This window comes from Diceros bicornis, chromosome 18 (genome assembly GCF_020826845.1).
Source record: "Diceros bicornis minor isolate mBicDic1 chromosome 18, mDicBic1.mat.cur, whole genome shotgun sequence".
Classification (NCBI taxonomy): domain Eukaryota; kingdom Metazoa; phylum Chordata; class Mammalia; order Perissodactyla; family Rhinocerotidae; genus Diceros; species Diceros bicornis.
The window spans coordinates 20,770,849-20,915,027 of record NC_080757.1 but is presented as its reverse complement, the minus strand read 5'-3'; positions in this window follow the sequence as shown (position 1 = coordinate 20,915,027).

Genomic DNA, 144,179 nt, shown 5'->3' with positions numbered 1-144,179 from the left:
TTATTTTTAAGTTTTTATTATTTAAAAAAAATTTTTTTAAAATTTTTTCCCCCAAAGCCCCAGTAGATAGTTGTATGTCATAGCTGCACATCCTAGTTGCTGTATGTGGGACGTGGCCTCAGCATGGCCGGAGAAGCGGTGTGTCGGTGCGCGCCCAGGATCCAAACCCGGGCTGCCAGCAGCGGAGCGGGCTCACTCAACCGCTAAGCCACGGGGCCGGCCCTAGAAACACTTTAGAAGGTTAAGGAAATTCAATTTCTGGCTTTCTAAGGGTCTATTTATATACATATTTTTATCATGAGTAGATATTAAAATTTATCAAAAATTTTTTTATTTAACTGAGATGATCCTGTGATTTTTCTCCTTTATGTGAATTATATGAATTGGTTTTCTAACATCAAAACAATCTCGTATTCTCACAATAAGCCCAACTTGGTCGTGATTCTTTTATATGTTGCTGGAATTAATTTGCTTATTTTTTAAAAAGAGTTTTGCGTCTATGTTCGTTAGTGAAATTGTCTCATAATTTTTCTTTTGTGCACTGTCCTTGTCAGTTTTGGTATTAATTTTATACTAGCCTCGTAAAATGAATTGGGAGATGTTTCTTCCTTTTAGAATTTGAAAGAGTTTGTGGAATATTGGAATTATTTGTGCTTTGAATGATTGATAGAAGCTACTAGTAAAACCATCTGGACCTTGTGTTTTCTTTGTGGTGAGATTTTAAACTACTGATTCAATTTCTTTAATGGTTATAAGATTATTCAGATTTTTAATTTCTTCTTGGGTCAGCTTATTTTTCTAGGAATTTGTCCATGTTTTTCTAAGTTTTCAAATTTGTTAGCATAAAATTGTTTATAATTTCTATCTTTTCAATCTATGTGGCATCTGCAGTTATATATACATTTTTCATTCCTAATATTATGCCTTCTGTTATTTTTTTCTTGATCAATCTTGCCAAAGGTTTGTTAGTATTATTAATCTTTTAAAAGAACCAAATTTTGGTTTTGTTGATCCTTTTATGTATGTTTATTTTCTATTTAATTATTCTGGCTCTTATTTTTATTATTTCCTTCCTTAAAATTTCTTTGGGTTTGTTCTACTATTAGTTTTTCTATCTATTTTTTTTACTTATTATATAATAAAAGCATATAAAAGTATACATTTCCCACTAGCATAGTAATGCTTTAGGTAAACTCTATAAGTTTTAACATATAGTACTATCATTATTGTAGAATTCTAAATATTTTTTAATCTCCACTGATTTATTTAACCCACGACTTTTAAACATGTTTTTTTTTTTCTAGTTTTCTGTTTGTAATTGACTTCAAATTTAATTGTATTGTGATCAGAAAGAGTGGTCTACAGGATACCAATCTTTTGAAATTTGTTGAGACTTGAATATAATTAAATTTCTTAAATGTTCCATGTATTTCCGAAAAAAATGTGTATCCTAAAATAGTTGGGTTGGGGGTATATCCAATCTTAAAAAGTTAAACATCTTATATGTAAGAAAACTTCCACACTGTTTTCCAGAGAGGTTGTACCATTTTACATTCTCACCAGCATTGTATGTGAGTCCTAGTTGCTCCACATCCTTGCCAACACTTGGTACACTCAGTCTGTGTAATTTTAGCCATTCTAGTGGTGTATAGTGGTACCTAATTGTGGTTTTAATTTGAACTTCCCTAGTGACCAATGATGTTGAGCATCTTTTCATGTGCTTTTTTTGCAATCTGCATATTTTCTTTGGTGAGGTGTCTGTTCAAATCCTTTGCCCATTTTCTAACTCAATCGTTTGTCTTCTTATTATAGAGTTATAAGAATTCTTTATATATTCTGGGTATAAATTCTAGATATATAATATATTCTTACTATATATATATTCTTTATATATATATTCTAGACACAAGAACTTTGTGGAACTTTGTCAAATATATTTTTTTGCAAATGTTTCCTCCCAGTCTTACCTCCACTGTGACCATGTGACTAGTTCTCACCAAAGACATGTGAGTGGAAGTGACGTGTGGTGCCCGTGGGTCAACTTTTAAGAAGCAATGAAGCTTCTCCACTTGTTTGTTATCTTTCCACTGGCTATAACGAGGCCGCAGGGGATGGTGGAGCCACAAGATGGAAGAAGCTTGGGTCCCTGAGTCACCACATGGTGAAAAGCTACCTATCCACAAAGAACATTGAAATTAACTGTAGTGAGAAATAAATTTCTGTTGTGTTAAGCCATTGACATGCTGGAGTTCATATGTTGCAGCAACTAGTGCTCTCCTAACTAACCTGCCTTCTTTGATAGGGTTGGAGACTAAAAATGAATTTCTCATCAGAATGATATATGTGACTTCTCTTCAACAAATTTTTGTGCAAAGAGGCCATCTGAAGTTATTTCCAGGATCTGTCCTTCTAACCAGGTCAATTTATTTGTTAAGGAGTGATTGATTGTCTGGTTTGGGAAAATACTTATGTAAACCTTTTACTAAGTCTTTCAAGTGTTTCTTCATAATGTTAAGATAATTTTGGTGAGTTCCTCACATGTGTTCACAACCAGGTCTACGGTGGAAAGGTTTTCAGTATTTGTTCATCGGTTGGATCAATGAAGTTGCTTCTGGGCCTTAGGAGGGCTACATCTGGTATGGCCTCCATTTAGTGAGCCAAGCACTTACGTGGGTTCTCTCTCAGACCTCAGACACCATCAGGAGGTAGAGAATATTATTCTCATTTTAAAGCTAAGGAAATTGAAGCTCTGAGAAAGGAAGTCACTTGCTTAAGTGTACTAAGACTCACCCCTGGGTGTGTCCAGCCCCAGACTTGCACTCTCCTGTGCTGGTGGGAGTCAAACTGAATAAGAGGCCATAGTTGCATCTCGTTTTCCCCAGAGCACTTGGTCCTGGGCTCTCTGCAGAGGGTCTCAGCCATCGGTTAGATTGTTCTCATGTCCATGGCCTGGGCTGCCTCAACGACCAGTTCCTTTTTCCTTTCACACTTCAGCCTGAAAGGGGCTGTGGGTATATGACAGAACGTCCCAAGAGGTTCTCCCAAAACCTTGATTCAGTGTGGGGAGGACCTGTGTGTGTGCACATGTGTGTACATGCATGTGCCAATGACACGGTGCTGTTGTAAAGAACACTTAGCCATTCTTCTTCTCTCTTCCTACTCTCCTTCCCCTCCATGACCATCCAGTAGCCTTACCTTTGCATCCACCAGAGGTATGGATGCTTCCCACCCTGGAGGAAGCACGGCTGAGTGTCCCAAGAGAAATCATCTCGCACCTGTGTACTGCCAAAGAGGTTTCTGGAAGCCATTTTTGAGACTTGTCTTCAGAGCCCATAGCATCCAAACACTGTGTTTACAACTAAAGTTTAAAAAATCCTGTGAAGAAACAAGAAAGGAATAGAGTTATGAGTTTTTTCTTTATTTTCAAATTTTTCTGTAATGTAGTTTTCTTATTTTTGTAATTAAAAGTGATGAAAAATGCAATGAATTGCACAAGCTGTATGTTGCTTCTCTACGTGAGAAATACTTGCCAGTAGCTCAGCTTTGCTTCCTGCAAATTAGTAATACTGCATTGCCAAGGAGGTTTTTAAAAATTATTTTAATTTTTTTATTGTGGTAAAATACACAAAACATAAAATTTACCATTTTTAACATTTAAATGTCAGTTCAGTGGCATTAACTACATTCGCATTGCTGTGCAATTATCACCACTCTCCATCTCTAAAACCTTTTCATCATCTCAAACTGAAGCTCTGTATCCATTAAATACTAACTCTCCATTATCTTCTCCCCCTAGCCCTTGGTATCCTCTATTCTACTTTCTGTTTCTATGATTTCACTACTCTAGGTACCTCATATAAGTAGACTCATACAATATTTTTCTTTTTGTGTCTGGCTTCACTTAGCATAATGTCTCCAAGTTACTTCTGTGTTGTACTGTGTGTTAGAATTTCCTTCCTTTTTAAGGCTGAATAATATTCCATAATATGTATATACCACATTTTGTGTATTCGTTCATCTGTCGATGGACATTTGGGTTGTTTCCACCTTTTGGCTATTGTGAATAACGCTGCTAGGAACCGGAGTGGACAAATACCTGTTTGAGTCCCTGCTTTCAATTTTTTTGGGTGTATACCCAGAAGTGGAATTGCTGCCAAGGAGGTTTTTAGAACTCATTTTTGGGACATTCCTGGACATTATTTTGAATTTCCTCAGCTATGGCCACTCTTTGTCCTTTGAATGTGGATTTTTAGAAACGTCCAGCAGTTTTAGGGAGGCATCAGAATTGACTGGTTTCTTACTATGTGTTGGCATGGGGCTAGAGGCTTACATACACTACGTGTTCTAATAAAGCAATGCTGCGAAGTATGGACACGTATCTTCCTTTCTGGATCAGAGAACTGAGGCAGAGAGAGGGTGAGGGCCTGCCTAGTGTTCAAGCTCAGATCTGTCTGAGCTCAAAGTGTATCGTTGGTCTATTACCATGTTCTCTTACTTTGAAGCAATTGTTGGGCTACCAAATTGGGTAATACCATTTTGGATCAAAAAGGTGTGATTACGGACATTGATTTTAAAATATTTATTATAAAAATAAAATATTTATTATTTCATTTTTTCCAATCAAAAAGGAAATAAATGATCACTATCTAAAACTCAGAATATAGAGAAAAGCAGAAAGAAAAACGTTACCCAGTTTCTACCACTGACTGTTAGTCAATTGTAGCTTTCTATAAAATGTTTAATTGCATTTCTCCCACAGTTCAGCTGGGCATGCTGTTCACTTGATCATGCCAGGCCAAGAAAAGACAAGCATTTAGCAACCTTAATGAGGCTATGCCTTTCATTTATAAAGGTTTAGTTTGTCAGGAGGTGGGTGGGGGCGTGGCAGCCATAGAGGAACATTGCTGGGATCTCCCTTCAATGGGAGAATTGCAGCTGAAAGATCTTCGCAGGAAGGAACTTGCGAAGATCTTTCAGCTGCAAAGAAAGTGGTTGGTTGATAGCCTCCAGCTGCAGTCTTTGAGCCAGCTTCAGGCTCTTCCCAGGCAGCTCCCAAGCCAATGACTGCACGTGGCGGAGGCACCAGCACGCACCATTTCTGCCCAGGGGGGGACTCCTCTAACGGGAGACTTTGCTTCACTCCCCACTGGGTTGCCCTAGAGTCTGCATGATCTGCACTGTGGTCTGAGACGTTTCTTGCCCTATTTCTCTTCCTTTTCTCGTTCCTTTCACAGGATTGGGTCTGCATGGCACTCTGAAGGCTTTCCCTACTGAATCCTGCTTCCTCCCTCTTTATCTTTCACGGTTATTGCTCCCCAACAAACCTCTCTCTCCTAACTCCAACTCTGCATTTGCTAACTCCTAACTCCAGCATCTGCTTCTTGGAGGACCCAGGTCGACACAGGTGGTAACTATTGATGAGATGCTCTGCGCACGTTTCTGAGCTTTTATTTAGTCTTTGAAAAGCTAAGCTTAGAATTTCTACATCAAGTAATGTTCAATGTACCACCAATTTTGGACTTAATACAGAGCATAAAAGTGTTTCTAAGAATTGTATGTTTTCTGCGTAGTTTCTTGAATCAATCTTAATTTTTAAAAAAGTACAAAATTGTAGAATAGTATGTAAGAACTCTGAGAAACCATAGAGGAAACACTACTGAAAGGCTGGAGATGAAAGAGAAGGCAACGTGGAAACCAAACCCTGCAATAATGAGAATGGATGGATAACACTGAAAAATAGGGGAATTATTGGCAACAAGACGACTGCTCTCTAGAAGTTCTGGTTGTGAGTAATCAATAAAGTCTGATTAATGTGGAAGAACATAACATAGTAAAAATGTGTTACAGCTGAGTGTCTTGCAATGCAGGCTTGTGTGAATTAAGTGCTAAACACATAAAATAAATATATGAAACTAGTTGTGCCTGCTATAACTCACACCACTGCAGGAGCTTTTAAGAGTGGCTAATAAAATATAATGCATTCTGTTTATCTGACTTTGTGTTTGGAAATGCAATAGACCGTTTCCAGATGGCCATGCAGCTCGCCTGCACCGTCAGGAAGGCCGGTCCATAGCTGTAGTCACACCTTTCCTTTCCATGTAGCCTAGTGAGCAGCTCTTGCAGTAAAGGCAGTGTCTCAGGCTGGTGGAAGCATTTCATCCTGACTACCCATTGGAGGTCTTGCCTGTGACATCTGCAGCTGCCCGCTGGGAGGCAGAGGCTCCAGCCTGCTCCTGTCATGAGTGCCCGGGTCTTGCATCTAGGGTCACAGAGACCACAGCCCTGGGCATTCTCCTCGTTGGTCCATTTACTTCCCTGACACGGAAAACCCCCACTCATGCTTCCTCCTCCTCCCTCAAGGGAGCCCAAGAATTAGCCCAAGAATTTCATCTTTGCTTAGCTTGGGGGGTTCTCAACCTGGCTGCCCATTCCCTAATGCCCAGGCTGCACTCCTGACCACTTAACTCATGAACCTCTGGGGATGGGACCAGTTGGCAGGCTTTTCAAAGCTTCCCAGGTGATAACAATGTGCAGGCAAGACTAAAGATCACTGGCTTAGCTAAACCCATTTCCCTGACAGAAGGAGAAAGGAAAGGTGCTCTTGTTATGAACTTCGCACCAGGCCCATTGCACTGGCCACACCACTGCCCTTGAGGACAGAGCTGGGTCACCCTCATCTTGTCCCATTCTGCAGTGCCCACCATGGCTCTTTACGTGGAGCAGATGCACACAGTCTTGTCCTCAATGAAATATAATTTGATTTCTTATGGAAGGCCCTTGGATTCAGGCCTCCCCACACTCCCATCCCAACCCTCAAATGAGCCAGATGCATGGAATTTGGGGTAAAAAACCCAGGATCAAGATCTGACTTTGGAAGGTCAAATACCGTATGATTTCCTTCATTAAGTAGTAGATAATAACAACAATAAACAAACACATAGAGACAGAGATTGGATTGGTGGTTACCAGAGGGGAAGGGGGGAGGGAGGAGGGCGAAAGGGATAATTCAGTACATGTGTGGTGATGGGTGGTAATTAGTATTTGGTTGGTGAACATGATGTAATCTATGCAGAAATAGAAGTATAATGATGTACACCTGAAATTTATACAATGCTATAAACCAATGTTACTGCAGTAAACAAACAAACAAAAAAAGATCTGACTTTGATAGCAAATGGCCACATAACCCTGGTCGTGTTTCTTAACTCTGATGAGGCTGAGATATTCCATCTGAAAATGGAAATAGTGCTTTTGCTCATTGGGAGCCTGGCACTGAGCTAAGACTTGACATATATCATTTCCAATCCTCTCAACAACCCTGTTAGGTAGATCTTTCTGTTACCTTTTTATGGATGAGAAAATAGACTCAGTGAACTAAACTAACTTTTTAGGGTCACATAGCTAGTTACTGCCTGAACAGGGCTCTGTATCTGCTCTTGGTGATTAAGGGACTGGGCTTTGGAATTAGACAGACTAGATTCGAACCCCCACTCCACCTCTTGCTAGCTGGGTAATCTCGGGCATGGTGTTTGACCTTTTCCATCTTCAATTTCAGCTATAACCCTGGCAATTCCCTGTTCTACTCCTCAAACCTCTTTTGGGCAGACTCCAGCTGGGCGGTAATGTGGTCAGGAGAGCAGTGTTAGCAGTGGGCTGCTGCAGCTGTCCAACCCCAAACTGGGGGAGTGAACTTCTACCCTTTTCCAGCCTGGAGTTTCCTCCAGGCAGAGAGGCGAACATGAGACCATTTGGATAAACAAGCACACAGCTGACTGGTCACACAGACTAGATCAGCCTCAGTGGCAGAAGCAACAGGTATGGGCGGGACCCACACCTTCCCTGGAGCGCGCAGGTTCAGGTTAATCCTTTATCGTGCGTGATTCAGATGATATCTCCCATGACCTCAATTTATACTGTGACTCAAACTCCTCCCCAGAACTTTCCCTAAGGCGGAGCCAGCTGGACTCTGTGGCCCCGTCTGGAACGACTGTTTACTTAGTTCGCACGTGGCTTTTCTCATTATAACATCATACCATAAAGTGGGGGGCCTGTTGCCAGGGCTACTGGATGTAGGGCATATGCCGTTTTAACCTTTACTGAGCCCTGACTCCATTTGGTTAAACTTCCCCTGTGTTCCAGACTTTTCTGGGCTCCTGACTTTTATGGTCACGGAAGCACAAACATGCTGCTATTTCTCTCTCTCATTTTCTGTTTCTCCACAGGTTCTTCTGGATCTTTGCCTTACCCTGAATTCACTGACTGCACTTTCTATTTCTGTTGACATATTCTGATACCCTCCCTTCCTCCAGGATAATAAATTACTCCCTCTGAGCAATCTCATCACCCAACACCCACCTCACAGGTTATTGTGAGGAGTAATTGAGATAACGTGTGTAAGCACCAGGCCCATTGTAAATACTTATACAAATTAGCTATAATTATGTAAACAACAGTCATCCTGTGTGGTATGAGCTATGATAGCAGGAAGTACAAAGTACACTAAAAATGCTCAGTAAACTGAGAAACGTTAAATGGTGACTGGTTACAACTACCGTGTGTCTGGGAGTCCAGGGTCCCCACCTAATACCTTTATTTACTTTTTCACTAAACATTTATTGAGATCAGCGGTGGCCGTTTGTCATATTCACAGCTGTCCAATGTCTTTTTTTGCAGTTGTTAAAAATTTTTTTAAATTGTGGTAAAATACACGTAACATAAAAATGACCATCTTAACCATTTTTAAGTATGGTTCAGAGCATTAAGTACATTTACATTGTGCGACCATCACCACCATCCATCCACAGAACTCTTTTCATCTTGCAACACCCAATGTCTTGTGAACCCTCTTTCTGTATCTGGGGAAATTCCTCTCCTGTCTTTCCAGTGAGGAAGTCAGAATGCACATTCCCACCTGCCCTGGGCCTGGGACGCAGGCCGGTGACCAGGCTCCACCAATCCGATGCATCCGTGCAGACCTTGATTCAGATGGGAGCCACAGGAAGAAACAGGCTGTGGGTGAAGCCGCCATGTTTGCTGGCGTGGATGGCAGCAGAGATGTCCAGGTTTTGGTGGTGGCGGCTGCGGTGGTGGTGGTCCCCAGAGGAAGCACGGTTAAGTTCCTGATGTGGAAGTGGGAACAGTGCTGGTGGCAGTAGTGATTGCAGGAGGACTGGCTTCTTGGCATTTAGAGCTTGGCGTTGGTGATAGTTTCCTCATCAGGCCATGGTTTTAGGTGTTACTTCTGGCTGTTTTGTCTCAAGTCTACTCTGGAATAAATTTGTTTTTTTTGTTTAACCAACTGGGCACTAGAACTAGGCCAGTCTTTTTCATCAGAAGGACTACAGAGAACGGTGAGACCAAGGTTGCCCAAACCCTCTTGCTTTCAGATGCTGTTGTCAGAGCTGCCTTGCTCTTGAACTCCCTTCTAATGAACTGGGCAGGCCCCAGCTCTTTTCTCATCTCTCCTTCAGTCCAGGCAGGGAGGGCTCTGGGATGCAATAGCTCCTCCTTATTGTTGGAGTCCCTGGAAGAGAAATCATGTTGGAAACTGGTCACTGCCAGGAAAGGGAGGCCCTTGTGGTCTGGCCCTGTCTGGGAGTTTGCCCCTGATTATTTTTCATCTTCATAAATAGGAAATTTTTTTTCTTATTTATCTTCATAAATAAGATTTAAGGTTTGCTAGACGCAGGCTTACTGCTAACCACTCCCCTTTCTTTTCTGTTAAATTTTTCTGCTGGCTTTTCAACATTGTTTCTCCGGGAGGCGAATTCTGTTGAGAGGCATATCTGAGGATGAGAGGCAGGGCGCCTCTTTCTGTCAGGAAGTACAGAGAAAAACCGTCATCCAAGAGTCCCCAGGGTTCCTCTCTAACCCGCGATGGCCTGATACCCTCGTGCCTCCGCTTTCCTCTCTGCAGGATTGGGCTTGGCTCCCGTGCCCTGCATTGTGTGATTACTGAGGCCCTTCTCTGTGCCAGGATCGTTTCGGAGACACAAAGATGAGTAAGAGGTTTGTCCTTCAGGAACTTGCAGCCCAGTGGAAGTGAGCAAACAGGTCCGAGCCTCAGCCAGTCGCTCCTGAAAGAGATCCCTTTATCATTTAATATCCATATTATTGTCCCTTAAGCCTTGTCTTGCCGGCCTTCTCTGAGTATTTTTCACGACTCCATAGGGAAGTGCTTCTGAGTTCAACTGTTCTGTCCTGGTTGTCACTTGCCACCCAGCCATCCTGGACGGGACACAGGTCAGTGGGCATGTCTTCTGCCCAGCTTTTGTCCTATACTCCTGCAGATTCACGGAGGAGAGGAGTTTCCTTCTCTTTTAGGTGAACGTCTGCAGTCCCGGTCTTTATTTTACATTGCAGGATGACCTCTTCCCAGGGAGACTGACGGTGGGGATTCTACTCCTGGTCGGGGAATGACTCCACCCCTCCTTATTGTGTTTCTGCGTTGAGAGAACAACATGACTCTACCTCACAACTCAGTGACGCAACCCCAGCCCCAGCAGCCTCAGCCGTGAATGGTGTCACGAGGGGACATGAGCAGTCCGGCCCAGGTTCTTTTTACAGTCTCTTCTCCAGCTCTAGGTGAAGACCAGGCCTGTCCCAGTTTCTCTTCCCCTGTGAGTGTTGCCTGCGTAAGACATCTTCCTAAGCATAACAAATGGTTTTCTGACAGGACAGCCCAAATCCATGCCTAGTGCAAGGAGCATTTCTCTGAAGGACACGCAGTCTGCAGGGTACTACTCTGCTCACACAGATAACCTCTCCCGGCGCCTTGTGGACTCGTTCGCTTCCCGAGAGACACGGCTGTCTCCACTGTCTCCATGGCTACAGGAGCGTTTGCTTTATGTCTGCACAACTGTGAGACACACGGAGTGGATTTGTCCTCAAACAAAAGGCTATCTTCTCCAGAGGAGAATTCAGCTCTGGTAAAATAGAGACCTGCTTGAAGCTTTGAAAATACAGGCTCCCTCCCATTCCCAGCTTCTGCCTTTCCCCTTGAGGTCTCAAGGATCTTGGGAACTTTTAGTAAGCATTTAATCTCAGAGTGTCCTGTGTTTCCCCTCTGTTGTGGGTTGAATTGTGTCCTGCAAAGTTAAAGTCCCAACTGCTAATACCTCAGAATGTGACTGTACTTGGAGATAGGGTCTTTAAAGAGGTGACTAAGTTAAAATGAGGTCATTAGGGTGGCCTCTAACCCAATATAATCATTGTCCTTATAAGAAGAAGAGATCAGGACACAGACACACACAGAGGGAAGACCATGTGAAGATGGCCATCTACGAGCCAGGGAGCGAGACCTCAGAAGTAACCAACCCTGGCAACACCTTGATCTTGGACTTCCAGCCTCCAGAATTGTGAGAAAACAAATTTCTGTTGTTTAAGCCACCCAGTCAGTGTCACTTTGTTATGGCAGCCTGAGCAGACTAATACACCCAACCCATTAGCAGTCTTTGCAAGAAGATTTTCCTCTTTTTTTTTTTGGTGAGGAAGACTAGCCCTGAGCTAACATCTGTTGCCAATCCTCCTCTTTTTGCTGAGGAAGATTGGCCCTGGGCTAACATCCGTGCCCATCTTCCTCTACTTTATATGCGGGATGTCTGCCATAGCATGGCTTGACAAGCGGTGTGTAGGTCCATGCCTGGGATCTGAAACTGCGAACCCTGGGCCACCGAAGCGGAGCAGGTGGACATAACTGCTACACCACTGGGCCGGCCCTGAAGACTTTCCTCTTTTAATACCAAGCAAGTCTTTGACCTGCCACATACTCCCCTGCAAATGGGCCTTGAGGACTGGTTTGGAGAATCTAGAAGGGAGCATGCTGTGATTGTACCCTTTCCGTGTCTGCAAGGGCTTCTTCATGAGGCGTGTTCAGGAGGGTATTCAGAAGGAGCAGTGAGGGCAGAAGGTGACACCATCCTAGCCAGCCATAAAAATTCTTCCACACTGGCCATGGATGAGGTGGGGATATTCATCTCTTTCACATTGCAAGACAGGCTACCAAATTAGACACTCTAAAGCTGCCCTGTCCAATATGGGAGCCATCAGCCACATGTGGCTACCAAGCACTTGTAATGTGGCTTGTCCAAACTGAGATGTGCTGTAAAGTGTAAAATACATAGACTTAGTTGGAAAAAAAAGCAAAAATTTTATTAATAATTTTTTATATAGATCATATATTGAAATAATTACCTATACTTTGGATACATTCGGTTAAATAAAATATACCTACAAAATTAATTTCACCTGCTTCTTTTTACTTTTAATGTGGCTTCTAGACAATTTAAAATTACGTAAGTGGCTTGCATTGTGTGTCTAGTGGACAGTGCTGGTATAAAGAGGGCCTGGGCCCGGCCACCCAGCTGCTAGCCAGCTATCCTGTGTCTCACAGGCAGTCACAACATACTTAGGGCATAAAGAGGAGACTTGGCCCCTGCCCTTGAGGGAGATTTAAGTCTCTAGCCTGTGTTGCAGGAAAACCCTGGTGAATGCCCAGCTTGTATCTTATCCTCGCTTTATGACGACACCTTATCCCTGCACTGTACACGCTTGTTATTTCGCGTTGTTCTGATCATTAGCTTCTCTCAGACCTCTGACCCTGCTCCATGGCTGGTTGGTGCTCTTGCCTCTTTCCTCCTCAGCTCAGGGATTCCAAGAATAAACTTCTGGTTCCTTCTCCCCAGCCTCTCCTGGGCCCAGAACTGCCCAACGTGCTCACAGCCCTCCCTGTCCACCTTCACTAGAGTTCACCCAGGACCCTGGGGTGGGGGTGGACCCCAGTCAGTCGGTGCTCACTGAGTTCTTGTTCAGGATACGTGACACTGGCCTCAGCTCTTGGGATCAGAGGAGAAGGCTGAGAAAAGAAGCCACCTTCCTTGAGGGAACCTGTGATCTATTTTGAACACATCTCAAGAACAAACCAATGCAGGGTCCAGCCTCCCCAACTAGACTCCGTGTAGCCCCCTCCTGGCCTTGCATCTATTCAACACAGATAACTCAGCGTTCATGTGATTCATTTCTGAGGCCCAGGGGAAAGGTTGCAAATACTGGGAATGTGTGAACTGAGGAAATCGAATTAACGAAGAAGTATAAATCTAGAAAATGTGGAAATAGCAGACAAAGGGAGGCCAGACTTGTCTGGTGGCCACTTTGGGGAGCCGTGAAGGAGAGGTCTGGGTTCCCTTCAGACTTCCTGCCGGCGCCTTTCCAACCCCAGATGCTCTGTTCTTAGGCTCTCTCTCACCTGAGACCCTCTGAGGCATGCCTTCTGGGTTCTTGCCTCTACACCTTTGCTCACACTGTTCCCTCCTCCTGCGACGCCCTGCCATCCCATGTCTGCTCATTCCAATATACAAGCCCTCCTTGCCAGTCTAAGTTCAAATACCACTTCTCCTTGCAGTGTTCTCTGATTGGTAACCAGAAATGATGTGTCCCTTTTGAGGACACCTGTTTCTGTCTACCTAGTGTCCCTGCCCTTCAGCTTTATATCACAGATGTTGCTCCCCACCTCTCCTCCTAGACTGGGGGCTTCCATGGACAGGATTGCGCTTCGTCCGTCTCTCTGTCTCCCACAGGCTCAAGCACAGTGTCTGCCCGTGATGCCTGCATTTTCAGTGTAAATGTTTACCTTGATGGCAGCCCTTCCTGCTCTGTGCGTCTGTGCACGTGTCTTTCTGCCCGGATAAACTATAAGCCTCCATTGAGCGCCTACCAGGTCCAAGCTACTGGGGTTACAGAGATCAACCAGCCACAGTCCCAGTCCTCCAGGAGAGCTCGGATTAGAGGTAGGAAGAATTGCCAGCGTTATTGTAAATGGGCCTGCAGATGTGTGTCCAGGGATGGGAGTGGAACAAAGGGCAGAGGTCAGCTCTGCCCCTCAGCAGAATTAGCTCAGAGCAGCTCTTGAAGGATAAGAGTGTTGTGGGAGGGTTGGATTCTTGGGGAGGAATTGGAGATGGTATGCAGCGTGAGAAAAGGTGGGGGCTTGTATCTCATCAATCTGGATCGCGGATAGCGGAGCAGATGTGTAGAAAAGGTTTATTGACTGACTGTCTGACTGACTGACTGAATGAACTCCGAGCTCTTTGAGAGTGGGGAACCATAGTGACTCATTTATCTCTTTGTTAATTTTAGATGACCTGTCAGGGTTTACAACCTTAGCTCCATTTTTCCATATATGCCTGGTTCTTGGATTGCCTGGGTTGCTCATTATACACGAGATTGGGTCCCTCTCCTAGAAATTTATGTTCAGTGGGTCTGGTATCTCTGTTTTACAAGCATCCTAGGAAATCTTTATGATCAGGCTGGCTTGGGAGACTGCTGCTAGCAGTAAGGTTAGAACGACCTGGGTGCTATTAAAAATACACAGTCCTGGAACCCACCCAGACCTCTTGTAGAGTCTTCAGGGCAGGAGCCGGCGTGTTGCACAAGCCCCCCACATGAGTCACTCTCACACAAGTTGGGAGCCCATTCCTTTAGCCTGTGAGTCTCAACTCTGGCTGCTTATTCGAATCACTTGGGGACTTTAAAATAGTCTGGAGCAGGTCCCCATTATCCGATTTTCTTAAAAGCTCCCCAGATAATTCTGTTATGTACTTTGGGCTGAGAACCACTGTGAGGACCTCTGATATGGCCCTTCTGGCACCCGGTGGGTATGGAAGCCCAGGTGGGATTTTCAGCACCTCTCAAGTCACATCCTGTAAACCAGTGTTTCTCACATCTAGCTGTGCACTTTAAACTCCCAATACGCAAGCCACCACCACCGAGACCAATTAAATTAGAACCCACATGGGGGAGCAGGGAGTGGACCTGGTTATTTTCGAAAACCTTCCTAGGTGTTTCTAATGGGTAGCCAGGGGTGAGGCCCCCGGAATGTGGCTGCGCGCGGGCAGGTAAGCCGAGCAGCGCCGAGACAGTCACAGCTGAAGCGTTCATAAACCTGTGACATGCAGGAGAACAGCCTTTCTCACGGCCTCAGCTCAGAGCATCAGGACTTAGCACACCTGCCAGATTCCATAAACTTGTGCGTCTGCTTTTAAAAACGGCTGCGTGAGTCCTCCTTGTCAGAGGCCCTCTTTAGGCCATCATTTCATTATTTATTCAGTATTTTCATAACTGATCCATCAGCCCAACTGTACAAGTGCCAAGGAGAAAACTTTAATGATCGTGTATCTCTTCGGCTTCGTTACCATCATTTCCGAGGGAACAAGTACCTTGTGTCTTGCTGTTCTTCCTCTGAGTGCGGCGTCCTTCCAGTTGGTTTGGAGGGACCATCCTTCTCCAGGACCATTGCCTACTGCATGCTAATGTCTGGCCTCCGCCTGGGATTTGGGACCTCAGGCAGAAGGTCCGGTTTAGGGATACGCTCATCCACGCATTTGTGCGTTCAATAAATCTCTGTCGAGCACCTTCTATGTGTTGGAGACAAAGTGTGACAAGTGCCACTTTAGAGGTATGTACAAAACACTGAAGAACTGAGAAGTGAGCAATTAGTTCTAGAGTACATGGACGCGAGTGTGTGTGTGTGCGCGCGGTGACTTGGGAAGCCTTCTCGAAGGAGGTGACATTTGCCCTGGGTTTTGAAGAGTAAGTAGAAGCCGCGCTGAAAAGGGAGCATAACCTCTGGGGCAGTCCTCACCCTTGCCAGATGGTTAGAACCACAGGGGAGCCCAGGCTACACTCCAGAACATCAAATAAGAACCTCTGGGGGTGAAACCCAGGCATCAGTATTTTTTAAATCTCCCTGGGTGATTCCCAAGTGCAGCCAAAGTTGGAAACCAGGTATCAGGAGAATGGAAGAGGAAGCCACCTGAAAAAACAAATTAACATGGCCTTGAAGGTAACCTTCCAAAGGTTGTCTGCCCACTATAAACTTTTCTCCAGTCTCTCCCAAGTGCCCAGAGAAATGAAAGGATGGGGGTTTTGCGGGCAGACAGGTGATGTTCTGACTGCTGTAAGACAGCTGTGTGACCATCCTTCAGGCAGTTGATAATTTGACAAGCATTTACTGAGTGCCTACTCTGTCCCAGGTGCTGGGAAGCCAGCAGGGAATAAGATCAAGTCCTTGCTCTCAGGGAGCTCATTGCCTAGTGTTGAGGGTGGACAGACACATTTCTAATGCAGTGTTAGAAGCAGGAACATGGAGCCAGGGAAGCCCCCAGGAGGGGTACCTAGTGCAGTCTTGTGGGGTTAGGGAGAGTTTCCCAGAGGAAGTGGCCTTAAGGAGATATCTGAAAGAACTGGCCAGGCAAAGGGGAGGAAGAATCGAAACAGGTACAGGAAACTGCATGTGCAAAAGGCCAGAGGCCAGAACGGGTATGGTACATTCAGGGAACTGCAAGTATTCACTCTGGCTGGAGTATGAAATGTGATGTGGGAGAGGAATAAGAGAGAAGCTGAAAAAACAGGCTGCGGTCAGATCCTAAGAGGCCTTAATGCAGAGGTATGGAGTCTGTACTTTATCCTTATGGCATGGGGAGCTACAGAAGGGTTTATCTATCAGACATGTGTTTATTTGTGCAGTGTGATTGGATGGCAGGAGAGTTGCAGGAGTCTTTGTGAGAGGTGACAGTGGTCTGAGCGCAGGTAGTGGCAGTGAGGATGGAGAGAAGCAGACGAAGTCAAGAGATATGTAGGGTCTCTGGAGTTCTCTCTTTGTAGGCTCTCTCCTCTCTGATACTCTGTCCTGTGGAATCTAGGGGCTTTGGTCTGCTCAACTCAGGGAGTCCGCGTCCCCTTCCCCGCCCTGCGGCCTGAACGCCATCACTGCGGGCTCACTGTCGTTGGTTAATGATGTCCAGTGTCTTGAAAACTCTTGGTTTTTGACTGTTTTTTGGTTGCTTCAGGCAGGAGGTAAATCCCGTCTCTATTAGGTCATCTAAACTGGAAGTGAAAGCCCTTCTGTTTCATTTTTTTATCCAAGAATTATTTAAGAAAGAGTTTTAAAATGTCTGTATGACAAGGTCCTTTTGTTTTCTGTTGTTAATTTTTATTTAATTACTATTATTAGTAGTGCTTTTGTGATTAGAGAATGTTTTCTATTCTATTTCTACTTGAGATTTAAAAAGATATAATCTGAGGCCTAATATGTGGTCAATTTTTGTGATTTGAATTTTAAAAAGATATGCTTTGTTTTTAGAGAATGGGGTTTACAGTATATTAGATGTACTTTATTATGTTATTTGGGTCTTCTGAGTTCTTACTTTTTATCCACTTCATCTATCATGGACTGAGAGAGGTCATTTAAATTTTACCACAAATATCTATATTTCTCCTTGTGTTTCCGTGAGTTTTTGGTGCATTAATGTCTTTTTGTGACCTCACCCTTTATCATTATAAAATACTCTTCCTTATTTTATTTATTTCTTTGTTCTACCCTAAATCCAACTTGTTTTATATTATGATCTTGATTCCTATTTTCTTTTTCTTTGCATATGCCTAGGAATCTTTCCTTTCTTGCCATTTTTAGTTTAATCATAGTCTTTAATTTTTTATCATTGTGATTCTCTTTCAGATACTGAAAAGCCCAATCTAACTTCACATTTGGTGGGTAGGCCCCCTTCCTTCCCCTTTGCACTTTGTCGTCACATTTCTGGTCTTCAGCTGATATAGGATGACGGGGGCGATGGTTGCTGCACTGGTTTTGGTGTCTTTTAGCACGTTCTACATGGGTATGTTGAGCATCATTCTTCAGAATGTGGGACTAGATGTTATCTGTCATTTTCAGCTTTGAGTCTTTAACTGAAAATCTGAGACAACAGGAAAGTCCCATCCCACTTCCTATTATAGACGTAGAGCAAAGTGAGTTGGTGCTTTCAGCCCTGTCCAAGGCAGAGGAAGATTAGATCCTAACAGTTAACACTGGTCATCTAGACAGAAATAACCCTGGAATGTAGAAAGATGACAGAGTAATTCAATGGAATGAGCACCAATCAAGCGCCATCCCGCATGCTAGGAGGATGCAAAACGAAAGGCGTGGTCCCTGTCCTCAGGGCAAGGAGACGTGCACACACTGAACCAGCCCTCCTACAGTGCTGGTCCTGGTGTGTGCCACGGCCTGAGAGCAAATGAAACACAACAGGGACCCAGAGAAGGGAGGGGTGACTGGGGTGGAGGGTGGGGCTGGGCAGGGTGGTTCAGGTTAGGAATGGCAGAGACGGCTAACTCTCCACGAGAAATGTGTGCTCCCCGTTCCGTAGAGTAAAGCCAGGGATGACGTTTCCTTCTTGCATCCAAGAGTGGCGCCGTGATTGCTCTTGCCAGTGAAAGCTGAGGCACTTCCAGTATAGAGCTTTGAAGAGGAGAGTGTGGCTTCTCCACGTTCTCCTTTGTTGGCTGAAAGCAGAGGATTCTGAGGCAGAACCACCAGACAGCAGGAGCCTGGGTTCCTGGAATCACCCCAAGGAGGAAAGCTGCCTGCCAACCAGGAACACCTACCTCAGTCTGTTAGTTGAGGGAAAAAGAAACTTCTGTTATGATAAGCCACTGACAGTTTGGGATTGATAAGAGTGAGAGTTACCCTAATTAATATGGAAGACTTCATGGAGAAGTAGCATTTAAATGAAGTCTTGAATAGCATGTAGGATTTTGACAAACAAAAATGAGGAGAAAGAAATTCTAGATGGTAGTAAGAGGGTAAGCAAAAGTTCAGAGATGAGAAAATGCAGAGATGGGAGTTTTCAGGGAAGCCTATGCTGTCTGATACAGCTGAGGCTTGGCATTCTTGGTGGGGCTAGGCAGAGAAACATGGAAAGCTGAACTGGGATAGATCATAGAAGGTCTTGAAAGAGAGGCAAAGGAAATTGTTTATGTTGTGAAGGCAATGGGGAGCCACAGAAGGTTCTTGAGCAGGAGAATGACCTCTTATTTTGCATGCCTGGCAGAGAGTTTTGATAGAAGTAAGAGCCAGTCTTGGTATACATCAAGGGTCCAGTGTTAAGGCTGGCTCAAGAGATTGAGAGGTAGTAGATACCTTAAAGCAATTGGCATAAAAACTTTATTATAGAAAATTTTAAGCATATACAAAATTAGACAGACTTGTATAACGAATTCCCATGTATCCATCACCCAGCTTCAATATTTATCACCTCATGGCCAGTCTTGTTTCATCTCCCACTGACGTACCATATCAGTGGTACTTCCATATCACCTTATCTGTACATATTTCAGTACGTTTCTCCAAAAGATAATGACTCTTTTTTTAAACATAATCACAATACCATTATCATAACTAGAAAAAATGAACATAATTCTTTAATATCATCATATCTCTATAAATCTTTAATATCATCATATCTCTAGTAGATATTCCTATTTCTAATTGTCTTATACTTTTAATAATTTTTTAATAAAAAACTTTGCTTTAAAACATTTAACAGCCTCCTTCTTCCATCTCAAAACCCATCACACCCATCTAAAGACCAGTTCAAGTCACGCTTAGAGGACATCTAGATGTTCCAATTGTGCTCAGTTCACTCAGTTTGGAAGTTTCACTGATGATGTTGAAGGGAACCAGTTGCAGCGCTGGATGGCCCCAGAGATTGGGTCCGAATGTGTCTGGTGAACTGGTAGAGAGGTGTCGGCCAGAGAGCCCATCTGAAGGAAGCATCAGGAACCAGTCTTGAGAGCTTGACCTGGTGACGACGCCTCTCAGTGGTGGAGTGAGGAGTGATTTTGAGTGCCATGCTGCTACCGTCCCTCTGATTCGTCTTCTGGCTTAGTCCTGTTTTGAGTGAAAACTGGGAGGGCAGATTCTCCCCAAACTCTTTAAGATGTTGGGGGCACAAGCTGACTAGAGTTGATATTCCCCTAGCAGAGTGTAAAGCTGAAGGGGGAGTGGTGCGGCACTCTCCGCCCACCCTTCGGCCAGAGGCTGGGTGAGCAGGGCAGGGGAGGGGGCTGGGTTTCTGCAGGAGCAGTGTTGTACGGTGCAGTGTTCCCGGGATCCCTCAAGCCAGAGGAGGGGAGAAACCCTCAAACACCACCCAGACCCAGACCTTGCTTGTTAGTGAGCACATCTGAGACAGCCCCCGGGGACTGCAAGCCCCTTGCTGGGGGCAGACAAGTACCGAACCTAACGTGCTTAATTCTCGCAAGCGCCCTCTGACAAAGTATCACTATCCCACTTTCCACGCGAGAGATCTGAGTTCGGATAGAGGGAAGAGTCAGCACACGAGGTTTCTCCCAATACAAAGCCGTGTTCCTCTCACTCTGATGCTGCCTACCGCACAAAGGGGGTTGCTCTGGGGGAGGAAGACTCATGGCTGAGCCTGCATCAGGACCCTCTAGGGACGCTACAGAGGTTGCTCGTCTTGATGGTTGTAACCACCTGTGAAGTAACTGATGTGGACTGAATGTTTGTGTCCCCCAAATTCATATGTTGAAATCCTAACCCCCACGTGACGGTATTAGGAGGTGGGGCCTTTGGGAGGTGATTAGGTCATGAGGATGGAGCCCTCATGAATGGGATTAGGGGTCTTATAAAAGAGACCTCAGAGAGCTCCCTGGCCCCTTCCACCATGTGAGGACACAGCGAGAAGACGCCAGCTACGAGCCAGGAAGACCTCACCAGGCGCCGAATCTGCCAGCGCCTTAATCTTGGACTTCCCAGCCTCCAGAACTGTGAGAAATACATTCTGTTGTTTAAGCCACCCAGTCTGTGGTATTTTTGTTATAGCAGCCCGAATGGACTGAGACAATAACTTTTATCCTTATTCTACAGATAGGGAAATTGAGGCTCAGTTTTACTGCCTCCAAAGCCCACATCTAGGTCACAATAGCTCATTGGAACTTTCCTGGGAAAACTTGGCTTCAAATCGTTGTTTAGGAAAAACATTGCCCTTGGATTTTCATTTCAGGGTTCAGAGAATCAGCTTTGTTTTTTCTCATTTGAGGTTCAACATTTAGTTTGAATCCTTGGCTCTAGGCGTCTCTGGTTCTTCACAAGCATTAAATAAGTTAAAAGCCATGAAGGTGACGAAGCATACTTGGGCATCTGGAGGTAGTGAGATTTTGCTCTGGACCGAGGCTCCGGCAGGGTGATGGCCGGCGTCCATTGAGATGGATGATCGTTGTGGATGTGAAAGCTGAGCGACGACTAACGTTGAAGTGGAAGTGGGTAAATAGAAATGAACTTTGCTGGGACCCATTTTTAGCAGGCAGTTTCCTGTGCAGGGTGATGTTCCACAGACACAGGCTGATGGGGCCCCGGCCAGTGCTGGGCAGCCACGGACAGCTGTGTCTTCTCTGCTCTTCTTAGTCCCAGGGTGAGGGCTGTGCCAGGAGGTGTTTCTCGGCCAGTCTCCCTTAGGCACCTCCAAAGGTCTGACTCAGAAAGTGGGGAGAAATGCCAGAGGCGGAGCCAGGCACAGGCCCGGGCAGAACGCGTGAGGCCGAGTGTTTATAACAGTGAGAAACTGGAAATGACTCAAATGCCCAGCAGTCAGAGGGGAGAGGGAGGACAAAAGCATTCCAGCACCTACTCTGTGCCTTATCATGTGTAATCAGAGCGGCACTGATCTCTGTTTTACGGATGAAAAACATAGCTGGGGGTGGGAGGTGGGGGAGCTCTCCGAAAGGAGACCAAGAACTCTGGGCGAGGGCCGCTTTAGCTAGAACACACACCAAAAGACTCTTGCCCTGCTGCTTTCATGTGCCAGTCCTGTGCTGAGAAATTTACAGAGTTTTCCATTTAACCTGCAACAACCTCTAGAGAAGTAGATATTAACACCCTCATTTTAGGAGAAAATGAGGCTTTTTTTTTTTAAGAGAAACTGAGGCTCAAAGATAAGAAATGATTTCCTTAAGGTTGCATGTGTCTGAAGTGGCAGAGCTAGCATATGAACTAAAATTTTGTAAAACTCTAAACCTTGGGCTTTGGTGCCAGACTGCACGGGTTCATATCCTTGCTCCTCTACCTAGGTTGTGTGTACCTAGAGAAATCAGGAAATCTCTTTCATCCTTGGCAAAATGTGGGTGATGATAATTCCTGCCTGTCTGGGCTGTTGGGAGAACCAAAGGAGTTAAAACAAGTAAAACACTATATCCCCAAAACACTCAGTAGATGTTGGCTATTGTTACTATGATCATTATTATTACTACCACTTCTCTAAGACATTACAAGGCTCTAGGGATCATCTTTACATTGATGGAAACACACCAGGATTGAGTGATTCCTTATCTTAGAAGCTTGGGCCAATTTGATTACAACAGCCTTTGCATATTCCAAACACAGAGAAATATCTAGACTAAACCCCCAAGCAAGACAGTGGAGACTCTGTGGATCCAGGCCAGTGATGACCTCTGGAGCAGCGCAGAGGTGAGGTGAGGGTGTATACTGATGAGGTGATTGAGCCACACAGGTCTTATGCCACCTCTGAATGCAGTCAAGGGGAAGTTGGATTTGAAAGGACCTGCGAGGTCTTAAGAGGGAGCTCTGCTTGTGGTTTAAAAATCGTGTCAAATTTTCATCTATCCATTGGTTTGTGCTCTTTATGGTCGGTTTGATGAAGTCCTACTTAGACGCAGGGGACTGGAAGGGATGTTTGAGCCCTGTGACCTTTCTCCTCCATTTCCCTAATGCTTCAAAATAATCACCTGTTTCATGTTATGGTGGGTTCAGATGAGAGGTCACAGACTCGAGTGTTGTGGAGGGACCAATCAGTGTGGCCACAGCTTGACCCTGGTGGAAGGCTGTAGCCCTGATTGCAAAGCCTTGAGTCTTCTGACCCAGTCAGGGGGTCCCTGCCTCCCCCCAACTCCTCTAAAATTTCCCTGGTGACAGGAAATCAAGATTTGTGTAGATACTACAAGTGTGCACCAATGTCCAATTTTCCTCCCCTCTGGGCACCCGGAGGACTATCATTCAGGTGGGTGGGGCCGTGTGATTCTGGCCAATGGGCTGTGAGAGGAAAGGATGAGTGTCACTTCTGAGCTGACGTATACAGGAGCAGGTGCCCCACGCTCCAGCTGCCTCTTCCCAGCTGTGGCAACAGTTGTCTGTGTATTACCTGTGGGGCAGCTCCAGGACGGAGTGGCCTCCTTCAACCTGGTCCTTGAGTGCCTGAGTGGGGCAGAGCACTGCCACTCCCCCAACTCTCATGGGACAGGAGCATGAATGACAAATAAACTTGTGTTGTGTGAAGCCACTGAGATCTGGGGGTTACTTCCACAGCATAACCCAGCCAAACCAACCATTCTAGGATCCCTCCCCTGGAGCACAACTACGGTGTGTCCAGCTGTGCCTGGCCCAAGCATGCATCTCCAAGAGGTCACAAAAGTCCTGAGATGGTGTGCATTTTGCTAGACCCATGCCTCTGGGTTTCTGCTTTGTGCCTCCACGATGTGTCATAGCTGGTGCTTGTCTTTGCCCTCTGCTCGCTAGGGGAGCAATAATGCTACATTTCTTCGTTTTTCCCTTTTAAAAGTTAATTTAATTTTCATTTTTATCAAGGTAAAATGACTACCTGGTTAAAAAATTAAAATAGTACAGTATTAATGCTACCCCTGAATCCAACTCCCTAGAGTCAAACTCCTTAAACTCTTTAAGGTTTACTTTTGGCATTTTCTACCATATTTCTAAATAATCTGTTTATAATGCTATTTCTTTTATTTCCAGTTTTATTTAGATGAAGTTGACATACATCACTGCATAAGTTGAAGGTGAACAGCCTAATGGTTTGACTAACATATATTGTGAAATATATGTATATGAATATATGTAAAAACATATGAACTATATTCTTGATGAAAACTTGTTCTATATTATCTACTGGTCTCCTACTAAAAAAGATTTAGCTCTCCTGCCCCAAGCCTGGCAACTCCCCCTGCATTCACTTCTGCACTTTCCATCCTCCTAATGTAGTTATATTGTGACTTTTGGTTGAACCAATGCCCAGCGTTTGCCTTATTATGACTATGTAAATATTGTCCATGGCTGAATCACACGAGGTGCAGTGATTACATTTTACTTCTTATACACTATGGTGGAAACAATGCTATGAGTTCAGCCCCTGTTTGCCATTCCCAGGAACACAGGAGATTACAGTTTCCAGCTTCCTTTGCGGTTCAGCTGGGACCGTGTGACTATGTTCTGGCCAATGGAAATGCAAGTGGAAGTGATACGACCCTTTCAGTCCAAGGCGGTGCAAGGCCTACTCCACACTCTGGCTCTCCCCTCCACGCAGCAGGAGTGGACTCGGAGATGGGGGAGTTGCAAGATGGAAGCAGCCTGGGTTCCTGAGTCACCACTTGGAGGAGAGCCACCAACCAGCATCAGCCTGTGACATAGATGAGATATAAAGCTTTTTGTGTTAAGCCACTGAGATTTCAAGATGTGTCTGTTGTGGCAGCTATGATTAATACCTAACACTTTCAGCATTTTTTATTGTTCTCCAGTTTGCTTAATATTCTTCTAATCATCCTAATTCACCCTCACACTTTCCCACAGAATTACAAAACTCCTCTCAGTAAGGTCAAACACCCAGCCTTTTCTGTCATGCTCCCCACCCTTTGCACCTAACTAATCCCCATGCTTAGTGATGGGACCTCAGGCTTTTCTCTGCCTGACGGGGAGGGAGGAGGCTGGCTGGAAGGGGAAATGGGTCATATATAAGGAGAAGCAGTCTAATTGAACAGTTAAGCGCTCAGGTTCTTCAAATTTAGTGGCTGTGTGACTTGGGCAATTTTCTTAACCTTTCTGAGACTTAGCATCCTCATCTGAAAAATGAGGATAATAATAACTCCAATTTCATAGGACGGTTGAGGATTACATGGATTTAATATCCATTAAATGAATAGGAATCCATCTCATAGGATTAAATGAGATGATTCTTATAAAGTGCTCTCAGCACAATTTCTGGCATATAGGATGTGCTGATAAATGCTAGTTATTATTATTATTATTATTATTATTATTATTTTTTGTGAGGAAGATCAGCCCTGAGCTAACATCCATGCCAATCCTCCTCTTTTTGCTGAGGAAGACCGGCTCTGAGCTAACATCTATTGCCGATCCTCCTCCTTTTTCTTCCCCAAAGCCCCAGTAGATAGTTGTATGTCATAGTTGCACATCCTTCCAGCTGCTGTATGTGGGACGCCGCCCCAGCATGGCCAGAGAAGCGGTGCGTTGGTGCGCACCCGGGATCCGAACCCGGGCTGCCAGCAGAGGAGTGCGCACGCTTAACCGCTAAGCCATGCAGTCGGCCCCGTTGCTAGTTATTATTAAGATGAAAAAACTCTGAGGAATGACTAGGCTTTCCAAGAACCAGGGAATTTAACCTGGAAGTAAGTTCTCCTTTGCTTCCAACTACAGGCAGCTTCTCCCCAACTCTAGAGACCAGCCGGGGAGGGACCAACATGGAGAGGCCGGTCCCAGGGTGTGACAGCAGGAGCCTCCCAAGGGCCTGGGGCTACATGCCAGGAACCTCCCTTCATCTCTCAGCATGGGCTTAGCTGGGTCTTCCTGCAGTCCTTGGTACCCGCACTTCAACCATTCACTCCCTCCACCTTTGGGTTAGGAGGTGGTGCTTCTCAATCTCTTCCTTCCCTTAGAGTGGAGATGGGTGCCAATTAATTCAATAACAAATATTTATTGAGTACCTACTATATGCCAGCCACTGTGCCAAGGCAATAGATTATAAGAGGTAAACAGAAAGCCTTTTGCCTTTTAATAGTTTACAATTAAGTGGGAGAGGTAGAGGATGAACAAATAAATATATAATTATACACTGCAGGTAGAGCTAGAAAGGAACACCGTGGAGTCCTAGGAGGGAGTATCCAGGGTGACTGACTTCATATAGGGTGGTCAGGGAGGTCACCAGGAGGTGACAGATACCTATGATGCCCAGGCAGCTTAGGAACAGCACGTGCAAAGGTCCTGAGGAGGGAAAGCCCTTGGCTTGTTGAAGCCCCTGGCAGAGACCTGGGGGACAGTGAACTGTCATGGTCAGCGGGGAAGCTCATCCAGGGCCTAGCAGACCACAAGAGGAGTTTGGATGTTATTTTAAGTGGAAAGCAGAGGACTGGTTTAGAGCAGGGGACTGATGTGATCGGATTTGTGTTTTAAAAAGACCACTTTGGTTACCAACCACTTACTCTTTGCCTCAGTTATCATGGGAAACCAAGGTTGGGGGAGCGGAGAGGGGAAGGGCAGGACCACAAGGGAGGATGAGACCTTAGCAACTGACTGTGGCTAGTTTCAGTTGCTACATCTTTTGGTCCCATCCTGGATAGTGGGTGTCACCATGGCAACATAAATGGACAAAAGTTTCAGGCTTTAAAAAATGTATGTCTGTCTCCTTATCGACTGTCATCCACGCGGATCTGTGTCAATGCAAATACAAATGTCTTCCCCGTCAAACCTCTTCTCCCCACACACCTGGAGGCATTTCTGATTTTGAACCCAACTGGTTTCTATTCATAGGACAACTATGCTGTGTGAGGACAAGCAATAATTAGGCCTTAAAACTCCTCTCCCACTTAATGCCCAGGCGAATGTTGAGCCCATCAGGTTGAGCCAAACTGAGCACGGTCCTTGGATAAACAGAACCGGAAGTACAAAGCCAAGGGCCCCTTCATGCTCAGCTGGTTCTTGTTCTCTCTCATCAGAGTGGAAACAATAGTGCCAGTAAGAAAAGCCTTCCCAGTCCACCTCCCAGCCCTGCAGAGTTAGTGTTCCCTCCTTGGAGTTTCCATGCACCTCGAGCATACCTCCATTATGGCATCTATCACACTTTATTGGCTTGTTGGTCCATGCACCAAACATTCGTTAAACATCCCGGGGCCGGGTACTGTGCCAGGCACTGGGGACAGAGTGTGGAATAAGACAAGCTCTGCTCGCATTGCTTATGTTGGAATGGGGGTAGATGGACGATAGTCCAGCAAACAAAGGGCTGAGGAAGACCGTTGCAGACAGTAATAGGCTCTTGGAGAAGTAGAGGAGATGAGGCACTAGCGGAGGCTTGGAGGTGGGATGGGCTTCTCTAGTTTAGTTGGTAGTGATGGCCTCTTGCTATTTCTTGGATGTGCTACCTTCATTCCCTCATCAGGGCCTATCGACCTGCTGTTCTGGAAAGGAGACTCAGTGCATCCCCTTGAGGGCCTAGGCATTTGGCCAGGAGTGACCCTCCCGATGTTAAAAAACATTGAAGTCTCTTGTTCTACTGTTTAAATTTATGTGAATTTTGCACACTCTCCTATAATGTGTATGATTGCTTTAATATAAAAATAAGGACTTCCTGCCCCATTTTTGAGTAACGCTGGTGCTCCGGGTGGTCTGTTGGATTTAGTGGATTTAGTGGGGGTTGGGGGGGGGAGCTGCAGGTATACCAGGCCCCAGGCCCAGCTACTGCGGGGCTCAGTGCAAAATGAAAATGTGGGGTCCCTTGTTCAGAAATTAGAATTTCAAGACAGCACCAGTGGAACGTTAAACCAAGCATGAAGCCCACCTGAGCATGAGCCCTGTGTGACTGGTGACAAATTACCACCAACTAAGTGGCTTAAAACAATACAAATTTATTTTCTCACAGTTCTGGAGGCCAGAAGTCTGAAATGGGTCTCACTGGGCTGAAATCAAGTTGTTGACAGGGCTGCATTTCCTCCCAAGGCTCTTGGGGGAATCTGTTTCCTTGCTTCTTCCAGCTTGTGGAGGCCACCTGCATGCCTTGGCTTGTGACCCCCTCCTCACATCACTTCAACCTCTCGCTTCCATTGTTACATCTCCTACTTCCTCTGTAGTCAAATCTTCTCTACCCTCTTATCAGAAGATTGCATTTAGGGCCCGCCCTGGATAATCCGGGATAATCTCAAAATTCTTAATCACATCTGCAGAGTCCCTTTTGCCATATAAGGTAACAGTCACAGATTAGGACCCGGATATCTTTGGGGGCCATTATTCTGCTGATCACACGTGCTGTTTGAAGCCGGCTCTCCCAGGCTCATAGCTGGATCCTCTGGTTTGAAAGAGGCAGACTTTGAGGCTCACAGCAGAAGGGTGAGCGGCCTGCAGGTGGCTTGGGCCCACAGAAGTGTGAGGAAGTGGGGGAAATGCTGCCTCCCTTGATAAACACCAAGCCTGGAGCCTCCATGCTGACCCAGGGGGAGGCGACTGTGTCCAGTGGCCATGGGGGTCCAGAGATTCACGGCCCCTTAATTGGTTGCCTAATTTTATTTAGCAAATAAAAATATAGGACCTGGATATTTTATCTTGCCTCTGTCCCTGATTCTTGCTGCCACTCCATGCTCCCTTCCTCCAAGGGCTGTGTCAGACTTAGCCTCCTGGGCCTCAGTGAGATCCCTGTCGTTCCCCTCCCATCTGGGCCTCAGGTGTGCGGCCAGAATAAGAGAAGCTTGGCCCGAGGGTTCAAAGGCGGTCAGGGAGAGAGCTCCAAGGTGGCTCGGGAAGAGGCTTGGGTTTGCTGATATTAAGGAAAACAGCACTTCCTTATAGAGAGGCCAGGTGATTGCTAACTGTCCTCCACTCCCACACAAAGATGGGCTGTCCCCCAGCCCCCCAGGGGCTTGAGTCTTTGTGTGGCCCTCCAAGGGTCACAGGCAGCTGGTTAGGTGCAGGATGCTGGGCTCATGGAGTAAACACCACATTTCACTTCCTCTGCGATCATCACACATCTGAGAAACTAATTTCCTTTTCCAGACACATCTTTCCCAGCTGTGCAGGCCCTTAGCAGGCCAGGGTCGGACTTAATAAAATAGAAGTGGTCAGGGCAGCAGGCTTTCAGTGGAGTTAATGCCCCCCAGTATTGCATTCCACAGTCGGCATGTCCCTGTGTTCCGCAAGGATACGGATTTGAGGGGTTGCCCAAGTTTACTTCCCTGAGATGGGCCACAGAGAAACAGACCAAATGGTTCTTGTTCTCCTATTTACAGTATTCCATAGAATCCAAGATGTCACAATAATGGTTGTAACACGTGTTATTTTATGTACCGACAAAAAAAAAGCGCTGCCAACTCTGTTATACTATTGATTGTAAGTGCACCCTGATTTCAGATGGTTAAATTGTGAAAATACGGGCATCTTAGAATCAATGAGATGTGGTATCGTCAGCTCAGTGCTAGTGGAATGGAGCCCTGGATACATAATCACCATAGCAGTGACAGTGATTGATTGATCAATTATTTGTAATGTATTTATTTATTTGTAACTTGATTTGAGTGATGTGGCATCATCTTTCTCCCTAACATTGAAGGAAAACTGGTTCCAAGTCGAGGGCACCTGTGGCGGGAGATCTCACCCCCTCCCACGTCTGGGATGGCTGGGGCCCCAGTTTCTCTCGGGGCCCTCCTGCTCTCATTTCCTGCTTCCACTGAATCCTCCCTCTGCCCCCACCACAGAGATAATTGACTCTTCTTTTTTTTTTAATTAATTAAAATTTTTTAAGATACACATGATACAAAATTTACCATTTTAAAGTGTACAATTCAGTGGCATTTAGTGCATTGCCACTGAATTCTTGCTCTCACTATGTCTTTCCACTTGTGTCTGGTTTCTTTTCTCTGCCCTGTGTGGAGTCTACAGAGGAAACGAGCATTTTCCCCTTGATTCTCCAGATCAGCCGGAACACAGGCTGCTGAGTGTAGCGGACGTTTACTACACATCTGAAGGAGTCAGAAGGGTACAGCCCGCCCAGCCCAGCCCAGTTACCTCTAACGCTCTCTCCTCTCCACCTCTGGGAGACTCACTGGCTGTATCTTGGCCTCGAGTCTGCCTCCCAAGGTGTTCCCGAGCCTTCTCTCCTCCAGCTCCTTTTTGGGCTGCCAAACTCCCGACTTGATCATACAGAGCAGTTTCCCTCTCTCTTCTTCTCCCCTGGTACATTCCTGCCATCCTGGGGTGTTCACCTTCCACAGGTATTCTCGATACAAAGACCACTTTGCAAAGAATGATTATTGTGCCATTTCTCCAGTCAGGGAGAAACCTGCCCCGCTGTCAAAGATTTGCCATCTGGTTGCTTTAGACTCAGCTAGGCTGTCGTCACTACCGTGGAGGAGCTCATGTTCTGCAGCCAGTGTCAGATGTGTGCAAAGCCAAGTGCCACACGGGGACTGTCATGCTCTGATAAGGGGGAGCTCTGAGCCTTCCGGAGCGGAGAGGAGGGGTCCTAACCCAGTGAAGGCAGCATGCTGCAGGTTTTATTGCTGAGTTTCCGTTCTTGCATCTGGTACTTGGTCCCTAACTTCCATTTGAGAATCACACCTCCTCAGCTCTCACTCTATTTGGGTTGGGTTGGGCTGGCCCCAACCCTAGGCTCCAGGGATATGCATACGCCCCAGGGCTGTCTGGCCCATCAGAGCATTCCTGACAACAGTGACTGGTTCGGTGACGGGTGTGGGACCCAATCCAGGCCAGTGAAAATAAACCTTGGGCCTTGTCTTGGAACTATTGGGTCAGAGATGCTCTTACTCTCCTGGCACTGCTTGCTGGGAGGATGTGAGCCTGGAGATGCCGGTGGTCATCTGGTCGCCACATGGGGTGAGCCTGCTGGAGAATGAAGACAAGTCGGAGGAAACCAGCACCCAGAGCGGGAGAGCCATGACCGGATACCAGGCAGGAAGCCCACTTTCAGTTCCGAAAGCCAAAACATCACTTTTCTGCGTAAACTAGACTGAGTGAGGCTTTCGTGGATTACAAAGTTTCTTACTGTTGGAGAAGTGATTTGCAAACAAGAGTCCTGACTTACAGTCATGGAAGGCTGCAAAGGGGAGGTGACAACTGAGTAGGGCCTTGAAGGACAAGTACAAGTTTGCAGGCAGAGACAGTAAGAAGCACGTTCTAGGCAGAGTGTGCAGCACGTGTGCAGGTGAGAAGATGAGTATGGTGGGAAGATCAGGAGGCAGGAGACTGGAGATGTGAGTGGCAGCTGGATGACAGAAGGCCTTGAGTGTCATTCTCAGTAATTCAGACATGGTCCTGAGCCGGCTGTCATGCTGGGGTTTTTCTCCCATGAGTTTATGATTCCCCATACTGCAGAAGAAAGAACAGAGGCTTAGTGAGGTGTTGGGCAGAATGTTTGCACTTCAGTGACCCCACTGAGAGAGCCACACAGGTCATGAGGCCAAGCCCCTCCAGGGATGCAGAGGAGAGGTTTGCCTAGACAGCCACAGGTCCAATCGGAAAGGCACCCCATGGGGGGTGAGCTGTGACAGGACTTGGAGTCCCTGGGAGGTGGCTGGCTGGCCTCTAGAGAGGCAGGGGCCTCTAAAAAGGCCACAGCCCTGGAAGCTGCAGCCTGGGGTGGGGGTGGGTGCAGAGGGAACATAGGGGGAGACAAGGAGACTCGTGGGGAGGGGTCGTTCTGACACTGCACACTTGACAGCATCCTATTCCTGCTGAGGATACAGGCAATAACCGTGTGAGACGTTGATATGTATCCTTCTCAGGAGAGCAGGTGTTATATCTTAAATGGCTTTCATATTAAAAAATTAAAAAGAAGGAAAAATGTGGGAAGCGACAATATAAAGACAATGTTTTGCAGAGGTATTAGAGTGCCAGGTGTTTGAGGAAGTAGGGTGCCGGGGGGCTTCACAGAGGCATTGGTGTGCCCAGTGGCTGGGGAGGTGAGGCATGAGCAGGGGCAGTGGGCAGAGAAGGCAGCTGGTGTGGTTGGGAGATTGGTTACGTTGAGCAAATAAATTAATAAATCGAAACTAACGAGAACCTCAGCGGGAGTAATGGGAGTAAGTTTCTTACTGTTAGAAAAGTGATTTGCAAACGTGCAAAGGGGGAAGGCTAGAAAGAACCTTGAGGTGCTGGATAGGTATGACCTCATAGACATATGTATATTAATATATCGAAAACCATGAATTTGTGTAAATATTTGCAGATATGTGTAAATACATATATAGTTATGAGCGCTTATACATATGCTTATACACATACATGCATTTCTTAGTTCCAGAGGGCCTAGAAGTAATCACATTTTAGTAGTGACAAGCACACCAAGATCCCAGATCTTGGTTTCTAAACACCATTCTCCACTGCAATGAACCAGGGCTTCTTGGAGAAGTGGCTGCTTCCAGAGATGGAGCAGGGAAAGGACAAGATGAGTCAGCAACATCTGGTGCCAGAAAGTAAGGAAGTGCTCAAAGAATGATAAGGACATATAAGAAGGATATAGGGATCAGCTAGAAGGGGCTCTTACTGATCAAATCTGGGCAATCTGAGCATCAACATAACTAATGATAGTACTAGATAAAACTCATTGAATAAAGTAGGAATCCATGAGTCCATACTGAGATAATGAAATAAACAAACAAATTAACGGAAAAGGGAAAGCTCTTTCTTGCAAGAGATTTCCAATTAATAAATGTAAAAGGAATAATAGAAATAAGAAAAATCAACATCAGGCAACCATCATAGTGTGGTTGATTCAGGCTGGAGCTGTTGACGCTAAGACTGGCAGGTGATTGTTGGAAGAACAGGATATTGGCGTAATACTGGAATGTATCCCAAGAAAATATTTATCAATTACTAAGGGAAAAAAATGGTGATGTTTTCTGATAGAAAAACCTGGAAGATTCCAACTTGGGCAGGTGATCAAAATTAACCTTACCAGTGCCGGGTGGGTTGACATCATGGGCCTCCTGATGTGAATGAAGCTTCATTTCTGTGCCATTCCTGCCAAGAATTCATGGCCTGAGTCTCATCATAAGGAAACAACGGTAGGCCTCAGGTTGAGGGTTACCCTATAAAATGAAAGGTATGTACTATTTAAAAAAACAAAACAAAACAAAAAAACACAACTGTTGAAAGACATGAAAGATGGGGAAATAGAGAGGAAATGTTGGAGTTTGAAGGAGACTGGAGAGATACCGTATCTAAATGTCAGTTGTGTTCCTGGATTGGATCCTGGACCAGAAAGGAAAAAAGAGACATTGTTGGGACAGTTGGTGAAATTTGAATGGGGTGTGGATTGGGTGGTGATGTGTGTCAATGTTGATTTCCTGATTTGGAAGGTTATATGGTAGTTATGCTAGAAAGTGTCCTTGTTTTTAGGAAATATACTATATTTAGGGGTAATGGGATGTCATATCTGCAACTTGCTCTCAAATTGTTCAGAAAAAGACCAATGATTATGTATATTGTGTATGTGTAGAGAGAGTGCACACATGCATGCAATGAAGCAAATGAGGAAAAATGTTAACAGTTGGGAAACCTGGGTTAGAGGAATATGACAGCTCTTTGTATTTTTCTTATAACTTTTCTGTAAATCTGAAATTATTTCAAAATTATTTTTTAAAATATTAAGAAAACCCCATTTATAGCTTTAGGGAACCGGATAACATTTTAGAGCATTTCTTTCCAATTTTTATGTGAATTTTTATGTAGTTAAAATCGTGTTCTATATCCAATTTTATATCCTACTGTATCGTTTAACATGGTAACATAAGCGTTTCCCTGTGTGTTGTTATAAATGCTCCATAAATGCTGTTTTTAATGGCCACATAATGCCCCACTGAGAGGTTGTATCAAAACTGGCTGTTCTAACTAGGGTTGGGCAGTTTTCAGGTTATTTCCTTTTTAAATTATAAATCACAATGCAATGAATGTCTTTGATAATAAAGCATTTTATGTTTGTTTGTCTTAGGGTAGATTTCTAGACATGGAATTATGAAGGAGACGAATATCTTAAAATGATTGGTATATACCACCACATTGCTTTTCAAAAGCACTTTAGTAATAAAATAATTCCCAGCAGCCGTGAGTGAGCCCTCACCAGTGTTTTAAAACTCTTTACTCTTTTGTTAGGTGAAGAGTGATGACTTATTGTTTTGTTGTATATTCCTTTGGTTTCTAGAGAGGTTGCAAATTTTACCAGTTGTTTGTTAAACCAGTTGTAGTTCTTCGTTGCTGTCACCATGCTTATCTTTGGCTCATCTAGACTGGACGCTTCTCCAAGGACTGGGGACAAATGACCTTTGTGTCTAGAGCCCTCCTCGTAGGACCACCAGCCCCTGGTCTCCATGTCTGGTTCAACTTTCTCCTCCTCAAGGACTGTTAGGGGAGCTGTGATTGTCTGGCTCGGCCTGGGCCATTTCCCAATTAGTCCTTCTGGTTCATTCCAGTTCCCTGGTCTGTGAGCAACTCTCACCCACTTTCATTTTATTAGACTTTTTCCCTGCTTTATCATTTTTGGAAAGTAAAAATAGGATTATTTACTTTTCCTCCCAATTATAAAAGCAATATATAATCACTATAAAAATTCAGTTACTATTATAGACAGGTGTAAAAAAAGAAAAGAAGACAACGCCCTCCATAGTGATACAATCCAGAGGTATCTGGTGTTAATACTTAGAATATCTTCTTCCAGATTTTTTCTACATACATAGGTTTAGATTAATTTTTACAAAAGGGCTCACTTTTGTGTGTGTGTGTGAGGAAGATTAGACCTGAGATAACATCTATTACCAATCCTCCTTTTATTTTGCTGAGGAAGATTGGCCCTGGGCTAATATCCGTGCCCATCCTCCTCTACTTTATATGTGGGATGCCTGCCACAGTATGGCTTGATAAGCAGTGTGTACATCCACGCCTGGGATCCGAAACTGTGAACCCTGGGCTGCCGAAGCGAAGTGTGCCAACTTAATCACTATGCCGCCGGGCTGGCCCCAAAAGGGCTCACTTTTTAACATTTATTTATTTTTTTTTGTGAGGAAGATCAGCCCTGAGCTAACATCCATGCTAATCCTCCTCTTTTTGCTGAGGAGGACCAGGTCTGAGCTAACATCTATTGCCAATCCTCCTCCTTTTTTTTTCCCCAAAGCCCCAGTGGATAGTTGTATGTCATAGTGGCACATCCTTCTAGTTGCTGTATGTGGGACGCGGCCTCAGCATGGCCGGAGAAGTGGTGCGTCGGTGCGCACCTGGGATCAGAACCCGAGCCGCCAGCAGTGGAGCGCGCTTACTTAACCGCTAAGCCACGAGGCTGGCCCAACATTTGATTTTTTAAAAATTTTTTTAAAGTTCATTTTTAAAAGTTGGCAGTAGATCTCAGATGTACACGTACAGTTTGCGTTCAGTACTTTTTTGGGTAACACAAGCATTAACACGGCCAAGCATCAACCTCATTCCGCTTCTGGGTTTAAAAACAAATTTCTATTTGTAATGTACAACATTCCTGAACCATTGTAGAAACTTGTGTGTGTGTAAGAAAACATTGCTTAACAAGTAATATCATAGCTCCCAAAAGACACCTCTGAAAAGGTAAGAAGTTGGGGGAAAAATTTCATATTTAGTCCTTGAACCCTTTAAGGATCAGCTTCCAACACCGCTATGCCATATCGATTATCATTCACCTACCTAAGCATCTGCATATGGCTTGAGCTATCCTTTTGGTTTGTGAAATTATTTTTACTGTAATTATAAGTTTTAATTTTAATGTGGTAATATATTAACAAATCATTACTGACATAGGCTTTTCAATTTGCTGGAGATTATGAATTGGATGTGGGATGGAGCAGCATTTCCAGCTGAAGAATGGGCCCACAGGTCACACGATGTCTCTTAAAGTAAGCTTGTGACAGGGAACCGTAGCAATGAGGAAACTGTTGAGAAGGGACAACTGGGGAATATTCGTCTCAGTACAGGCTGGAATGTGTTCTTAAGTAAGCGGATGATTGTTTGAAGTAGTACAAATTGTAACCGGTAAGAATGTTTTCTCAGGCTCACAGTAAAATGAAAGCCAGAGTCTGATGAAAAAGGAAAGCGTGGAGCAGCCTCATTCGTGCAGGAAGTTATCCTAATGGCCAGCGCCCAGGTAGCAAATTCAGACCAAGAAATTATGAGTCATATCAATACCTTGTAATGCTGACTTAGGACATTGATGAAGATGAAAGTTCTGTGTGTTTAGGCTTTGGAGAACTGGATCTCCAAAACACAAGAACTGAAATCCAAATTAATATTACTATAAATAAATAAATTTTGACACATAGAAGCTTGGTTTTAGAGAGATTCAGGTGATAATTTAAACAAGCTCTTATGAAAACTAGAAAATGAAAAAAAAACTGTAAGGAAAATAACTTGAGAAGATAGACGTGCAGTATTTATTAAATCTAATGCCTAAACATTCAAAATCCCTGAAATAGTATGTAATGGCTATGTTTTATCAAAAGTTAGAGTGGTGGGGGCCGGCCCTGTGGTGCAGCGGTTAAGTGCGCGAGCTCTGCTTTGGTGGCCCAGGGTTCGCAGGTTCGGATCCCGGGCGTGCACCGACGCACCACTTGTCCAGCCGTGTTGTGCCCGTGTCCCATATAAAATAGAGGAAGATGGGCATGGATGTTAGCCCAGGGCCAATCTTCCTCAGCAAAAAAAAAAAAAAAAGTTAGGGTGATGAATGCTAGTGAAATACAAAAATATTCCATAAGATAGTTTTATGTTTTTTGATACAGTTTGATAGTTTTTTCGCCTCATTCCTTGTGTGAAGATATTTAATCTTTTTCCCAAGTATACTCCAGCGACTCGGACAGCTACCGTCTAGGGGCTGTTTTGTTTATGGCAACCAGTTCTATGAAGGATGAGCAGGCATATTTCATGGTTAAATTTCAGAAGACCTGCTCAAGTACACACGATAAAGCCCTGCTTCATTTGATTTTTGTGTCCCTTCCCTTTTCCAGTGTTTGTTTCTTGGCTGATTGTTATCTTCCTTTTATGGCCTCCAATAATCTTCCTTCTGATTCCTTGTATTTCACTTTGTTCCACCAAAATGCCATGTGAATGAGCTCTGGGTCTTTTGCAGGGGCATGGGTTGAACCTGGGCTATGTCTTCCTGCGGGGCCTTCCTCTGCAGACTTCCTCAGTGGGGTTGCCCTCAGACTGAAGGGGACAGTCTGACTGCCACTGCCCAAGGTAACCTGAGGGACTTCAGCTCAGCTCGTGCTCAGCCATACTGGTGGGGCCAATGGGATCACTAGGTTCATTTTGTAGGTTGGGTGCATATGTGGGTTTCCCCCCTCAAAAATGTACCCTTCCATCCACTATGAATGCAAAGTAATGTAAGCCAACATTTGCTGGGCACCAAGCATTCTGCTAAGTGCCCCCACATACAATATTTCAATTTACTCCCCTGAGGTAGGTGCTCTTATTATCCCCACTTTCAGGATAGAGAAACTGAGTCTCAGAGTGGTTAATTTCTCCAATGTTCTATGTTAAGAAGTGGCAGAGCCGGGACTTGAGCCCAGGTCTGTCTGCACTGCTAACCACTGAGCTAGGTGGCCTTCCCTTCTGCCTGCAGACAACCAACAGCAGCATTTCAGAGTGTGACTTTTCAGGGTGCCTACATACAACCCATCCCCCCATTCACCCCCACACAACTGCCCCCCACACAGTCATATGCATTTTTGATCATACTGGAGTAATATCAGAATAATATCAGATATGCTGTTTTATAGCCTATTTTTTTCACTAACTCACTCTAAGAAGGGACAGGAAGAGCACAATAAATGATCTCCCATCCCGACCCCATCTGGGCAGAGCCTCCCAGGCCTCTTTTCCCCCAACGGAGCCCAGAGCATGAGTCACAATGGAAAGGTCTAGAGAGCAGCTTTCTTGGGACAGGCTCTGTGGTGACTCTGCAGGTCACAGGCTGGGCCTTGTGTGTGACCCCAGATCTTGCTACTGAGAGCCCCTGGAGTGGCACTGGGGACCCTCATACTGATTAAAACTCAAATGGTGGGGGAGCCCTGGTGGCCTGAGTGAACCCCTCTCCCCAGGGTTTAAACTAGAGGCCCCTTCTCCTCAGTTTGTTCATTTCCATAGGAAAGGATTCCAACCACGGGCTTCATGGTTTTCTGTTTCTCCCTTCCATGGAGTTTATTCTCCTCCAATTATTACAGGAATGAAAATCATTATAGAATGAGAAAAGCAAAGAGGAAAAATCCAAAAGCACATATGCCCCGCAACAGCCGCCAACATTTTATTTCTGATGGCGACTTCCTAGTCCACAGAAAGGTGGCACCATAATTTACCTCATTTTAATGAAATTGTTAAGCATAATTTACTTAAACAGTTGGTATGTCATTAGCTCCACCATTATATATAACACTTTCTGTGCACAGAGATTTTAATGGCTATTTGGATTGTTTACTTACACTTAGTCTTGGAAGTGGGATTCTTAGAAGCAGATTCTTCTTAGAATTAGACTTACTAGGTCAAGGGTTTTGAACCTTCGACCAAATAGAAGGAGAGTTGTACTAATATAGGTTCCCACCAGAGATATAAGAAAGAATCATGACTTTCTGACAGATGAGTCAATGAGATGGTGATACCAGGTCCTATGAAGCTAGTAAGTTCCTTGTCACTGAAAGTATTCAGGCAGAGCTTGTCAGACTGATGGTTCTCAGTGGGGGCAGTATCATCCCTTTACTGGGCATTTTGGAAGTGCAGGGGACTATTTTTGGTGGCCACAATGATTTGGGGGTGAACTACTTGCATTCTGAGGGCAAGCCCTGCCTTGTGTGGGACAGTCCCATGCAACGAGAAACGCTCCTGGCTGCTCCCAACTTTCAAAGGTCCTGCAAGAAATTCATGTAGGGAAAAACCAAAGAACCAAAAAAAAAAAATCTGTTTTTAATTTCTGAGCCCGGAACCTAATGTTGTTTTACATACAAATGCAGTGTTTCGTTTTTGCATTTTTAAAATACGAACAGTTTCTCAGAAGTGCAACTACTGGGCAAAACAAGAAAGACTATACTTTGTGTGTGTAGTTTTAACAAGAGGGGGCATCATTTTGGAAAATCACAACCTAAATGGTGATGACTCTTATGATCATTGAGTCGCCAACACATCTGTATCTGCCTGCATTTGTAGCTGTTGATTCACGGTGCTATATACACAACGTACATAAACACACACAGACGATAGGCAGATTTTAGTTTGCTCGTATTTTGAAGGTCAAATACTAGGTTGAATCATGTGAAATTACTATTTTCATAGATCAAAAACAGTGTTCCATATCAGCAGTTTCGTATGGTTCAACTTAATATTGAACCTCTTAATCCAAACTTATTCCTTCTTGGTCTGTGCAAGCACCTCACCGCTACATGCTCAAGCATTCACATATTGAAATATTTTATTACATTCATTTTATTTTTCATTTAAATTGCAGGTAGAACATTATCTTCTTTTGAATTTGCATGTAAATGGGTCGTTTTATCACTGAGTTTCATTTAAGAAAGGCAAAGGAGGCATTACAATTTTTTATGAAAAGAGAGTGTTGGGTCTAATAGGGCTTAGAAAATACCAGGTTAGATGTTTGCCTTCTTAAGGCAGGACCTGTAACGTTCCATTGTGAACAAATGTGCTGCTTAGAAGAACTTTGACCCTGTAGGTACCATATTATCTTACAACTCGCAAGTCAGTGTCCCCACTGAGTTCCTTAAGGGTGTCTAAAAAACAGGGGAGAGAAACCAGCACTGGGAGTGTCTCTCTCTCATGTGCCCATACACAAGGGATGCCATTTCCTCTAATCCTCATAGAGCTCAGAGCAGCTCTCTGAGGAAGGTAGGGCTAGTCATAGTTTGCAGATGACGAAACTGAGGCTTTGAGTGCTTAGGATACTTGCCCAAGATTACACAGTAAATAGCAGAGCAGGAATTTGAACTAGTTTCTATGGAACGCCAAGGCAGCGTTGCCAGATAAAATATAAGATGGTCCAGTAGTTTGAATTTCAGATAAACAAGGAATGTTAATGTTCTAGCATAAGTAGGCCCCAAATATTGCATGGGACATACTTATACTAAAATATGATTTGCTGTTTATCTAAGTTTCTGAATTAACCGGTTGTCCTGTGTTATTGTTGAATCTGGCGACCCTCCTCTGACGTCTATGCTCTCCCCGCTGTCATTTCCCTTGCTATTGTTACTCAGAACGTCGATCTCTTGATTTTTATTCCAAAATGTCCATTGGGCCCCAGTATGGGTCACCAGGGGAGGCAGCAAGAAGTAAGAGAGAGCCCTTCCCTGGGGGGTTGCTGGGCTCTCACCGTGGGAAAGAAGCATCTTTCTGGGCCACAGTTTTTTCATCTCTGAATTGGCGAGTTGAACTAAACCATCTCAAGAGTCAGAATATTTATTGGGCTCTTACCATGTGCCAGGCGCTGTTCTGGGCTCTTGGGTTACATCAATGAACAAAACTGACGAAGTTCCCTGTCCTTGGTAAAGCTAACGTCATAATGGAGGAGAGACAGACAATAAATAAGTAGTGATACTGCCAGCTACCATTTGCTCAGCACCTCCTGTGGGTTAGGCTCTGTGCTGGGGACGTTACAAACGTAGGCTCCCCTAGTGTCCCTGTCGTGTCTGCCCTATCTGACATCCAGGGCATGGCCTGGTGCTGGCACACTGTGGTTAACAGGGGTGGGTCCAGGTTTTGTGGGGCTCTTTTGTGGGATCCTCTTTAAGAAAACTACATGACATTCCTAGGGCCCTCCCCGGGGCTGTGGAAGGAGCCTGTGCAGGAGAGAGGCCCTGGAACTGAAGCTTCCACAGCTTCACGGTAAACATGGCTCTGGGATCAGTCAATGACTTTTGAATGAACAAACAACCTCATCAGGTCGTTTCCCTCTTTTACAATTCTAGATATTGAGGTTCAGGGAGGTGAAGGGACTTACCCAAGTTCATATAACTAGTAAGTGGCAGAGCTGACGGTGATGTAGTTCAATAGGGAGAGAACATGGCAGTGGAAAACTGTGCTACTATGCTTTGGATCAAGAAAGGCCTGAATTGACATTTACCCTGGAGTTGACTTTCCGGGTGACTTTGGCCAAGTGTCTTAACCTCTCTGTGCCTTTGTGTCCTCATCAGCAAAATGGAGAGCACAATACTGCTCCTGTAGAGTGGCTGGAGATGTGCATTTGGGGTAAGGCTCTTTCCCTGCTTCCAGTCCTTTCTCACCAGAGGAAAGGCCTGAGGCTCCTTCAGTGACCCTGGGTGTGCTCAGGGCCCTTAGAACCCACACTGAAGGCTGGTGGGGTGGGATTGGCGCAGGCAGCCAAGGAGCAGCACGTTTTTGAACGACTCTGCTTTAGCCTCCTTTCTGGAGAGTGTGAACTATTGGGTTTCCTTTTCTCTCTGCGGGAGGTCCTATGGGTGGGGGAAGGGGACAGGCAGGAAAGGAAGGAGGTTCCTGCCAATGCTGGCTATGTCCAGCTTGGGTGTTTAGAGGAAAACCCAGGACAATACCATTACCAGTCTCTCTGAGGATCATACAGGAGGAAGCTAACTGGAAGGAGAAGGAAGAGGGCACTCCCATTTGTGAGCCCCCTACCACGTGCCAGGGGTTTATGTACATTTCATAAGAAGAGTTACAAATTTATATAGGAATACTTTTTGGCGTGTCAGGCCCTGTGCTCAGCATGTTATCTGTATGAACTCAGTGAATCCTTACAACAACCCATTGAGGTAATAACTATCCCCATTTATAGATGAGAAGAACTGAGGCACAGACAAGTTAAGTAACTTATTCAGGTTTACACACTGAATAAACGGTGGGGAAATGGGATTTGAACCCAAGTACTTCAGCTCCAGAGCCCACATGGGGTGACTCTCATAAAGCAGGTACTACTGTGCCCCTTTGACAGATGAGAAAACTGAGGCTGGTTGAAGCTTAGTGGCTACAATAAGTAGCAGAGTCTGAATTCAAACTCAGGGCCCTCTGACACCATAGCCCATGCGTTTTCTATTCCACCAAGCTGCCTGCCCGCCTGGGAAGGACTTGAACCCATGACCTCAGCTCTTGTGAGACGTCTGGGAGCCATTTCCTGGGATGTTCCAAGTTAAATTCTGGTCTCACCTTGACCCTAGCCCTAACCACCTTCACTCTAGCTGGTTGGAGCTCCCAACTCACTAGAAATCAGATCAGGTAGTATGGGAGGCAGAATGTCCCTCGGGCCATGTCAGTGTTAAGACTCTGAGGATGAAAAGTAAGACAGGGAGTGGCTGCATGAGGTCCCACAGCCTCTAGCTGTCCTAATTGTCTGTCAGGGCTGTGTCCCTTTTGTTGCCATCTCCTCTGTCCAGCCTGGAGGAGGTGCTCGGTGACCCTGAGTGAACAAGTGATGGGGGGAACAGGCCTTTCCAAGGTGTCCTGTCTGTGAAAGTGTTTGAATGGCTGGTGCCCTGGAGGCTGCAGACCTGGGTATGTGTCCCTGTCTACCCCTTTCTGGCTTGGTGACACTGGACAAGGTGCTCTCTGAACCTCAGTTTGATAACAACATTTCTCACTTGAAAGGGTCATTTGAGGATTAAATGAAATTACACATGTGAAGAGCCTAGCACAGGCTTAGCATCTCGTAGGTGCTCAATACATATTCCTTTCTCCTCTTCCAAGGGCCGGAGGGGCTCTCCTTTCTTTCCCTTCTGCCCTTCCCTTTCTCTTCTTCTTTTTTTAAAAATTGTGGTAAAATATATATCATTAAAATTGTTAAAATGGTAAGTTTTGAGAATACAGTTCAGTAGCATTAAGTACATTCACATGGTTGTGCAACCATCACCACCACCCATCTCCAGAAAATTCTCATCATCTCAAACTGAAACTCCATACCCATTTAACAATAACTCCCCATACCCCACACCCCACAGCCTTTGATAACCACCGTTCTACTTTCTGTCTCAAAGAATTTGCCTATTTTAGATACCTCATGTAAGTGGAATCATACAATATTTATCCTTTTGTATCTGGCTTATTTCACTTAACATGTCTTCCAAGTTTATCCACATTATAGCATGTATCAGAATTTCCTTCCTTTTAAAGGCTGAATAATGTTCCATTGTATGTATATAACGCATTTGTTTATCCATTCATTCGTCGAGGGAGACTTGGGTTGCTTTCACCTTTTGGCTATTGTGAATAACGCTGTAATGAACATGGGTGTACAAGTATCAGTTCTAGCCCCTGCTTTCAATTATTTTGGAAAAATACCCAAAAGTGGAATCACTGGATCATATGGTAACTCTGTGTTTAATGTTTAACATACGTGCGCACGCATATACACACACAAACACACACACACACCCCTAGCTCTTACCATTTAACCTTCATGCTAGGAAGTCCCTTTGGTGTGTTATTTCTTCTTAACCTGGTTCCTCTTTGGTTTGGAATACCAGCTAGCAGCCAAGACCTGCCTCCCTCTCTCCAGACCCCTCTTTGGGCCAGAGCTGGTCAGCTGCTCCGTGACCTGGAGTCCATCTGGTTGGGACTGGTAAGCCAGTAGCTATCAGAGCGGCCCCAGGGAGGCCTCTCTCTGAGGATGAGGGAAGCAGGACTTTTGTCTGACTAAGCGTGCTTATTGCTGTGACTCAGGGCAGGACAGCAGGACATCTCTGGGCAGAGCTGCTCAAACCTGACAAGATCCCTCAGCAGCCTCCCTCTCTGCCCACCAGTTAGACTCAAAGGTGAATCTTCCCTGAGACAGCCTGGGGTCTGGGAAGAAGCTTGGCCTTGGGGGTTAGAAACCTCACGGTGAATCCTTGCTCTGCCTCTTCCTTGTGCCATTCCTCAGCAAGGTACTCAACACACCCCACCCCACCGCCCCAAGTCTCAGTTTCCACATCCATCAAATGGGAGTAACAGGAGTCCCTCCCTCGGTGGGTGGTTGTGCACACAGAGCAATGACGCACTGCAGCGCTTGGCCCCACTGAGGGCCGTGGTTACCCTCCTTGGCGACAGCCCAGAAAGCTGGCAGAGACTGAAGCGGGCCAAAGACCCCTGGTCTTCGGACTTGAACAGAACAAGTCCTGTTCACTGTCTGCCCCTCTCACCCAGTGTCTGGTCTTTCAAGCTCTGAAATGGCTCTTCAGGATATTTTAATAAGAAATAAAATCTCTTCTGGGAAATCGGCAAACGTCTTGCCTTTGGAATGCTCTCTGCATTGCAGCACATGCTCTTGGGCTTGCACAGTGTCACAGCTACTCTATGGTAGCTTGATGGGCCTCTCTGGGCCTCTGGAAGGCCCTGGGGCTGCCCTTCAGGTGTATTCCAGTCCGTGATGCTCGTGCAAGCCTGGCGTGTCTGTGTGCGTGCATGTGCGTGTAGGTATGGCGGCTTGCCTATCTATCTGGTTTTCTTTTTAAGCCTCCCTTTTGATCTGTGAGGGATCATCTCTCTCAGAAAGCATTTTAAGTATAATGGATATTGCTGAAAAAGATTGCAAGTGGGAGGCAGTGGCTGTAGGAGGGTTAACAGTTCAGATGGTGCCGTGGACTAGCCAGTGCTTCTCCAACTCGAGCGTGTGCGTACATCACCTGGTCGTCCTTTAAATTCAGGTTCTAATTCTGCAGGTCTGGGGTGGGGCCTGAGATTCTACCTTTCTGACAAGCTCCCAGGTGGTGTCAGTGCTGTTGGCCCGGGGGCCACACTGTGAGCAGCTGCTTTGTGCCCGGTTTCATATCAAGCCCCTGGCTCCTTTCTCCGTATTCCTTCCTCTCTCTCTTTCCTGATTCAGGAAATTATGCAGCCTGATTCAGGTTTCTGCAGCAACTACTCCAGAGCTTGCCCCTCAGCTGTGTTTCAAACTCAGCTACTTTCTGAGAAACAAGCCTTTTAAATTTAATGATAATAGGAGCAATATTCACCCATTATAGGAAACTTGGAAATTACTGAAAAGTGTATGGGAGCAAATGAAAAACTGCAGAATCCTGTAGCCCAAAGAGAACTATTGCTGAGGTTTTGATTCATTCCTTTTTTTTCCTTGTATATCTACGTATTTTAAAACGTAATTGAAATACTACAAGGAAGCAAATGTGGGCATTGCTATAGGCTGCTTTCCTGTTTTATTACTGGTTCTTTGAAAGCGTATAAAAATGACTAAATAGTCCATAGATGTTAATAATTGCTAATGTTTGTTGAGTCCTGAAGATACGAGACCCTGGGTAAATGCACGCTCAGTGTCTTGGTTAAGGAATCCATCATTTGTTTAACTGCTCTTCTGTATAAATAACGCTGTGATGAACATCTTTGTACACATTTTTGTCTCTGATTATTTCTTTAGACCGGGAGTTGGCACACTTTTTATAAAGGGCCAGATAATATTTTGTGTTTAGTGGGCCATACAGTCTCTGTCACAACTACTCAACTCTCCATTGTAGCACAAAAAGAGCCGTAAACTATATAAACAAATGAGTGTGGATGCATTCCAACAAAATTTTATTTACAAAAACAGGTGGCTGGTTGGATTTGGTCCATGGGCTGTAGTTTGCCCACCCTCCTTTAGACTAGAATCAGTCAAGGATTGACAAATTTTTTCAATAAAAGGCAGATAGAAAATATATTTAGTTGTGCCCAGTACAGTTTCTGTTGCTATTTCTTCTCCCCTCCTCCCACGATCTCTCCTCTCTCTCCTCTTCTTCCTCCTCCTTCCCCCGCCTCCTTTTTGTTTTCCTCCTCCTTATTCTTCTTCCAGCCTTTTAAGAATGCAGAAACCATTCTTAGCTTGTAGACCATACAAAAACAGGCCTCTGTTGACCCTTGGACTAGATAAATAGAAGTTGAATTCCTGATTCAGACAGTATGAACATTTAAAAATCTCTTGATGAATGTGGCCTGATTGCTTTCCAGAATGGTGGTGGTTCCAATTTACAGCCCCATTGGCAGTGCAGGAAATTGTCCATCCTGTTCTACCCTCACTGCATTGGGAAGTTTCTTTTACTCAATCTCTGCTAATTCAATAGATGAGAATATTTCCTTTTAATTCACATTGCTTTGATTACCAGTAGGTCGAGCATTTTTCCTCTTAATTATCCATTTTTATTTCCATTCTATAAACATTTTTTGTGTTCTTTGTCTTTTTATTTGGGATCTTATAGTTTTTCTTTCTGATTTTGCATGACTTTTTGACAAAAAAAGGGTTTTAAGCATTGTCATATTTGCTGCAATTATTTTCCCCAGTGTTTTCTTTTGCCTTTTAATTGTATTTATGATTATTTTGATGGATAGAAGTGCTTAATTTTTGTTTATCTTTTCCTTTGTGAGTTCCATTTCCTCTTTAAAACTTTCGCTTTTGGTTTTGTGAACGTCAGCTACCCCTCTTTGCCGTCAGCCTCCTGATAGCCCGTAAACAGTTCAGGGATGTTGTGGAGAAATGGGGAAGTTATAAATGCTCTCAGCTGAACCTCACAGAAAATCTGAAACAGTGGTTTAAGCCAGTGATTGTCAAACTTGAGCACACATCAGAAACACCATGGGGGGCTTGGTAAAATTCAGATTGCAGGGCCCCATCTACAGAATTTCAGGTTCTATAGGTCTGGGGTAGGACCTGAGAATGTGCATTTCTAACACATTCCCAGATGGTGCTGATGCTGCTGACCTGGGGACACACTTTGAGAACCACTGGCTTAAACAATTGAGACATTAAATTACCTCATAGAATAAAAAGTCCAGAAGAGGATGGTCCCAGGGTTGGTTTAACAGCTCAGTGGTATCAGGTTTTAGGCCATGTCTTTACTTTCTATTGGCCTTTTCCTCAGAATTGCAATATGGCTGCGATAGCTCTAGGCAAATCATGCTTACACCAGCATTCCAAGCAGGAAGAAGGGGTAAGATAGGAAAAAAATCTTTCCTTTTCAGTGTTGGGCACATTGCCACTTTGACTAAAGCTTGTAAGCAAGTATTTTATAAGAAGAGAGGTGGATTTTAGGTAGGAGATAGTCTCTGTCTTAAGAGATTTTTTGCATTGGATGGAAAGTGGATAGTTCAGGCCCTTGGACCCTCAGTTGCAGGCCCAGTAACCTGTGCTCTGTCAGGATGTCTTTAAGGACCCAGAGTCAGGTCAGCTTGGCCTTCAGGCTGGTTCTGATCTTGGCTTCACTGAAGTAATTGGATTTCTGCCCTGTTTCTGATAAGAAGGCTGGACTGGTCCCCTGCTCTGGCATTTGGATGCTTTCTTGCCTGAATTCCTTGCTAAATAAGTGGTCTGAATCTCTCTAAGTTGGGAACCCTGCTTGCTTCTGCTACTTCTTCTCCTAGCCAGAAGTCCTATCCCCACATTCCAGTCTGGTGCTGTGGAGCCTTACTATCTGCTGAAGGCATCCCGGGGACCACCTGCCTGGATTCCCCGAGACGTTCCTCAGCCTGGCTGTCAAAGCCCCTGACAGCATGGACCCAAGCCTCTGAGGGCTCGCTCGGATCCACCGGCTGCTGCATTTTTCCCTGTTGATCAGCTTTCTCTTATCATCCACGGCTGGTGTTTGAATTATTTCCAGCCTTCCTCAGACAGGCTCAACCGACACCATCTGGAGTGGGAATTGGGAGCAGGAAGTTCCTACCTCAGACAATAGGAAATCCCAAAGGCCCAGAGGAGTAGGCTAAGGCAGTGTCTGTAAGGCAGTGCCAAGGTCCTGATACAGGGGAGAATGAGGTAACCCTAACTCCAGAGGGGATCAAAGGTGGCTTATCTGTTAGGACCTAAACTAGTTTAAACAAAAAAGCCCATTGGGAAGTCCAGGGGTGAGCCTGGCTTCAAGCATGGCTCATTGCATGGGCTCAAATGGTTTTGCTAGAATCCGGTCGTTTCCACCTTACAGTTTGGTTTCCTCTGGGTTCACTTCTTCCTTCAAGTAGCTCTGCCCTCATGGTCACAGGATGGCTGCCAGCAGCTCTGGGGGCTACATCCTTCCCACTTTCTTTCCAGAAGAGAAAGAGAAAATCAATTCCCTGATAGTACAGACGAAAGTCCCAGAACTGAGCTGTTAGCCCTGATCAGCTTGATATAGGTCATTGTCTTTCCCTGAAAGCAACCACTAGCGTAAGGGAAATGTGATGCACAAGTTGGTTAAGGGTTGGGTCACAGGATTTAACCTGAGAAGTGGGGATGGAATCAATCCCACCCAAACCGCATGGCTGAGAATGGGGCAAGAGTGCTCTCAGAGGATATTCAGGAGCACTACTGGTGGGAAAAGGAGGGAGTGGATGTGGGGAGGCAACCCACACATGTTCACTCTGATTGGAGGTTGAACTTGAGGGTCACAGCTGAAGACTTAAGGTGAGGCCAAGATCTTAAAATCAGAAGGAAGCATGCAAAGATCAAGAGATGGAGGAAAGGGAATTTTGAACTCCAGGGATGTGATGTGTGACTGGGTCAGGCTGGCTTAAAGGGCCAGGAACAGGGCACCTGGCTGTGGTCCTCTCCTCTCCTGTGTCTGCGCAGGCTGAGTTTGCAGGCCCAGTTTCAGGTCAGCTAGTTCCGTATCTCAGCGCCTCCCAGCCTGGCCGTCCTGCTGCAGTAAACTCTTCCAGGCCTAGGATCAGACTGACATCTTCCTGCTCAAAGAATACATGATTCAATCAACCAGTGGGCTTATGGCAATAAAAACGCTGTTCAGAACATTCATTGCCATTCAGGATAATGCCTTCTTCAAAAGTCCTTTGGGCTCACTGCCCTTGTTATTCTCGGTAACTCAAATATAATTTGTCAGCCCATGTGACATATTTCAGCTTGAGTTTGGTTCCAGAAAAAAGTTTGTTACCACAGATGCATTTGAATGCTTCCTATCATCTGAAGACAAAACTAATATAAAGCTAGTGTTTTTTCCACACGGGCCCAAATGGAGTATCCATGTTATAAATTGGCATGCCTGTTGCCTGCTGCTATCTACTCTCTCTACTACCTTTATAGTCTTCGTTCTTTTTTTGTCCCTAATTATCACAGTCATCATTGTGTTTAGTCTTTGGAGCCTCCTAAATCCTTTTGGACTCAATCAGAGAAAATTCAAGGGAAGTAAATAAATAATGTGATTTGTTTGCCCTTATGTATTGGTTTTCTCAGCATGGAAGAGAAAAATGTATCATGCAAACATAAACTTTGTCTGATTAAGATCAAATGAGGTTCTCTTATTTGTCTTTTTTTCTCTTTGCTCCCCCTTCTGTCTTCCTCCCTCCCATCCTCCCTCCTTCTCCTCCTTCCGTTGTGAAAGAGCGTTTGATCCTTTTTCTGAAAGGGTAGGAGAAATGTTGGGAGCTCAGAAGTGGCTGGTGGAACATGCCTGCTTCTCAACTTCCTCTGAGGTGGAAATTCATTTAAAACTTGCAGTTTCCAAAGTGGCTGCCAAAGCCACAGCATTGCGGGGAGGAGGGGCACTCAGAATCTGGAAGGACAGGCTGGAGCCAGGCAGTGGGGGTGGGGAGTGGGCACGCCTTGCAGAACCCATCCCTTGAAAATATCCTCAAGGTGTAAAGGGGAGTGTCCATCTGAACTGATGAGTCCAGACCCCCTGACTGCAGCCTTGAGTGGGTCTTAGCTTCCATCCTGTCATTGCCTCTATTAAAACCCCCAGAAGTTTCCTATTTCCTTCTTCATTAAACTCAACCTCCTCTTCCTGATTTGCAAAACTCTGTAACCTAGGTGCATTCTACCAAGAATACCTTCATCACTATCCACCCAACCCAACTCTTAGCTTTAGTTCTTATACCTTCCCAAGACACACACACTCCATTTCATTGGATTTGAGTGGAAGATCTCAACTTGAGATCTCAGTTTACTTCTTACTGTCCTATGATCTTGGGCAAGTCATGTAACCATTCTGAACCTCAGATTCTCTTTAGGCAAATAGAACGAGTAGATGTTTACTGAGTTCTGGAAGCTCTGTATCCATTTCCATCCATACTATCTCTTTGGTAGCCATACACTCATTTTCCTCTGGGAACATCCCCGCCCCACTTTTCGTCCATGGACCGTTGGGTGAAGTTAGTTCTGCTCCCATCTTCAGGAGTAGAACCTGTGATCTGGTCCGAAGCTCAACAGTGAGTGGCTGGTCCCCATGCCCGGTGACTGCTTCATGGGTGGTCAGGCCACCTAAGCTGGTCCAACCAGAGTGAATCTCAGGACTTCTGCTAGGGATGCTGGGACACAGAGACTTGCTCTTTGCTGCTGAATTTGACTCTGGAAGGATGTGGTTGCAGCAGCCTGAGCTGGAGGATCAGGCCTGTGAATGAGCCACCTTGAGGGAGTAGAGCTGAGCTGGGAAGAAAGAAACCTGGTCCCCATTAGTGTTGGAGGACCGTTTCCCCTACTTGGAATGACCACCACGTGGCTTCCTTCTCCTCTCTCTATTCAAATCCTTCTTAACCTTTCCTTCCTCCCTCTCTCCTCTCTCCTTTCTTTCTATTAAAAAAAAATGTGGTAAAATACACATAAAATTTACCATTTTAACTATTTTTAAGTGTACGGTTCAGTCGTGTAAGGTACATTCATATTGTTGTGCAGGCAATCTCCAGAACTTTTTCATCCTGCAAATCTGAAGCTCTATACCCATTAAACAGCCCCACATTTCCCCCTGCCCCCAGCCCTTGGCCACCACCAGTCTACTTCTGGCTCTGAGTTTGGCTACTCTGGTGTATGCCACATCACATGAGTGGAATCATACAATAGTTGTTTTTTTGTGTCTGGCTTATTTCACTTAGCATAATGTCTTCAAGATTCATCCATGTTGTAACATGTGTCAGAATTCCCTTTTTAAGAGTGAATAATATTCCATTGTATGTGTATACCATATCTTATCCATGTTTATTCATTCATCCATCAGTGGACATTTGTGTTGTTTCCACCTTTTGGCAATAATCGTGAATAATGCTGCTATGAACATAAGTGTACAAACATCTCTTCCAGATCCTTCTTTCAATTCTTTTGGGTGTATACCCAGAAGTGGAATTGCTGCGTCATATGGGATTCTATTTTTAATTTTTTGAAGAACCGTCATATTTTCCATAGCAGGTGCACCATTTTACCTTCCCACTAACAATGCGCAAGGGTACAATTTCTCCACATCCTTGTCAACACCCTTCCTGACCTTTTAGACCAGCACAAAGTCACCTACTCTGGGACACTGATCACTGACCACCCTCCTCCCCCCAAGCCCTCATTGGCACCCACTACTCAGAATACCAGGGATGCCACACAACTCAACTGCTGGGTGTATGTGGGCCTCTGTGGTTTCAAGAAGACTTTTTAGGTCTTTCTGAGCACAGTGAGAGTTTCCTTGAGGCTAGGCCTCTGCGAACCCCTGGTGACGAGCCTGCGGCTAAGCACACCGGAGGTGCAGAATCATTTCCTGTTTGATGTCTTTATGGGACTGTTCTTTGTCGAGATTTTGTTTTTGAAGCATCTAACAGTGTCTCCCACGCAGAAGGCAGGAAGGGCCATGCAAACAGTGTGGGCTTTAGATTGCAGTCCTGGCGCTGCCCTGGATAGCTCTGTGACCTGGGGCAAGTCACCTGGGTTCTCTCAGCTTCTGTTCCTTCGGCTGTAACATGAGGCTGCATTACTTCCCACGCAGGCTTGCGTGTTTATTGAAATAACTGGTGCAGAGGTGCTAGGGGTGTGGGAGTTCCCTCCCCTGCCTTCCCAGTGCTGGGGGAGGCAGGTAAGACACAGAGATGCTAATTGAGAGACTGATACATTAGGTTTTGGAATATTTGGAGATAATTGGCATTCCTAGACGATCTCCAAGTTTGTTTCAATCAATGGTACTGACCCAGGGTTCCCCCCAACAAAGCGGACCCAAGCTGCTAGTAAATGACTAAGTAATTCAGCAGTGTTTTGATGTGATAGTTGACACGTCCAAATCCAACTCAAGTCTCACTGCAAATATTGCCTCCTCCAGGAAGCCTTCCTTAACCCCACAGCACTTGGACACATCTCCATCTTAGCTTGATTGGCTTATTTCCCTGAGGGGAGTGTCAGCCAGCACACTCTTGTGTGTTGAAGCCAGCACACAGTAGCCTCTTATTAAATGTTTGTTGACTGAATGAATGATTGAATGAATAAATTTTGATCCAATACAGGGAGGCTAAAGAAACAGGCTGGGGGACTGTAACAGAATGGAGCCTGGAGAGTCTACAGCAGACTCCCTGGATAATGGAAGGGCACCCTGATTTTTCCCTTCAGATTTTAGCTCCCGAGATTACAAAGCATAGCCAGTGAGCACTTGGGCTTGAATTTAGATCTGGGTTCAATTCCTGACTCTGCCACTTACTAGCTCAATGACTTTAAGCCAATTACTTAACCTCTCTGAGTCACCAACGTGCAGCACAGCTAGCTTTCATGACGGCTTTGCTCCGATGCAGCTCTCCTCGGAGCCCCCACCTTCCCTGCATGCCCCTTTGGGGCCAGCCCCTTCTCTAGGCTGCCTGCCATTTACACATCTGAGAAATATGCAGGCCAATGGAAACACACATCCTCCAATCTGCCCGCTCCTCACGCAGGGGATTAAAATCTATCTCATCTTCCCAGTTTGGAATGCTGAGTATTTGGTCAAGGATTCAGCTTCCCTTTTTTATGAGGCTTTAAGAAAACCCAAATTAAACCCTGATTTGTTTTTAAAGATCAGAATTCTTAAATCTTTCAGTATTTGGCTCATTTTCCTTACAGGCTTAGAAAGCAACACTAAACAGATTCTGCTGCTCAGCATATACTCTGCTTTTTCTCTGGTGTGTGCTGGAGGGGACAAACCTCTGGCGTGCCGCTTGTCTTGCTGTACCGCTTCAGCTTGCTGAGCGACCTTGGCCAAGCCTCCCTACTTCTTTGGCCTTCATGTCGTCCTCTGTAAAAAGAGAGGGCTGAGCATCCTTCTCCTTGAGGGAAGATCATTTGAAACTCCCTTATTTCAGACGGAGGCTCAGAGAGGGGAAGGGACTTACCAAAGCGCACCCAGCTATTTAACAGGCAGAACCAGCTCTGAGGTTCTGGTTTCTAGGAGAGCCCCCTACTTCCCTAGAAACCCTGTTTTCTCTGAGAAAGAACTACGGGGCCATCAATGATTCCTTTGTCATTTTCAAGCCCTCTTCCTTCATGGGTAGACTTCAGGAGCTTTCAGGATAAGGTTTGTGTTTTCAAGGGCTATTAAAAAAGAAGGAAGAAATGAAATCAGGATGTGTTGACACTATTCTGTGCTTCATTATCAGATGTACCAAAAAGAAAAGTGTTTAATTTAAACTAAAACGGTGTGAAAGCCAGCAGCCCTCATGGCACTTCTCCCAATCTCTGATAACTGCCTACAGAGTGACCGAGCATTCCAGTTTGTCCCAGACTGAAGGGTTTCTGAGATGTGGGACTTTTAGTGCTAAAATCTGGGAAGTCCCAGGCAAACCAGGATGAAGTGGTCACTCTAATGGCCAGTTAGTAATCCAAGTGAGAGGCCTTTGAGTACAGGGAGCTTCAGCTGGTCTGTGTACTGTCTCTGCCACTTATATACCATGTAGCTTTGAGAGGGCCAAGTCTTCCAAGCCTCAGTGTTCTCTTCTGGCAATTGGGTTTAAATGAGATAACTAATTTAAAATGCCTTCTTTAATAGCTGGTACAGAGTAATCACCCAAGGAGTGTTAAGTCTCTTTCTTTTGGGAGAAAAAAGTTTTTTTAAATCTTTTTTTTTCTTTCCTGTTTTATTGAGGTATAATTGACAAAATTGTAAGATATTTAAAGTGTACGCTGTGGTGATTTGGTATATGTGCATGTACATTGTGAAAGGATGCCCACCATTGACACATCTCATCTCACGTATTTATCTTCTTTTGTGTGAGAAAGTTTTTTTTCTTTTTTAAATTCCAAGCATGTGGAAGAGGAGGTACAGATGATGTGTTTGAGGAAGGATTTTATAAAATCATGCAGTATTTTCCCCCAGGGTTGGGTAAATTACCACGTCTTGTAGAATTCTTGGGAGAAGCAACCATATCGTCACTTCTTTCTCTCTAAAACTTTTAGGAAAGTCATGGATCAGCTTTGGGGTATAGGAGACTGAAGCTCTGGCCTCTTCTCGTTCCCTGCCAGCTTTGTGCAGCAGCAGGACAACATGATAAGTGGCTCATCAGGGGCTATGTCCCTGTCAATGTAGCCATTCTGCTATGGCAGGACACCTATGTGGCTCCCGTTAGAAGTAACATTGTGATGAGCACTGAAACAGGCCCCAGTAACCCTTCAGGGAAGTTGGCAAAGAGAGTGGCCATGCTCGCTCTGCAAATGAGATTTCCCGAGAAGGAAAGTTGAGCAATTTAAAGCAAAATTGAAAACATTTTGAAGGAAGTCTTCCTAAAATACATCGCACCCTTCCTTGCCTTAGCAAACATTATTGCCCTACAGTGCTGTAATTGCTAGAGCCTTTGATATGAAAGCTACTTCCGGAGTCAGGGCCAATGGCTGAGAAGCAAGCAAAATCTCCTGACCTCCCTCCAGGTGGGATGGGGTGGCGTGCCTCGCTTGCGTCAACAGGAGACAGAAATAAATTTCAGCTCTGGCTGGGTGTCAGCATCCTTACATAGACCAGAGAGGGACAGTCTGCAGTGCGGGCAGCTTCTTTAGTTATGTTGGTTATTATGTTTTCAGTTGAGTAAATTGGGTTATTCTGTTTGGATCTTTTCCAAATCTGCCCTGTCACTATTTATAATGTCTAGTCTTTTGCCAATTTTTTCAAATTTGGCTTTTGCCTCTTTGAACACAGTAGGCATAGTTAGTTAGTTGACGGTCCTATGTCCAGAGTGCCTGTTAGTTTGTATCTCTTCTGTTTTTTCTACCAGTTTTCACTCATGGTGTCTTGTTTCCTGTGTACTTGGTTGTCTTTGAGTATAGGATACTGTATTTGAAAAATTATCTGTAGAAATAATTTGAGGCAAGGAATGATGCTGGCTTCCTCTGAAGAGGGTTTTACATTTCTTTTGCAGTTGCCTGGGGGCTCTAGAATCTGAGATAACCTTGACCCAAGTTTGGGGCTTGAGATTCCTGGCCTCCTCAAATGTCTCGGAGCAGGTGGCAGTCCTCGAAAGAGCTGCCTTACTTCTGGTCCACCTTTAACGGGGAGACGTAGCCCTGCAGGCTTTGTGATTTTTTCTTTTTCCCCTGAACTTTCTAAAATTTCTATATCTTGATCTTAGAATATTGTTTTAAATTAGAATAAATAATCATGCAAACAAAAAAATTAAAAGGAGAGATCATTCAGTCTCTATGTTTCTACGTATGAAAGTGCCCAATTCTAGGCGAGGTCCCAGTTATCTGAGAGTCAGTAGATACAGGTGGTGGGTTAGCACTTGCCTGAAGAAGAAGACGCCACAGGAGGCCCATATCTTCTTAACCCAGAACAGAAACCAGAGGATGCTGCTTCCTCCTCCCACTTGGTGACCTCAAGGCATCCACCAAATTACACGTGTAAATGACGTTAGTCTCCTCCCCCACCCTCCCCACGAAGTCCCACAAGTAGCCGACATCACTGCTCAATCACAACACTTGATTTTCATCTTCCCTGTGTTAACAGAAACTTTAAAAAATTATTTTCCAGTAAATTACCAGATAATAGGCAATACTTTGAATGGACTGTGATTTATTTGATCATTATAATGTTGGGTATTTAGGCTGCTTATATTTCCCCCTCATTATGAAATATTTATAATGAACATCTTCGTGCCTAGCTCTTTGCCAGCATTTTGAATTATTTCTTTGGGAGTAGATCCCTAACAATGGATCAAAGGACGTGAACATTTGCCAGGTTTTTGATATCTATTGCCAAATTACTTTCTAGAAAACGTATTGCAATTAATACGCGCACCAGGAGCGTACAAGAGAGCCTCTATATTCCTTGCCACCACCACGTATATAATTAAAATAAAAGTTTTGGCTAGTTTGGTAAGTGGAAAATGGTATCCCCTTGTTATTTAATTTGCATTTTGCACTATCTTTTTAATGTTGTTCCCCTCTTGGTGAAATCACTTTTTATGCAGTTAGCACCTCTTTGATAGAAGCAGCCTTTACTGCTTCTACTGGAGGCGATTACTCCAGTGTTTAAGATATTTGTTTTTTTAGCATTTATTGAAAAATTTGTACCTTGCGTAATGCGCTACATCAGGGTACTCTCTGTTGAGTCTTTCACAACCTCTTTCTTGGTGCTGGCTGCTTTCTCTCTGGGAGTGAGGGGTAGGGTCCCAACGCAAGGAGAGTGCATTTGAAACCAGAAAGATGACATAGTAAGAGGAAGAAGGCGGAATATAGAACAGTTTAATATGATTCCATTATGTTTTTAAAAAGTCATGTGTGCATTTTAAAAAGCATCTGAAAGGGCATAGCTGAAACCACTGACAGTGGTTTTCTCTGTAGATTATAAAATTTGACCCTTTTACCATACAGACTTTGTAATATTTGGTTTTTGTTTCCTACCATGAACAAGTGTTACTTTCATAATCACATAAAATATATTTCTATTTTTAAAAAAACCTGTTTCAGCAACTGGTTATGGATGATAAAAAATGCCATCCTATCTTGAAATTTCTATGTCCCTCTTCTTCCCTCTCCCTTTATAAATATATATATGTGCTTTATATTTAAAAATTTAATATTTTATATTATATTTATATATTAACATTTAGGAATATCATATATATATAATTTTTTAAAAAGTTTAAGTCTCTATAGAAAAAAAACCACATGAAACATTGATGCTTCTGCTCTGTGTAGCTCCTGAGGGATGACAGTATCTGTCACTGCAGCTGCCCCAGATCAGAGGGCAGATCAGAGCTGGTGCATATATCCCACTTGTGTCTGATTTTGAAAGTAGTTTTTAAATGGGATTGGGAGAGAAAGCCAATATATACTGAAGGTCAATTACCTCTCATGATGACATTATGAGGCAGATACTCTTGGCCTGATATTTTGAGGAGAAACTGAGGCCCCAGAGGGTGAATTAACTTGGTCAGCAGAGCACAGTCGCAAGCTGTGGAGTTAGGCTTCAGATCCCACTATGCCTGGCTCCAAAGGCTGTCAGCCTGACTACTACACACGGTGACTCCATTAGGAGAAGTGAGAGGTTCTAAGACCCTTCTCCCTGGAACCACCACACATAAAGACGTGGGGCCTGGTCCTGGCAGGGTCCTTTTGGTTATGAAGCCCAGAGACACATTCCAGTCACTTCATGTAGTGGAGGGGGCATAATAGGATACACATGCAAGGGCCCAGAGCGCCCCACAACCAGGCCTCCAGGAAAGCAGGGCCTGAGGGGGTTACCTAGCCAATGTGACTCTAGGGATTCAGCTGTAGGATTTTTTTTTTTTTTTTTTGTGAGGAGGACTAGCCCTGAGCTAACATCCGATGCCAATCCTCCCCTTTTTTCTTGAGGAAGATTGGCTCTGGGCTAACATCCGTGCCCATCTTCCTCTACTCTATATGGGACGCTGCCACAGCACGGCTTAGCAAGCGGGTGCGTTGGTGCACGCCTGGGATCCGAACCTGCGAACCCCGGGCCGCCACTGCGGAGCACGCACTTAACTGCTGTGCCACTTGCTGGCCCCGCAGCTGTAGGATTTTGTGGGACTAGCACCACCGGCTACTCTCCATGTGTCTGCTCCTCCAGAAGCTGCTATCAACTGGCTCCCTTGCCCTCTCCTTCATTGGATCTAGAAGCATAGTCACTGAATCACCCACATTAGACTCTCCTAGCGTGCTGGTTTAAACCAGAGTCCTGTCAACTCCTCTCAATCACATTTTCTAGGAGTGTGTGATGGTTAATTTTGTGTGTCAACTTGACTGGGCCACTGGATGCCCAGATATCTAGTTAAACTTTATTTCTGGGTGTGTCCATGAGGGTGTTTCTAGAAGAGATTAGCGTTTGCATTGGTGAACTGAGTAAAGCAGATGGCCTTCTCCAATGTGGGTGGGCGGCATCCAATCCGTTTGGGGTCTAAATAGAATAAAAAGGTGGAGGAAGGTTGAATTTGCTCTCTGCCTGACTTATTGAGCTGAGACATCCATCTTCTGCCCTCAGCGCTCCTGGTTCTCAGACCTTAAGACGCAGACTTGAATCTACACCATTGGCTCTCTGACTCACAGGCCTTCGAAATACACCACTGGCTTTCTGGGTCTCCAGCTTGCAGATTGCAGATTGTGGGAATTCCCTACCTCCACAATTGCATGAGCAGATACCTTATCATAAATCTCTTTGTATACAGTCATGCATCACTTAAACCAGGATACGTTCTGAGAAGTGCATTGTTAGGTGATTTCATCTTTGTGCAAACACTCTAGAGTGAACTTACACAAACCTAGACGGTACAGCCTACTACACACCTAGGCTATATGGTGCTAATCTTACGGGAGCACCATCATATACGCAGTCCATCATTGACCAAAATGTCATTATGGGATGCATGACTCTGTGTGTGTATATACACACATGCACACACACTATTGGTTCTATTTCTCGGGAGGACCCTGACTAACATAGATTTTGGTACTGGGAGTGGTTCTAGAGGAATAGAATTTTGAGGATGAGTTTTCTGAGTTGGTTCTGGAGTTTCTGGAATTGGCTTTCTGATCTGATTAAATTAGATTAAAGATGCTAAGGACTCAATTTCCAGTAGTAAGGAGAGTACTGATAGTCCATAGTGTGATCTGGCAATAGAGATGTGCAAAATATCTGCATTGGGTACTCCTAATCAACCTCTTGTAAGAAGCAAGGAGCTGGGCGATTGAGTATATGATACTTTCAAACATTTTTGGAAAACTAATGTGCTGGACAAAGTGGTGAAAGAAAAGGATGAGGGCCGGCCCCGTGGCTTAGCGGTTAAGTGCTCGCGCTCCGCTGCTGGCGGCCTGGGTTCGGATCCTGGGCGTGCACCGAGGCACCGCTTCTCCGGCCATGCTGAGGCCGCGTCCCACACGCAGCAACTAGAAGGATGTGTAATCATGACATACAACTATCTACTGGGGCTTTGGGGGAAAAATAAATAAACAAAATTAAAATTAAAAAAAAAAAGAGAGAATTTTACAAAAAAAAAAAAGAAAGAAAAGGATGAGCTCAGGCATTCGAATCCCCAGCTCAACCTCCATGTAAACGACCTAAAGGCTTCTATATGTGCCCTGAAGGAGACCCTTATGTCCAGTAGCTGCAGGGCTGAGATTGCTGAAAATCAAATGTGGACTTGCATCCTGTGACTGGCTGAGTTACAATGCAAGTTGAATTCCCAGCTTCACAAGATGTCTACTGTTAAAGTGAGAGCATTGATTGGGAAAGAATGGGATCCTGTAAATCTGGATGGGGGTGTGTGGGAAGACCCTGATGAAGCTGGGGATATTGAACCCCTAAATTCTGATGAGTCTTCTTTGGCAGTGGAAGAGGTCCCCCCAGTTCCAGTGGTAGCAGCTTTCCATGCCCCTCTGAGGGGATTAACTCTGCATTACCTAAAGAAACGGTAATGGCCTCCCCTGGGGCAGCTGCCATGAAAGATGATGCTGGCTCTCCTCAGGACCCTCACCACCCCTCTTTGCTTCTAGGCCTATAACTAGCCTCAAGTCCCAGCAGATTCTTAAAGTTGAGGTGCAAAGTACGACCCATGAGGAGGTGTGCTACTCTCCAAAAGAACTACTTGAGTCTTCTAAATGTATGCAGAGAGAAATTGGTACTGAGAAGTGGGGTGCTGCTGTAACAAATACCTAAAAATGTGGAAGCAGCCGTGAAGGGAACTTTTAAAGGTACTTCTGTTACTGCCCAAGGCGGGGGTCGTCTGCTCACGGCAAGACATGCCAATAGTCAAGAGGCAAGGAGGTAGGAGAGAAAGAACTTTTTATTACAGCTTGCTAGCAAGGGGGAGGATGGCCGACTCATGTCCGAAAGAACTATCTTACAGAACAAAGACTACAGGCCAGTTATATATGAGGCTGGTCTTTGAGTGGAGGCAGACCTCTGGTCTTGGTTCCTGATAGTCTTTGGTTTTACTTGACATGCATCAGAGACCGGAGCAACACCCTCTACCCTGATGGTTTAGTTGTCCTTGATGATGGCTATCAGCATAGACTCTGCCCAGGGTCATCACATTCCTGAGGAATTCAAAAGAACAAAGTTGCCAACTTATAGCAGCTGGGAGGGGCCATAAAATCCACAGAGCATGTCTGGGCTAGTTTATCAGAGGTCATTCAAAGTGACAATATGGTTTCTTTTCTACAATATGGCTTCCCTCATGTCAACCTTGTGTTGAGCTGGCATCACTTCTGGTGAGGACTCAGAAAGAAAAGAGGAGGGGGCTGGCCCTGAAGTGTAGTGGTTAAGTTCGCATGCTCCGCTTTGGGGGCCGGGGGTTCACAGTTTCAGATCCCAGGCACGGACCTACGCACCACTTATCAAGCCATGCTGTGGCAGGCGTCCCTCATATAAAGTAGAGGAAGATGAGCATGGACGTTAGCTCAGGGCCAATCTTCCTCAGCAAAAAGAAGAGGATTGGCAACAGATGTTAGCTCAGGACTAATCTTCCTCACACACATACACAAAAATACATATATATGAAAAAGGAAAACTGAGAGAAAGCCTCCATTTTCTTAGAGAATACATGAGTAATCATGTATGGAATGTTGGTAGAAATATAGATGGCAGAGGCAATTCTGATGAGATCTCAGATGGAAACGAGGAACATGCTATTGGACAGTGGAGAAAAGGTGATCACTGTTACAGAGTGGCAAAGAACTTGAATTGTGTTCACGTTCTAGTGTTTTGTGGAAGGTAGAACTTGTGAGTGATGAAATTGGATAACTAGCTGAGGAGATTTCTAAGCAAAATGTTAAAGGAGTGGCTTGATTCCTCCTCACTGCTTATAGTAAAATGCTAGAAGAAAGAAATGAGTTGAAGATGGAATTGTTTAAGCAAAAAGAAACCAGAACTTAAAGATTTGGAAAATTCTCAGCCTGTCTGTATTACACGAAATGAGACAATGTGTTTGGAAGGGAACACTAAGGGTGTGGCGGATGGACCATCTGATAAAGAGAGTTGTATGGGCGTGAACCATGGATTTAATCAACCATCTCAACAGAAGCCAGGAATAGAGATGGGATTATACCAGCAGAAACGGCTGCCAGTTGGGAATAAAGGAAACAGAAAATGGGAGCAAATGAAGGAAGGCTTCAAATGTGTGCTATCCTTCAAGAAAAGGGAGGAAGGACCCTGAAGGTGATTCTGAGATCATCAGAGCCACCACCCAGTTTTCAACAGGACAGACGACCTCCAACAGAAGCTATGGGGGCAGGGCCACCCTGTGGAGCCCTGGGAGTTCATCATCTCAGTCCTTCTGGAGATCTTAGCTCATATTTTCAGAGACAAAGTCTGATTGGTTCAGCTCATATTTCTACCCCAGGCCATGTTGCTTGCCAGTCTATGGAGTCACCGATCTGAGTCACATGCCAATCTCGACCAATCAGCTGTAGGTTGGGGCAAGGTATGGTCACGTGGCATAAAACTTGCTGCCTATTGGAGCAGGCACTGTGCTTGACATCTGAATGTCAGCCTGTAGACTATATGTATAAGAAATGTAACATTATTTTTCACTTGCGTGACTTAATTTCTTTTGTCCATCCCCATGCTGCTGGTACAGAGAGGGTCCAGGCACCAGAGCACATGCATGAATGTGGGGTGGGGAGCTTAGGAAGAGGGAGGCTGAGGGGGATATCAGAGGCCTGGCTGTCCTGGGGGCTCTGGGTGCAGGTCAACTGGGCCCCATCTCCCTTGGTCCAGCCTTGCCCAGCCAACTCCCTCAGCTGGTTCCACTTCCCAAGTGGATATTAATCAGAACTTCTCTAGGGCAGTTTCAAGGCAACTCAATTGGTGCTGCTTTGCCTTGGCCCCAGCATTCCCCATGAATTGCTTTTCACCCTTTTGCTTCTGTCTCGGGAGCTGTCGCCTGGGCTGGCCCCTCATGGGCTGTCCTGGCCCCCACAGCCTACTCCCCTGGCAAGTGGGTCTTTAGCAGCTGCCTTGGAACCAAAGTTCCAGAAAGCCACTGAGCTTTCCACCTCTGGCTCTGGAGTCTGGTTGCCTCAGATTGCTGGCTGAAGGGAACAGCCAGAGGCAGCCTGGGAAAGTGAGAGAGACTCTAGTCTTGGCACTAGAAGATCTAGGTTTGAGCCCTGGCTCTGTTCGTTCCCAGCCGTGTGAGGTAGTGGAAAGAGCAAGCTCTGGAGGAGGCCTTGCAGTAGGTTGGGCTTCGGCCTTCACCCTTTGCCAAGGTCGGGGCACCCTTAACAAGCCCTAAGCATCCCCAGAGTGCCCACACTTGGCTACCCTCCAGCCAGTGGCAGCAGGAAGTCCAGAAGTCCAGGCGATCCCAGTCAAGCCTCCTGTCCCTGTCCTGTTACATGTCCAGGAGTCTGCTGGTGCCGAGTCCCTGAGGGACAGCCATGGCTGGTGTGCCTCTTTGGCCCTTCACAGCAATGTGGATACAGTATAGCTTGGGACTGTGGGAATGAACCTCAAACTCTGAGGATGACAGACAGGAACATAGACTGAGTCCAGGTCCTTGGTGACAACCTGAAACAGCTGACAATGTTTGTCTCTGGGCATCTTACATGAGAAAAATGAGCCCATATGTGTTGAAGCCTATGTTAACTGAGGGTTTTGCTACTTACAGCCAAGTGGGTGGATCCTGACAGACAGCTGAGGGACCCTGCCCTCCCGAGTCAGGGGCAGGTGGGGTCAGGACCCTTCTGATACTCGTTTTCCCATAGACACAGAGCCTTGGCCTCCACTACGTCCAAGGACCCCATACTGCTTAGAGGTGGGGAAGATTTTATTTAAGCCTCTTATCGCCTTGGATCATTGGTAGAAGGGAGCAGGCAAAGGCAGCCTGGGAAAGCAGGAAAGGGGCTGGTTTGCAGTCAGATGCTTTGGAGTTGAGCCCTGACTCTGTAAATTCCTGTCTCAGGTCAACACTGGCTCTGCGTTTAGGACAGGGTAGACCCTGCGGGTCACGTCAAGGGACCTAGCCATGAGGGAGGGGAAGGCATGGAATAGTCACAGACCAATTAGGACAGAAGTTCAGAGGAGTGCAATTGAAACCTTTGTATCAAAGAAGGCTTCCTGGAGGAGTGGGCCTCGGTCAGGGCGTTGAAGGATGCACCTGATTTGCTTAGGGAGGACTACAAGCCTCTCTGTGTGACATCTCCTTACTTTGGCTCATGTGAGTTCAGGCTGGACTGTCTTTGCCCACACCTGCCTCCCCTCCATTTGCCTCTCTCCTGGCCAGCCTGTGAGCTCCAAGTGGGTAGGGATGATGCCTTCATCTCTGTAGCCTAGTGTGCAACAGGCACTTGCCGAATCACTGCTGGGGGAAAAGAGGAGGCTACAGGAAATGTGAGACCCTAGGTGCAGGGGTGGGTGTCTCCAGGCGAGGGGGAGGCAGTCAGCTGATGGATCTAGGGGTGCAGCCCATGCAGAGGAGTCTGGGAGGGCCCATTGGAAAGGGAGGTCTTCAAACTGTGCTTCCTGATGACATTTCCAGGCAATTCCAGAGTAAGGTCTTTTCCCTGAGAAGCGTTGGAGTATTTTCCTTTCCTGTTGGCAGTGGCATTGACACACAGGAGCGGGGCTTCCACTGACCACAAGCCCCCTGCCCCTGGCCTTGAGCTAGAGAACTGTGGAATGATTAGCTGAGTGCACAGTGCTTCCCACTTCCCAGGAGTCATCTCATCTCCCCACATTGCAGAGATGTGTTAAGCTTGCTCTTCTGACCTTGACCTCTGGGATTCTGTGGGAGCACGTGTGCTGCCGGGGAGTGAGAAGTGGCCTGGAGGCAGGAGGCCTGGGTTCCTGTCCTGACTCTGCCACTGACCAACTTGGGGGCTTTGGGTTGGTGTCTGTCCCTCTCGCGGCCGGATAATCTTCCAGCTCTGATATTCTAGCCATTGTGCCCTTGTGATTCCTAATGCTGGCCACCAGAATGTGGGGCCCTGAGGCTGTGAGAGCAAGCTGCCATCTTACATGGGAGCTCCTGACACTCCCATCTCCCAAAATGATGAAAAGGATGATGGAGTTAACAATAGCTGGCATTTACTGACCACAGGCATTGGGCTAAGGGCCTTACATGCATTATCTCACTTAATCACCGCACAACCCCTATGAGGAAGGGGTTATTATTGTCCCATTTTATAGATGAGGAAAGAGAAGCAGAGAATGGTTAGTCAAGCTTCCGGCCTACCCTATTTGTAGTATTATGAATAGACTATCCCCTCATGTTTTGTTGGGTTGGATGGCTTTACAGGGATGGAGGGATAAAGGTCTGGCTCCTTTGAGAAGCAAGGTGGTAAGAGGAGGGGCCTCAAATGGAGGGAGGGGCCCTGAGTGAAGGGGACGAGGGGATGGAGATGGTGTGGGGGCTGGGTGGGATGGAAGTTCTGAAATTGCTGGGTCCCTGATGTCAGGGCTAGTACCCAGGATCCCCCTGCCCTGGGCCTCCAGTGAGATGACCAGGGCCGTGTGCACTGGTTCAGGTCTGAGTTCCCCTCCAGTTGCCCTGGGCTCTGCTGGGGAAACCACTAGATTCTGAAATCAGTCTTTAGGACTGATTTTGGGTCGAGCTTGTGGGTAAGCTGTAATTATGTCCATTATACCTGTCTTGAGTGACTCACAGACGGCAGCGGCTTACGGAGGAGCACTGTTCCTCTTTTTAAATGTACATTTTCCAGTGACTCATTAGAGTTGAGAGTACAGTCTCATTGACGGGAAAAGAAAAAGTGGGGAGAGAGGAAAAGGAAAACATCCTCAGGTCCATTGGAGACAAATAAAATGGTCCGGACCACATCCAGGTGATTCTATGTCCATGTTGTATGGGTTTAAACCTACTGCCTACTCCTTAGGCCTCTTGACTGTTCTCCTTCCTGGAAGAGGGGGACAGCTCTGAAGCTCCAGGAAGGCAGTGGAGATACAATCTGGTGCTGGAAAGTTTGTGCTTTGGGCCAGAAGGACCGGGGTTCAAATCCCTGCTCCCACTCTAATGCTTGCTGTGTGACCCTGAGCAATTTCTTTAACCTCTCTTTTTTTTTTTTTTTAATTTCATTTATTTATTTTTTTCCCCCAAAGCCCCAGTAGATAGTTGTATGTCATAGCTGCACACCCTTCTAGTTGCTGTATGTGGGACGCGGCCTCAGCATGGCCGGAGAAGCGGTGCGTCCGTGTGCGCCTGGATCCGAACCTGGGCCGCCAGTAGCAGAGCGCGCGCACTTAACCGCTAAGCCACGGGGCCGGCCCTCTTTAACCTCTCTGAGCCTCGTTTCTCTCATCTGCAAATTGGGAAAAAACAATGCCAGCTTTGCAGCTTGCTGGGAGGATTACATGAGGTTATATATATTAAACACTTGGCACGTAGTAAGGAGAATAACAGCAAATATTTATCAGTGCATATAGTCACTGAGCATTCTACGTGTGGTATCTTAGTCCTTACAACAATCCTGTGGGTGAGTGCCATTATTAGCCTCAGTTTACAGTGAGGAAACTGAGCTCAGAAAGGTTAAATGAGTTGACCAAGGTTGCACAGCTAGTGAACGGCAGAGCTTGGGGGACTGGAGGTCAGGTCTAGCCAACTTCAAAGCCCACCACAGCCCCCAGTTCTACTTCTTCCCATAGGAAATGGGCTTGTCCTTCCTGTTCCTCAAAGCAAATCTCCCTGAATTTGAGCCCTCCAACTTCTCTATTCCTGATAATGGCCCCGCCCACCTCTCAGGCACCCTCATCAGAACTTGGGGTCATTTTTGGCCTCTTTTCTCACCTGACTACATCCTTCCATGTCATACTTGGTGGCACCATCCAAGCAGTGGCCAAGACCAGATCTATAGCTGTTTGATGCAGATCAATTCCTCATCTTCCCCTTAGGTCCCCACTGAGTTCTTGCCACATCCCCCACCCCAACATAGCCAATTTCAGCCACCCCCTGGTGGGTCTCTTCCCTGCCTGTTTCCCTCCCTCCCTGAAACCTTCCATGGCTGCCCATGCCTGCCATACTTAGCACTAACTCCTGAGCCTGGCACTGACTCCCTGGGTCACATTGGGCCAGTCCCTCCCCTTCTCTGGCCCCAGCTTCCCCAGCCGTGGAATGAGACCTTGCCAGGGTAACCTCCCTTTCATACTCATGGAAAACAGATCAACACTGAGCTCCAGCAAGGGAGGAGGGGCCCAGGTCTTTGCTGTGCTGCCCTCCTGCTGTGTCCTGGGGCTCCCTGGGACACTGCGAGGACAATCAGGCTGGGTGACCTTTGAAGCCTTTCTGGGGCTGCATGCTTGTACCCTGAGGCTTCCTCTGGGTGTCCTGAGACGTGAGCTCAGGGGTGGGTCTCTGGACCCTGCTGGCTGGGGTACCTGAGGGGCTGGTGGCTCAGGAGCTCCCCCAAGTTCCCCCCACCTTTGGGGCAGTGACAGAGGAAGTCCTGGGAAAGCTCTGCATGTCAGTGGGGCTGCCAACGGCCTGTCAAAGCCTCAGCCTCTTAGTCATCTGGAGGCCTGGGCTGTCGGCTCCCAGGGACTACCACCCATTCTCCCCCCTCCTGCCAAAACAGACACGTTTGGGCTTTGTCTGCACTGCTGGCAGGGAGGTGTTTCCCCTCTGGCTCATCCAGAGCCTCTTGGCCACTTCCTGTTGACCTCCGGCTGTTGGACCTTAAGGGGGGGCTCCCTCCCTCCACTTTCCCAGAGATCTGGAATGTCTGCTCCATAAGCCAGGCTCTGTGGGCCCTGGACCTCACACCAGAAGAGGAGAGAGGGGCGAGTCCAAGGTGAAACCAGAAGCTCCAAGACAGGCCGCTGAGTCTTCCAGAAGTCTTTGCTCAGAGGCCGACAGCAGGGGCCCCAAGATGGGCAAGGACCCTGAGGGTGGGTGCCTGGTGTGAGATGCTGCTGCTTCTGGTTCTGAGGGACTGGCTTGTCAAACAGATAAGAAATGCAACGTGAGGAGCCCAGGGGGCCCGTATACTGAGAAGAGGGGGGTCTGGGGGTCAGTTCTGTCCACCAAGCATGACTGTGCCTGAGACCACTGCAGGTGTTAGGGACAAAGGCGTTGACATCTCTCCCCCACAAGGAGTCACAATCCTGTTGTGGGAACATATGATAATTGTGGTTTCTTGGGGACTGGGTGTCTAAATAGGAAACGTTTTGATTTTTTCACATGGCTTTCCATTACGCTAGGTTGAACCCCCCCCTTTCCTGTTCCTTGACACATTTTGGGCAGATTCCATGGCTCCCTGGTCCCTTCTGGGGGTGGTAGTTTATGGTGGCTGGGGGGGCCTGGCCGCCTCTTCTGGGCGTGGAGGTACTTGGTTCTTAGCCCCTGTTGTTTTTAGCTTTGGGCCTTAGCTCGGTTCTGGGACAGTTAAACCCTTTACACATCTTGACCTATGACAATATGAAGTGGGAGCACAGAGGAGGACACCGCCTGGCCAGGGGGATCAGGAAAGGCTTCTTGCAACCTTTCCCCCCAGGCCTGGCTGGACTCAGAGTCCCTCAGGGGCAGTGCTTGATTTCCATGACCACAGGCTCCCCTTTGACAGTTTTCCTAGGAGCTCTGAGCACCTGTTCTGGAGTCATTGTGAATTTGAGGGCGGGGGCACTCTGTGTCTGCAGTGCCCATCAGGGCCGGGCACATCAACGGTGGGAGAGCGAATGAGCTGATGCCAGCTGTGGAATTTTGTTCTCTTCGTTGCCTTCGTTGATGGGGTACCTTGGGATCCTAGAAGAGTTTGAATTCTTTGGAGGAATTTCTGGAAGGTGAGAGGGCTCAGTCGATCTGGAGGCTGGTGGGCTCTGCTTAGCCACGCAGGGGGGCTTGTCCCTGGCCAGTCCCCAGCATCATCTTCTTCCTGCCAGCATGATCTTCCTCCTGCCTACTTGGAACCCCCTTCTCCAGTGCCTGCTTCCTCTTCCACGACAGCCCCCAAAGCTCTTCTTCTGCACTCGCCTCCAAACCGAACTCTCAATTCATGCAGCACCTTCCACTCCTTCCAAGGTTATGTCTATCGGACTTTGTCCTTTCCGACAACACTCTGCTTGCGGGTCTATTTATAACAATGACTCACCCACTACCTAAACTTCTGCAGGAAGAGTTTGGCTTAGAAGCCAACTCCCCTGGAATGTAAAACAATTTGCACTTATAAATGATCACCATTTCATTTCCAGGAGATTGTGCATCCTTGGCCTCCTCTTGACCCTGTGGCCAGATCACTTAGTGATTCCTCCACCCTGCCCCGGTGCCACCGTCCCCTCTTGTTTATCAAGAATCCTGCTGACCCCACGACCTGTGCAGCAGGGCAAGTTCCTCTTCACCATTAACCTTGAGACCGAGACTTCCTTGCTCTGTGATGGGAAGGCCTCTGCTGGATGATTTCCCTTTGTTTTCAGATCATTTGCTTGTGAGTGAGCTCAAGTGGGGACAGGGACAGGGAGTGGATGAATCTGAAGAGAGCCCTGAGTCCCCACTCTTGGCCTGAGGCTGCTCTCTCTCTTGGGACCCCAGCCTTCACCAGTGCAGTACTCACAGAGGCCCCTCGTGCCCTGCTGCTCACAGCCTGTGAAGTCCATGCTTAATTTAAAGTGACTGGCTGGCAGGAGGGACAGTTATCAATCGAGGCAGGTTCCAGCTCTTCTGGAACCCTCTGCTGGTTCTCAGACACCCCTGACGCCATTCCCCCCATTGTGCCTTACTTCAGTCTTCCATGGCTTCTCCGTGACATCACCCACAGCCTCCTACTGGAGGCCCCGCCTCAGGCTCTTTCCCTTCAATCCATTCTCTACCAACCAGGCGATGCCTCAGATAGTGCCACTCCCCTGCTTAAATCCCCACTTTGCGTGGCATACAAGGCCCCCACGACCAGTCTTTGCCTGTCCCTGGGCCTCATCTCCTGCCACCACCGCCAACCCCTATTTTCTAGCCATCCTGAGCTAGCTGAACTCTGCCAGATTAACTTTCTTTCCTCACATCTCTCTGTCTAGCACATGACGCTCCTATGGCACAGAAGCCTCTCACGGCCTTCTTCCTTTGGTTAAGACCTAGTCCTCACTTGAGCTCTGCTGGCTTGTCCCCTCCAGCAGGCAGGCGTCTGGGAGCAGCTCTTCTCCTCCCAGTGTCTTGTGTCTTCCTCGTGGCTCAGTCCCTGCACTGAACTGTCTGTGTGTCTGCCTCCCACACTGGCCCTTCTTCCACTCCAACCACCAACCTGACACTCCAGTCTGGGACCAAATCCCTTTATTTTTATGCTCCTCTATCCCCCTCCCTTTAGAGCACTTAACTTAGTAGTTATGTATATAACGAGAGCAAGTATTTGATTAATGCCTGTCTCCTCCACCAGACTGGAAGCTATGCAAGAACAGAGATATCCTTATTTTTAAATAAGGGTATTGTTTTTCTTCTTAAAGAACAGTTACTGTCAAATATTTTGAGACTAATGAACATGTGTGTACCCAATACCCAATTTTGTCCAACCTTATGCCTGCCATATTTGCTTCAGATGCTTTTTTAAAAGATAAGATTATAAACATGATTGAAGGCCTCAAAGTTGCAATGCATATCTATTAAAACTCTAATTAAATGTTTAAATATTAATTAGATACAAATATTTATAAAATACGTAATAGCTAAGGATTCTGAAACAGTGAACACCTGTGTACTCACCACTCACTTCAGGAAAAAGAAGAACCTTTATGTGTCAAGTCCCTCTGGAGCCCTCGTCGTCCCATCCCCTTTCCTCCCTTCTCAGAGGTAACCATTATCCTGAATTGTGTGTATGATTTTCTTGCTTTTCTTTACCCTTATACCAAATATATTTGTATCCCTAAACAATAGGTTGCTGGTTTTTTTAAACTTTATATAAATGGAAACATGCAGTTTGGGTTCTTCTGTGACCTGCCGTTTTTAATGTTTGGTTCTGACATTACGTGTACCCTGGAATTCATTCATTTTCACTGATGACTTTTATTCCACTACATGGACATACCATGATTTATCCATTTTCCTGCTGATAGAGATGATAGGCATTCAGTTTGCCTTTTCACCCTCCTCACCCACCTGCCTTTCTCTTTTCTTTTTTTCCTGTTACAGACAATGCTACAGTGAGGATCCCCCTGTCCACACATGAGAGATGCAAATACCCTCCAGCTGGAGACCACAGGAGTGCACCTGGCAGGGAGTTGCTGGGTGGTAAGGTCTGTACATCTTCACTTTTCCTGGATATTGCCAATCTGCATTCCCACACGTATCCTAATTCCGGTTGTTCCACAATCTCACCAGTGCTTAGTATTCTCAGACTTCAAAACTTTGTGCATCCAAGGGGTGTGAAGTGCTATCTCGTCATTTTCCTGACTGCTGGTGACGTTGGATGTATTTTCAAATGTTTTCTCTTCTGTAAATTGCATGTTCATATCTTTTGCCTGTTCTATTTGGTGATTTTTCTCCAGAATTGATGTGTGGTAGTTCTTTATAGATTTTGAACATGAATCTTTTGGCAGTCAAATATCTTTTCCCAGGCTGTAGTGTGTCTTTTTTGGAGGGAAGGGGGACTTGGGAGTTGTTTTTTAAAAACACGGTGAAATACACAAATGTTAATTGCTACAGTTTGATAGATTTGACAAATGCACATAGCCCTGTAACCCACTCCTCTATCACGTTGTAGAATATTTCCATCATCCCACTAAGATCCTTCATGCTCCTTCCCATGCAACAACTATTTTGACTTCTTTTACCATGTATTAATTTTGCCTGATTTAGAACTTCATATAAATGAAACCGTACAGTAAGTATGTCTGGCTTCTTTTGCTCAGCATAATGTTTTTAGGATTCATCCGTGTTGTTGCATAGATTTCTTTTTTATTGCTGAGTAGATTTCCATTGTATAAATATAGTACAATATGTTTATCCATTCTCCTGTTGATGGACAATGAGGTTGTTTCAGTTTTTTGGCTACTATGAATACAATGCTATAAACATTCTTGTACCTATCTTTTTGTGGACATATGTTTTCGTTTCTCTTGGGTAAATACCTCAGAGGAATTAGTGGGGCCTCGAGAAGGTGTATGTTTAACTTTATAAGAAACACTGTGTTTCATCTTTTAACTCTGTTAAGGGCATTATCTGTCATCAGATTTAACAATCTTTTCCTTTGTGATTTATGCTTGCTTTAACAAATCTTTTTCTGAGTTTGTACAGATTTTCTTTTACATTTCCTTCTGAAGGTTTTAAACTTTGCATTTCACGTTTAGGTCTTTAATTCGCTTGAAATTGATTTTTGTCTACTGTGTGAGATAAGAATCTATTTTTCCCCCATTCCCCACTTGGTAACCAATAGTCCCAGCACTGTTATTGACTAGAACATTGCCCCCTCCCCTCTAATTGTAATGCTCTGTCATATATGAGGTTTCCACAGGGACTTAGACTTGTTTCTGGGCTCCATTCTGTGCCATTGGTTTATTTTTCTATCCCTATGCCAATACCACACTGTGCTAATTACTATAATTCATAAAATGTCTGTCTATCTGGTTGGGTAAGTCATCCTACTTTGTTCTCCAAAATTGGCTTGTCTATTCAGGGTCTTTGCTCTTCCGTATAAACTTTAGGATCAGTCTGCACACGACTGCACACACACACGGTTGAAATTTTCTTTGTATTTGTATCATCTTTATTGATTATTTGGAGAGAGGATTGCTGTCTTTATGACCCTGAGTCTTCCCATTCACAAACACAGTTTATTTCTTTACTTTTTGTTAAGGTCTTTGAATAAAGTTATATACTTTTCTCTGTAAAGATCTTTGCACATTTTTTGTTGGAATTATTTTAGGTATCTTCCAGTTTTTGGTTATTGTATTATGGAATTTTTAGAAAATTACATTTTAAATCTATTGCTGATCGTGGAGGCACAGTGATTTTTGCACACTGGTGGTTTATCCAGCACTTTTCTGAACCCTTGTATTTGTTCCTGTGGTTTGGCAGTAGCTCTTCTTGGATTTTCTATATGGACAATCCTATGATCTGTAGAAAATGACAGTTTCATTTCTTCCTTTCAAATCTTTACATCTTTAATGTTCTTATCTTTGTGCACTGGCTGGGACCTCCAGAATAATGGTGAATAGAAGAGGAAACTACCGGCAACCTTGTCTTGATCCTGCCTTTGAAAGGAATGCTTCTAGTATTTGCCCATGAAGTGTGATGTTTACCCTAAGGTTTTTGTAGATACACTTTGTTTGTTATAAAATTTCCTTTAAATCTTAGTGGGCTAAGAATTTTAAAAATTGATATCATAAACAGATGTTGAATTTTTTCTAGTATATTGAATAATCATATAATTTCCCTCTTTGATCTATTCCTCTGAGTTATATTAACAGATTTTCTAATGTTAAACCATCCTTTCATTCCTGGAATAAACCAGCTGGTTTATGTTGGTGGTGCTTGTTATTGTACATAATACTTTATTGGTTTGTGAACATTTTAAGATTTTTGCATTTATGTTGAAAAGTGAGATTGTGCTGTAATTTTCCTTTCTTATGTTTTCCTTGTTTCCTTTTGATATCAAGGTTATACTTACCTCATAAAACAGTTTGGGGGAAATTTTCTCTCTTTTCCTAGTCTTTAGAGTGTTTGCATGAGGTTGGGCTATGTGTTCCTCAAATGTTTGGTATAACTAACTTGTAAAATCTCCTGGGCCAGGTTTTGTGTGTTTGTGTATACAGGGCTAGATTTTTAAGACATAAATTCAATTTATTTAATGATTATTTGTGCGTTCAGATTTTCTATTTCTTATTCAATTAGTTTTGATGAGTTATTTTTTTCTGGGAAAATTTCCACTTCATCTAACTTTTTCAGTTAATTGGCATAATCTTATTCATGGTATTCTCGTATTGTTTTTAAATTCTCTATTGTGGGCCGGCCCCGTGGCTTAGCGGTTAAGTGCGCGCGCTCTGCTACTGGTGACCTGGGTTCGGATCCCGGGTGCGCACCGACGCACCGCTTCTCCGGCCATGCTGAGGCCGGGTCCCACATGCAGCAACTAGAAGGATGTGCAACTGTGACATACAACTATCTGCTGGGGCTTTGGGGAGAAAAAAGAAGGAGGATTGGCAATAGATGTTAGCTCAGAGCTGGTCTTCCTCAGCAAAAAGAGGAGGATTAGCATGGATGTTAGCTCAGGGCTGATCTCCCTCACAAAAAAATAAAAGTAAAATAAATAAATAAATTCTCTATTGTATCTGTAGTTAGGTCTCTTTCATTCCTAATATTATGTGCACCTTTTTATATTTTGATCAATCAGGTCAAATGTTCGTCTATTTTATTGGTATTTTCAAAGAAGGAAACTTGATGACCTTTCCTATTGTTTCTTGGTTTTCCATTTTGTGAATATCTGGTCCTTTTGTATGATTTCTTTCTATTTTCTTTGGATTTACTCTGTTGTACTTTATATAACATCTTGAATTTGGTGCTTAATCCATTAATTTTCCATTTTTTTCTTCTAATATATGTTTTTATGGCTATACCTCTAAGTGCTGCTTGTAGGTACAGCTTTGATATGTAGAATTTTATCATTCAGTTCTAAATATTTTCCATTGTTCATTTGGATTTCTTCTTTGATCCATTTGTTGTTTAGAAGTGTGTTTTTACATTTCCCAAATATATTGGATTTTTAAAGCTGTGATATTGATTTTTTAAATTTAATTGTGGTAAGAGAATGTAGTCTGTATAATAGATTTTTGATTTGCTTTGTACAAGATCAACTTTGAAAATCTTCATGGGTGCTTAAAAAATGTATATTCTTTAGCTGTTGGTTGTAGAGATTTATATGTTCATTAAATTAAACTTATTGTGGCATTAAAATCTTCTATAGTCTAACTTGTTTTTTGTCTCCCTGGTATTTCAGGGTATTTCAGAGATGTGTTAACTGCTCGCACTGTGATTGTAGATTTTAAATTTCTTCTTGTAATTCTGTCAGTTTTTGCTTTATATATTCCAAGGCTGTATTAACTGGATGCATATAAGTTCAGAAATGTTCTACTTTTCTGATGAACTTACTTTCTTTAATTATTATATAGTAACTGTCTGTATTTCTAATAATGCTTTGGCCATAAAATATAGTTTGTCAGATATTGGTTGACTATACCAGCTTTCTTTTGATTACGATTTGCCTAGTTTATTATTGATCATTAAAAAAAAATTTCCAGCTTTTCTGAGTCCTTGTGTTTTAAGTGTCTTTTGTAAATGGCACACATCCAGCTTCCGTTTTTTAATCAGAGAATCTCTCTTAAGTGAATAATCTAGTATTTTTAAATGTACTGTGATTTCTGATATATTTGTATAGATTATCTTATTTTGGTTAACATATATGATATATGCTTATTCACATTGTTTTATTTTGTCCTTTTTGATTACTCTGCTTTTCCTTTACTTTTTTCATTTTTCACATTTCCTGTCTCCTGTTGGATTAATCTAGTTGTTTCTCCTTTTTCTTCTCTACTAGTTTGGAAGCCATGCACTCTATTAGTGGTTATACACAAAATTTTAATATATATATACATACTTGACCTAACAAGGTGACAATATCACTATATTTTCCCCAAACAATACAAGTACTGTTTGATGCTTTATGATTATCACCTCCTTCCTAGCTTACATATTATTTTCTAGTTTTTTTGGTTATACCTTATTTTAATATCCTTACATTATTCATTATAATAATTAATGTTGTTTGTCAAGGCTTAACATAATTAAGTTGTCATGGTTTATTTAGATTTATTTATAACTTCACCAATTTATTTGCTCATCATTGTTTATTGCATCTCATTCCTTTTCTATATTTGCTTTTCTTCTCCCTGAAGTACATCCTTTAGTTATTCTTTCAGTATGGGTACATAATGGTAAACACTCTTAGGCTTTGAGCAAAAGTAGTTTCATTTCTATAACAATACAATTGTATTAGCACAACTGGCTGGGTGCTAAATTCTAGGTTGACCTTTATTTTCTCTGAATAATTTGAAGATATTTTTCCATTGTCTCCTGGTGTCTGTTATTACTGTTGAGAAGTCTATTGCCAGTCTGATTGTGTTTCCTTTTTAAGCAATCTGTATTTTCTCTGTGGTTATGGTTTCACTGGGATGACAAGAAGTTCTGGTTTTCCCAGGGCGGTCCTGGTTTACAACCATTACCCTTGCATAATTATTAATAGGGTTTCTTTCATTCTCAAAGATATCCTGGTTAGAATGGTGAATTCTGTGGTCCCCCTTACCATACGGTGTCTAGCTATGCTTTCATTTTCACTTACTCTAGGGACTCACTGTGTTTCTTACATCTGAAGATTCATCAACTCTGGAGAATGTTTAACCATTTTCTCTTTTACAAAAACCTACATTAAAAACCTTTAAAATTGTATTGTAAGAAAATAAGTTAATAAATATATCACTAAATTAATATGTCCTTTTTCTTCTCAAATTGTCTGGCCTGACAGTACCCTTTCAGCTACCATGGCTACTGTGATAACACACTGGATATTGTGTATATTGGACCATTCTTGTGACCTCGGTTCTGTGATACTTGCTTCAACCCTCTGTGTGTTTGCTTTTATTTATACATAAAAGAGTATATAAAACATATATCAAAGAATGACGTACCCAGCATTCAGGTTGACAATTAGAACATTACCTAATACCTTATGTGTTCCCTTTGTGCTTCTGCTTAGGTAGGTGCATCCTGCCATGCTCCCCACATAACCACTGCTCTGTATTTTATGTTGACTATGCCATTGCTTTTCTTACAGCTTTTACCACATATATATGCACTTTAAACAATTTATTATTTAGTTTTGCCTGCTTTTAAAGTTTATACAAATGAAATCATATTGTACATTCTTCTGTGACTTGTTTTTTTCCCCTTCAAATTTATGTTTTTGAAGTTAATTCATGTTGATGAATAGCGCTGTCATTCGTCTATTTTCGCTATAGTATAGTCAAACAGTGGGATCATTGTTTGACTATATCACAATAAATAAATCTGGTCTACTCATTATGGACATTTGCAATGTTTCCTTTTTTTTTTTTTTTTGGTAATTATATACCTATCACTGGGACTTCATAGTGTATAGGCATGTTCAATTTTACTAATTAGTACCAAACAATTAGTGGAAGTACCAATTTACATTCCTACTTTCCATATATGAGTTTCTTTTGCTTCACATACTAACACTTGGTGTTGTCAGTGCTTTAATTTTTGCCAAAATGGTAAGTGTGGGCTGCTATGGCACTGAGTGTGTGTGTGTTTCAACTTTTAATTTTGGCATTCTGATTTTAATTTGCATTTCCCTTATTCTCAATTAAGTTGACCATGTTCTCATGTTTATTAGACATTTATCTTTTCTCTTCAGTGGAATTCCTGTTATTTTTCTTTCATCTATTTTGTTTGGGGTCATTTTTCTTATTGATTCATAAGCATTTTTTACATGTTCTGGAAATTAATCCTTTGTAATATGTGTTGCAATTGTCGTCTCCAAGTTTGTGGCTTGTTTTTTCTCATTCTTTGTGAAGTCTCTGGAAAACCAGAAGTTCTTAATTTGTCTGTTTTTATTTTTTTTAAGGTAAGTGCTTTTTTGTACCTTATTTAAGAAGTCCTTACTACCCTGAGGACCTAAAATTATTATCCTATATTGTGTTCCACTTTTTGTTATAGTTTTATTCACATTTGTGTTTAATCTCCCTTGAATTGATTTTTATATAGGACATGAAGGAGGAGTTAATTTTTTTCCATATGGGTAACATATGGGGAAATTGTGCCGGTATGATTTGTTGTGGTCCATCCTTTCCCTACTAATCTATAATGTCTCTTCTGTCATAACTCCAGTTTCCATATTATGCCTGTGTATGTTTCCAGGTTCTCTCTCTTGTTTCATCAGTCTCTTTGTCTACTCCTGTACCAATACCACACTGTTTTGATTACTATAGCTTTGTCTTGATATCTGGTAGGGCAAATCCTTCCCTCTCGTTCTTCTTCAAGAATGACTTAAGTTTTGATGGTCCCATAGTCTTCCATACAAATTTTAGAATCAGCTGTCAGATTCCATGAAATATACTTTCTATGATGGAAGTGGTTCATTGTCATCAATATTCCATCAAATGGCTTGGCTATTTCCTCTGGAAAATGGTGCTGTATTCAGGGCTCAGCGTTAGTCTTTGTGGTCAGCAGGTTGGACATTCAGCAGGAGCTGTAGCCAGAATAACCTTGGTGAGTGGGGGTCCCTATTGCTGAGCTTATGCATAACGTCCATCCCTTTCACCTTGAGCAAGGACAGCAGTGGCTGGAGGAAGGCTGACTGACTTCCACAGGATGGGTTTTCTTCTCCACTGGTTGTTGGAGCTCTCTTCTGCTGAGCAACCCCACAGAAATATGCTCATTTGGAGAGGTCTGTCCTCACACCTGTTATATCTTTGTCACCAACTTTCCAATCTTATTCTTTCAAAGTCCCTGTCCATTCAACCAAATGATTAGCTTCTGTCTATGAATTGGTGTAAATATCTATACCTCTGGCCAGGCAGGAGGAGGGGAGAAGGAGGGGCTGGGAGAAGCCACTGATGGTAGGGCAGTCCAAGAAACCACCATGTCTTGCCACTATGACTGCGAAGTAAGAGTTTGTGGAAAGGCTGTGGACTGCTTCTTTTGCACAACTTCAAAGTGGTAGCTTGTGGAGAAATTTCGAAGCCATGCCTGATAGCCCCAACATTCTGAAAAAAATGGCTCTTATTTCACCTTACTTCTCTTTCAACTTCCAATCTTGTTCAAGTTTCATTGGCAAGCTCTAACCTGGAGTCATATTGGATAAAGTAATTCTCTCACTCAAAAGAAGTGATTTTGGTTCCAAGTTGACAACAGACCCTCTATCCCGATAGTATATATTTATGTTGTTTGCAGTCATTTCCGTGTATATGTAAGGCATTACTAGTCATCCTAGTTTGAGAATGGCTCCCAGGAATAATACTTCTGCCCACTGAGTCAGTTCACCTGGGATTGTGGCATACAGTGCAGGGTTCAGAGGCTGTACTGTGATAACAGGTCTTATGATGTTCAGTGTTGGAAGTATATGGTTATTGAAGGAGAAAGAAGGTTTGAAATCTATAATGCCAGAAGCTAGTCTGTTCAAAAGTAAGATAGAAGCATGTCTGACAGTTAATGTTAAAAAGCTCATGATAACTATGTTTAAAACAAACCATTTCTCTTTGTTTATCTTTTGAATGATTAGTCTCAAAATGACACTGCAACTTATAACAGTATAATATTATTCAAAAATGTTCTGTTGCATAAGAGTAAATTAGTAACCAAGCTAAAGAGTAAAATAAGGTAAATTAGTAACCAAGCTACCTTCTAGCGCACCAATCATCTCTTCAGCTGCATTTAATCTGCTACTTAACTCATCCATTGGGTATTTCATTTCAGTGTCTTTCTATATTTTTCTACTAGTTCAAGTTGGATATTTTCCAAATATGCTTGTTTTTTAAAAATATCTCTTTCCTTTTTAAAACTCCTTTTAAGTTAATTATTGAAGACATACTTATTTTGTAGTTTATGTTCTAATGGTTGAAGTCTTGGGACAGGGGAATCAAATCCTATTGCTTATTTTGTCTGATTCTTGCTCATCTGTCTTGTAATTTTGGACTGTGAGCTCATCCATAGCAGCACTCTATCTAGGGGAATCTTGTGCAGCTTTGGTGGAGAGCATGCTCTCCAGAGCATGTAGTTTTACATTTGTTACTGTTTAATGTTTGTTACTATGTTTCTTTTACTAATTTGGGAGTTCTTGGACACAGGTGTAGGATAATCAAAGTTTCCCATCCCACATGGGGTGAAGGCCCATGGTTACAGCTCTTGGGGGACATTTTTTCCCCACACAGAGCCTAGTCTAGAGCAGATAAGCTTCCTTGTTAACTTCTCCACTCCCCTCTTCCCCCTCCCCCACCCATACAGCTGCAACATTAACTCAAAGCTTATTCTTTCAGTATTTAGTCCCCTCTCAATTTCTGGCCCCTGAGGATTTCCTTCCTTACTTGAGAACTTAGCTCTGCTTTTAAAAGGATGTCTATTATATTTTACCAGAATTTCTAGGTGTTTATTAGTGGGAGTGTTTTCAGGTTATCTAGTGAAACATATTTCCAAAACCATAAGCCTTACTATTTGTCTTTGTTAGTCATCATGTCTCTTTTGACTATCATAATGCCTGGGGAAAAAAAGGTATTAAATAAATGTTCTCTTCTTTTGTTCTTCCCTTTTTTTCTCCTGGCAACTGAGATCCTTAAGCCTCTTGGCCTTTCCTCTCTGTGCCCAGCACAGAGCCTGGCACACAGCAGGCACTCAAGAAATGTTGGTGGAATGAATTGGAAGAATAACCTTTCTAGAAGAGGACTCTGAGACCGGAGACGTGAAGTGACTTAAGTCTATGGAAGTTCAGTGCAGGTAAAGGTGATTTCTAGCTGGTGTCCTTCATTTACATATTTATGTTTTCCACATATTAACCCATTCCTGCAGTTATAAGAAGGTATAAGAAAAAGTCCTCTAGACCTGCCCTCTGGGTCTTATTTTATTGGAGGGTGTGGTCCTGCTCTCTCATTCCCTTCTCCAGGATTCAGGACATCAATATCTCAACCTGGGAACTGCAAATTTGATCCCAGAGGGAGTCTTGGTGGTGGTAGCTGAGACCATGGGAGAGGAAGAGGGAAGCTGGAGAGAGAGGGAAAATGGAAATACCCTGTGAGCTTCCAAATCACCTCCTCTGTGGCCTATGTGCCATTGTTGGTTTCCCTCCTTTTCTCTTTTTTTTTTGGTTAAATTTCAACTCTTGGTAAGAGGCCAGTTGCTTTGGCTAAAAATGACTTGCTTGATTTATTCTTCTTAGTGTCAAAGAATCACAAACCTTGCCCTCACTTGAGCCCTCCCTGGCTGTCTGGGAGCTGCCCTCACTCCAGGCAGAGAGAAGTGGAGGTGGCTGTAGAGAGAGGCCTGAACTGGGAGTCAGGAGCCCTCAGTTCCTGGCCAAGCACCGCCACTGTGTGACCTTGGACAGATCACTTGCCCTCTCTGGACTCAGTTTTACTGATCTGAAACTGGAGAGGATGATCTTTAAGGGCCTCTCCAGCTGTGACATCATGAGGTTATAAAATTAAGCAAGGTACTAAAAAGGGCAGAGGGCTGGAATGCTGGCCTGTGCGTTAGTGGCACCCTCTGCTCAGGCCTGATAATGCAAACGTGGGGGCAGGGGGCTTGACATTACTGCAAAGAGTTTAGAATCAAGGGCCCTGTCCCCTAGAATGTAGGTGACATCTTGTGGAGACCTTGAACAAAACTGAGGTCCTGTAGTGAGGAAGAACTGGAGACGTGGGTTTACAGCAATGCCCCAAATGAGAGAAAGAGGGGAGGCGGTCTGTCCACATCACAGACTGTGATGTGACCATCACAAATGGCATTTTCAAAGACTTTCTAATAACACAACAAACTGCTGATGCTATAATGGGAAGTGAAAAAGCAGGACACAAATGCGTAGATCTAGAATACATGAATCTAGGTAAAAATGGAGCATAGCAAAGAAGGCTGGAGGTGGAACAATGGGTGATTTTTCTCTCTGGGGAGGCGGTTTTGCTCTGCTCCCTGCATTTTCTATATTTCCTACAGTGAGAATGTATCACTCTTATAATGGCAAGTGAACTGTATGAAAACAATATTTTAAAGAAGATTCCGTTTTGTGGTACAGGGAGATGGGAGACCTGGTTGACCCCATGACCACATCTGGGCCCATCAGGGACATCGATGGGCAGGAAGATGTCCAGGGAAGGGTCTTGGTGATGATGTGGGAGCCACATAGCTGACTGTGCAAGGAGCAGCTGTCAAACAGGGGCTTGGAAAAATAAGGACGGGGTCCTGGTCATGCCCTGAAACAGTCCCAGGGAAAAGGAATTGAATACCTTCTGAGGGGATCCAGACACCTATGAGGGGAACCCCCAAGCTTGGAGGGACCCGACTTCTGGCTTAATAGAAGGAAGAATGGCCGAGCTTGTGAATTGTCCAAGCTTAGGGCCAACAGCCCTGGGAGGTGATGAGCTCTCCGTCCTCAGAGGAGTTTGACAGAGGCTTCTGATCACTGTCAGGGACACTGCAGTGAGCTCTCCTGCAGGGCTGTGAGATTTGAGTAGAGGAGCTCAAAGTTCCCCTTCCACTTGTTAAAGGAGAAGGAAAAAGTGGAAGTAGAGGAATAAATACCGTCATGGTCACGAGAGGGGCCTCTCAAATCGGACAGCTGGGTTCAAGTCCTGGATGCACTATCTACTAGCTGTGCAATCTTGGGTAAGTTACTGAACCGTTTTGTACCTCAGTTTCCTTATCTGCAAAATGGACATAATAGCAGGGTAGCTGTGATAAACGAGTTAGTGTATAAAGGGCTTGGTGCAGGGCCTTGTACACAGTAAGAGCTCAATAAATGAGATTGGTGGCAGTGGGTTATTTTTCAAGGCACTAGAGATCCCAGGCCTCCTGCAACTTCCTCACGTGTCAGCGGTGTCACGTTTGGGATCAGCATCTGTTGGTCAAAAGTCATATTCTGTATTTGGTTGAACTAATTTTATCTCAGATTATTTCTGACAGAGTCACCATTCCTCCCTCTCCCGCCTCCGAATCCCTGCAAAGGTACACAGTCTCCAGGCGGGCTGCTCTCTGAGCTTGGTTTCCTTGGCCTGCCTGCCCCATGTCGGTGCCCAGAATGTAATAACGAGCCCAGTCCTTGGCCAGGAGCTGGGTGCCCAGGAATTCCGGCAGGTCCCTTTGCCAGCGCATCTGTTTCTAATCAGCAGAGCGCGGAGCATTCTTTCTGCCGAGCGTGCAGGCCCCGAGCCTGGGGACTGCGCTAATTGATTGCTAAATGGATCTTGTCATTTCCAAAAGAGGCCTCCAGACCTGCCCTTTGCTCTGCCTCAGCTCCCCGTGGGTTGAAGAGCTTAAGAATTAACTCGTCCGCTGCCTTTGGAGAGAGGCCATGGCTGTCTCGAACCTCGATTGTAGGAATTCACCAGGGGACTTAGAAAAGCCCCTGTTCTTTGTAAAGAGATTTACGGCTTAAAATGCACTTCCACGGGCACGATCCCATTTCATTCTCCTGGCAACTTTGCGGGGTGGGCCTGACGGCGTTGGACAGATGAGGAAATCAAGGTTCAGAGGTGAGAGTCCAGAGGCTCTGGGTCACACGGAGTCGGTGGCAGGGATCAGACTGTCTTGAACCTGACACATGCTGGGTCCAAGTTCTGTCCCCAAAGCCCAGCCCATCTGCTGACCTGGGCCATCTGGGTCGTCAGGACCCCCACAGGTGTCTGGCTGCCCTGCCACGATGAGAGCACCAGGATGGGGAAGATGCCACTCGTGTTCCGGGGTGAAGAGCGGCCACCCCAGCCCCAGAAAGGGGGCAGCCTTCCTTCCCTGGCAGTAAGCCCCCTCTCATCCCAGCCTTCTTGCTCCAAGGGCCCTGGGCTTCCCTGGCACTCAGAGGAAAACGACTATTTTTTGTGTCATCTGTCTCCCCAACTTGGAGGTGTGATTGTTGTCTTTGTGTCTCTGTCTCTGCCTGGAGCAGGGTCTGCTCGTAGTAGGTGGTCAATACACTAATGTAGAGTGAATGACTCATCCTGGACTTGTCCCTCTGATCTCATTCTCCTTGTCCCTTGGCAGAGTCCATCAGTGAGAACAAGATTAAAACCTGCTCTCAGCAGAGCAGCTTAGCACTCTGATACCTTGGCCCCTGACAAAACTCCCGCACTTCAGCTCCACGGCTGCCAAATGGGGATGACTCCCACATGTCCCCACTGGGCTGGTTGGAGGACCAGTTGAGATAATGGAAGTTTGAATGCTATACTCGTATAAATGGTGTATGTGTGAGGTTTGTTTTCATCTTTAGTGAATTCTGGGCTCCACTCTCTTCCAGAAGCTTCTTCTCTGGCCCACACTGCCAAAAGGGCTTATTGTAGAATCAGGATGCAGAGGAATTCCTTCAGTCTGTAAAATTATGTACGAGACCTCAAAGTAAGTCTTGGTTCAGACTAAGTGGTTCCTACGGGCAGAAACCAGAGAGGGGTGTACTCAGCCTGCTGTGGCCTGGAACCTGGGTCCCCACCACCTCTGCCTCCTCTCTCTCTTCTTCTCTCCTTCTCTCCCCTACATTGATTAAGACTTTGGTTAAGAAATCAAAGAGAACTTCACTCAACGCCTGTGTCTCCTTCTTCCTAGCTGTGTGACTTTGGGGAAGTTATTTAACCTCTCTGATCTTGCCACATGTAAGATGGGGATAACAGCACCTCTTATAGGATTGTTGAGAAGAATCACTGAAATAATGAGCAAAAATATGCTTCACAGTGGGTGGCACATGTTAACTGCTCCACAAATGTTAGCTATTCCTGTTTTGCAGGCATGAGCATCTCATTCCCTGTCTCTCCTCCCTCAGCCATTCAAACCTCTGCCGTCTGATCCCCACGGACATTGCTCTTGCAATGCCTCCCGTGCTTCTCGACTGCAAAATCCAAAGGCCTCTTCATTCTAACCCTCTAGGGCATCTCTGCAGCGTTTGGCACTGTGACCTACTCCTTCCTGAAAACTCTCCTCCCTTGATCTCTGGGCTACAATACCCCCTTGGTTCACCTCCTACTTTGATGGCCATTTCTGCTCTCTCTCTTGGCTGCAATATTCTTCCTTGGCCACAGTCCTAAAGCTCGCTCTTCTAACCCAGAGTCCTTGTGTGTTTTTCTCGGCCTGCAGTCACCAGAGTTTACAGGCACAGGAAACATGGTCCCTGCCCACAAGAGCTTCCAGTCTGACAGTACTCACGCTGACTGCTGTCGGGGACTGATAGGGGCCGTGTGCTGTGCCTACTGCTTCTGTGTATTATCCCACGTAGCACTTGCAGATGGAGTCAGAGGGACCGGGCTCAAATCCAGCCCCATGATGTCAGATGCTGGGGTGGCAGCCCCAGATATTCCTTGGGTCATCTCACCAGTGGGGAAAGAGCTGGTAAGCAGGACTAGGCCCGGCCTTCCATGCCAGGGCCTGGGGATGGTGTGGAGCTGAGCCTGCCCGTCAGGCTGTAGAGCCCCAAGCTCTGGGGCAGGCACAGAGAGAAAGGGCTGGGGATTCAGAGTTGCAAAACTAGCATCTGATCTCCTGCTTTGCCACTTACTTGCTGTGTGACCCTGGGCGAATCACTTCACCTCTCTGAGCCTCAGAGGTTTCAGTGAGGCCCAGTATGTAAGAGCACTTATTAGTAAACAAGAGGATGTTCAGCACATTATTGTCATTGTTAAAGCAACTTCAAGCACGTTATCTACTTGGAGCCTGACAAAAGTGACTTGGCTGAGGCTCCAGCTGAGCTGGAAGTCCCGCTGGATCTTCTGACTTCAGCGGGGGCACCATTCACTCAGTTCCTCAAGGTTGGAGGTGTACTGCTCACGCCAGGCTCTTCACATTTGCTGTTGCATTTGCTCTTTGCAGTCATCCTGGTGACGGTAGGATCATGTCCACTATATGAACGAGAAATGGAGGCCCCAAGAGGTTAAGTGACGTGTCCAGGGCCCACACAGCAGTGGTGGGAACCGGGTTCTGTCCCAGAGCTGTGCTCCTGCTACCGCAGGACACTGCCGCTGGATCCCCACGCTCACCAGCCTCAGACTGATCCGTGGTTTGGGTTCCCGAATGCACCTGCCTCCCAGGAGCAGTATTAACTGTCTCGGGCTGGGTATTCATTGTCCATCTAAACCAATCAATAGCTGTAAACCAATTAATGTTTTGTGGCCACCTGTTTCCCAGAACGTGGTCGTTCCTGTGAGAACTGGGGAAAAGAGTAGATGGAAAACATTTTGGAATGAGAGAGACTGGCTTGTGGGATGTCCTTGGGACTTTTCAGAGCCCCCAAAGCCCTGCCTATAAAAATCAGGTGGGCACAACTTCCTGAGCACGCTGTCCCCAGTGCTAAGTGACTTGTGTGAACTGTCTCCTTTAATGCTGACATCAGCCTTATGTGGCAGATGCTGTCTTTGCCCTCAAGTTACAGATAAAGAAACTGAGGCCTGAGGGTGCCCAGCTGGTAAGTGGGGGAGCCAGGCTTTGAACCCAGGCAGTTGGGTTCCACAGCCTGAGTGCTGAAGCCCGTATCACAGCGTGGGAGGATCAGAGAGGGTCTCAGAGGTGCCTCACAACTCTGTGATTGGCTGTGCCTCCTCTCTCTCTCACTCTCACTCCAGCTGGCCTTCTCCCCTAGTTCCGGAACCTTCCTTCCCTCTCCGCTTGGCGACGCTGCTGGAGGTGCTGGCAGAGCCCAGGTGGCCACATCTGTGCCTGGTCTGTGCCCCGTGTGTCCCTCAGTGCCCCAAGCTCCCCCTTGGCAGTCCAGGGCAGAGTTGGCTGGGAGTCTGTGTTAACGTTTCAAAGATTTATTCTGCTCTCTGAAACTTCTCTTCCTTTGCCTTGCACTGTTTATTGAAATAGTTCACAGGATACTATTAAAGACTAAAACAAAAAGTCAATAGAAAAATATTTATGGGCACTGGTGGAACCGCTGCCATGTAATGATGTTTGAAAATGGTTCTCTTAGGTTCGCATTGAGCTTCGGAATGCTGGGGGGCCGGGGGCAGGGACTCACTTCTTGGCTAAGTCCTGCAGTTTTACACCCTGCTTCCCAAGGATTCGATCAGATCCGATTATTCTTCCCCCTTTTGGATAGCTGTTAATTTTGTGAGGTCAAGCCTCCTCCAGGAGAGGTGGCTTAGGGACTGGTCCCAAAAGTCCTCTAATTTATTCCTACGTGCTCTGTATTTAGCATAAAGTCTTTGTCGTTTCTGATATGCAGACGACACTTCCCAGCTTCCAATGCAGATAGATGCAAGGTTTTCCTCTACCAGATATTTCTGTCATAAGTTGTGAAAAGGGAGCAAAAGCGTGTCCCTAACAGCGGTCTTCCCCAAACTCTACACCACCGGCTTCTCAAAAGATCTGCACTTATTGTTCTTTTCCTCTAATTCATGTCCCCAAAAGGCCCAGTGAGGCCGAGAGGGCCTGGGCCGGGTTCAGAGCACAGGCTGGTAGGCCAGGGCCAGAACTCAGAGGTTCCAAGTGGGCAAGGGCTGAGGCTGAAGCCGGGGGTCCGAGGGTGGGGTCCAGAGCAGGTGTGCAGCCTCAGGCCTGAGCTGGGGATGTAGGTGAAGGAGGGGAAAGGGAGGGAGGGCAGCAGAGCTGGAATCCAGGGCCTGCAGGTGGCGTAGTGAAGTCCAAACAGGTGAGCACAGGTGGGCCGGGAGGTATGTCACAAGGGCAGGCAGGAGTGTGAGCTCTGGGCCTTGGACAGCTTTCCTGGTGGTGAGGATGGAGGGATGTTCACTACACTGTTCCCCAAGGAGGGCAGGGCCCTGCAGCCAGGGGCCACATCAAAGGCCTTGCTGAGTTTGTAGAGTGGAAGCCCAGGCGGAATGAGGCGTGTGGTGCTGAGGTAAAAACAAGCTACGCGGCCTCGGTGCATTTCATACAAGAGCTTCTGTGTCAAGGGAGGGGGGAGGACCGCTCTACCCTGATTTGTCACAACGTTGCATTCAGTTCTGAGCAACACATTTTTAATATTAAATTAAAATTTTCGTTTTAGGAATAGGAATTGCATTCACATAGTTCATATACAAAAATAAAATGTATAAATAGGTAAACAGTGAAAAGTCTCCTGACACACCCCCACCCCCAACCCCGCCAAGTCCCCTCTGTAACTATTGTCATTAGTTTCTTGAATAGTCTCTGGGTTTATTTTAAGCTTCTATAGGTTACTATAAATATATCTTTTTAAAAAAATCCCCCCACTTTATACACTAAAGGTGGAATGCTGTGCATGTTTTTCTGCAACTTTATCCTTTTTACGACGGGGCCGTGTATCTTCACATCATTGTCCACAGCATCGGCTAACACTCTGCATCTGTGACGGGAGCTGTGATAAGCCCTTTCCCTGCGGTCTCAATCCCCACTGAATCCCCACAGCAATCTTCCACTGTGGGTACTATTCTTATCCCTATCTTGTAGCTGAGGAAGCTAAAATGAGAAGTTAAAGGATTTGCCTCAAGTTTCCCAGCAGGTGAGGGGCAGAACCAGGACTTGAACCTGGGAAAATGATTCTAAAGTACACCCCCTTAACCCCCACCCCACAGCTCTGACACGCCCCTGACTGGCCCTATCCAGGGCAACAGGTCTGTCTCTCACGTTTGTGGAGCCCTGAGCAAAAGTGAAAGTAGATATTAATGTGCCATACATCAAAACAGTTAAAAGTTATAAATCAACAGTTTGTTATTGATAAACTACTTATGTATAATATGAATAGTTAACTATAAATCAAGTTAAACTGTTGTATAAAATATGATCCATCCTCCCATCATTCAAATACATCCTCATAACAATGAGTTCAAAATATAATTGACAAAATTAAAAGTCAGTTGAAAGCAGGCTATTTTTGATGACTAAGTATAAACACTCTGATAGGCCAGCGATATTTGGATGAGTAATAAAATAAAAACATGCATAATTCACTAATATAGATCTATTTCATACCATTTATTTTTTTTTGCCTTTCTAGTAAATTTAGCTGATAATTAATATTTTTACATAATTTGTATTGATAGTAATAATCTACTTAAAAATATAGTTGTATTCAAAATGTACATTTAAATATATTTTCATTGAATGTGTAAATTGAGATAAATGCAAAAAATTTAAAAATTAAAACCAATTTATTTGGTTTTAAACAAATTTTATCTGCTAAACCAGGGGTCAACAAACTAAGGCCCGTGGGCTGGATGCCTGTTTTTGTGAATAAAGTTTTATTGAAACACCTATTAATTTACATATTGCCTAATGGCTGTTTTTTTGCTACAACACCATAGTTGAATATTTATAAAGGACCAAATGGCCTGCAAAGCCAAAAATTTTTACTCTCTGGCCCTTTGAGAAAATGTTTGCCGACCCATGTTTTAAATCATTCAAAATTATCTGTTAAAATTAAAGGCAAAATTCAAATTATAATTAATATCAAAATATTAAACACACTTACTTAAAGATGAAACTATATTTTTTGAGAATTGAATTAAATCTTGTTAAATATTTGTATTAAACTCTTTTGCAGTTCTGAAGTTCAATGTCTATCTAATTGACGATGTAAAGAATTGGTACAATGCTTCATGTGTAGTGTGTCTAGACCTAAATACAGTCACTTAAGATTAGTATGAATTGGTTAATATTGTGAAGTGTTTTCAGCCACTCTGTGCAACTCTTGGGAATACCATAGTCATACATGAATAGCCCTGGAAACACTAATGGGAACACAAAAAGAAGCAAGGAAACTACTCAGAACTCCTGGAAAATGACCCATTGAACACCAGGATGCATTCCTGCCATCTGAGAGGAGAGATTCCACAAGTTATTTAATTTGTCTTGTCTTATACCCAAGTGTTTCTCTTCCTTAAATCCTCCTTGCACAGTGTCCAACCTTGGCAGTGGCAAAACCCACAAACCTCCATGGTATGTAAGGGTGAAACATTGGACAATCGCGGTGTTGAAGCATTTCCTGGGACCTGAACGGCCAGTCATAAGAGCAGACATTTAGAGTTGGGGCTGCCCTGTGTCAGGGCTGAGGGCCAGATCCTGAGTGACAGAGGTTCTCAAGTGTTTGCTACTTTATTTGTGTGTTTGTCATACGCAAGCCCAAGTCAGGGGCACTTCTTACTCCGGATAAGGGTGATTCCGGTAGGGGGAGCAGCTTTCAGGTCACGGTGGGTAGAACTGGGAATGTTGACTCTGGGGAAGAAAATATCCCGTTTTTCTCTGCTTTGTCCTTACTCCTTTATCTCTCCTTCCCCCTCCTCTTTTTCCCTTTTTTGATCCTTATTCTCCCTGAAGGAGTATCATGGAGACACTCAGTCCATGCTGTTGCAGAAGGCTGGAACTGGACTAGGAGCTGGATACTGCATGGAGGGAACTTTTGATTCAGCAGAAGTCAGGGGGCTCTAACAATGAGGCCTGCCTGCCACTAGATTGGGCAGCTGGTGAAGGAGGTGGGCTCCCTGCCCTAGAGGTGTCCAGTCATGTGTTCATGGTGCTAGAGAATTTCTGCATCAGGAGTTGGGCTAGAGAAAGATTCTTCTATCTTGATTCTCCTAGGTAGTCCTCATTCTAATCTCTGGAATGTCATCCCTTCGGGTCTTAATCTGAATTCTGAGTTATGGGTGGGAGTGAGGATGGTGACTGTGGTGGATTGAGACTTGCAGGTTAGCCAGCTGCAGACTAAAATAGCCACAATAACCCCGGTGTGACCAGCCTTGGGACTGAGGTTTCCAGCAAGATCCTGGGTAGAATTAGCCCCAGCCTCCCATCTCTGCACCTTTTCCTGAGAAGCCGTTTGCTTTCCCAATCAAACCTGCTCCCATTATTCATGATCGGAAGCTCATTAATGGGAGGCAGCCTCTGAGTCAAAGAGATGGATAGTTCCAGGTCCGCCACTTACTAGCTGTGTAAACTTGGGCAAGACACTTAAATTCTTTGAGACTGTTTCCTCATCTGCCAATGGAAATAGTTAACAGCCCTAACTACCATTCAAGGTTGTTGGCAGGGACAAAGGGAGGAATGGGTCTGAACATGATTGCTCCGTTAAGAATGTCTTCCCCCTCCCTCACTGGCTACCCAGCACAGAACAAGTGCCTCTTCTATTTTAGGGGAATCCCAGAATAGAAGGGAAGCAGGCCCCCTCCCACTAAGAGAACCAAAGAGAAGATATTCCTCTCCTCCACCCCGGCACAGAGGGAGTGCCAATGACCCAGACTCAACTCGACACTCTTGCCTGGGTCCATGAATCCTGAAGGATTCAAAGACCCCTCACCCTGCTGGTGAGATTTCTAAGGTACTGGTGGTAGAAGGGGGGTCTGGAGTCCAGTGTCGGTGGCATTAGGAATGGCAGCTATGATGTTTATTAAAGCAGCACCAATGACAATACAGTGGACATGGTTGGGTGCCTTCTCAGCATTTATGTCCTCCTCCTCACTTCTTAAAAGAACCATGATTTTATATCCATTCCTTCTCCAAGTGGCCATGTGCCTTAGGGAAAGCTGAGCCCATCTGAGCTATAGGGGTGGACCTGATTGGTCTAAATTTAAGAAATCTTCTCTCTCTTGCCAGGGATTGGTTCAACTTTCCAGACGCAAGCCAATCAGCTCAAGGAATTCCTCTAATCATAGTTATTGGTCAGGGATGGGCACATGACTTAGGTTGGACCAGTCAGAGTAAATGGAAGGACTTCAATTCCATGATTAGGGAAGAGGCTCACTGGACTTGAACACCTAGAATATTTCCAGCACTCCAAGAAGCCCGTGTGTGTACCTTTTCCGTTGACAACTTCCTCCTTCTTCCAAGAAATAATTACTCTCCTGACTTTCAAGATAATATTTTTCTTGCTTTTCATTTGATTTTGACACCTAAGTGTGCATCCCCAAACAATATAAATTTTGCATATTTTTGACATATAAATTTTAAAAGAAACTGAATTATACTAAATGTATCCCTTTGTAGTCACTGTTTGCTCAGCATTATATTTGTAAGCTTCATCAGTGTTGCTGCACATAGCTGTAGTTTGTTCATTTTCTTTGCTGTATAGTATTCCATTTATGAACATACTACAATTCATTTATCCAATCTACTATATGGAGATTTGAGCTGTCTCTAATATTCTGGTTTAACAGGAAACCTGCTGTGGACATTCAGTGTTCATGACACTTGATGCAGATATGCATGAGTTTCTCTAGGTATGCTTATATTCAACTTTACCAGAAAATGCCAAACTGTTCACCAAAGTGGTTGCACCAATTTATATGTCTTATAAGCAGTGTATGAGGGTTCCAGTAGCTCCACATCCTCACGAAACACTTGATATGTGTGTAGTCATATCGTTCTGTGGTTTCAATTTGCATTTTCCCCATTATTAATGAGACTGAGAACCTTTTCACGTGTTTATCAGCCATTTGTATTTCCTCTTTTATGAAATGCCTAGAAAAACTTTGCCAATTTTCTATTGGGTTGTCTGTTTCTTACATACAGTCGTGTGTCACTTAACAACGGGGATACGTTCTGAGAAATGAGTCGTTAGGTGATTTCATTGTGCAAAGACCATAGAGTATACTTACACAAACCTAGATGGTACAGCCTACTATACACCTAGGCTGTATGGTACTAATCTTACAAGACCACTGTCGCATATGTGGTCCATTGTTGACTGAAACGTTGTTATGCGGCTCAAGACTGTGGTTCTGATATTACTTTTTTTGATCAGTTCTATGAGTTGTGAATATCTTCTTTCACTCTGTGAACTCTCTTTTTGCTCTCTTAAGAACAGAAGTTTTTAATTTTAATGTAGTCGAGATTATTAATGTTTTCCTTTATGATTTGTGCTTTTTGTGAGTGTGTTTAAGAATTCTTCTCTATCCAGACATCTTGAAGATATTATCCTATATTATCTTCTAAAATTGTTGTCTCTGACAGTTAGGTTTTTACTCCATCTGGAATTGATTTTTGTGTGTGGTGTGAGATAGGGGTCCAATTTTCACCTGCCAAACCCCATATAAGAATACTCAGCTGTCCCAGCACCATTTATTGCAAAGTGAGCCCTTTCCCTCCTGCTCTGCAGTCCACCTCAAGTGTCCATATAAGTGCGAGCCTATTTCTGGGCTCTCTCTTCTGTTCCACTGGTCTATTGGTCTATACCTGAGCCAACACCACATTGTCTTAATTACTATAGATTTACAATAATCTTTATATTTCATCAACCAAATTCTCCCACATTGTGTGAAAAATTTTAAGAGTGTCTTGATTATTCTTGGTCCTTTGCATTTCCATATAAAGTTCACAATTAGCTCATCAAATTCTACCAAAAAAATAGCTGGGATTTTTATTGGGATTGAGTTGAATCTATAAATCAAGTTTGGGAGACTGTTGAGATTGCCAGCCCACAGACATGGTATATTTCTGCTTTTATTGAAGTCTTTTTAAAAGCAGCTTTATTGAAGTATGATTGACACACAATAAACTGCACATATTTAAAGTGTACAATTTGGTGAGCTTTGACATATGTATGCAGCTATGAAACCAACACTACAGAAACGATAACGAGCAGACCCATCACCTCCAAAGGTTTCTTCATTCCCCTTGGTAGTTCCTCCTCCCCAGCCCTTCCCACCCTCCCCTCCACAATGAGGAGCTGCTTTTCATGTGCTTATTTCCCATCTGTATATCTTCTTGATGAAGCGTTTGTTCAAATCTTTTGCTCACTTTTAACTCAGTTGTTGAGTCTTGAGAATTCTTTATATTCTGGATACAACTCCTTCATCAGATATTTGCTTTGCAGAGATTTTTTCCCAGTCCGTAGTTTGTCTTTTCATTCTCTTAGTAGTATCTTTTGAAGAGCAAAAGTTTTAATTTTGATGAAGTCCAGTTTATCATTTTGTTCTTTTATGGTCTGTGCTTTTGTTGTCGTATCTAAGAAATCTTTGCCTAACCCAAGGTCACCAAGGTTTTCTCCTACGTTTTCTTTTTGTAATTTTAGGATTTACATTTAGGTCTATGATGCATTTTGAGTTAACTTTTTATATGTGATGCAAGGTAAGCATCAAAAAAACATTGTACATTTCTGCTTTTATTGAAGTCTTTTTAAATGTCTCTCAGTATAGATTTATAATTATACTACAAAGGGACTATATACATTTACTAGTTTTAGTCTCAGTAATTTACTATTTCTTTGCTCTTGTAAATAGTATGTTTTAAAAAACATTTTTCTGGGCTGGCCCCGTGGCTTAGCAGTTAAATGCGCGCACTCTGCTACTGGCGGCCCAGGTTCGGATCCCGGCCGCGCACCGACGCACCACTTGTCTGGCCATGCTGAGGCCGTGTCCCACATACAGCAACTAGAAGGATGTGCAACTATGACATACAACTATCTACTGAGGCTTTGGGGAAAAAAAAAGAGGAGGATTGGCAATAGATGTTAGCTCAGAGCCGGTCTTCCTCAGCAAAAAGAGGAGGATTAGCATGGATGTTAGCTCAGGGCTGATCTTCCTCACACACACACACGCAAAAAACCTAAAAAACATTTTTCTATACTTTTGGTTGCTAGTATACAGAAACATGAATGATTTTACATGTATTGATTTTGTGTCTAACAATAGTGTCAAACTTTCTTATTAATTTTAATAATTTATCTTTAAATCCTTTTGGACTCTGTGCAAAATTTATATTATCTGCAAATTATGATAGTTTTTTTCTTTCCAATCCTTTTCTTTTTCTTTTTTTACATAAAATATAATTGCTATATTTTCTAGGTGAATTGAACCTTTTGCCATTATGAAGTGACCTTCTTTATTGTTTGTAATATCTTTTGACTTAATGTCTATTTTGTCTGATATTAATAAGATGACTATAATAATTAACACAATATATATAAGTTTTTTTTGGTTAGTGTTTACATGGTTTATCTTTTCCTGTCCTTCTGCATTCACCCTTTATGTATTCTTATGTGTATCTTTTGTAAATAGCACATAGTTGGACTTTTATTTTTAATTCATGTTGATCATTTTTATCTTTTAACTGGAGTAATTACATAATCAATATAATATATATTTTGGGGTTTAAATTTACCACCTTACTTTTGCTTTCTATTTATTGTGCCTATTCCATATTGCTTTTTCCCTCTTTTCTTGCCTTCTTTTGGAATAATTGTATCTATAAAAAAACTAATTCTACTTTTTAAAAACTTCTTTTTCCATTATTTTAGGGGTTATCCCAGAAGGTACAACATGCATTCTTACCCTATCAAAGTCAAGAGTTAATCAAAACCTTTGCCTTCCTCCCAAACAATACAGGAGTCTTAAACTAGTTTGACAGCATTAACCCTCCCCCAGTGTAGATTCTATTGTTGCCATGTATTTTAATTCTACGTTATTTGTGTGTGGTGTGTATGTGTTCAATCTGATGTAACAGTAAGAGTTTAGTCAGTAACACAGAAATTATTCTAAGTATGTCAAGCAGAAGATTTAATGGGGAAATTTGGTTACAAAATTGTTGAAAGTCCTACAGAAGCAAAACTGGGAGTAGAGGGATGTTACTCCGAGTCAGAAACTTCTTCCATCACTACAGAAGCCAGGCTCCTGGGCCCTGCCTCCTCAGTGTTCCAGTCTGCTCCTGTCACCACTGCTGGAGCCAGACGAATGGCTTCTAAACCTCTGTCATCTATTCTCATGTGGATGCTCCTCATTGCCAGAACCTCAATTAGAACCCCACTGGCGTGGGCATCTGAAAGATGTGTCTTCTCGGCTTCTAACCCTGCAGTACAGGGCAAGAATAAAGCTAATAACTGGCAGGTAATATCCAGCACATTTCAAGACATTATAATTATTGTTTTATACAGTCCGTGTTCATTTAGAATTGTCCCATATTTGCTACTGTATTTGCTCTTCATTCCTTTTTCAAACCTTCCAGTCAGGCTCATTTTTCTTCTATTGTATAAATCACAGAATTTCCTTTAGTGAGAATCTGCTGGTAGTAATTATATTCGTCTAAGACTGCTTTCTGTTACTCTCAATCTGGAATGATAGTTTTGCTGGATATAGCGTTCTAGACTGATACTTACTTCCTCTTAGCATATTGAAGACACTGTTCCCCCGTTTCCTGGCTTCCATTACAGCTGTTGAGAAACACACTCTCGGTAGTATGTCTTCTCTTCAGCTGCTTTTAAGATCTTCTTTTTGTCTTTGGTGTTCTGAAGTTTCGCTAACGTGTCTAGATTTATGGATTCCCTTTAACTGCTGTGCTTGGAATTAAGTGGGATCCCTGGATCTGAGTATTGATGACTTATAGCAGTTCTGGAAACTTCCCAGCCATTATTTCTTAGAATACCACCTCCTTCCTTGCATTAGTTTCCTGAGGCTGCCATAACGAATCATCACAAACTTGGCGGCTTAAAACAACAGAAATTTATTCTCTCTCGGTTCTGGAGGCCAGAAATCAAGGTGTCAGCAGTGCCGTACTCCCTCTGGGGAATTGGTGGTGGCTTGTTTCCTTGGGTAGTGTGTGCGTGTGTGTGTATGTGTGTTTCCTCCAAGTTGCTCATTTTCCTGAGAATCTTACCTGTGGGAATTCTCTGGGGCCTGAGTTGAGGGTCCCTCCAGGGACAATTTGCTCTACAGAAAGGAGGTGCTAACAATCTTGGACCCTGTAAACAGAAGTCTCTGTTTCATGTTGCTTTTTTGTTTTCTGTTTGAATCTCACGGGTGCATGAATTCAGACTGCAGACCTGTGTGCAGGCCCACTCTACCTTTCAGGAGAATTCCCCCCATTACCTCTACCAAGGTGTCAGGCAGCAGAACTTTTTTCTTATTCATCCTTACTGTGGGTTCCCAGCTTTGTGGGGTGGCCTGTTAGATTTCCCACCTTGGTGGGCCTGAGATTCTAGCTCCTGTCCCCTGTGCAGTTGTCAGAGTGGAAGGTCACAGTCACCACAGCTCAGCAGAGACCCTCGGCCAGCTTTGATGCTTTCTTCTCTGTTGGCATTCCTGTTTTTTTTTTTGTTGTTGGGGTCTACAGCTTCCTTCCTGTATGCTTTAAGTTATGGTCCAAAAACTTAGCTTGTCACTACTGGAAACCAGACATCTTAGGTAGAGAATATTCAATCTCTCCTTGAGTGGGGACCTCAGTTCCAGTTCCCCATGGCACACAGGGAATCTGGCCTTGGGCCCCCTCCCCGCCGTGCGAGAGGCGACAGTGGGGCCCTGTTTGCCCATGGAAGTTGAAATCCTGGCCTCTGCTGCTTGTTCCCAGTCCCAGCACTCGAGGACCTGGCAGTCTCAGCCCCCTGCCCACTGCTGTGGGTTTCCACTCCTTAACTGAATCAATGATGATTCCAAGTGATTGTCCCTTTCTCTGTCTCTCACTGTGCTGGAATTGCAAGGCAGCAAAGTAGGATAACCACTCTGATCCTCCTTTCTTCTCCCATGGCCCCCTTCCTTTGTCCTGCTCCCAGAGTAGAGTACCAACAGGCAGAGGCCAAGCTGGGTCCGGCAGAGAATTGACAAGGTACGTGCTACCTCCTGTAATCACAGCGGGAAGGGAGTCAAAGTGGCTCAGGATGCCGTCAGAGACGCCATTGCCCCTGGTGTGGATGAAGGTGTAGACAACGGCCCTTTGTGTGCTGGAATCAGGTGGGGCCAAGGTGAGTGAGAGTTGAGGGGAACTTGCTCCCCTTTTATGCTCACCGTGATGTGACGTACCTGCTGCTTGACCCAGGAGCGGGCAAGGCCTCAGTGCTCCTGAGACTGTGTTCAGCCCTAGTACCCAGGACGGGATGGATCCATCCTGAAGCTCCTCCCCCAACCCCAGGGAAACTCACTCCCATCTCTTTTTCACTTGGAATGCATCTTAGCCAACAGGAGGCCACACTTGCTTTCCTGTTTAAACATTTGTTTTATTAAAAGTCATTTATTTTAATTACTTAATACATGAATACAAATCCAAATATTACAAATTCCCCTTTGACCACCACTCCAGTTTCACTACCTTCTCCAGAAATAACAGAGGTTCTATGGTCAGTTTGATGTATATCTACCCAAATCCTTTTCTATGACTTTATATACATGAATACGTATATATAATTATTTGCCTAATTTGTTAACTATAAATGATATTCTGTACCTATTGTTTTGCAATCTGTATTTAAAAAATCAGTTTTAGAGATCATTCCCATCAGTGTAATCATTTTCATTCTTTTTTTTATTGAGGCATAATTGACATACATTATATTAGTTTCAGGTGTACAACAAAATGATTCGATATTTGTATATGTTGTGAAATGATCATACAATAAGTCTAGTTAACATCTGTCACCATACATAGTTACAAATTTTTTTTTCTTGTGATGAGAACTTTTAAGCTCTACTCTCAGCAGCTTTCAAATATGCAAGTATTATTAACTATAGTTACTATGTACATTACATCCCTAGGATTTATTTATTTTATAACTGGAAGTTTGTACCTTTTGATTCCCTTCACTCCCCACCTCTGGCAGCTACCAATCGGTTCTCTGTATCTATAAGTTTGTTGTTGTTGTTGTTGTTAAAGAAAGATTCCACATATGAGCTCCTATGGTATTCGTCTTTCTCTGTCTGAGTTTCTGTCTGACTTATTTCACTCAGAACAGTGCTCTCAAGGTCCACCCTTGTCGCAAATGGCAAGGTTTCTTTTTATGGCTGAATAATCCATTATATATAATATATAACATGTATATATATACACACCACATTCTCTCTATCCATTCATCCACCAGTGGACACTTAGAGTGTTTCCACATCTTGGCTATTGTTAATAATGCTGCAGTGAACATGGAGGTGAATCCATCTTTTCAAATTAGTGTTTTCATTTTCAGATAAATACCCAGAAGTGGAATTGCTGAATCATATGGTAGTTCTATTTTTAATTTTTTGAGGAACCTCCATACTTTCCTCATTCTTTTTGAATACTGCAGAGAATTCTATGGAACGGGTGAGGCTGTTATAGTCCATGTAATGGTTCCTTTATGGATGAGCAGGTAGGCTGTTTCCAATGCTGCCCCATCACCAGGAATGCTATAGTGTGCATCGCTGGACGCACCTCTTCGAGTTTGTGAATTACCTTCTATCTACACTTTGCCTGGTTCCCCTGCCTTCTTCTGCTTCCTTTGCCGGCTGTGAGGCTGGTCAAATTTGTAACCATATCCAGTAACAAATGCTTTGGTGCTTCCTTCATGGTTCAAAGTTCTGCTCAATTCTGGCTTCAAAATCTCCCACTTGACAAAAGTCAATAAGCAAAGTTCTGGAGCTCTCTGTCAGGGGACAAGGTCCAGAGCCTAGCCCCTGACCCCTCCTCTGGCTGGATTCGCCAGGACATCAGACCCTGTGTTAGGGGGGGTGGGGGGTCACCACAGTACCAGAGCTGGGCTGTGTGATTGAGGCCAGCGCAGCCAGCCAATGACCGGGGACTTCTCCCTGACCGCAGTTTACACACATCATACCCCTTCCAGAGTATGTCCTTTTCTGCTCAGGCTAATAAATTTCTCTCATAAAAGGAAGTTGGAGTTGTCACTTCCATTTTTAGCAGCTGAGGGGAGTTGGTTCACAGTGCCTGGGGTGAGGGATGTGGGAGGGTAAGTCAGACATGAGACCAGGAAGTTATCTCTCAGCAGCTGAGCGGGGACTGAGGGGGGGCCATATTCTTTTGAAGGGAACCTTCTACCAGTCAAGTAATTGAGACCGTCAGTCAGGAAGTTGCCCAAAGGATGAGAGTGGCTTCCGGGTGCTGTCAGCTGGGGTGGGCTGCCCCTGTGCAGTCCCCACGCACATGACTGATGGCACAGGCTCTGCTTCAGTGGGGAAGGCGTTGGACTTAGAGTCTGGAGATGTGGACCTGAATCCGCGGGACTCTGAGTAACCTCCTCAACCTCTCCAAGCCTCGGTTTCCACACCTGAAAAATGGGGAGAGTAACACCTACCCTTTCTAAAGGGTTGCTGGGACGGTCAACGGGATCACTTATGTTAAAAAATAAAAAAACTGAGCAGAGTGTCTGAGCGTCATATAATGGAACTAGAATCTAATTCATCTAACACAGCCAACATGAGGTCATGCTGGAAGGATGAGAGTGCCAGGGGACTGGTGAGAAATACTGAAGAAGGGGCTGTCAAGAGAACTCGTCCAAGGGAGGGAAGGGCCCTGGGTCTGGAGCTTGGGTGAAAGCCCTGGGTTTGTCCTGCTTCCTTTGTTCCAGGTCAAGGCTCACCAGGAAGCCCCTGGTTGCCAGCTTGTTTTCCTATTGACCTTGGTCTAGGCCTGGGGACAGGAGCCACCTCCTGGGTATTAGGCAAGTTTACATGTTGGTTGTTTATGGTAACTCTGTGCGGAGGTCTCATTAGCCTCTTCCAGTGAAAACAGAAGCTCAGAGGCACTAGGAGGCTTACTCAAGATCTCTCTTCTGGGAGGTGGGGAACCCAGGGTCTGTCTGACCCCAGCGTCCCGCGTCTACCACACCACACTTGCAGCAGCTGTCCTGGGCACCCATGCAAGTATTCTTGACCCTGGAAAGGTGTGGCTCTGTTGTAGGTTTCTGAATGGGCAGTGGAGTCTTAACTCTGGGGCTTGTTCCTCCCTCCCCTCCTTCCAGCCTGAACCCCACCTCCACCCCCCTAGTGACTTGAGAAAAAGCGAGGTCCTAAATCTCCCAAACCTTGAACTGGTGTGACTCATCAGCCCCAATGTAGAGGGCCCCTTGGCTCCCACAATGTCACCCACAGACGTTGCTTCACAGGGATAGTCTTTCTTAACAGCTATGAGCCCTGCCAGCCTGCAGGGTTAGGACCCCTGCCAACTCAGCTGGGGCTGGAGGGTAGATGGCAGCCAAGCTCACTGCTGGGGTTTGTGTAGCTGTCCTACAAGTAGGGTGACCAACTTGTCCCCATTTTCCTAGGAAAGTCCTCAGTCCCAGGAAAACCTGGATGCTTGGTCCCCCTACCTGTAAGTCCAAAGCATAGTCTTTGCATTGATAGAGATGGTGGACAGGCCAAGAGGTGGCTCCCTTTGCCCTCTGGGCCCAATGTCTGCCCTAGACACTTACAGGAACAGTCACTTGTCACTCAGCTTGCTCCAAAGAGCCATTAATGGGCTCAGAGCCATGGGGCAAGTCAGGCTCAGCTTGTACCAGTGTGACAAGGTCCTTGGGACTAAGGGAATAACTGTTTGTTTTAAGGAAAGGTAGGGCTGAGTTTTTTCAGCTTTCTCTTGCTTTTCAACGACTATCCACTCTGCCTCCTTGGCCAGTGCTCCGTCCACTTCTGTCTGGCCCTCCTGCCAGTTTTCTCCTTTGCTGCCAAGAGGTCACCTCTGGCCTGGCTCTTATGAGCTCTGTGCTTTATGGTGAGCATGTGCTCAGGGCTCAAGGGAACAGCATGGCCTTGGCCCTTCTCCTTCAGCCTCCAATACGTGGCAGACTGATGCATGGAGCATTGAGAGCCACGCCCGGCAACTGCCAGTGGGCGAAGTCACTTGCCCCAGCTATGTTGGCAGCTCAGAGCCTGAACTTTGAAGGGACCGTGATGGGGAGTTTGGTCCCTGGAGATGATGAGCAGCCTAGGAGCTGCTGTCCGGTTCTAACTCGGGAGCTTCTGATGAAATACCCAATAGTTGTTGTGGGAGGAAGAATAATGGCCCCCCAAGATGTCCACCTCCCAATCCGCAGAACCTGTGAATGTGTTACTTTACACAGTAAAATGGACTTTGCAGGTGTGATAAAGTTAAGGATCTTGATATAGGGAGATTACCCTGGTGGACTCGATGTAATCACAAGGATCCTTACAGGAAGGAGACAAGAGGTTACAGAGAGGAGAAGGTGATGTGACAACAGGAGCAGGCCACAAGCCAAGGTGTGCCAGCAGCCTCTAGAAGCCGGAAGAGTCAAGGCACAGATTCTCCCTTGGAGCCTCCGTAAGGAACCAGCTCTGCCAACACCTTGATTTGAGCCCCCTAACCCTCATTTCATACTTCTGACCTCTAGAATTGTTAAGAGAATTTGTATGTCCTTAATCCACTAAGTTTGTGAAAATTTGTTACAGCAGCCACAGGAAACTCACACAGTGTGGTTCAAGTAATGTAAGGTCATTGTTCAGGTTCTGAGATCACAGGGGCCTCCCTTGGCTCGGTGGGGTGGGGTGTGGAGCGGCTTATCACAGTGCCTGGCGCACACAGTGCTCAGCGGAGGGGCCCTCCTGGCCACATTCCCATCCTGTTGCAGAGGAACAGGTTGGTACCCTGAAAGGGAATGTATCTGACTTTTGATCTATATCCTTGCTACTCAAAGTTGGTCCGCAGACCAGCAGCACCAACACCACTCGGAAGGTAGTTTGAACTGCAGAGTCTCAGGCTCCTGCCCAGACACACTGAGTCAGAATCTACAGTGTCACAAGATCCCTGGATGGTTCGCATGCACAGCATTGCTCGAAAGGTGCTGACCCTAAGAGCTCCCCGGATCCTTAGAATATCCAGTGAGGCAGCTACAGCTCTCACCACCAGTAGGCAGAGCAAACAGGGAGGTTGAGGCACACACAGCTGGTGAGTGGTGGAACCAGGACTCAAATACTGGCATGTCTGACTCCAGAGCTGGTGTTTTTGCCAACACTCAGCAAGGCGTGAAGTAGAAATGGTCCAGGAGCATCGCCCCTGAGACCCCCTGCTTCCTGCCCCTTCCTGCCCATCCCTGGATCATGCCCGTCTTCATCCTCTCCTCTATCTACTCACCTTCCCTCTTTTCCTCCCTTCCTCTGTCCTCTCCCTCCCTCCTTCCCTCCTCCTCATTTTCTTCCTTCCCTCCCTCCTTCCACACTCACTGAGCACTCCTTTGAGCCAGGCCCTGGTATATAGGAGAAGGCCCTGCTTTCAAGGTTCACGCCCCAGCGATCCCCACACCTAGCTAAGCATCACAAGCATCTGGGACATCTACTTAAGTTTCTGACACCTGGCCCCACCCCACACTCCCTGAGTCAAACTCTCCTGGGGTGGGACCTGGGCTTGAATATTTTGAAGTCAGTCCTGATGTGATTCTGACGCAGCAGACCCACAGATGAGGGCTGAGAACCACAGCTGTCTTAGAGGAAGTGTTGGTGCATTGGTGTACAAAGAAATGGAAGCAATCAACCCTGGCGAATGGAGCAGGGAGAGTCCACTGCTAAGAAACAGGACTTCACAGAGGAGATGACTGAAATGGGTTTTGAGGGACGTGTAGGAGTTTTCCAGGAGGCCAGTGTTTGGACAGGAGTGGGAAAGGTGTTTTAGGTAAAGGAAAGAGTTTTTGCAAAGGCATGGAGGCAGGAAATAGTGACACATTCAGGAAACTGTAAATAATTGAGTGTGGTTGAAGGGTCAGGCAGTGCTGGGGCTGGAGAAGTGCCAGAGCCAGGTCGCCATGTCAAAAGGAGGGTCTGGATTTGATCCTGCGGAGGTGAGGTGTCCAGACTGAGATATTCTCTCCAGGGGGCACCTCTTTCTTCTCTGGGCCAGTGGGGCTTACCTGCTTTGTGAACTGACATTTTCCTATTCCTATTATTATTATTCCTCTTCCTCTAGCTCCCACCCTCTGTTAGCAGCACTAGTTTCTCCACATGGGATTAATCTGAGCTGCTCATTCCTCTTATTTGCACAGTGTCACATGGGTGTTAAAGTCTGTCTTCATCTCCACCACGTATTCTCACAATCGTGGAGCTGGTCTACTCACTTGACAGATGAGAAAACCGAGGCTCAGAAAGGGAAAGAGACTCAACAGAGTCCCTCAGAAAACCTGGTGAAGCCCAGATTGGGTCAGGCTGTTTCCTGTTTGCCAATCAGGACCTTGGGTACTTGCGTTTTAACGCAGGTCTTCTACGTCTACGCCAAAGGAATGAATCAGGAAGCAACTTCAGGGGTTTGGGAGGTGGCTGGGACAGGGGGTGCTTTCACTTCCCCTGCATCTCACAGACTGAACGTGACTTTTTGGTCAGTAGGCCAGTAGGTCGAGGCACCTGCTCCCAGCTAGGGCCACCCAGAGGGCTCAGCCCACCTCATTCAGAACGTGAAACAGCTGTGTCACGTGTGTGCGAGGCCTGGCATGTGCTGAGGAAGGCCTGTCAAGGGGCAGCTAGCTGGGTCCTTGGGAGACTTACAGCCGACGGCGCCCGCCTTTGCCAGTGAGGTTTAACCTCAGCCAGGTCTCTCCGTGCCTTCTCTCCTAGCAACTCCACGGCCCCATTTGTCTTTACCCTTCTTCAGAGATCACTTTTTGCCCCTTGACCATTGTTAGTTTCTCTGCACCCTTTCCCCACATTTTTTCAAATGCCACGACACCAGAGGGACCTTGTACTCTGCCAGCATCAAGACCAGAGCAAGCGGAGACAGGGAAGGTCATCCAATCCTGAGCCTGTCCCATAGCAAGACATTTCCCGAGGGGCCGGGCACACTGCAAGACAGAGAACCCACAGGCTTGGGTTTGAATCCCAGCCCTGCCTCTAAGCTGTGGAACCTGGAACTGACTACACAACCTCTCTGAACCTTCATTTTCTTCTCTTTTTCAAATGGGGCCAATACCACCGCCCACCCCCTGGAGGAAGCTGGCCTCTCCTATCTTTATCTGCCTACCCTGCCCGGTGTCTGCAACATTGCAGGCATGAAGCAAATGCAGGCTCCTTCCCTCCTCATCTTCTGAAGAACTACAGTCACCCAGAGCCCACTGCTTTCTGCCAAGTGGGCAGAATGTCTAATAATCTGGTTTTTAGTGACATAATATCCAGCATTGTTACTTACATAAAAGCCACCTGACTGTGGTCAGGCCTCTCCCTCTGAGCCTCAGCTTGCTCATCTGTAGAAAGGGGATAGTCATCCTGGAAATGGCTGAGTTTTTGTAAGACCCAGATATGATGTAGCTGACTGACAGCTCTTGTCCCTCATGTGACCCTGCTTTTAGGCCACGGTGACCCATCCTGGCCAGGCGGAGCCCTCCTCTGGAAACTGCTGAGCTGGGTCTAGCCAGGAGGAGGCCTTTCTTCCGTGGGCAAAGCTGTAAGGGTGAGAGTCCAGAAGCCACTAAAGGCCATTTTCCTCCAGCATGTGGGAACATGGGTCTGTGGTAAGAACTGGGTTCACAAACTGTGAAGCAGATCTGAGAAGCAGAGAGAGATCCCGAGTGCATCTGAGGTCCTGATTCCAGTCGTATGTGAGGCAAGCTCTACCCTTGCCTTCTCACCTTTGCACTTGACAGTTATATTTCTGGAAACTTACCAGAATAATTTCACCCTGTTGCCTAATCTAATTCAAATTGCGTTTTTGTCTCTTCTTCCCAAAGAGACTGATGAATCAGGTTTGTTGTCAACCCTATTTTCAGGCGAGGAAACTGAGGCTTGGCTGAAGTCACTCAGGGAGTAAAAGCAGAGCTGGGATTTGGACCCGAAGCCGGGCCCTTCTCTCTGTTAGGCACTGTCTCTTGTAAGCCACGGCAGGCTCCCTGGAGAAGCACTTTTGTTTTGTTCTGTATCAGCAGGAGCCTCTCAGGAAAACAGAAATCATGCCAGGATTTCAACAGGAAATTTAATATAAGGATTTGGTTACACAGAGCAGAAAAAGAAATAAGGGAATACTGAGGAAAACTCAGAGAAAATAACCATGGAAAGCAGCTCTCACTTCTAGGACAGGGTGGGTGGAGGGGAGGGACACTAAAGGGAAGAGGTCGGGGTCAGCAGAATCCAGGGGCCCAGAGGGGCCCTTGGGGCCAGAGCGCAGACACCGAGGAGGGGCGCCGCCCAGCTCTGGGGGCTGCTGAGCAGGCACGGTAGGGCTGGCTCTAGGGTGCTGAAGGAAGCTGGAGACTGGGACCAGCTGCCACTGCTGGGGCTGCACTGGCAGGCACAGCAAACAAACAGGAAGAAGGAAGTGCCTGGTCTCCCTCCAGGGCCTCCTGTGGACAGCGCCAAGGAGAAAGCCAGCTGGCAAAGGAGTCTGGGAAGGGTGGCTGCGGAGACCCAGCACAGCATCAAGAGCCAAGTGTAGAAGGGTGGATTTGGAGGGCCGGTCCCGTGGCGTAGTGATTAAGTGCGTGCGCTCCGCTGCTGGCGGCCCGGGTTCGGATCCTGGGTGCGCACCGTTCGTTAGGCCATGCTGTGGTGGCGTCCTATATAAAGTGGAGGAAGATGGGCATGGATGTTAGCCCAGGGCCAATCTTCCTCAGCAAAAAGAGGAGGATTGGCTTGGATGTTAGCTCAGGGCTGATCTTCCTCACACACACACAAAAAGAAGGGTGGATTTGGAGCTGAGAGGCAATGGGTAAATCATTGCATATCTTCTGTCTTTCCCACCCCTGCAGGCAAATTATCTTGAACCAAGACCCTAATTCATCCCATGCTTCTGGTCTGTTTCTTGAACTGTAATATTGGACAGAGCTGGGCCCAGAATTGGTTTTTGGCTCCATGCAGGTTCGTTGCATGAACGGAATGAGAGAACAGACTTCCCACGGTCTATGAGGCAGGCTCTGGGGTGCTGGAGGAACACACTTGCCCCAGCTGCCTCCCATGCAAGTTCTGACCTGCTTTGTCCAAATCTTCTTCGGAGGCCTCACTGAGCCTGGACAGCTGGCAAGGTAGTGTCCATGGAAAGTTAGTCGCTGCCTGGGCGGGAGCAGGATTCACTGTGGCAATAGGCACCTTCCTAACCTTTCTGGAGGTCATGACACAAAGACGGACTTCAAGCCTTGGTGACTTCATGCTTTCTTCGGCCCCTTCCTGAGGCCCCATCCCTGCCCTGGCACATCTGGCCCTCTCATTTGCTGGGCCAGACTCTGAGGCCTGGGAATCCTCCAGGTTCAGCAGCTGTCGGGCCCCTGAGGCTACTTGAAGCTGTGACACTCTCTTCCCTGTCTCGCCTTCTCCTCCTCCCCACTCACTTTTCTTGTCTGAGGTAGAAGAAAGAGGATGGGAGTTGGACATTAGTCATGCTTTGCTCCGCCACTTCCTGACTTGCCAGGACACTGGCAAGATACTTGTACCTCTTATAAAATAAAACAACCTTGCAACTTTATGGGTCCATTAACCATGACCCCCCCACCTTTATGTGATATAGAGTTGTCATATGTACCATATCTACGTACACTACAAACCCCACAGTTTACTGTTGTAATTGTGGCTTTAAACAGTCACAAGCATTTAAAAAAAAGGGAAACAGTCTTTTATATTTACCCATAATTTGCAATTTCTCATGTTCTTTGTTCCTTCCCGATAATATGAGTTTCCATTGGTATTATGTCCCTTCCCTTTGGAGAACTTCCTTTAGCATTTCTTTTGGGTGGGTCTGCTGCTGAGGAATTCTCTTGGCTTTCATTTACCTGAAAATGTCTTTGTTTCACTTTCATTTTGGAAAGATATTTTCACTGGATATAAAATGCCGAGTTGACAGATTTTTCCCCCAGTGCTCTAAAGATGATGTTCCACTGTCTCCCGGCCTCCATTCTTTCTGATGAGAAGTCAGTGATATTTATATCGTTGTTCCCTTGTATGAAATCTGCTGTTTTTTTCCCTAGCTGTTGTCAAAATTTTCTCTTTGTGTTTGGTTTTTGGTAGTTTGATTATATGTCTAAGTGTGTATTTTGTATTTATCCTGCTTGGGGTTCGTGAAGATTCTTGGATATATAAATTTATGTCTTTCACCAAATTGGGGGATATTTTAGCCACTATTTCTTCAAACATTTTTTCTGCCCCTTCCTCTCTCCTTTCCTTCTTGGACTACAATTACACATTTGTTAGCCCTTTTGATATTGTCCCACAAACCCCCAAGGTTCTGTTCGCTTTTCTTTTTCCTCAATGGTTTTTGTTTTTCATATTGGATACTTTCTACTGATCTATTTTCCATTTCACTGACTCTTCCTTCTGGCATCTCCAATCTGCTCAGAAGCAGATCCTTTCTAGTTTTTGCCTGCTCCTGGTTGCTTCCCAGTGCCTCTAGGCAGTTTGGTTTTGTTTTGAATCTTTGTTCAGAGTTCATAGTTGTTATTTGTGGTCCAGTAGAAACTTCTCTGCCATTACTGGAAGCAGAACCTTGGAAAAGTTGCTCCTAAGCACAAGTTTCCTCATCTAGAAAGTAATAATGATAAAATCGATCTTGTGGGTTATATCTGTAAAACATCTAGCATTGGATATGACACACAGTAGGTCCCAGGAGGTGGGGCCCATCCCACCTCCATTCCTGGTCAGCCAGGCCTGGATTCTACTCCCATCCTTTTCCTCCCACCTGACAAAGCAAGGGCACGTCCTCTGGGGGAGGATAATTGGCCCACCTGATGTTCTTTTATTTTTTATTTTAATTTTTTGTTTATTGCAGTAACATTGGTTTATAACATTGTAAAAATTTCAGGTGTACATCATTATACTTCTATTTCTGCATAGATTACATCATGTTCACCACCAAAATACTAATTACAACCCATCACCACACACATGTACCGAATTATCCCTTTCACCCTCCTCCCTCCCCCCTCACCCTCTGGTAACCACCAATCCAATCTTTGTCCCTATGTGTTTGTTTATTGTTGTTATTATCTACTACTTAATGAAGGAAATCATACGGTATTTGACCTTCTCCCTCTGACTTATTTCACTTTGCATAATACCCTCAATGTCCATCCACATTGTCACAAATGGCTGGATTTCATCGTTTCTTATGGCTGAGTAGTATTCCATTGTGTATATACCACATTGTATATACCACAGCTTCTTTATCCATTCATCCCTTGATGGGCACTTAGGTTGCTTCCAAGTCTTGGCTATTGTGAATAATGCTGCAATGAACACAGGGGTGCATGTACCTTTACAAATTGGTGTTTTCAAGTTCTTTGGGTAAATACCCAACAGTGGAATATCTGGATCATATGGTAGTTCTATCCTTGATTTTTTGAGGAATCTCCATACTGTTTTCCTTAGGGGCTGCACCAGTTTGCACTCCCACCAGCAGTGTATGAGAGTTCCCTTCTCTCCACATCCTCTCCAACACATGTTGTTTCCTGTCTTGTTAATTATAGCCATTCTGACGGGCGTGAGGTGATATCTCATTGTAGTTTTGATTTGCATTTCCCTGGGGAGGTTTTTGATTACTGTTTCCCACATCTTTTCATGTGTCTGTTGGCCATCTGTATATCTTCCTTGGAGAAATGTCTGTTCAGGTCTTTTGCCCATTTTTTAATTGGGTTGGTAGTTTTTTTGTTGTTGAGATGCATGAGTTCTTTATATATTTTGGAGATTAAGCCCTTATCAGATGTATGGTTTGCAAATATCTTCTCCCAATTGTTAAGTTGTCTTTTCGTTTTGTTGATGGTTTCCTTTGCTGTGCAGAAGCTTTTTAGTTTGATGTAGTCCCATTTGTTTATTTTTTCTATTGTTTCTCTTGCCCGGTCAGACATGGTGTTTGAAAAGATGTTGCTAATACCGATGTCGAAGAGCGTACTGGCTATGTTTTCTTCTAGAAGTTTCACAGTTTCAGGTCTTACATGCAAGTCTTTAATCCATTTGGAGTTAATTTTTGTGTATGGTGTAAGGTAAAGGTCTACTTTCATTTTTTTGCATGTGACTATGCAGTTTTCCCAACACCATTTGTTGAAGAGACTTTCTTTTCCCCATTGTATGTTCTTGGCTCCTTTGTCAAAGATTAGCTGTCCATAGATGTGTGGGTTTATTTCTGGGCTTTCGATTCTATTCCATTGATCTGTGTGTCTGTTTTTGTGCCAGTACCATGCTGTTTTGGTTACTATAGCTTTGTAGTATATTTTGAAATCAGGGAGTGTGATACCTCCAGCTTTGTTCTTTTTTCTCAGGATTCCTTTAGCTATTCGCGGTCTTTTGTTGTTCCATATAAATTTTAGGATTCTTTGTTCTATTTCTGTGAAAAATGTTGTTGGAACTTTGATAGGGATTGCATTGAATCTATAGATGGCTTTAGGAAGTATGGACATCTTAACTATGTTAATTCTTCCAATCCAAGATCACGGAATATCTTTCCATTTCTTTGTGTCGTCTTCAATTTCTTTCAGAAATGTTTTATAGTTTTCGGTGTACAGATCTTTCACCTCTTTGGTTAAGTTTATTCCTAGGTATTTTATTCTTTTTGTTGCAATTGTAAATGGGATGGTATTCTTAATTTCTCTTTCTGCTACTTTGTTGTTAGTGTACAGAAATGCAACTGATTTTTGTATGTTGATTTTGTATCCTGCAACTTTACGATATTCGTTTATCACTTCTAAAAGTTTTCTGGTGGATTCTTTAGGGTTTTCTATATATAAAATCATGTCATCTGCAAATAGTGACAGTTTCACTTCTTCCTTTCCAATTTGGATCCCTTTTATTTCTTTCTCTTGCCTGATTGCTCTGGCTAGGACTTCCAGTACTATGTTAAATAGGAGTGGTGACAGTGGGCATCCTTGTCTGGTTCCTGTTCTTAGAGGGATAGCTTTCAGTTTTTCACCATTGAGGATGATATTAGCTGTGGGTTTCTCATATATGGTCTTTATTATGTTGAGGTACTTTCCTTCTATACCCATTTTATTCAGAGTTTTTATCATAAATGGATGCTGTATCTTGTCAAATGCTTTCTCTGCATCTATTGAGATGATCCTGTGATTTTTATTCTTCATTTTATTAATGTGGTGTATTACGTTGATTGATTTGCAAATGTTAAACCATCCCTGCATACCTGGAATAAATCCCACTTGATCATGGTGTATAATCTTTTTAACGTATTGTTGTATGCGATTTGCTAGTATTTTGTTGAGGATTTTTGCATCAATGTTCATCAGCGATATTAGCCTGTAATTTTCTTTTTTTGTGTTGTCCTTGTCTGGTTTTGGTATCAGGGTAATGTCGGCTTTGTAGAATGAGTTAGGGAGCTTCCCCCCCTCCTCAATTTTTTGGAAGAGTTTGAGAAGGATAGGTACTAAGTCTTCTTTGAATGTTTGGTAGAATTCACCAGGGAAGCCGTCTGGTCCTGGACTTTTATTTTTGGGGAGGTTTTTGATTACTGTTTTGATCTCCTTACTGGTGATTGGTCTATTCAAATTCTTTACTTATTCTTGTTCCAGTTTTGGAAAGTTGTATGATTCTAAGAATCTATCCATTTCTTCCAGATTGTCGAATTGGTTGGCATATAGCTTTTCATAGTATTCTCTTATAATCTTTTGTATTTCTGAGGTGTCTGTTGTAACCTCTCCTCTTTCATTTCTGATTTTACTTATTTGTGCCTTCTCTCTTTTTTTCTTGGTGAGTCTAGCTAAAGGTTTGTCAATTTTGTTGATCTTTTCAAAGAACCAGCTCTTGGTTTTATTAATTTTTTCTATTGTTTTTTTGGTCTCTATTTCATTTATTTCTGCTCTGATTTTTTTTTTTATAATTTTATTTATTTATTTATTTTTCCCCCCAAAGCCCCAGTAGATAGTTGTATGTCATAGCTGCACATCCTTCTAGTTTCTGTATGTGGGACACGGCCTCAGCATGGCTGGAGAAGCAGTGCGTCGGTGCGCGCCCGGGATCTGAACCCGGGCCGCCAGCATCGGAGTGCGCACACTTAACCGCTAAGCCATGGGGCCGGCCCTCTGCTCTGATTTTTATTATTTCCCTTCTTCTACTGATTTTGGGCTTTGTTTGTTCTTCTTTTTCCAGTTCCTTTAGGTGCATTGTTAGATTGTTTATTTGAGATTTTTCTTGTTTGTTGAGATAGGCCTGTATTGCTATAAACTTCCCTCTTAGAACTGCTTTTGCTGTATCCCATAAATTCTGGCATGTAGTATTTTCATTTTCATTTGTCTCCAGGTATTTTTTGATTTCTTCTTTGATTTCTTCGTTAACCCAGTCGTTGTTCAGTAGCATTTTGTTTAATCTCCACGTATTTGGGGCTTTTCTGATTTTCTTCCTATAGTTGATTTCTAGTTTCATACCGTTGTGGTCAGAAAAAATGCTTGGTATTATTTCAATCTTCTTAAATTTATGGAGACTTGTTTTGTGGCCTAATATGTGATCAATCCTGGAGAATGTTCCATGTGCATTTGAAAAGAACGTGTATTCTTCGGTTTTTGGATGGAATGCTCTGTATATATCTACTAGGTCCATCTGTTCTAGTGTGTTGTTTAAGGCCAATGTTTCCTTATTGATCTTCTGTTTGGATGATCTATCCGTTGGTGTAAGTGGAGTGTTAAAGTCCCCTACTATTATTGTGTTACTGTCTATGTCTGTTTTTATGTCTGTTTATAATTGCTTTATATATTTAGGTGCACCTACAGTGGGTGCGTAGATATTTACAAGTGTTATATCCTCTTGTTGGATTGTTCCCTTGATCATTATGTAATGCCCTTCTTTGTCTCTTTTTACAGTTTTTGTTTTAAAGTCTGTTTTGTCTGATATGAGTACTGCTACCCCAGCTTTCTTTTCATTGCCATTTGCATGGAGTATCTTTTTCCATCCCTTCACTTTCAGTTTGTGAGTGTCTTTAGGTCTGAAGTGTGTCTCTTGTATTGATGCTCTTTATATTAGAGCAAGGAGGGAGCATCTGAGGACTGTCTTGGGAACATTTTCCAGGCCATTTTGTGACTCCTTTCTCATCAAGCCCTGGAAATACACCCTGGATGGTTTCTGGGAGGGCTGGTCCAGGTCCCAGGGGCTTTTCCCACCTTCTGTGCCTCCTGAGGGCTGAACTGGGGAAGGGGGCCCATTGTGCAGGTAGGGGGTGCTGAGGCAAGGAGGGAGAAGAAGAGAAGGCACTGGGGGACTAAGGGAAGAGAAAGCAGGTCACCTGGCTCATTGGTCCCCCCAAAAAAAAGGACCTGTGAAGCACCATGGCTGAGAAAGTTGTGGATTTGACCCATGGCCCTGCTATTTCCTAGCTGGGAGACCTGGAACACCTTAGCAAGTCCTCTGAGCCTCAGTTTCCTCCTCTGTAAAAGTGGAATAATAATATTTCAGAGCTTGGACTCCGGAGACAGACTGCTGTTTAAATCCTGCCTCCACCGCTTGTGAGCTGTGTGGTCAGGGCAATTTAACCACCCCACGCCTCAGTTTCCTCATCTGTAACATGGTGATCATACTTCAGTGGCCACCTGATAGGGATGTTGGAGGAGTTAATATTTGTAAGGTGCTCAGGGCAGTGCCTGACACACAGTCAGTGCTATATAAGCATCCGTTACCTCGGAAGACTGATGTGAGATTTAAAGAAGATAATGCATACAGTAGGGGCTCAAAAACAGCCTCTCCAAGAGCCAGGCCTGTGCTGAGGGTTGCAGCATCTGCCTGAGCCTCTCCCCTAAGGCTGAGTTCAGGATGAAGGCCCCTGTGGTACATCACAGTGAGCCAGAGATGCTGGGCTGTGCTGATGGCCACAAGGATGGTCTTGGGCAAGGAAGGTAGCTTTGAGCCTCAGTTTTCCTGAGTAAAAGGAAGAATTCCTTGCTGTGAAGATCAAATAAAAAGATGATCATAAAGGTGTTTGCAAACTTTAAAACTAGAGTTTGGGATGTACTGCTGGTGTTTCAACCGAGCGACGGTCACTTTGTGAGTAATCAGCAGTATTCCTCTGGTTTTCATGCACCCCTGTGGGGCCTCTGGTCTCCTCTCTTTCTTTCTGGGAGCCTCAGCAGAACCCCTCAAGGTGCTCATCAACATCAGCATCAGACCCTTGAGGCCTCCAGGGCGGGGCGAGGGGCCTGGGACTCCCTGTTGAGCCACCTTCTAAGGAAGAAGCCCTCTGAGCTCCATGCAGAGTGGGGAGAGGCCTCGTTCCAGGTTTTGTGGAACACTTTGAGATTCAGGTCTAACAGGTACAGGTCTATGTGGGATAGCTTCTTGTCCCCATGTCATTCAAAGGTTTTGGTGAAATACCTCTTTCAGTTTTTCCTTGCAGCCTTGTCTCTCTGCCTGGGACTCGTGCAGGACTCAGACTCACCCCTCCCTTCTGACCTCTGACCCCTGAGGGTTGGTCCCTGAGCAGAGGTGGGTGGGCCTGCCTCCTTTTCCCCTTTGGATGCATCCTCTCCTTGGGCAGAGTCCTGGGCAGGCCTGTGCCACTGGTCTATCAGATACGCCCAGGAAGGTCTACACTGCAGCAGGAAGGCAGCCCAGGCTGAAGCTGGGACCCCATGCCGCTAGAATGAGAAGGAGGAGAGACACAGCCGGTGAGGAGCCTGACGCAATCATGGGCCATGAGCGTAGGAAACCCATGAACATGAAAAGAAGCCCTGAAAACCCAGAGATACAGGAAAATTATTATAAATAACACTGCCATGACTATCTTAGTATTCACAAATTTCTCTGGATTTCATATTTTTTCCTTAATATAGATCCTGAAGCGTGGAATTATGGGGTCAGAAATTATGAACATTTTTAAGCTCTTGGTAGACGTCACATAATAGCTTTCCCCTGATCCTGTACAATTTACACTCCTACCTGCAATGTATGGGTGACCTCATCATCACTATTAAGCATTATAACTTTTTAAAATTTGTATTGCTTTGATAGATGAAGATGGTGTCTCATTCTCATTTATATAGTCATCCCAGCAAATCTTCATCTTCTCCCTGATGGGATTGTAACCCCCTCATCCTTTTCACCATGTGACTATGAGTAGAAGTGACCCTATTGACAGCCAGGAAGATGCTCCACAGTAGGCCTGTATCTTAGTGATATTTGTTTCCTGGTGCTTGGGCAGTTGAGGGTCCCCACAATTTCACGTTGGCTTTCATGGGGGTTGTGAAGAAGATGACAAGTGGGCCGTTGAAGAGGAGAAAGGCATTGAACAGCTCACATAACTTTATTTTTTATATTTATTTTTCCCTTCTATGGTCTCTAGCTTCATTTTTCTATCTGTATTATAGATACAAGTCAGTGAAGAGAACTATTTAACTTGGCAAGGTTTAAACTAAATCTTAAAGGAACTTTCAGGCAATCTAGTTAAAAGTCCTAAAGTGAAACACGAAACAGGCATACCCTTGATGAATAATTAGTTACTTAAGAGTCTATCAAGCATTCAACTCCATTATATCACCTGTTCATTTTGAGTCTCATAAATAGACATACACATACATTTTTCACTACTGTAAACAGCACAGATCTCTACTATGTAGTGTTTTTTTTTTTTTTTTTTTTTTTTGTGAGGAGATCAGCCCTGAGCTAACATCCGCCAATCCTCCTCTTTTTTTGCTGAGGAAGACGGCCCTGGGCCAACATTGGTGCCCATCTTCCTCCACTTTATATGGGACGCCGCCACAGCATGGCCTACCAAGCAGTACTTCGGTGCGCGCCCGGGATCCGAACCAGCGAACCCCGGGCCGCCGCAGCGGAGCGCGCGCACCTAACCGCTTGCGCCACCGGGCCGGCCCCTATGTAGTGTTTTTTTAAAACTTACCATTATTACCATTTAAAGCCGTGATAACAGCAATAATAGCAGAGCATTTAGAAGTCACATTCACATACAACATCTCAAGTCCACCCTGGGCAGAGAGCGGTTCAGACCTCATTACCCTGAATTTAGAGATGGGGAAGCTGAGAACAAAGAGCTTTAGTGACTTGCTCAGGGACCTCCAGCTTGGAAGAGCTAGAGTCAGGGCTTGGACCCTGGTGTTCTCATTCTGAGTTCAATGGTTTTGGGGAACCCACTCAATCGAGATGCTTTCACCTTCTCTGTTTAGTCACGATCTGGCAATTTGTAAGAAGATGGATGGTTGAGGCACAGTCCCCTCTGCAGGCAGGGAAGGGACTGGGGGACCTTTAAGAGATGAGAACTGTGAAGGAGTCAAGGTCAGTCCCTGGAGGAATCTCGGGTCTTCAGTCCTGAGGATATTTCTCCTTGATTAGCTCACCTGGAGCAGGCAGAGGGTTCCTCCTTGTTCCCTGTCTCTCCCTGCTTCTGCCTGGTCCTTCTTCCCACACTACAATCTCCAGTATCACTACTTAGGTTGATTGTTCAATAAGCATTTGAGTGCTAAATGCAGGCCTATTCAAGACACTGGGGATATGGAGAACGAAGAGGCAGAAGCCTCAATTCTAGGAGCTCAGAGTGGAGGAGGCAAACTTGGTGAGGGAGGGCTGTTTACATTGTGAATGACCGAAAACCCAATTCACACTGGATTGAAACAAAGGGGGATTTGCAGACTTGGGGCTAGCTGCAGCGTGGTGCTGGGCTCAAGTTCTCTCCCCACATCTCCTCTCTTACTCTGTAGGGGATCCATTTTCAGAAAGTAAGTGGAGGAGGGAGTGAAGAACATTCCAGATTAGAGAAGCTGTAAGAGGCCAGTGTGGCTGGAGTGCAGACAACAGGGTGGTGAGAGGCATGAGAGGTGGAGAGATAAGCAGGGGCAGATCATATGGGGCTTGTGCCCCCTGCAGCGAGAGAATGATATGATCTGATTTGCATGTTTAAAAGATCAATGTCTGTAGAGGGAATATAGAGGGGAGAGACTTGAGTAGATTGAGGAGGTTGCAGAGCTCCAGGCAAGTGACAATTGTGTCCTGACTGGGGAGGTGCCAGAGAAGAGGGAGAGAAGCAGGGCTTAAGAGATATTAAGGAAGTAAAAACAAGAAGCCATGATTGAGTGGATGTTGTGAATGAGGGGAAGGAAGTGACAATCATGATTCCAAGGTTTCTGGTTTGCTTAACTGGATATGTGATGGGGGGAAGAGAACCAGACTGGTAGGAGAAGAGTCTGGTTCTTGACAGAATGACTTTGGAGAACCTGTGAGACATCCAAGAGGAGATGTTGAGTCCCCCTCAACTCCCATCACTTTGCTTTGCTCAAAAATGGCCCAACGTGGCCATTCCAACCCTTTCCAGCTCTAGTATCCAACAACAACTGACTGTCTAAATTCAAATTTTTGAGAGAGATATTGAATCTGATTGGTCATTGGCTAGCCAATAGATTGGCTTCCCTTGGGTCAGGTGACTGGCTCTGATCCAATCAGATATGGCTGGAAAGCGGTTGTCAATCACATGGTACAAACATGGCTGCCTACAGCTGCCCTTTCGGCAGAAGCTAAGGGAAAGGAGGCACGATTCTAGAGCAGGGGTTGCAGACTGAGCAGCACTCCCAAACAGATTGGCCACATCTTTAAAATGAAGAGTCAACAGGTTGGTCTGTAACAGTCCTTTAGCTCTCAAAGGTTTGTGGGTCCACTTCTATCTGTGAACAAAAAGGCCTGAGGGTCAGGAAGCTGCCTACTGTGTGGAGCTCCATCTGGGCTCCAGACACTCTGAGAAATGCCTCGCTCCCCTCTCCCCATGGGCCTGGCACAGCACAGGTTTTCTGGCCTTTGCAGGTGAGTAATTCCAGTTTTCAGCTCTTACTAGAATTCGCTGGTTTCTTCCCTTGGGAGGACAACAAAGGGACAGTCCATTCCTGGGCGGGAGAGCTAACTTGTGGCTTTCCCCAGTGACCGAGCCCAGAGGTGACAACCCAGGCCTGTACTGAGCACAACTGGGCTTTATCATTTCTAGGTTCCCACCCCACCCACCACTCCTGGTTCCCAGAGACTTGGCGTCATGGGCTGCCTGGCTTCCCACCTGCAGTCTCAGCCTAGTCAGGACGATTTATAGGGCCCATCCTTGTGGCTCAGGAGTCTCAGCATCTGCTCAGCCCGGCTGCCAGATCCCTCGGTCACAGCATCTGCCTTGTTCCTGGGATGGAGCCTCTGGGTACTCCAGTTCCCGTGCCTGGACTGCCATCCTCGCCCTGTCCCTGTCTCCTGCTCCTCCAAGGTGTGACCTGCTCACCTGGGTGCTCACTTTTACTGACTTCGGAGCAAGTACAGTGGCCCAACCTCACATGCTAACATTTTCTGCATTTCTGCTTTTCTCTTGCTACACAACTGATAGTCTACCTTCCTGCCAATCAACTAGGTTCATGTAGTCCTCATGTGTAAAACAGGCACAATGATGATAATCCCTCCTCCACAGAGACAGTGGATCCGAAGCACTAAGCCAACAGTCCTCAAAGTGTGGTCCCCAGACTATTGGCATCTGTATCACCTGGGTTAGAAATGCACACTTTTTATTTTTTGTGAGGAAGATCAGCCCTGAGCTAACATCCAATGCCAATCCTCCTCTTTTTTGCTGAGGGAGATTGGCCCTGGGCTAACATCCATGCCCGTCTTCCTCCACCTTATATGGGATGCTGCCACAGCATGGCTTGACAAGCTGTGCGTCGGTGTGCGCCCAGGATCCGAACCTGCGAACCCCGGGCTGCTGAAGCGGAGTGTGTGCACTTAACTGCTGCGTCGCTGGGCCGGCCCCAGAAATGCACACTCTTGGCCCCACCTGAGCAGAAACCCTGGATGGGGCCTGGCAGTCAGTGTTTTATCCAGCCTACCAGGTGATTCTGATGCATGTTCAAGCTTAAGCATTTACTAAACTACCTGCCCTGGGATGTGAGATGTGAATTGAGTCTGGTCTGCAGGGGACAGCTTCCTCCATCCCCTAAAAAATCAGGTCCTGTTTCCTTTCCGCAGGATATGTTGACTTCCTAGTTTCATCACACCAGAGGTGCCATGAACACTTACCCTTTCTCAGTTTCCAAAAGACTGTTGGTTGCCTTTGTCCCTCGTAGTAGCTCAGAAAACCCCACATTTCCGCAGAGTGCCTGGGGCAACACAATCGGGATGATTGGTTTCCAAAGCCCAGTGAGACCCCCAGGACACTAACCTGTCCCAAGCAAAGCTTCTCAGTGGAAGGGAATGATCCCTTAGAAAAAATTCTTTTCACCTCTCCATTTTATAGAAATTGGGTCTCAGAGAGCCCACGGTGTCTTGCCCAAAGTCACACAGCAGAGTGGCAAAGCTGCCCCAGGACCAGGTCTGCTGGCTTCTAGGCCAGCGTTCTTCCCACTACACCAGGGCTTCTGGAATTTTGATGTGCACATAAATCTGTGGGGAGCTTGCTAAAATGCAGATTCTGATTCAGTGGGTCTGGGGTGGGGCCCAGGACTCTGCATTCTAACAAGCTCTGGGTGGTGCAGTGCCCCTGGTCCAGGACCACACTTTGAGTAGCGATGTTCTTCTGGACCACACTGTTCACCCCTCATCCATCCTCCCAGATCGAGCTTTTGATAAATTTCCAGCCTAGGAGGGCCAACTCTTGCAGATAAGAAATGATTCCTTCCTGGCGGTCAAGTAACAGGGAAGAAAAGTTGTGAGTAGAAAGCAGTGGAGTTGGTGGGGTTTGATGAACTGCAAAATCCCTTTGTGTTTCCCCAAGTTCCACTTTCAGCCAGTGCTGCTAGAAAAGCTGTTGATTCTGGGCCTCTTCACTAGTTGGAATCCACTGACACCTTCTACCCCCTGCTTCCAACAGCTCCCCCCTACGAGATGCTGAAGTCAGGGTCTCCCAGGCCCAGAACCACAGGAAGCTCTCACCACGGCAACAGACAGTCCCTGCTCCAAGCATATTCATTAAAAGAGCTGGAGAGACAACAGTTGAGTTCTTCCTGACCCGACCTTTCCTGGAGCGACTCGGCGGACTGGGAAAAAGTCTCCCCACCCCAAACTCCAAGCAAAGAGCCCTGGGACTCTCATAGAATCTTAGAGAAGGAATTTTGAGGCTTAGTCTGAGCTGCTCATTTTCCAGATAAAATCAGGGAGGGCACGTGACCTGCCCAGAGCCACACCACCAGTTAAGAGCAGGCTGGGGTGAGAACCTGGTCTCTGGGCCGCCAGCGCAGGCTCTGACCCACTGAAGGAAGCTCCCAGAAGGTCAGTACTATGGACTGAATTGTGTCTCCCTTCATATGTTGAAGCCCTAACCCCCAGTGTGACTGTATCTGGAAATAGGGTCTTGAGGAGATAGTTAAGGTTAAATAAGGTCATGAGGATGGGGCCTTGTAAGAAGAGGAAGAGACAGTAATCTTTCTCTCTCCACCGCGTGAGGACACAGTGAGAAGGCAGTCATCTACAAGCCAGGAAGAGAACCCTCACCAGAACCCAACCATGTTGGCACCTTGATCTTGTCTCCCAGCCTCTGGAACTGTGAGAAAATAAGTTTCCATTGTTAGTCACCTAGGCTGTGGTATTTTGTTACAGCAGCCTCCGCTGACTGAGGCATCCTTTGAATCAGTCACCTTCTCATTCAGGTCCCTGGAGGAACCTGGATCAGATGTCCTCACGTGGTGCTTCCAGAACTTGTTATGAAACACCTAGACTGTTGGGAAGTGAATTGGCTTTCTCCACCCTCAAGAATGAATCTGTTTGGGTTGACTGTGTGTGTTGGGTTGACCTGGGTGAAAGCAGGTTGCACTGGTGTAGATGAGAGCGTGGGTCGGGGTCTGAAGGTACAGCGGGGAGGGGATGAGGGCCTCAGTCCTGCCTCTCCTCCAGCACCTCCGGCCAGCTCTCGTAACTGCCCCACTTCCGCCTTCACCTTCCACAGACCCTGAGCTCCAGCCTCACTGAATGCCTCATAGTATCCCAAATGTACTGTGCTGTTCATTCCTCCATGCGTCACAAGTGCCATCCACACTGCCTGGGACACTCCTTTCTTCTTTGTTCCCCTGGCAAACCCTCAGCCATCCTCCAAGACCCAGCCCAGTGATCTCCACCTCCTTCAACAACACTCCTTGACTCCCATGCACTCATTCACTTGTAAACCAACAAACACAACTAAATACATACATATGCGTACACACGCGCACACACACGTGGTTCTTGGTTGTAAACAGTAGAAACCAACCAATCACCCAAAAGCACAAAAATGCAAAAACACTAATTTAAACAGAAAAGGACTTGATTAAAAGCATATTGGGTCACCTCCAGAATAACCAGAGAATTAGGGAACCAAGCTCCAGGCTATGTAGCCACCAGCGGTGCCCTGCAGCGTCCTTGGAACCAGATGCAGGACACCATGGGCAAGTGCTGTGGCTTGCACTGACAACCATGCTACCATTGGCCCCTGGATTGGCCCCAGCACTGCTGCCACCCTCTCCACCACCAGAGCTCTGATTCAGACTCTGGGTTGGTGGATCCAGTTGGCAGAAGCTGGGTCACATGGCCATACCCTGGCTTTAGAGTGGGAGGTGGGCTCCTTGCCTCACCAAGATCCATGACAGGGGGATTTCCCCCAATGATGGAAGGGGATTCAGTTGTTGGGTGGCCAAAAATCATAATGAATGTCTCCTAGATGTAGAATATATGTATGTGTTGAGTTTTTTTTATTTTTGTCATTCATGGTAGTGATGATCTAAGTCACTGTGAACACTAAATTAACGAACACTAAGCTGTTGCTCCTGGGAGAAATACAGGCTTAAGTGTCTACAAGCTTCTGGTCACAACATTTTTGTTAACTGATCCATACATAATCTTGTTTTATGCGTGTTTCTGTTTAAAGACACCTTATTTAATGTATATCGTTGATTCACTAATATTGAACTCATGGCCAACAACTCTGTAAGTGATGCCTGAACGAAGCTTATCTAACACACACATTGTCTCTGTAAGGCACCTCACAGCCTTCTTGCCCTGAGGAACACCCCTCAGCACATCAGCACCAAGCTGGGGGCCATTTTAAAGAGTGAAGTCACCAAAAAGCACAAAAATGCAAAAAGCGTGTCACTAAACAGACCATGAAAGGGACACTTGTTTACAGTGTGAGAGGTGAAACACGAAGGCAGAGCGCCACCATGTTCCACCTCAGCTGGGTGTGTGCGTCGGGCAGCTAGAGTTTTTTACCTGTCTTCCCCTGTCCACAAATGACTGTGAAAGCACCACAAGTATCCATTTGGGGTTATAAACAAATTTTAGCCAGTAGGCAAATTTGAAAATACGGAATCTGTGAATAATAAGGACGGGTTATATTTATATCTATAATTATAAATACAATTATATTTATATAGTATGTAATTACAAATGCAATTTCATTACATATAAATTTCTTTCCATATGTATTTCCACGCCTATAAATCTTGTTGCCGTGAGGTTTCTTATCCATTGAGGATTTCCGGTTTCAGGGGAAATTGTGCACTACTGTCCAGTTAGATTTTTACCTGAACCTAAAGCAAGACAAAAAGCTTGAGAACAAAGTGCCGTGGAAAGCAAGGAGTATTTCTCATTTCCTCTGGCATATGAAGCACGGAGCGTGGAGGGCGCCCTCACCGCTTTCTCCGTGGGCGGGTTGATCCAGGGCTCGCTACAGAGGGCAGATATAATGCAGAGGAAGTAACAGGCCTGGATATTACCTCTTCCAGTCACAAGGGATTTTGTTAAGAGTAAAGGGTCCCCTGTTTGGGATAAGAAATGTGCGGGTGTGAACATTTGATGTTCTTGGTGATGGTGCTCAGGGCAAGCTGCCCCAGGAAGCACCACTCTGGTATGCGGATTATTTCGAGCTGAAGACAATAAGGACTCAGAGAGCTCAGGAAAAATATTTGAGTCTCCCCTCCCAAACTGCCTAAAGAATTTAAAACCAAAAAATCTGTTCTAGGAAGGGGTTATTATCATGACTGCTATAAAAGATAATTTAGGATAGAGGTTACAATAGAAAAGGCACCAACAAGCCCATCTTATCGGGAGTCCTGTCTCTCTGGCCACATTCTTTGGATGGCCCTGCGAGGAGTTGTCAGACAATCATTTACAAGGGAAGTCTCCATTTGTAAAGGTATCTCCCTCTCTGTATTGAGAAAAAGGGGGGGTGAGCTCATTTCTAGTAACTTATCAATGTGGAAGATGAGGCCTTGGGGCTGTATAATAAACCTTACTCTTGTTTACTGTGCTTTAGTGGTAATCTCCTGTAACTGACTCCCCCACCCCCAAAATCCTCCTTTGTCATTGGCTGAAAATGATATTTAAGACGAGAATTTCTGCTATTGTGTTGAGAAACGCAGTGTCCCTGCTTTCTCCCATGTATACATGTTATTAAACTTGGTATTATTTTCTCTTGCTAACCTGTCTTGTTGATTATTTGGCCAGCCAGAAGAACCTTAAGGGAAAGGGCAGAGGGAGATTCTCCCTCTTCCCCCGACAGTTTTGGCGAGCCAGCCAGGAGAAGCACTGGCTGGTAAGTTGCCTTCTCTGGCTGGAAGACCTGCCTTCTCCCTGGACTACTGCAGATGATGAGATACGGGAACGCCTGACGAAAGCCGGCAAAAGGTAAGACTTCTTACCATGTCAGCCTCCCGGAATCTCTATCTGCGGAGTCTGACGGAAGGAAGTGGTGAGAATTTTTTCTCTTTCTAAATTTAGATTGGCAGGAGAAAATATTTGGGAAACTAGTTTCTTGGGCTTTTAGTGACTCTTGGTTTAAATTTGGTAGAGTACTCTTGGTTTTGATCTTGATCCCTTTTCCTCCCAGAGATAGTCTCTGTTTTTCTCTTTTGTCTGTGTCTTTTGTCATAAGAAGGAAATACCATAGGGTAGGACGCAGGCATAGGCCCTATAAGCCTGCTGTCCGGGCCGGCCCCACAGACTGGTGAGTTTGCGGGTCTCACCAGACCGGAGTCTACAAACTTTGCTGTGGGTTATTATGCACATAAACTGAAGGTCATTGCCAAGGGCATCTTGGAAGCCAAAAAGGCCACAAATTTAAGTGGGCGCAGGTCGAGCAGTTAAGAGCCATTAGGGCGCTCGCCACTTTCAGAAGACTCCCGTGTCAGGATAAGTTGGGTCACGGAACGGGGTAGATGACACAGGTCCCCCGCCAACTGCAAGAAAATGTCCGAGCAACGACAAGGTACTCTGTAAAGCACACAGTGCCCAACCCCGCCGCATCTCCCCCTCTAGGTATTATTCTGGCTCCAAGAGACCTAAGGCGTGACTAAAGCTGTCATTGTGCACAGAAAAAAAAAAAAAAAGAAAAAAAAAAAAACCGGATGAGGTTTTTCCTTCTGTCTTGTTCTGTGTCCTGAGAAAACTTGGCTTTGTGACCAGTGAGAATATTCTCCTTGGTCTCCACCATACGGAAGGTGCATTTACCGGGGTGCACCTTGGTGGCCAGTCGAGTAGACTGGGGTTCCGAACTGTCTCTGTCCGGCTGTGCCAAGCTCTCAGGGGAGTCTGAATATCTTTGGGAGTGAATTCTGTGGATCATGGGGGCTACATCATCTGCGCCCTCACCAGGGACGCCTCTTGCGTCCATGGGAAAGATTTATTTTAAGCGTGGAAAGTTACCTCCGGGTCTTTCCTTAAAAAGGCGTATTGGTTCGAGTCACTATTGGAATAAATATACAAGTGAAGATCCTACTCGTCAATGGCCAGACGACGGATCCTTTGAATTGGAAAAACTTCTAAATTGGGGAAAAAAAAATTTTTTGAGAGCTCTCACATAATTGCTTAATTGGTACCTAAGAATTAAGGCCAGAAAAAGGAAGAGAAAAATTTGACTAGTCTTAAGACCTTGACTCAGGTTACAATTGAATTGAAAACATGTAAAAGTGTAAGTGTTAATAAGATTATAAAGGTTAGAATGTTTGAGCTAATTTTATATAAAGAGGTTACATCAACTTTGCCTGAGTATGTTTTAAAATGTCTGACTGAGAATGCTTCCCTTGTCCAAAATTAAAAGACCAAGACCTATTGATAAAAATTTTAATGATAACTATGTTTAAAGGTATAAGAGGTGATGAAATTTACATGAAATTTTGTAAAAAAAAAAAAAACTGATGTTATTTCTATTACAGAACTGGTTAACAAAAATAATAATTTAAATGATGGCTAATTTTATCTGAAGTCTTATGAAGTCTTATAGGCAATCTAAATAATTATTGGGAATAAGTAACTAAATAGTTGTGAAAAAGATGAATGTTGGATGAACTTTAAACAATAATTATGTGTTATGGTGGTTACAGCTTCCAAACTCTTTTTGGTGACTTAAAACTTGAGAGTTTTGCTAAGTTTTATGATAAAAATTCTCTGAGTATCATCATTTCCAAATAAGATAAGATATTAGACATTGATTGCTAAATGTACATTTGTCTACTTTTGGCTTTTCATTACAGGAAAACTAAAAGGTGTTTTGGGTCTATTGGTAAACATGTGTTTTATTAAAAGATTGTACTATAAAGTAACATATTTCTAGAAGTTATGAAGTGTTTATAAATTTTCCAAGCCACAAGATACTAATGTAAAAGAAAGTTTACAATTGTTTACTTAGTTTTTACTTACAAATTAAGGTTTCTAAGGGGTAAAATTCCTAATTAGTATATGTGATTGAAGCTACTAAAAATTAAGAAAAATATGTCTGTGTACAAGGAAAGTAAGATGTATAAAGGTACAAAGAATGGAAATATTTTGTTTGGTTAAGAAAGATAAATTTGTCCTCAAGTACTAGGAGGGAAAAGAAAGACATGGGACAAATTCTGAATATAAAACGAAAGTTATAGAAGGTTTGTGGAAGAGAAATTCTGGAAAAGGAGTTTTATGCATGGTCAAGTTGGCTAAGATTGAAATGAATTTAATTAAGTAAATGAGTTTTAATAGCAGAAATAAGCTGGTGCAAAATTAAAATTTGGTCTTCTGTCTCTTAAAAGGATAATTTGCTTAAACTTGATAAAGAGGTTACAAAAGATTTTTCTTTACCTTTGAATAAGTCTACCTAAAAGACAGAAAAAAAAAAAACTGTTAAAATAATTTCCTACTTTCAAAAGACTGAGGTCTCTCTATTAAGACTTTTGGACTGTTAATGCTCTGTTTGCTTTGATTGTTTATATTTTTGACAAGCTCCCCCAAAATTCATATCTTAAAGTCTTTTTTTTAACTTTTATTTCTTTGGGAATTTTCAAAGGGCCCTGGAACTTCTCAAAGAAATTTACTCTCTTCCTATAAGGAGAAAGATACTAAACTCATTAGGCTTATTCAATATGTTCAATTACATGGAAAGCATTGTCAGAACAGTGATGATAAGCCTGCTTAGGTGCTATTATGTGGGCAAATGTTATTGACATAGGTGTTTTAAAATTGTATAACATTACTGAAATTCTGATCTGTCCTGGTTATCAGTCATAATTCTGGTTATTATTATTTTAAAATGTTGTATGTCACAAAATTAACCAAATTTCCTTGTCAATTGCCATTTTGAGGTCTTGTTGTTTACAGACTTATTTCTTTGCTCTAATGCTTTTGCAAAATGTTTCGACTTCAGAAAAATTCATGGAAAGGACTCTGACATTTACACTGGAGTACAGGTTTCTGACAAACTTTCTGATCATAAAACTGAACTTGGTAAAAAAAATTACAGAAATCCGATGGAGAAACTGATGACTTCATAAAGCCACTAACAAAAAGAGTGGGATCAAAAATAGATTACACAGGACTGAACCAACTGATAAGGATGATTATAATTTTTATGATTTTTCATTTAAAGTATTGCTGAATTTTTAATGTTTTGTTTTTTCAGATTTAAGGAAAACTTTTTCTCTTTTCTCCTGAGCTAGCTATGACATAACAATTTGATAAATGATACTTTTGTAAGCAAAATTAAAATATTTACCTTTTTCTCTCTACCTGATCCCTCGAATTTAAAAACTCTTAGTAAGTGAATATTGTTGTTTTCATGGCAATATAGTTATTTGCATAAGTTCGGTAAGAATCTGTTCTCCTTATAACAGGACACAATTGAAAACACTGGTTATATTACCAAGGTTGTGACTGGAACATCATATTTGCAATATAACCATACAGCCTTTGAGGAATAAAGATTGGACTTTATAGAATAAAGCCACATGGAAATATTAGCCTGATACCTTATGTTCCAAGCAGCACTTACCAGGATAAGTAAAAAATGTCACTTATCTGGCAGGTACAAGAAACCTTAAAATATTTTGGGAAAACCTCGGAATAGAGGAATTCACCCAAATCTGTAGGTATTGCAGGCAAAGTCTGATGACAAAATCCTTGGCTTGGCTTTCCTGGCCTCGAGAGACCTTTAAAGTTCAATGTGAGATTCCTTATAAAAAGTTCCAGCAAAGCAGATTTAAAAGAGCCTATGTGATCAACTGCTATTCTTGCTGTACCTATGTAAATAATTGGGCCAACTCTATTGGAACTAGACTTATTTTACAAACTAGTTAGTTTTAATTTGGCTATCTTTGATAAAAATGAGGGTGATTTTAGAGAAAAAAAATTATATTTCAGTAAAAACTATTTCAGTATAAATTTGCGGATATTAGATCCTAGTTTTGTTGTCTTTTGAGGTTTTTGTTTTATATCTGTTGACTAGACTGGATCCTGATTTCTTCTAGTCTCCTGAAATATCTGGCTACAGATGTCCAAACTAACGTTTTTGATTTTTTTCCATCATTTTCATTTGAAATCACTGAGAACTGAACCTGCCCTTTTTCCTGAAGCCTTACAAACTAAAGCTGATGAACTTGATATAAACTTAAGAGATGACCTGACGACACCATCAGAGACATTTTATACTACAAAAGATACTTTGACGCTGACATCTAAAATTCTTCTTCACTGGCTGTCCTCTGAACTCAAAAACTGGTTTACAATTTGCTCTAACCATTAATCTTGTTTTTCTTTCGTTTACACAAATATGCTTTTAGAGTCTGCCATGCTGTTGGCACAATTTAGAAATCCTGTGGATTCTTAACTTCTGCAGAAACTCCTATTGCTAATAGACACTTAATTGCAGCCTTATTACAAGTTATTCACCTTCCTTCAAAAATTGCCATTGTTCATTGTTCAGCCCATACTAAGGAGACTGATGTCATATCTTTAGGGAATGACAGGGCTGACAGAGCTGCTAAACATGCAGCTCACTATGGACCCCCTTATCCGTTTTCCACCCAATTTTTAAATCTGCCTTTATCCCTGACTGATGTTATTAACTATCAGGCAAATGCCCCACAATCTGAAAAAGACAATTGGATACAAAAGGGTGCCAAACAATTATCAGATGGATTATACATTGGACCAAATGGACTTCCAGTAGCTCCTTTTCTTTTGACTTTTTGGCTTGCACTTATCTCCCACCAAGTGGGACATATGTGCAAACGGGGGATAGTTAAGGAACTGAAAGACAATTGGTTTTGCCCTGGCATCCATAAAATTTCTGGCCAAATCACCTCCCAGTGCACAACTTGCAAATCTTACCAAGTCTCTGGGAAAAATCAGTGTGATCCAGGAAGTCCTCCCAGGCCCACGTTGCCTTTTGCGGCACTCCAAATGGATTTTATAGACTTGCCTTCAGCTTTAGGTTACTCTCACTGTTTGGTTATTGTCTGCATGTTTAGTGGATGGACTGAATGCTATCCGACCAGACATGCAGATGCCACAACAGTGGTAAAAAAATTAATAACTGAAGTTATTCCTCGCTTTGGCATTCCTTTATGGATTGAATCAGACCAAGGAACTCATTTTACAGCAGAGATAAACCACTTGCTTACAAAAACTCTGGGGTATTCATTAAAATTTCATACCCCATATCACCCTCAGTCATCAGGGCAAGTGGAACGTAAAAATCTAGATATAAAAAGAATTCTAGGAAAAGTCTGTCAAGAAACTGGACTTAAATGGCCAGAGGCTCTGCCCTTGGCCCTTATAAAGATTCAAAATACTCCAAATAGAAGGCATGGACTGACTCCTTTTGAAATAGTTTTTGGACGTCCGATGCCTACTGGTGTCTCTAAACCTTCAAGTCCTGGATTAAATGAATATTATGGGAACTTAAGTGAACAATTTGATGCTATGACTTGTTATATACAAAAATTAACTAGTATACTTGAAGCATATCGTCAGCAGGTAAAAGAGGCATGGCCACCACCTTCTGACAAGCCTTGCCATCCCTTTCGACCAGGAGACCGGGTGTACATCAAGGTCTTTAGAAGAAAACACGCACTGTCACCTCGCTGGGAAGGACCTTATGAAGTCTTACTGACGACCTGCACTGCCATCAAAATAAAGGAAAAATCTTCCTGGATCCATGCGAGCCGCGCCAAAATAGACCCAGATCATCGCTCTCAAGACAACTGGGAGATAATCCCCACAGGAGACCTTAAACTAAGGATTTCGAGGGCCAAAACCCAGGCCCCAGAAGCAGCCGACATCACGAAGTAGACAGCTTTTCCCAAGATCACGGATCAAGAACACCTACTTTGACCCATTTCCTCCCCCTTGCTTCAAAACTCCCTATATATATACACACTCACACACACAAACTATTAGTGGATATATATATATATATTTTTTTTTAAATCATTTAATAGAAAGCTGACTGGAGAGTGCTGGTCTCTATCTGTCCCTCTTCCCCTCTCTAAGTCTCCGCTATGGGCTCTTTTCCGATCTGTGTCTTGCTTTTACTAACTCTCTCCTTTTCAACAGGCCAGGCACAGACCAAACACTCCCTTATGCCAGTTTACCAAGCCCTAGCCACGCTAACTAATCAATCTGACTGTTGGTTATGTCAACAGCTAGATAGTGCAAAAGAACCTGAACTAGTCTTTGTTCCTGCTGATATGAACACCTGGTAGACTAAGTATAGAAAATGGATAAATAACAGAGTATGGTGTCCACAACAAGGGAAACTTCACTCTGCTTCTTCTCCTGGTGAGTCACTTGGGCCCCAGAAAGATTACTTAGAAGGTCAAGGACTGTCCCTTGCCCAAGTACAAGCAATAGGTGAAAGTTTTTCCCTCTACATTGAAAGTAAACATGGAGCTGGACCTTTCCTGGGTGACATACCGAGACAATATTGCAGTCAAACTCTGTGGTTTGATTCCGCAGGTGGCATCTTCAGAACTCTCAAGGGAATTGTAAGTGACTCTATCACTACTCCCTCTGGCACAAACATTTGCCAAATCACCAAGTGCTCTGGATGGCCTACGAGCCACCCGTGTGCAACTTGGGGTATCGCAGCTATCCGCATGGTTAGGCTGCCCAATGCCACAGACTGTATATGGGTGGATCAAAAATCTGGACTCACCTGGTCAGGTGACAAGACCAGGCTTTATAGCTGCCAAAATCAGACTGCAGGCCTCCTGTACCAGCTATTCCGCAATCTATTCTGTTCTCGCAGACTGACAGGAGCTCATGGGAAATGGAGATGTTTAGGTAGTAACAGTGCAAGTGGCACAGATCATGAAATAGTCCAGATCCTGGGAACTACAGACTCAATTCTAACCTTGTCTTTAAACTACACTGGTCTCTTCATTTTATGCGGCAACAAAGTGTATAAAGGATTCCCACCTAATTGGTCAGGACGATGCGGACTTGGATACCTGGCTCCTTCTGTCACCAAACACTCCACCTTAAATGCTAGCCAAATTACAAACTTGGGTTCGTTTGTTCATAAGATTGTGCCACATAAACGTGCCAGTCGAGAAATCGTGGAAAATCCATTTGTGTATCACAACTCCAAGTTCTTTTCAGCCTTGAGAGTCCTATTCCCTGGCTTTGGAGATTATGAGTTGGAGAAAGCAATATTAAATCTCTCTATGGTAATGGAACAAGAGTTCAACACCACCATGCAAACCTTAAACATACTCCAGTCAGAGATTAACAGCCTAGCATCTGTGGTGCTCCAAAATCGACGTGCTCTGGACGTACTTACTGCCCAGCAAGGAAGAACATGTGCAATCATTGCAGAAAAATGTTGCTTTTATGTGAATCAAACAGGTCAAGTAATATCTAACTTAAATCTATTAAAAGAGAAGATTGACATTTTTCATCAGATAAACGAAGCTCACACATTTTATTGGACTGACTTATTTCCAGGATTGGGGGACTGGTTTAATGGAGTGCGGGGAAATGTGCTCTGATTTGTTCTTTTCTGCCTGTTCATCCTCATTCTAATCTACGTTCTTTTCTCTCTTTGCAGACTTCTTATCACTCGGATACTAACACGATTTCTCTCTCCACAGTCACCAGCTCGGCTTTTTTTTTTTTTTTTTTGTGAGGAGATCAGCCCTGAGCTAACATCCGCCAATCCTCCTCTTTTTTTGCTGAGGAAGACGGCCCTGGGCTAACATCTGTGCCCATCTTCCTCCATTTTATATGGGACGCCGCCACAGCATGGCTTGCCAAGCAGTGCGTCGGTGCACGCCCGGGATCCGAACCAGCGAACCCCGGGCCGCCGCAGCGGAGCGCGCGCACTTAACCGCTTGCGCCACTGGGCCGGCCCCACCAGCTCGGCTTTTAATATGTGAAACTTCTAGGGAAGTTTCAGAGGAGGGAACTGATGGTGCTCAGGGCAAGCTGCCCCAGGAAGCACCACTCTGGTATGTGGATTATTTCGAGCTGAAGACAATAAGGACTCAGAGAGCTCAGGAAAAATATTTGAGTCTCCCCTCCCAAACTGCCTAAAGAATTTAAAACCAAAAAATCTGTTCTAGGAAGGGGTTATTATCATGACTGCTATAAAAGATAATTTAGGATAGAGGTTACAATAGAAAAGGCACCAACAAGCCCATCTTATCGGGAGTCCTGTCTCTCTGGCCACATTCTTTGGATGGCCCTGCGAGGAGTTGTCAGACAATCATTTACAAGGGAAGTCTCCATTTGTAAAGGTATCTCCCTCTCTGTATTGAGAAAAAGGGGGGGTGAGCTCATTTCTAGTAACTTATCAATGTGGAAGATGAGGCCTTGGGGCTGTATAATAAACCTTACTCTTGTTTACTGTGCTTTAGTGGTAATCTCCTGTAACTGACTCCCCCACCCCCAAAATCCTCCTTTGTCATTGGCTGAAAATGATATTTAAGACGAGAATTTCTGCTATTGTGTTGAGAAACGCAGTGTCCCTGCTTTCTCCCATATATACATGTTATTAAACTTGGTATTATTTTCTCTTGCTAACCTGTCTTGTTGATTATTTGGCCAGCCAGAAGAACCTTGAGGGAAAGGGCAGAGGGAGATTCTCCCTCTTCCCCTGACATTGGCTAAGAACATCAGCTCTCGTGGCCATTTATCTGGCATTTAAGTCTATGGGATGGAATATCTTTCACTGGTAAGTCTAAGCTGGCCTGGATCCCCAGGGAGTGCATAAGAAAGGCACATCAGTTACGGAGAAAGAAGTGATATTTTCTTCACCAGTGGGAGTAGAGTGTGAGTACATGTTAATCCTGCTACACGTTAGTCCAACAAACATTTGGATATTTGAGCACCTATGTGCCACGCCCTGTGCTAGATGCTGGAGACGCGTCAGTCAGGGGACTAAGTGGTGGAGGTGAGATTTGAATCCCGTCCTTAAGGGAACCTTCTGCCCTGGCCTAGCCGGAAGGTGGTGGTCAAGTCAAGGTGAAGGGAGATGAAAGCTGACTTGTTTGCTCATTCGCTCTGGGGACAGCTCTGTACTGGCGTTGTGGGGCTATGACAAGGGGCAGGACTATCCCTGCTCTGTAGGAGGTCACGGATATAGGAGGGTGGCGTGGACGAGATGAGGGTCCAGGTACGTATATGAGGGTGTAGAAAGTCTGTAGACAACAGAGCAAGGTACCATAGGATCTCAGGGAACAAAGTGCCCATGTTTGACTGGGGATCAGGTGGGGTGTGGGTCAGGCAGACTTCCTGGAAGAAGAGGCCTCGAGATGGCCTTTGAGGTTAGGGCCCTGGGGTGTAGTGAGCCGTAAGGACTGCACAGTGGGATGAAGGCACATCAGTTAAAGCTGTCCTGCCTTTGGCTGCAGCCTCTCTTTAAAAGGGAGGGAGGCACAGATATTTCTGGTTTTAAATCCCCTTTGGAGGGAGTGGCTTTTATCTGGGAGAGGACCCACCCACAGCTTCTGGGCAAGAAGGGACTCAGAGTCTGGCATGCTCGAGGTGGTAGGACCACTGGGCCGCCAGTTCAGTGGGCCTATACTGTGTTTTCCAAGGTGTGTTACCCAATTGGCTTAGAGATTTGTTCCTAATTCAGTGAATTGAAAAAAATCGTCTTTCCTGGTTGCAGAGGTGTGGCTTGTCCCTAACCAATGACATTTGCTCCTATCAGCCTGTGATCTCCGGCCAGGGGCCTGCACCATGGACCAAAGCAATCTGTTTGCACAGGACTCTGCCCTGCCCACAACCCTTGCTGGCACAGGGAGGGGCAGGGGAAGATGAAGTGTCTAAGACAGATGCTTGCTGTGCCAAGGGGTCTCCTATCCTCAGGAACAGAAAACACGAAAAAAACAAATTTTTGCATGGCTGAGATAAAAAGCCTCTTTTTCAAGGAAATCAGATCATTGAATAAATGTGCAATTCCAAAGTCCTTGAGAGTCACTGGAAGCCAGTGAGCTGTCTCCACAGAAGGACTGACTAGGAATGGACTGGAAGGCATTGCTCACCTCCTGGACCATCCTGTTAGAGTTCCGGGCCAGAGGGGTGGGGTGCAGATAGAGGGGAGGGTGTGCTGGCTTGAGAGTTTGCAAAAATATTTCCAGTCATTAGCTCACTTGATTGTCACAACAGCTCCTGGGAGGTATGAAGCTCAGCAACAGTTATTCTGTTTATCTGATAATTAAATGGATGCTCAAAGAGGATGATCCACCCAAAGTCCCGTGGCTAGTAAATCCCTGAGCCAGGACTCACAAGTCAGGGTTTTCTCATGCGCCGGCTGCCTCTTGGCAGAAAGGGAGGGGAATGAACACAGAGTCGCAGCCTCCCCAGTTGTCTGGCTATACTGTGTGATTGCAGCCTGAATGTGACGATTCCTATTTACAGATGGGGAGACGGGGTGAGGCGTTCTGCCCCAGGGGTCTGTGCTCAGTGCATTCCCAGAAGCTGGCATGTCCCTAAGGGGGCCATGGGCCACAAGGTGGATATGACCATCCACCCTTTCTGAGCAGAGCCTGGAGCACCCGGGCTGGGCTGCAGGGGAGGCCGGTCTGACTGCACGTATCATGTCACTCTGCCCCTAAGGCTCTGTGGTGTCATCCTGGGTTCTGGCACCCCCTCCCTGACACCTCACCCAGCCTCAGGGCTCCATCAGCCGAGTCCTGCTGAGTTGAGCTCCAGGACTTAGCAGTTGGTGACAGTCTGTCTGTCCCAGGCTCCTGCCGTGCCCAGCCTGTCTCCTCGGTCTGTAGCCCGGCCGCAGCCTGGCGAGGACCATGGGCGCCATACTGTGTGTGTATCCTAATCACAGAGCTGCCCTGGAGGTGAATTTTTTTTTTTTTTAATTAAAGCAAAAGTCTATGAAAGGAGCAAAGTCATACTGAGCCCCTACTGGGCACCTGGCTCTGGCAACACAAAGACACGGTCCTTGCCTTCAAGGAGTGAGAGTTAGAGTTAGGGTCTCCCAATTGAAGGGCCCTCTTAGGGGGCACTTAGAAATGCCTGGGGCATTGGGGGTGTCCCAGTGACTGGGAGCACCGAGGGGGCTGGAGCCGGGGATGTTAAATATCCCATAACACGCGGGATAGCCCTTCACAACAAGGACACAGCCGGCCCTAAATGCCAATAGCACGCTTGCTGGGAAACACTGGCAGGAGATCAATTTGGGCCTCCCCATCCCCCATCAGGGAAGTTTGGCATTTCTCACCATTTTGCAGATGTGGACCCGGAGGCTCAGGGAGGTTAAGGCACTAGAATCGAATCTGGTCATATCAGACTCTGGAGTCCATGTTCTTTCCACGGCCTTCAAGGCTGCCTCTGGCGAGCTCCGGGTAAAATGGGGCGATGACTGTGCCGGCCTCTTCGGGAGCTCACCTGCTCTCGGGCGAACACAGCCCAGGAGCAGCAGTCCCCAGGAAATGGGAGGAATTATCGGTGCCCTCGGGGAAACTGGGGAAGACCCTAGGATGAGACGGGGAGGGGCAGGGCATGCTGGGTGTAGCTGAGGGAAGGAGGAAATGAGGGAAATGGGTCTCTTTGGACGTCTTTTATTTCTTAAAACAGCAGCTCCCGAAGAGCTTTGATGGAGGCTTGCTGGGCAGATGAGAGTCCCATTGTCCACCCAGCCCAGGATCAGCTCCTCTCTGAAAGAACAGTAGAAAGGATCAGAATTCATTCCTAGGTGACCCTCCCCTAGTGGGCCTTGGAGAATCACAGCCTGCTGTTCCTGGGTCCCAGGACGTCAGGTGATGGGGAGGGTGTTCAGGGAAGGAGGGGAGTGGAGGGCAGGGAAGAAAGACTACTCAGGCCTCGGCTCCACTGAGCTGCCCTGGCCTGGGAGGAAGCTCTTTAGTATCCTTCAGAAACTATCTCCTCTCTGGGCTTCCTGGCTACCCCAGGAGCCCAAGTGTGAACAGTCCATAAAAGTACTTAGGTTCCAGAGCTTGAACCTAACCAAAGTCCCAGACCGTGCACCCCATCAAACCAGCAGTGTGTCCTGGGCACAGCTGCCTCCTTGGCGCGCAGATTGAACTGCAGAATGCGGTGGACTCAATGCCGGGCTGGCAGAGAGGCCACCCGGATCCGCCATTACGAGCTGTGTGACCTCGGGCAGAGTGCCTAACCTCCCTGAAACCAAGGGAGGATGGCGTGTCATTCACTCCTTTTCTTTCTTTCTTTAAGTATTTTTTAATGAAGTATTTTTAGCATCAGAATAACAAAAACACCTTGCCCACTCCCCTGCTCTGCCAGTTTTTTACATTTTACCGTATTTGTTTCAGATTTATAAAGAAGAACTACATAGCCTTACAGATAGTTGAAGCTCCCTGTGAGCCCCCTCTGATGTTCACTTCCCTCCCTTCCGCCCTCCTGCCCTCTCCAGAGGAGCCTGCTATCCTGAATTTGTCGTTTATCGTTCTACGTGTCTTGTCCTTTAAACGTAGGTGTGCATCCATCCATCCACCCCCACGACTAATAGGGCTGCCTGCCTTGCTCTGTCCCACCTAACGACTTTAGGACCAAATTGTTCAGGGAGGGAGGGGAAGAGAAGGAAAAGAAGAAAGAGAAGAAGGATTTCTTATTGATTTTAAAGAACTCTTCTTTGTATATGAAAGGCACTAACCCTTTGCCAATCACATATATTGTATTTATTTTTCCCAGTTTGACGTTTGCCTTTTCATTTTAATTTGTTAATTTGTAGTTAAAAATAACTTATTTTATTTCAATTTGTACATGTTTATTACAGAAAAATGATAAAATACAGAGAAGCAAAAGAAGAACCAACCACAACTGAACCATCCAGAGACAAGCCCATCTTAGTGTGACATTTCTCAGACCTTCCCAGACATTTTTCTATATGTTTTTTTGCACTGTTCATATTTCCTTAGGATTAAAAATATTAAGTATTTACAATATGCTTGTTGAGAGTGAAGCGTATAGATGTATAAAGTCTTTGTCCTTGTTTTCCGGAGTTTATCATCTAGCATAGGAAACACTTTGTAAAACAAATAATTATAATAGATTGTAAAAAAGCAGTAATTATGAAAAATAGTGAGAATTTGAAGAAATTTCTGGATTCTTGGGCAGAACTTCTATACTATCTCATGAACTCCTAAGGGAAAAATTAATAATAATCAATATGGTACTGATAATTATTGTTTGAATAATTAATTTACTGATAGGTTACCCTTGGGAAAAAATCATATAGTTTTTCTGTACATTTTTTAAACAAACATTGGATCAACATTTTAGAACTGGTTCTTTTCATTTGGGTCTGTATCACACAGTCCTCATCATGACGATACTCGATTTACACCACTTGAAATGGCTGGAGGTGTTCCATTGTATGGATATGTAATTTCTTTTATTGATCTCTTATTGTTAGATACTTCAGTCATATCTGTTTTGTTATTGTGGCTCAGAAATTTTATATTTTTACATAGACAAACCTGGCAGTATACTCCTTTGTGTTTTCTTTCTTTGATATCAAACTTGGAAAGCCTTTTCCTAGCCTGGGATGTGTTAATTCAACAAATACTTATCAAGTGCCAACCAGGTGGCGGGTTCTGTTCTACATGCTTTGCAGCTATCAATGAACAGAACAGAGGAAAATTCCCAGTTCTCGGGGAGCTGACAGTTTTGTGTGGGTGTGTGGGTGTGGAGGGAAGGGGGGCAGGTAATACATAATAAACAAGTAAATTTTATGTAGCAAGTGATGAGTGATGTTGAAAAAGGAAGTAGAGCAGGGTAAGGGGGATGAGCCGTGCTGGGGAGGAGGAAAGAGTGGGGGGATCAGCCAGATACAGGGGAGTCATGTCTTTTAGGCTTTGTAGCCTGAGTGTGAGCTGAAAGCCACGCATAGAAGGGGCCCTTTTGCTGCTGGACACTTTGTTTCTTATTTAGTACAAGAGGGTCAGTCTTTCCCGGATCACTGTTCCTTGGTTGAGCTCTGGAGGAAGTGGATGGCCTGCACTGAGGGCACACTCTGAGAAATAGATCTGTCTTTAAACGTTAGAATCACAGTCAGCTCAACAAGGTGCTGGCTCCACATGTCATTCAGGGTCTGAGAGCCGCTGAGGGTGCAGACAGTGGTCCCAAGCTCCCCATCCCCACCCCACGCTCCCAACGGTTCACTGAGCCCACCCCACGCTCCCAACGGTTCACTGAGGGGAAGAGGAATGAAAATGGCCTGCACTGCTTAAAATCGTTTCTGTACCCACATCTGTACCCATATCTTCTAGATCTCTATTCATATTTGACATTTAACTCGATCTGTTAGGAATTCATTTTTGAAAATGATACTATGGCGAGGTCCTAACTTTTCTTTTTTCCCCGAAGTGTCAGAAATTGAGTAATTCTTTCTTTCCCTATTGATCTGAAGCATCGCTTTGTTGTGTTCTGAATTGAATACTTAAGGGCACATCACTAAATACCTGCTTCAAAGGATGACACTATTCCTTAATCACTGAAAGGTGACACTAATTCCTGAATCATTCCTCTCTGGGGATGTTCAGCCTCCATTGACGTCACGTGATTTTGCTAATCACTGGGCTCACATTTTTCCATTTGCCTTTAAAGATACTCTGAGCAACTTGCAAATTCTTTGCTGAAATTATTATACTGTAGCAGTGTAATAACAAAAATAATGTTTAATATTTATTGGGTGCTTTCTCCACATAATGCTCTTTGCTAAGCCTTTTATATTTAACTTAATTTAAATCTCAACACAAGTCTCTGAAATATTATTCTACAGTTGGGGGAATCGAGGCGAGAAAGGTCAAATAGCTAACTCAAGAGCCCACAGTCTAGATTTGAACCCCAACACTCTGTGCGGTTAATTACAGTGTGTGCCCTCACTGCAGGAGTGAAGTTTTGGGGAGCAGGGAAACAAAATGCTCATATTCATATATTCATCATACTTGGTAAGTGCTTCTGGCCTCCAGGTTCTGTGCTAGACCCTGATCACAAAAGCCAGCTTCATTGGCCTCTCTGGCCAGAGGTGTTCTGTGAAAGCAGGAGCCTCCTGGCACACCAGCCACAGGGCAACCCAGGGTAAACTTGCTCACACAAAAGTGTGTCGTCAGTAGCTCTGGGGGAAATACCAGTTGTCATCTTGGCTTTGAATGCATTTCATTGGCTACAGTCCTTGATACCATCCACTTCTCTGGATACCAGTCCTTCAACCTTCTAACTTCTGAACCAGCATTCACCCCAAACAGCTCCCACCAGAGCACAGCCTCAAATATCACCAAGAGCCCCGTCTCTGCATAGCATTGCTTCACCAACTTACAACCTGCTTTCTACTTCTTCATTCTTAATCCGTACATCTTTTATTTCCTTTTCTTGTCTTGTTGCATTAGCTAGGACTTCCAGTACATCACTGAGAAAGAGTGGTGAGAGGGGACTTCTTTGCCTTGCACCTGATCTTACAGGGAAAGTATCGAGTTTTTCACCATTAAGTGTGATGTTAGCTGTAGGGTTTTGTAGATATTCTTTATCAGGTTGAGGAAGTTCCCCTCTATTCCTAGTTTACTGCCAGTTTCTATCATGAATGGATGTTGGATTTTGTCATCACTTGCTTTTTAAAGATGACATGTCATGACGTAGTTTATCAATAAATGCTCATTTATAATGTCATTTTAGGTAGCTGTAATATTCAACTTATATGATTATACCGGCAAATATTTAAACACCCCTCTACTGGTGAATTTTTAGGTTGTTTCTCTTTACGTTTTTTTTTTTTGTGAAGACTAGCCCTGAGCTAACATCTGCTGCCAATCCTCCTCTTTTTGCTGAGGAAGATTGGCCCTGAGCTAACATATGTGCCCATCTTCTTCTATTTTAATGTTGGACACCTGCCACAGCATGGCTTGATAAGCAGCAAGTAAGTCTACGGCTGGATCCAAACCTGCAAACTCCGGGCCACTGAAGCGGAGCGCGCGAACTTAACCACTATGCCACCAGGCCAGCCCTCTTTATGGTGTTTTTTGAGGTATAGAGGCTGATAAAGACAATCCTAGGTAAAGACAGGTATACACCATTTCAGGGCCTTACTCCAAGAGGGCTGAGAAAGAGGAGAACCAAAAGTGAAGAGATTGAGGGGCACTGAGATGAGGTGGGGAAATATTGCCCTCATTTGGCATCTGCTTCCATGCTCTTTATCCCACGCCCGGGGCTAGTCTGGTCCATATCTCAGACTTGCTCCTACTCTTGTGACTCTGATCAGGAGGCGAGGGAAACCTATAGGCTTTCCGCCAGGTTCCAAAGTGCTGGATCCCTGCCCAGCTGCTGGTACTACTCCTTGTCCAAAGCCTGCTTGGGTCAGCTTACATTGCTGCACGAGAGAGCTGAAGACTCTGTGGAGGTCAGGAGTGCTAGTCACCAGGTGTTCCGGGCTCTTCATCTTCCCAACGCATGCTGGGATTGTGCTTCCCCACTGCCTTTGAAGATAAGCTTGGCCATGAGACTTGCTCTGTCACTCCAGGGTGACAGCTGTTAGAGCCAATATGTGGCTCATCATGCTCTCTTTCCTCCTGCCACAGTGATTAGCAATGCCCCAGGTGAGGCTGCTCCCTCAGCCTAGGTCCCAGCATGAGGAGAAGGCAGGGCAGAGCCTCCAGCTGACATGCTGTGAACTCATGTCATGAGTGAGAAATGAGCCTTGTTGCTGAAGCCGCTGAGATTGCAGTTATGTCGTTACTGCAGTGGGACCTATCCTATCCTCACTGATACCGCATCTTCCCAGTCAAATTTTAGGACCCCAAATTAGGGCAACTTCCCATTTGCAATAGGCTCCCCATTCTTCTAGAAAATTCTGAACCATATCAAATTTATAACAATCCCAATATGTACCCTACATGAACCATGTCTGACATGTCAAATCTGATGTTGAAATACATGAAGTGAAACCATTTGGTGAGACTTGTTCTTGCTGATTCACTGGAGGCTCCAGGTGAGCAACCCTGTCTTCAGAAATATCCACAAACAGTTTGTTTATACCTTGCTATGGATTTGGGGCAGGGACATACACTGACTGCACCCTCCCTGTACGAAACTGGGATTATACTTCCTTGTCTTCTGCCCTCTGCCTCCTATCTGCTTCTCTGATTTCTCACAAACTGTGTTGACTAGTCTGTGATCACAACTGTAAGTTTTTAGTTTCTTCATTCATCTTGGGCTTTAATTCCATCGTCGTGATGTCTGTCCTCTCTTTTCCAGTTTGAGGATTATTCTCGTGGATGAAGACAGAAGCAAAATAAAAGCTGAGTTGTTCTGCTTTCTCTCCATCATCTGTTTACATTACATCAAAATCCCCAAGCCCTGGCCTAGCCTTGACTCTCTTTTTCCTTTCTCTGAATAGAACTTAGCAAATCCCTTTGTGTTTTCTTTAGCACATTTCATAGGCCTCAGCTCATTCTGGATTAATTTATCTTTCCTAACATTATTTCTTCTCTGATATTCATTTAGAAGTTACTTTATTAAATTAGAATAATGCTAACATAAAAACAGAGATCCAAGATTAAAATTCCTCATAATCATATAACCTAATCAAACGGAAGATTTTTTCCATGTTTCCTAATTCTTATCTTTATGCATATTTTATTTTTAAATATTGGCAGCAGTATTATCTATAACAAACATTTTAAAATTTTTGAAATATAACATAGATACATAAAGTGGAAAAAACAAACGTGTATCTTAATGGATTATCATAAAACAAACTCCAGCATACCACACCCCTTCCCCCAGGTCAAGAAAAGAAATAGATCATTTCTAGCAGAAGCCTCCCTCATACCCCTCCCAATCACTACCTCTCTCTCTCCATGTGATTAACTACAGTCTTGATATTAACCTCCTCTTTGCTTTTCTTTCTGGCTTTACTCACTAAGCATGTGCTCTTAAACTATAGTTTAGTTTAGTTTTGCCTGTTTTTTGAACCTTATATAAATGGAATTACAAGTATGCACTCCTTTGTGCTGGCTTATTTTGTTCAACATTACATTTGTGAGATTCATCCAAGTTGCTGCATGTGGCTGTAGTTCATTGATTGTCTAAACATACCAAAAGGTATTTACTCATTCCATTTTTGATGGCCATATGGATCGTTTTTAATTTTTGGCTTTTGTGAATGATGCCACTGTGAACATTCTAATGTGTGTCTCTTAGTGCACATATGCACATATTTCTATTGGGTACATACCTAGGAATAAAGTTGGGTCAGAGGCTGTGTGGATGTTCTGCTTTAGTAGATAATGCCAAACAGTTTTCCAAAGTGGTCGTATCAATTTGCATTCCAATCAGCAGTGTATGAGAGTGGCCATTGGTCTGTATCATTGCCAACACTTGTTATTGTCACTATTTAACTTTAGCCATTTTGGTGGGTGTGTAATGCTATCCCATTATGATTTATTTTGTATTTCCCTGATTAATAATCAAGTTGAACATCTTTTCACTTTTTTATTAGCATTTGGATATCTCTTTTGTAAAATGGTTTTTCAAATCCCTTGCCCAGTTTTCTTTTTGGTTGTTTGCCTCTTCTTATTGAGTTGAAAGAATTTTAAAAATATGTTATGAATGTGAGCCTTTGGTGGTTATAGGTGTTGCAAATCTCTTCTCTCACTTTGTAGCTTGTCCTCTCATTCTCCTATGTCTTTTGATGATCAGAGTTCTTAATTTTAATGTTGTCAAATTTAGCAATTGTTTCTTTTTATGCATGGTACTGCCTTTGACCTATTTCAGAAAGTTTCTGCCTCCATGAGATCTTGAAGAACTTTACGTCTATTATCTAGAAGGTTTCCTTCCTTCCTTCCTTTTGCCTTTCATGCTTATCTCATGTTTCTCCACTTCACAAGGAATTATACAGTACATATTCTTGCTTTGAAAAAGTGTATAATTATGTTGTCCAACATTATGTATTGAAAAGACAACCACTTCCCCACTGCTCTGTAGTGCTATCTTTGTTGTAAATCGCCTGTATATACACATCCAGGTTTGTTTCTGAGATTTTTACTCTATTCCATCAATTAATTTGTCTATCCTTACACCAGACTGTCTTAAATTCTGTATTTTTATGATAATTATTGATGATAGATAGAAAAAGTTGTCCCATCTTATTCTTCTCATTCAAGAATGGCATGGCTGTTCTTGATTCTTTGTATTTTCATACGCATTTTTGAATCAGCTTGTCAAGCTCTACAAAAAAAGTTGGGTTTTTGATTGAGATTGCAATGAATCTATACAATAATTTGAGTACAGTAGACATCTTTACAATGTTGATTCTTCCAATCCATGAACATGGTATACTCTTCCATTTTTTATCTTCTTTGCTATTTCTCATACTGTTTGGAGGTTTATTTTGTAACATATTGAATTAGATTTATTCTTAGGTCTTTTTTATGCTATTGCAAATGGTATATTTTTATTTCATTTTACTTGTTTTTTTCCCTGATGTATAGAAATGCAATTCATTCTTGTATATTGACCTTGTTTCTAATGCCTTACTAAACTTATTTATTAATTCTCAAAATGTCTCTATAACTCTTTTGGATTTTCTACACACCATATATCATATTACATGCAAATAATGACAACTTTATTTCTTCCTTTTCAATCCTTTCTTGTCTTACTGTTCTAGGCTAATACAGTGATGAATAAAATTGGTGATAACAAACATCCTTATTTTGTTTCTGATCTTAAAGGGAAATCTTTCAATATTTCACTATTACATGTCAAGATTACTGTAGGTTTTTTCTTTTTTCTTTCTTTCTTTTTTTTTTTCTTTTTAATTATAGGTTTTTTCAGGATGCCCTTCTTATGTTAAGGAAGTTCCTTTCCATTCCTACCTTGCCAAGAATCATAAATGGCTGTTAAATTTTATCAAAATATTTTTCTGTATCTTTTGAAATAATAATATGATTTTTATCCTTTATTCTGTCAATGCAATAAATTGCATTGATTGATTTTCAAATGCTAATCCAACTTTGCATTCATAGAATAAACCCAACTTAATCATTCATAAATAGGCTTGGAAACATTTTGTTTAGAATTTTTACATCAATTTTCATGAAAGAGATTGTCCTACAATTTTCCTTTCTCCAAATGTTCTGGCTAGATTTTGTTGTCAAAGTCTTGCTGATGTCACAACATAAATGGGGGAATAATATTTCTTATTCCCTAGAAGAGTTTGCAAGATTGGAATTCTTTCTTCCTTAGGTGTTTGGCAGAATTTGCCAATAAAGCTATCTAGGACTGCAATTATCTTTGTTGGAATATTGGATTGACTATTTCTTATAGTTATATGAATATTCAAGAAATTATAGCTTGACTATGTCTTATAGTTGTATGAATATTCAAGTTTCCTATTCTTGTGTCACTTTTTGTAAGTCATATTTTTCAAGGAATTTGTCCATTTCATCTAATTTTTCAAATTTATTGGCATAAAATTCACAATATCATAATATTTTCTTCTTGTCTTTTCAATATCTGTGGAATCGATGGTGAAATTCTCCTTTTCCCTGCTGACATTCGTTATTTATGCCTTTTCTGTCTGTCTCTCTGTCTCTCATCAATCTTGGGGTTTACCAGCTGCATTCATTCTTTCAGACACAACTTTTCACTTTGTTGATACTCTTTAGTGTATTTTCATTTTCTAAATTTTGTTTAATTTGTCTTTTATTATTTTCTTTCTTCCATTTTCTTTGAGTTTAAGTTATTCTTTGGTTAAAATCTTGAGATGAAAGCTTAACTTTTTGGTTTTGTCTTCCTTTCTAATACATGCATTTAGAGTTCTCAATTTCCCTCTATGCATGTCTTTAGGTACATCCTACAACTTCTGATATGTAGTATTTTTGTGTTATTCAGTTCAAAATATTTTTAAATGTCCATTATAATTTCTTTTTTAATTCATGAGTTAGTTAGAAGTATATTTCTTAATTTCCAAACCTTAGGATTTTCTGGTTATCTTTTTTATATTGATTTCAGTTTAATTGCATTTTGATCATAGAACAAATATTCCCTGTATAGTTTCAGATTTTCAAAGTTTTTATGATTTCCTTTATGGCCCAGCACATGAATAATTTTGTAAATGTTTAATGTATGCTTTAAAAAAGTGTATTTTCTGCAGTCATTGGGTGTAGTGTTTTATACATTTCCATTAGGTCGATTTTACTGATCATATTATTCAAATTTTTATCTGGATTTAAAAAAAATTAGTAATTGGGAGTTGTGTTTTAAAATCTTCCACTCTGATTATGGAATTTTCTATTTTTTCTTATAGTTCTCTAATTTTTGCTTTCCATTTACCTAAGCCTGTATTAGTAGGTGAATACAAATTTGGAATTGTTATTTTTTCTTAGTGAATTGAACCTTTTATGGTTATGAAATGTCCTTATTTATCTCTAGTAATTCTTTTTGCCTTGAAGTCTACTTTGAAAGATACTAACATAGCACTACCAGCTTTCTTTTGGTTAGTGTTTCATGGTATAACATTTCTCCATATTTTTACGTTCAACTTTTCTTTATCTTTGAGTATTAGATGTGCTTCTTGTAAACAACCAACAGGTTTTTTCAATCTAATCTCACAATAATTGGAGCATTTACTATATTTATATTTTTTTGTAATTACTGATATATTTGCTTTTAAGCTACCATCTTACTAAGCGTTTTCTATTTGTTCCTCCTGTTTCATGTTTTTTCACCTCTCCTTCATTGATCACTTTCAGACTGAGAACTTTCTTATTATCCATCCTTTATTAGCTCGGAAGTTATAAACTTTTGCAATTATTTTAAAGGTTATGCTAAAGATAAACAACATGCATCCTTGATTTATCAAAATTGAATGTTTATTGGCACTTGTACTCACTTCCTGGACAATGCAAACACTTTAGAACACTTTTGCTCTATTTATCCTGCTCTGTTTTATAAGCTAATAGTTGTCATATATTTTAATTTTCTCTATATATTTACATCCTACGCCAGATAATTAATATTAATGGTCTGCTATGGATCCTTCCTCCTTTTTCTTCATGCTCATGCAAACACATACACACATATATAAGGATTTTATCTTTGTTTGGTTTTTATAAAACTGAGATTATATTAGATACATTTTTGCTGAAACTTGCTTTACTTACATAAATATCATCACTGTTTTTTAAGGGCAATAGAAGCAGATCTAATTTAGCTTTTATATAGCTACATACCGTGGATCTTCCATGCTTTATCCAATCACTCCCCTATTATATATGAAGTTATTTTTAGTCTTTGTCATTACAAGCATTACTATGGCAATTTCATACATATGCCATGACATATTGGTGCTTTTATTCCTATAGGACAGATACCTGGGTATGAGATTGCTGGGTCATAGGTTAAGTGTTTCTCTTTTCATTTTCTTAAAAAAATTATATCAGAAAAAAAGACTTCTTTTAAAATACTAACAAAATAAAATATCTGGAACTAAGCTTGACCCATATGAGGAAAATTTTTAAAATTTTAAAACACTATTAAAAGACAACAGCAATTGCAGTGATACATATTCTTATATAAGAATACACATCTTAAAGATGACAATCCTCCCCAAATTAATTATATATAACTATATTTCCATAGTTAATATT